This window comes from Anabrus simplex, chromosome 1 (genome assembly GCF_040414725.1).
Source record: "Anabrus simplex isolate iqAnaSimp1 chromosome 1, ASM4041472v1, whole genome shotgun sequence".
Taxonomy (NCBI): Eukaryota; Metazoa; Arthropoda; class Insecta; order Orthoptera; family Tettigoniidae; genus Anabrus; species Anabrus simplex.
Window position 1 is genome coordinate 16,402,545 of NC_090265.1, and position 144,179 is coordinate 16,546,723.

General features: G+C 37.9%; 2 protein-coding genes across 11 annotated transcripts; both read left to right on the forward strand.

The window, feature by feature from the left end:
• The first annotated feature begins 355 nt into the window (after positions 1-355).
• Positions 356-82,386, forward strand: LOC136883341 (zinc finger protein 780B). 3 transcript variants are annotated; one of them, XM_068229829.1, is made up of 5 exons: positions 356-695; positions 38,320-38,447; positions 47,535-47,612; positions 58,812-58,870; positions 82,150-82,386. In XM_068229829.1, the coding sequence occupies exons 2-5, from the start codon at positions 38,379-38,381 to the stop codon at positions 82,283-82,285; spliced, it is 342 nt and encodes a 113-aa protein (XP_068085930.1). In that variant the 5' UTR covers positions 356-695; positions 38,320-38,378; the 3' UTR covers positions 82,286-82,386. The 3 variants fall into 3 exon arrangements, with proteins under 3 accessions (XP_068085930.1, XP_067011684.2, XP_068085925.1); XM_067155583.2 differs by lacking the exon at positions 82,150-82,386 and adding an exon at positions 64,099-65,301; XM_068229824.1 differs by lacking the exons at positions 356-695; positions 82,150-82,386 and adding exons at positions 1,354-1,508; positions 64,099-65,301.
• A 6,158-nt stretch (positions 82,387-88,544) lies between these two features.
• Positions 88,545-141,002, forward strand: LOC137502816 (zinc finger protein 695-like). 8 transcript variants are annotated; one of them, XM_068229832.1, is made up of 6 exons: positions 88,545-88,622; positions 89,598-89,707; positions 100,346-100,470; positions 109,560-109,637; positions 128,642-128,700; positions 133,660-134,645. In XM_068229832.1, the coding sequence occupies exons 3-6, from the start codon at positions 100,402-100,404 to the stop codon at positions 134,504-134,506; spliced, it is 1,053 nt and encodes a 350-aa protein (XP_068085933.1). In that variant the 5' UTR covers positions 88,545-88,622; positions 89,598-89,707; positions 100,346-100,401; the 3' UTR covers positions 134,507-134,645. The 8 variants fall into 8 exon arrangements, 6 of the variants coding, with proteins under 6 accessions (XP_068085933.1, XP_068085944.1, XP_068085941.1 ...); XM_068229843.1 differs by lacking the exons at positions 88,545-88,622; positions 133,660-134,645 and adding an exon at positions 140,052-141,002 and having other exon boundaries at positions 89,398-89,707; XM_068229834.1 differs by lacking the exons at positions 88,545-88,622; positions 89,598-89,707 and adding an exon at positions 98,637-98,915.
• Positions 141,003-144,179: the final 3,177 nt, after the last annotated feature.

Below are 144,179 nucleotides of genomic sequence, written 5' to 3' on the forward strand. Positions count from 1 at the left end.
CGCCTACCGGCATTTCACTTCTTATCCACTTCACTTCACGATCTCTCCAATATGAAAGAGATTACTTCGTAACAATGTGGTTGAAATGCAATACGTCCGGACAAGATAGATATACAATTTTCATGTTTACAGCACCCCTCTTTTTTTAGCCAATACATGTCAGGTGGAAAACCTTTCCACCTCATCTATTATCGCATCTAACAGAATAAAAGACTTCCTTCTTACCCAGAATTGAAGTCTGGGCCTTCGTAACTGTCGTTCACAGTGGGCACATCCTATGTACTGTGTACGTTGGTATCGCATGTGAAGAACGATTTGAGGATTCAAATACAAATAGCGTCTACTTCGAAAACAATCTCCTGTTCCAAACTCCAATTTATAGCGTGCCGTATGCTGTAACTTACGTATCTGTAGCGAGCAGAATCCAGCATCTCAGTCAGTCAGTACCTTAGTATATTCATAGAGGTCAAGAACTATAAGGATGGTGCTTACCACTAACAAATACATTAGAGAATATACTCTACTGTATTTACTAAGAATGTACAACCTTTTGCTGTTATAACCAATTTTAATTATATATTACAGCCAGTTGCCATTGCATGAACAAACTAAACACAGAAAGTACGTACTCATTGTATACAATAGGATATAAATTATCGAGTGGAAACCTTTATGACTGAAACATCCAAAACAAAGTAAGTAAAATAGTACAATGTCAACTTATAAAATCTATGTTCTGAGTGGGTATTTTTACATATGCAGTAACGATTTAATTGTGGTCTAGATAGTTTAGATAGTTTATTGCTTCCACCATCAAGTACAGAAAATGTATTTACATTGGGTATTGTCAGTATTAATAAAAATAATCTATAGACAATATCTCAGCCATAATGCCTGAGTCATTAGAAAAATTATTTTAGCTACCTATATTGTCAGTTTTTGAAATACCACATTCTAGATAATAATCTACACTATAAAATACCTTTTTCCTTAAAAATTATGACAGTACCCTGTTAAATGCACTGTTGTCTAATGTTCAAATAGGTAGTGGAAGCTTATTGTACATCTTAAGCTGTTGATAACAGTGGCCGTTTGTGCTTTTACTAAACCTGGAGTGAGGAGTATCCAGATCATTCTTGTATCTTGTGTCGTGCGTGTGAACTGTAGATCTTTCTTTAAATTCGGAAAGATTCTCTTTCACATGCATGATATTTGTAAGAATATATAAACAGGGAACTGTCATAATTTTTAGGCTCATAAAGGAAGTTTTACAGGAGTCTCTAAATTCTAATCCAGCAACTAGACAGAGTGCCTTTTTCTGCCAAATTAATACATTATTTGTTGTAGGACAATTGCCCCATAACCTGATCCCATACAGTATATGAGGGTGAAAGAAAGCATGATAGGATGCAAGTAGCATATCCCGACTGATGCAGGTTTACAGTTTCCGCAACAGATACCACACCCTGGCTAATCTCTTACAGAGTTCTGATGTATGTGTTTCCTAGGTAAGTCTGGTATCTAGATGTAGGCCTAATAATTTAACAGAATTATGGCAGCCAATATTTACAGTGTGATCCAAGGTAAATAGGATATTTTCTGTTTTAGTGACATTACTAGTTAATGTATTGTGATGAAACAACTTTTCAGCAATTTTAACAGATTTGTTTACTTGGTTCTGTAGTGTTGTTACAACAACAGTACTATTCAGGAACTGATGTGCAGGGAACATTACAGGCTAGGTCATGATATAGACAAAAAACAGGAAAGGTCCCAAAACAGACCCTTGTGGGACACCTGATTTAACCGTTTCCATTCCAGATTTTTTATTACTTATTACCACCATCTGTTTACTTTGATGAAGATAGGATGTTATTAATTTCAGTTCATGACTCCTTACTCTATAATAACTGAGCTTATAAATTAAAATTTTATGCGACACACAATCGAAAGCTTTTGTCAGGTCAATTAATGTAGCACCTGCAACTGTTTTATTCTCAGAATTATTTAATATGTCTTTGATGACACATTCAACTATCCTTGAATGACCCTTTCTAAATCCAAACTGTTTGTTGTAAAGCAAATTATTTTTGAAATAGTACTCATCGAGTTGTATAAGTATACAGGATTCAGTAATTTTTCTCAGAATGGGTACTATTGTTATAGGGCAGTAATTTGATAGGCACATTCTGTCCCCAATTTTAAAGATAGGTTTCACTTTAGACATCTTTAAACACTCAGGAAAAACACCTTGTCTAAGCATTAAATTTATTAAAAATGTCAATGGCATTAATATCATGTCAGTAACTGCTTTGATTGTATTGTTGTCTTGGGTATTAGATGAATTCAAATTTGTAAAATTACTTCTGACTGTTTGCAGATTTACTTCCACCCACCTAAATTGATTATTCAGTACATTTGAGGGAAGGTCAAAGTTATTTTATTATTGAAAACACACACATGCCGTGCACAAGACCATTACATTACATTTACATTACATTTACATTACGTTTCTTTGCTATAAGCTGTGATGGATTTCTGTCTATTCCTGCATTTTACAATATGGTATCTAACACAGAATTCCAAGCACAACTCACACACACATTCATCATTCGGTTTGTGAAATAATTTGTTGCAGCACACCTTGTGGTGGAAACCATGGATCGCCAATCTCATCGTCACGTGGCGCAGATCATGATTAGCTTCCATCCAGGTCCTGTCTTGCATAGCAGATGTTGCATAGAAGTCCTCCAGTATGTTGTTTTTCTTCTCATACATATCTTGTATAAGCTGTTTGAAGCTGGTACTAGCTGGAAGTATGAGCTCGCATCTCAGATCCTCTATTAAAAAGGTCTCCCTGGTTAGCTCATACACTAGCCTTGATCTTGAATTCTGCGGGACTCCTAAAATTCTCTTCATGTATCTAGTCTTTACTCACTCCAATTCTTCCAGCTGTTTGTACGTGAGGTATTCTCCCACTAATTCTAAGGCATACGTCAGAATAGGTAGTATCTTTAACCTAAACAGGTCCATAGCTGTGCTAATCGATAGTCATGTGAAGTTTCTGATTTCATTCATAGCTCTAGTGGCCACCACTGCTCTGGATCTTATATGTAAACTGAAACTCTTTCCCGTTGTTTGAATTATGATACCTAGATATTTAAAATTGTTAGCCCTCTTGAGTAGTTTGCCATTGCATTTGATGTTCTCTGCTTCAGTGAGTCTTCCTCCTTTCCTAAATACTACAAATTCCATTTTCTCTTCGTTTATCTGGATGTCGTTTCTCTCCGCCCATTCACATAGTGTGTTTAGTGATACTTGCAGTTTATCTATATCTGTCGCTGCGATGGCCATGTCATCAGCGTATATGTATGTGCTTGTTCCTGCCATTCCTTTGGTGACATCGTTCGTGAGAACATTAAACAGGATAGGGCTGAGTGGATCGCCTTGGAGGACACCGTTCGTCTGTAACAGCCAGTCAGATATGCCTATTCCATCATCTATCTGTAAGTAGTTTTCTGCCAATATATTCGATATCAGGGTCGTCATGCTTGTTCTTCCAATTAGTTCCTCCAGTTTATCTATTAATACCTCTCTGTTGACCATATCGAAGGCTTTTGATTAGTCAACAAAAACCACATAAAGTTTTCCTTTTGGTCTTTCTACCATGTGTTTTATTTGTTCCAACAGGTTTTCTACTGCCAGAGTTGTGGACCTTCCCTTTCTAAAACCAAACTGTTCCTCTGGTAGAAGGGGTTCTAGCTTCTCTGCCAGCCTTTTGGCAAGGATTCCTGTTAGGAGTTTCAGTCATGTAGATTCCAATGCTATGCCTCTATATGCATTTGGGTTCTCTGTGTCTCCTTTTCCCATGTATAATAGCTTGATTGTTGACTTTCTCCATTCGTCTAAACATTTAATTAGAAAGGAGGTCCATATCGGTAGGTATTCTTGTGCTGTCTGCTATAAGTATTAACTTCTTATTCCATCTATTTCTGGTACTCTGTTATTCCTCATCTTCTGTATCGCTTTCGCAATTTCATCTGTGGTGAAGATCTCATCACCTTGTGGAGTCATAGGGGTCTTAATCATGGGTCTTGTTTCTTTTCAGCAAAGTTATGCACCCAGTGTAAGAAATTATGTTTACTTGCATCCCCATCTGATGAAATGCTATTATCCTGATCACACGTGCTTTCATGTGCATTGATAAAATCCCTATTATACTGATCAGGTTCTAGAGGAATCATGTCTTTGTTATTTAAAGTTTGACTAGCACTTCTTATGATAGACCGTGCAGCTTTGCATTTATTGTTTGCACTTTGGATATACCTGTCATTTGCTGCAAGTTTAGCCTCATGTATATGTATTTTATATAATTTCCTGTAGTTTTTTAGTATTTCTTTATCCTCTAAATTATTATTTAGTTTATACTTATTATAATAAGCTAACATAATGCTACACATTTTACCCAAATCAGGCGTAAACCAGTTTTTAGCTGTATTTCTTGGTGTAAAGCTGTTGGCCTTAATAGTTACAACTTTTTCAGGGAAAGCTGAATAAAATATATAATTATTGTGCTAATGAAATAAGAAAATGCAAAGTTGACATCATTCATGGCATAAAGGCTAGTTCAGTCTGTTCTTATTAAATTGTCTTGGAATTCACTAAACCTTTTAATTGTTATGACACATCTGATGCATTTAAATTCTTTTGATGGCTCAGAATCTCTTCTCTTACAGTTAACTTTAAATTCAACCCAAATACCACCATGGTCTGACAATACATCTTGTCCTAGAAACAAACATTTGTAAAATGATTTGTGTACATTGGTTACAACATTATCTAGGGATGCATTATTTCTTCTGGGTTCACCATGTGTATAATATAAGTCATGTGATCTTAACATATTAAGGAAATTTTGAGTATATTGTGATACCTCTAAGATATTTATATTCGAAGTCACCAGCTATAGTAATCTTTTGATCATATTTACAAGTTGAATAAGAAATCAACTTCTCTAAGTGTGATATAAATGATTTTACGTTGGTGTTAGGGGCACAATACGCAGATACTACAAAAAAAATCATACTCACACAATCTAATAGCTACTGATTCACATAGGTTATTAATGCAAAAGGAAGAAATATCTATTACTTCAAATTTAAGTGTTTTCTTAACATATATTGCAGCTCCATTGTGCATTAGTGGGAAGTCTCTAGTAAAAATACTTCCTAAATCAAAATCATGAGGTATATATAGATTGGTCTCATCTCTAGTCAGCCAGTGCTCATGTACACACAAAATATCAGTAGGCCTTTTATTGAGTATTACATCTAATTCATCCAGTTTATTTCTAATTGACTGTAAGTTAATATGCAAAATAACTATGTTGATCATGATTGTTTCTACAGGTTCACTGATTTTTGTGAACTGATGAGAACCTAACCTAGTCTGTCTACCTTGCACATTAACACAATTCTCAATACAGTTTTAAAAGTACCTAACCTGTCTAGACTAGCATAAGCATTAATATCATTCCTTGACTTAAACACAACAGACCAACCTACATCGGTCGCTTTCCCTAGTTTTTAGAGGAATGGGAGTAGTTTTACACTCTATATCTTGAATTTCATTAGCAGACTCTAATATACTATTTACAACATACCTTCTTCCCAAGCTATTTAGGTGCAGACCATGCCAGGTATAAAATATTTTTCCTAAATTACTTATATCTATATATTTTACATTCTTGAAGTGCCTACATGTTTTCAAAAGTTCTTCATTAACCTTGTTTACCTCCTTGTTAACACAAGACCATGCCGGAAGATCATGTCTATGAGGAACCATGATGGTGTGATGCAACTCCTGTAGTCTTGATCTGAGGGAAGAGATCATTCCTCTTGCATTATTTCTTCCAACGTCATTAGTCTCTGCTAGATAAACATCAATCCCTGTACCTCCTAAATGTTTACAGTATTTTTGACTTTCTGAGGTTATGTTATTAAAATTTTCACCAGGCTTAATCACAGCAGAAACATTATGCTTACCGTTTCTAATTAGTTCTGTAGCAATATTTCTCCCCTGACTATCGGCAAAAATTCTTATCTTCACAGATTTCCACAAGGTTTTGCAACTTGGTTTTACAAGATTCTTGTTACTTTCACTTTGAACATCCAACAAATTTACTTCAGAGCTGTTATCTACAGATTCATGACTGCCACTTGCAAGGGGTTTAAACCTAATCTTTAAAACAGGAAGGTGACAATCGTCCTTTATCAGCTTTCTGAAGCCCGCGTATTTTACCTGGACCGATTCCCATTGTCTACAATTTTTAGGCATAATTGTTTCAATTCGCACAGGTTCATAATTCAAATCCAACTCGAGCTCTAATCCACAGTTCAAATACTTACACTTTATCACATTAATCTTATCCTTGCATCTTATCCCATTGCATTAACAGTGTGGTATTGTTGTGTAGCCTCTTTGTCACTATTCTGTTTCACTTTATAACTCTTAATACCCAAGATTATAGAATAATTATGATTTAGCGACCTAGTAAGAATTGCTAATTATCAGGGGCGAATGCTGGTCATGAAAGTCAGGCTTGCTCTTCCATTCGTGAAAGTTGGTGGGGTGGGGCATGCATAGTTCTGAATGAATAAAATTTATAAACCCAATAATCGCTAAATAACATGAACATTTTAATCATCGGTTACATGAACATGCATTCAAACTGGTTATGTCACACCTTCAAGAATGGCCAAAAGGATAACAATCAGACACATTTTATAATTATTAACAAATCATGACAAGCCAGTGATTATATAATTTAAACAAGTAAACGTCAAACTATGTACACAGAAAAATTACAACTATTTAATAGATCTTCCTACTTGAAAACAAACTCTACTCTGCCACTTCTCTTTACAAAACCATCAATAACTTCATCATAGAAAGAGGACTGTAATCTAATTTTTGCAAGCAATCCTTTTTCAATCGACAACATGCCTCTCCTGTCCTTGAGTCGATCTGCAATATATATTAATGCATCTCAGTGTTGAAAAAGAACATTCTGCAGAGGATGTAGTAGCAGGAATTGTTGCTACAAGTTTGATGAGCTTGAAAATTTCTGGCATACCCATGTACAATTTATTAGTATGCATAAACTGCATTAAGTCTGAAACATTTCTCTTTAACTCATTGCGGACCGTGGACAGCATAAGATGTTTAAGCTTGCTCCTATGCTGCGGGCCGTGGATGGCGTAAGACGTTTAATGTTCCATGCGAAGCAATGCTGTATATATTCGTCATCTATGCATTCTTATACCTTAGTTTGCGTTACTGGTTTTAGCAGGAAGTTGGTTAATCTTTTTGAGATAACCCTCGCATTGAGTGAGCTCATGTTTATCTTAGCTGTTTTAGCGGGAATATCTCAGCACTTCCTCGCGTGTCAAGTCGGTACTTGAGATTCCAATGCAGTGCGTGTCGTTCTTACCGAGTGTAATATAATGGCTTATAAAACAATGTTTCTTATGGAAGATTAATTATTAGATATTGTTCACAATGATGATTATGGTGATGAACTTATTCCTGAAATAGACTCAGATAGTGAAAGTGAGAGTGACAAGGAAATTCCTATTCCCGAATCCGATAGGTCTATAGAGGAAAGTGAAGTGCCTGATACATATCATCCTAGTTATTGTCCACCTGTTCCACCATTTACAGAGAATTCGGGTATAAATTTTCAAATAGAAAATAAGCAGGACATTTTGAGTTACGTGAGTATTTTCATGAATGACGAAAATTATCAGTATGTGTGTGAGCAGACCAATCTATATGCGAGTCAAGTGATAAGTGCGGCGCCCCGCCTTTTACAAAGAATTTGATCATGCAATCCTGGAAACCGGTTAGTCCAAAATCCTGATATAAAAATGTACTGGACCGAAGACCCTGTTTTTCATACTCCAATATTTTCTAAAACAATTTTCCGAATACGCTTCCTTCATATTCTTTCATTTCTTCACTTCAGTGACAGCAGTCGTTATGCCGAAAACACATATAGGTTGTATAAAATTAGACGTGTTTTGGAACATGTGACACCAGATATCACACCCTAAATATTTACTAGAGGTAAGCACAAAGTATCATTTTTCTAACATTTATAGTTTAGGAGTAATTGAAAATTGTATTAAGTGATGCACGTCAAGAGGGCCGGGCATGAAAATGGCTGGTCCAAGCATTCAAGTGTCCCGCTCAGAAGCAGGTACTGAACGTGTTAAAATCAGAAGATGAATAGGCCCTACATCACACTTAATTCGGTTTTTAAGCGAACAATGTCGAAAAATGACCTATAGGTCTTTTCTAGGGCAGTAACATCACTGTCTGGAAACCTATTTCTGTGCTTCTCAAACAAATCACAATCCAGCAGCGAGAAGAACACAAATTTTTTTATGCATTTAAAACGCTCTCCTATTTGGACAAGTACATTGTCAATAATTTCATTGAATAGACGTTTGCATTTTGATTTTTCTGGTTCATCACTAATTCTTCGATTTTTAGAGCATGGCTGTCCTCCATAAACATCAATTTCAGTATCAACATGTCCATACAAACTATCAAAATCTTCATCTCTCATAGACTGGATATTTAAAAAGAGCTCCTCAACCTTCTTGCCACAGTACTGAATATCCAGACTTTTTGTTTGTAAAATATTGAACACAGTATCGGAGAATGAAAAAAATCTTGGAGAACACTGCCAGCAGAAATCTAGGGTTGAACTTAAGTAAGAAGAACAAAAAATCCTTGTGCTTTCAATGTAGTGTCTTCATCCCAGTCGTCTGAAGTATCCTGTACATGTTGAAAGAATTTCACCAGCATATCATAGTATTCCTTCACAGTATTAATAAGACGTGAAGCAAAATTCCATCTTGTTGGTGCTACTGTTGGCAGCTTCTTCTGAACAAAATCTCGAAGATCAGCTGCTCTCTTTGTAGACTTTGAAAAAAGAGCAGCAAGTCCTAACATTGTTTGGAAGAAAATTGTACATTCTTTGATTTTTGAAGCAGACTGCTGTAGTGTTAAATTCAATAGGTGGCTATAACAATGCACAGATGTCGCATATGGATACTGGTCTTGAAGTAGTTTATTAAGCCCATTCATATGACCGGCTAAGACAGCAGCACCGTCATATGTTTGAGCCACGATCTTTTCCTCACAACTGAACTCTTTTAAAATAGCATGAACATGATTTAAGAGGGCTCCAGCAGTGCGATCTTTACTAACGTCTACAAAACCAAGAAACCTCTCTTGAATTTCACAACTTTCATCTACAAAACGGAGTAAAGTAGAGGGTTGTGACTTCTTAATAATATCGGACGTTTCGTCCAACATTATTGCCACAAAAGTTGCTTGTTTGAGCTCCTCCTTTATTCTTCTCACAATTACTGAACTTATTTCTGCTATTAAATCATTTTGGATTGCAGATGACGTCCCTCTAAAAATGGCGGAGTCTTTCAGATGAGCTGCCAGAAGAGGATCATATTCACTTATAATTTGTAGAAGTTCAGTGTAATTCCCTCTGTTCATGGAAGTTGCAGACTCATCATATCCACGAAATGGTAGTTCCTATTTTGCTAAAAAAACACACTGCATCAATCAGTCATTTAAGTATGTCACGATTTTTCTTTACCTTTTCATTATGAAGTTGGTCACTGATGTGTTTGTGTTCATCCAGCTGGTGGTCGATCATTGTTCGCCCAAAGCTATTTAACTGCCAGAAACACTTCATATGGTTTGCAGAATTCTCATGTCTTGTAAAGGACAGTGTCAAGGTGTTCAAATTGTCAAAGCCACTTTTACACCATACACCGTTATCAGCAGAAAATAGTAAACACAGCCAGCAAAACAGTCTATTCAGTTTCTTGGACCCTGTCAACCAGTGCGTATTATTATATTGAGATACAGAGAACTAATGTACATATTCTCTATTTTTCTCCCTGTGCTGTATCTTTAAATCTGGCAGCGCCGGACAGGGCCTGCCATTCTTAATAATGTCTGTTTTCTCTTGCATAGTCCTCCGAGAAAATGGATTTGATAACAAGCTGTCAATAATGCACGGTTCGGAACCCTTTGCCGCACGTCAAATCATTCAGAATAGATGATCAGGAACTTACAGTACACTACTCACTGACACAACACACTAGATCTGTAGCTCTCAGACCAGAGCTTCCAACTACACATTACAAACGTGACAGCTTGCAACCGGCCTTGGAGAGAAGAAACCTGCGTGCGCATACATTTCTCACTGTGTCGACAGCTCCGCTGAAGCTCCTAAGACATGAGCAAGCCTCGCTGGACTCGCCAAGATATATGCAACATGCGATTTGTATAATGCAGATCTATTATAGATATGGTACATATTGTAATTTTTTAAACTCGCCTGCTTGAGAAAAATATTGCGCTTGCACAGTAAGCATAGCATGCTCGGAGAAATCGCCCCTAGAAATTATTATCTTCATTGCAGTTTGGCTTTAGGTCCTGGTCTCTTGATGGTGAAAGCTGTTGAATCTTTAGTTTTGGAAACTATTTCCATTTCAGGCAGGCCTATGGCCTTGGCAATTTAACCATTTAACACAGCATCACTTGGTTGATAAATGTCATGTAATTGCGTAAATTATGTTGAACTCTCTCTGGCTATAGCTGCTTAACTATCAAGTGTCAAAGTTTTCAGTTAGCAATCAAGAGATCTGAAACTGTACAGTAACTACAAAATAAGGTGGTTTACAAGATTATGTTTTGGAACCGTTTCAAAACTGCACATAATTCTTATTACCATCTGTGAATGTAGATAATATATATAATAACAGCGCATGAATGTTTTAGGGAGTCAGATCTCCTTACTGTACTTGTTCAATTTTTGCAGCACTTGAAGTGATATCTTTCACATGGTTTGTCACATAAGTTGCATATGCACTGACTGCTTCATGGAAGTGTTTTGTTTTACACAGTTTGTGGCGGAATCCTTGAATAACGAGTCTTCACATGCTCTGGTTCGGTTTGGTCCAGCCTCTGTCAGTCATTGCATCTGTACTATAGAATTTGATCCAGATTTCTTCTCTTTTGCATTTTCTCTCATTGAGCACATCTTCTGCTGGTCTAGTGGATGGGAGTAGGGATGTATTTAAGTCTTCGATGAGAAAAGTATCATTCGCTAATTCGTATATTAGTCTTGATGGTGCATATTTTGAAGTCTCTAATGCTGCTTTCAGGAATCTCACTTCACTGATTCCATTAATTTTATGTCCTTCTTTGTTAGTTGCTGCCAGGTGATTGATATTCCATACGTCAGTATTGGTATGATTTTTGCGTTGAATATATTTTAGCCGTTTCCAATGAGAGGTTTGTTAGGTTTCTAATTTTGTAGATGGCTTTGATTGCTGCTACTGCTCTGTCTTTGGTGTGTGCACTGAAATTGCATCCTGAAGGTTGCAGTGTAACGCCTAGGTACTTGAAATGGTATAGTACTTCTAGTTCTTTGTTGTTTAGAACTATGTAGTCCTTTCTGGTAATCCTCCCTCCTTTCTGAAATGTCATTTGCACAATTTTTGTTTCATTTATATGAAATTCATTCTCTTTTGTCCAGTTCTCTAGTTCAGTGATTGCCTCCTGTAGTGTTCTTGAGTCTGTTGCTGCAACCACCATATTGTCTGCGTATATATACACAGAGATGTTGGGGTTTTGACATAACATTAAAGAGTAGAGGGCTCATTGGGTCACCTTGGAACACTCCATTGGATTGTCTTATGGTTTTGGAGACTGTGATCGAGCCATCTATCTGAATTTCGTTATATGCCAGTATGTTCTTGCTGAGAGTTGTGATTAGATTACAAGTGCCTATTGTGTTTTCTAGTTTTCGTAGCATGAATTCTCTGTTTATTTGATCAAAAGCCTTGCTATAATCTATGAATATGGCCAGAAACTTTCCTTTGGGTATTCTTAGTGTGTGTTCAATGTCATCCAGTAAGTTCTGAACGGCATGTAGGGTGTATCTTCCTCTTCGAAAACCGAATTGTGTGTCCGGTATATGCGGGTCTATCTGTGGTGTTTGTTAGTGTTCTCATGAAGAGCTTGAATGTGTTGCGTTCGAGGGCGATACCTCTGTATGAATCTGGACTTTCCACTAGGCCTTTCCCTTTATACAGCATTTTGATTGTGGATAGCTTCCAACTTTTACGGATGTCCCCTGTTTCCAAACATTTATTAAACATGGCTGTCCGTATGTTTACCAATTGGTACATTGACTACTGTAAGTGTTCATTAAATATGCCATCCAGTCCTGCTGCTTTTCATTTTTTTGAGGTTTGCTGCTGCATTTTCAACTTCTGTTGTTGTTATTGTTATTGTTTCCATTCTTGTATTAGTCCCAGGTGTAGTGGATGTGGTGTTTTATTTTATTTTATTCTGGTTGAGAAGTTCTTGAAAGTGTGTCTCCCAAGTTTCCATTGGCACCACATTTGGCTGTTTGCATTTTCTTTGCCTGAGAGCTAAGGGGTCGGATACTGCCTCTATTGCCATCTTCTTTCCTTCTTCTTCAGTGTGTTCATTCCATTTCCTCGTGATTAGCTGTTTGTATGATCTGCAGGCTACTGCATACGTCTGGATTGCCTCTTGGGATAGGTTTTCCTTCGCTTCATGTAGAAGGGTCACAATTTTCCTTCTCTCCTTGTAGCATTTGGTATTGAACCAGGCTTTTCTGTATTTCTTCCTGGCTGGTACTATAGCTCTTTTAAGTACTTCAGATACATAATAAGAGGATAGACTATAAGAGGACGTCATAACTAATCAGAAATGTTTTACATTTATCTTTATAAATTTAGGAGAGAATCGACTGAAGGAACTAGAATCAATAGGAATATCTGCTGACCACTTGCACCTGGAAAAAACATAGAAAAATTATGCAAAACAATAGATCAAGTAGCGTAGAGGAGATGTCCTTCCTTTATGCTTGACAGGGATCCACCAACGCACCCTTAAAGTATTTTTATATAGAAGAATTAAAACTGAGACTATGTAAATATGAGAAATGTGACCATTTTCTGTGTTGTTGTTCACAGGCTGTGATGACAATTATGCGATTGTCTCCAGTGTTGCCAATCAGAAGTGAACAGCCTAAAGTGTTACTAAAAAAAAGAAAAAGAGCCAGAAATCACTGCTAAAGGGCTGATCGGTACTCTGGTGCAAAAATGATGTGTCATATGGACAACATATGGAATGACAAGTTTTTTACTGTTATGAATGATAAATTATAATGCTAATGATATCATGTTATATTTAATCTTGTCGTCATCGTTATCCTCCTCCTCCTCCTCATCATCATCATCATTATTATTAGTGTTGCCAAATTAGCGGATTCCGCTAAATTTGGCAGAATTAGAAGACTGTCGGCAGAGAAATATATCATTTAGCGGACAGCAGATTTTTTGGCGGAATTCTAGATTTATTATAGTGGAATTTATAGTTTTATCCATTTTATGTTTTTTTTTTTAATTTGTACTCCAGTCTGTCTCTAAGCTATTCCATATTTCTTGTCAGGAGCTAGCAGTGACATGCAGAAAACATTTTATTTGGATGTGATGTTATGAGATGATGGTATCATAAATTTGTAATGCGTTGGGAAAGGGTACTTATCTCTTAGTTGACGAATGGCAACGGATAATGAAACTGTGAGAGAGTAGCATTTATATTTATGCTATCAAGGAAGACCGTTTAATGAACTGGCCTGCTCTCTGTGTGGCCCTTGAGGTAGAGGATTCACCTAGTTTGGATCCAGCAGTAAAACACCAACAAGTTTAAGCTCACTGGCTCGTGGGCAGGGGGTTAATCCCAGTGAAACTCACAGATCAGGTCAGTGCAGACATTTACTTTTATTATTATTATTATTATTATTATTATTATTATTATTATTATTATTATTATTATTATTATTATTCTTATTATTGCTCATTTTCTTGCTCATTATTTGAGATCGGATTTCTTGGTGGAATTTTAGAGGAATTTTAGTAGTATTTAGCGGATCTTGAAAATATAAGCTGGCAACGCTGATCATTATCATCACTTCTTCCTCACGATCGTTCAACCTCTCTTAAACTACTGCTGTCCGATTTGGACAACAGCCGCCCCCTCCAATACTAAGCAGTTAGACAGAGCAGTGTCCTTCTTTGCTGCAATTGTAAGGAACAGAAACCCCAAGCTCAGAAATCTGTCTACTCAGCAGGTATTAATGGCAATTAATGTGTCACCGCTGCACATCAGGCGACAGGTAGCTGACCTGAGTTTCCTCCACGAGATCTTAAATGGACATTACCGCTCGGAACATCTTGTTTGTCTCTTCTCTCTTCGCGTTCCTTCCCACTCCACCAGAACCAAAGACCTTCTCCACATTCCCCACACTCAGCACTCAATACTTCAACGATCTTTCCTAATCCGCCTCCCAACACCCTTTAATAATATTGATAGGAGACAAGAGCTTAATATAGCATCAAATAAAAGTGTATTCGAGAGGTGTGTAAATAGTATCTTAAAGATAAGTTGATGTGAAGGGATTATACCGCCATCTTGATCCACGACGACTTGGCTATGAACATGGACATTCTCATGGTTTTTGATTTGGACAGTTATTAGTAGGATGTGTACCTGATCTTGTTATATTTTGTTATGTTTGTTATGTTTTATTATGAAAGCTTACGTTTGTTAAATAGTCTGTTGACAGTGCAAGTGAAATTTGCTCATTGTAGCTGTATCTTGTGCTTCGTGAATAAATAAACAAATAAATAAATAAATCAGAGCATTGAACACTATTTCAGTGGATCTTGAAGTTCAGGGTCCACGTTCACTTGTGCTAGGTTTACTCACATTATTCCTATATTGTTATTGGTACTTGTAACATTTTATGTCAGCTCTATTTTGGCCAAACCAAACTGTTGGAATTCCTGACGACAAGGAAAGTTATATTTTGTTTCATTGTTTTTTTACTATGTTCGTGGCATTCAACATTCATTCTATGTAGGTACCTACCTTATTGGAATGTGGGAATGTTAACATCGATGTTGCAAATAATGCTAGGTAATGGAGAGGTTTTTCCCAGTGGAAACGTTATAATTGAAGGCCTCACACCAGAACTTTTCAGTTGCATTGCCATTCACCCACGTACAATAATTTAGACATTTCCACTGGCTTTCAACATTAGATAACTCAGCAGGACTTCAAAAGTGAACTGCAAAATCACTGATAGCTGATAGTTCTTCTTTTCTAACTTTCTAAAGTGCTTCACTAGGTGAAAAGAACTTCATTTGATCTAAGTTGCATATTTTTTGGAAGCCTTTCTCTTAACTGGTGTTTTAAAACAGACAGTACCTTTATGCACCTTTCACGAATTTCTGTTATTTGATAACTGATGATGATGATGATGATGCTTGTTTTTTAATGGGGCCTAACATCTAGGTCATCAGCCCTATTTTATAATTAGGAAGACTGATATTACCAACCTCACTTTCAATAAATCAATAAAATAATCAAGTGGAGTTCCCAGATGGTCAATTTGGGTTGTTGAAATTGTGATTTTTGAACATAGAGACTTAATCACTATGGTCAAATCAGAAAAGAATTTCACAGGATCTTAATTAGAACATTCATATGCTGCTTTTACTCATTGCATTTCATTCTGGTCTCAGAAAAAAGCAGTAGAGATAGCATGGGGAGTCATTATATATTCAAGTTTTGCAATCAATCAGTCACTACTGATCAGCATTTAGGGCAGTCACCCAGGTGGCACATTGCCTAGGTATTGTTTTCCTAGGCATTTCTTAAGTGATTACAAAGTAATTGGAAATTTATAGAACGTCTCCCTTGGTAAGTTATTTCAATCCCTAACTCCCCTTCTTATAAATGAATGTTAGCCCCAATTTTTCCTCTTGAATTCCTACTTTATCAACATATTGTAATCTTTCCAACTTTTAAAGACACCACTCAAAGTTATTCATCTACTAATTTCATTCCACGCCTCCTCTCCACTGACAGCTCGGAACATACCACTTATAAGACCAGTATAAATGGTCCATTATTGGACATTATAAATTTTCCAACTAACTCATTCCTTGTTGTCAGTGTTTTACCCCAGTGTGCTTAGTTGGGCAAATCAGTTGGTATAGGTTCCTCAAGAAGAGCTTGCCAAAACTCAAACGTGCGCAGAGACCAATATCTGTTGGCAAAGTTTAAGCTCATTGCGGGGCTCCTGTGTGTCCCCCGAATGCTGATTACCAGGCTCCTTATTACTTCAACTGCTCACAGAGAGGCAGAGTGTACAGCTATTTATCAAGCTTGTATTGAAAAGAAGCAAGAAGCTTGTGTGTATTATTAATATTTCATAGCTCAAAGTGAATTAGGGAGTGCGAAAACTTTACACAGTCAAACTAGAGAAGTTATTTATAATGTGTATAAATTCATTAAAAAGAAACACACCCCACTGGAAACTTATGCACTATTCAAAGGAAAGTGGCCGAAGCAACGGGTGTGTCGGAAAGGTCCGTGCGGAATGTAATGCGAGATGCAAAGAAGATCGAAAGGGGGGAGTGGATTCATTTTCAATGCCTGGAAAGAGATGACCAAAGTCTGTCAAGAAGTGTGAATTAGACGATTTTGAGAAATGTGCTGTCAGGCGTACGATTCACAATTTTCACAGTACCAAAGGCGAGAGACCAATGCTTGAAAAGATCTGTAAGAAACTGGTTTGAGGATATACGGTTTAAGGGTTGCATAAGAACACTAACCAAGATAGTTCGAGGCCTAGGTTTTCGATGAAGGAAGACAGAAGACATGCATAGAATACTTATGAAGAAGCCTGACATAAGGCTCCTACGTGTGCAGTACATACAAAGCATAAAGCGGTACCAACAAGAGGGTAGGCCTATTGTTTACGCTGATGAGACATATTTGCATAGTTCGCACACCAAGTCAAGTGCTTGGAGTGACAGTACTCTTCATGGACTGAAGTCAGCTATCTTGAAAGGGCAACGATTAATAGTGATACATGCCGGTTCAGATGCAGGTTTCATTCCAAACGCTTTGTTGATTTTCAAATCCAACCAAACAACAGGGGATTATCATAATGAGACGAACTATACAGGGTGTCTACCCGTATGGAAAACTGGGGAAACTGGCAAATGTCAGGGAATTCGATAAATGACGGGAAAACCGGGAAGTGTCAGAGAATTCAGAAAAAATATCTGGAAATTCATTCTTCTGCCAGATAAAATGGACATACCATATTTATCTGTTGATAGAAGCACATTTTTAATAATAATAATAATAATAATAATAAACACTTTATTAATCATCATAATTAGTAAAGATACAGCACACATTTTTCAGTTTTTATAACATTAATCTAGGGCATATCTTTTATGCCAGGAATAAATTGTAAAGAAAACTGAATAAACATTTTTTTTAAACAAGTGTGATCTCGAATGTGAAATAACCAATGGCATCAATAGCTATATGGATAGCCTATAGCAAGGAGTAGCGACTATGATCGATCAAATTTTCAATGTTTTGATCTGCTTACTATTGAATATTCTGTGTTGTTGGGGAATTGCAAGGCCTATATTGCATTCTCAGTTTTCTAATCGCTTAAATACATGGCTTTCACAGCAAAATATGCATATAGACAAAATTCCACAAACCAACGGATGACTGTGTTTGTTTACTATGTAATGACGTGTGCGATAGTCACTACCTTGTAAAATGTAAACACCGACAAAAAACACTGAATGCAGGAAAGTGTAAAATTAGCTTAAACTTAATACTCATTCGAGTGCTTATTATTATTATTATTATTATTATTATTACATGTGCTGATATCAGTAAACATTATGTAAATGTGTAATGCATCATGACACCGTTAGGGCCACGCTATGTTGAGTTTCTAACCTATCTTTCATGCGAGGTGTTCAGAAGTTGAGACACGACTAATAGCTTGTAATATCATGTGTAATTTTGTGAATACAGAACAAGATTTAAAATAAAGTGACATCATATTGTAAGATGAAAGTTGCCTGTTGGTTTGGAGTTTTTGAGTTTGTGAAGATGTATTCGGTCTTGATCCACCCAATCCCAAGCTGCCATTCATATCAATTTATATAGAGTGCAATCTCGAAACATGGCTGCCAACTGTATTGTCTACAATACATCACCACGTGGAAGCCACGTGGTTAAGCTACCTGGCTCGGCGTGTGCGGTATAGGTTTAATAGTCTTCAGTATAGATGTAACACATCCGTGTGTTGGTTAGTATATAGTTCGTCTGTGTACCATACCTCAGTATAGTTCATGAAAGACATGTGGCAAGAATGTGACTTGGCAAAAATTGGCACCGTGGTCTTGATCAGCCATAACATCGTTTCTATGCCAGTCATTAGCCGCAAATAATTTATTTCTTTTATTCTTAATAATAATGTACCTATTCTTGTTTTAGTGTTGGATATTGTTAGGAAGTGCATACACTATCTTAGTGATAGTGAAGTTGATACTATTTTGAAGCTGTTGCAGTTTGGGATTTTCTTGTCTCTGTTTTCCCTTCCACATATTTGTCAACATTAGGTAGGATATCTATAGCACGTTCAATGACTTTCGAATTTTCAAGCCATCTTATAGCACAATATTTCAAAGGAAATATGTTTGAACCTGAATAATGTGTATAATCAGGAACAAGAAGTAATAATTTCGTATGGCTTTTTCTAGCCGGGTGCAGCCCTCGTAAGGGAGACCCTCCAACGAGGGTGGGTGGCATCAGCCATGCATAGGTAACTGCATGTTATTGTGATGGAGGATAGTGTCATGTGTGGTGTGTGAGCTGCAGGGATGTTGGGGACAGCACAAACACCCAGCCCCCGGGCCACTGGAATTAACCAATAGTCAGATAAAACAGGAAGTGAAGAGCACGAAGAAACTCTGCAATATTCCACTGGGTTTCTTTTACTGGCATTTTATATGAATTATGCACAGTATGCAAGCCACAAGGTCCAATGTTCACCAAAATAGGATCATCTGGATCATCATTTAATAAATTACCAATATCCTGAAGGAACTTTTTATTAACATACGGACAACCCATTGAAATTTGTAAGAGATTTTTAGATTGAGTCCTTGCAGTGCTTGCAAAAAACTATTGAACAAATCCTAGGAGATAGAGCGACCAAGGAACACAGAATCAAAATAAGAAGTGCATACCTCATTAGTATCAGTATTGAAACAACGAACTACAAAATCAATTCGGCCCATCTAATTCTTTCACCCAGTGACTCGTCAGAACCAACGGTGAAATGTGTGTACTTACTACACATCTCAAGAACTTGTTTATGAAAATAGGGAGCCAAACCGTGAGTGATTGTATATGCTACTTTCGTTCTGTGCAGTTGAACTTTCAAAGCGATTTTAGAGTCTGGAAACATTACTGGGAACAAACGTACACCAGCTTCACTGGAACATAAAAAATGGTGTTGCATGACAGTATGCATATGCCATATAATCTTAGCTTTGGTTACTTGCTCTTTTGAAAGATAATTCTGTAGACATCTTGCCTCTGGTGAACCTTCTTTAATGGAAGAAGAAGAAGAAGAAGTGGAGTCATGTGTGATAGAATTCGTTGTGGTAGCTCTGGTAGGCAGAGGACAATTTGTGTTTGCGGCCAGGGTATTAAGGCCGCTTTGTTACTGAAATAATTAGAAGAAAAGAAGTGGAGGGTCATGACAGAAGCTAGACAGTGATTGGTGGCTACAGATGAAGAAATTTCTTTGCTGAAGCAGTAATGGTAATCAATTTTTTTAAATCTTAAAGTGAATTTAATTAGACTAAATTTAACTTCCAAGTTTTGAAATTTAATATGCACATTAATTGCTCATTTATTTTTTGGATGTTCAGCTTTCAAAATGTATTTTAATATTACTGTCATAGCTGGAAACGTCCTTTATAATTTTATTTTTTGTCGTTCTGTTTCAGGGAAAAAACTGGTTTTGATGTCTGGAAAACAGAGAAATGTCAGGGAATTTCAAAATTTGGATTTGGTGGACACCCTGCTATATAAACTATGAGAAATATCTGACAGAGAAATTAATTCCTAATTTGGCACCCAAATCGCTAGTCGTGATTGATAATGCTTCGTACGATAATGTCCAATGTGAGCGTGCACCCACATCATACCGAAAAACAGTTACGCAGTATTGGTTGACTGATAAGGGTATTCTGTTTTCTACAGAGATGATAAAACCCCAACTGTTTGCTTTGATTAAATCCCATAAATCACCCTATAAGACATATCAAATCAACACACTACTTGCTACGTATGGGCACAATTTTGTGTCTACTGCCATACCATCCAGACTTGAACCCAAAAAATGATTTGGGCTCAAGGCCATCAGATGATATAGATTTAGGTAAAAAATCCTCTCATCTGAAATGCCATTTAGCTTGACAATAAAACTTGCTGATTCTTTAAAATGAAACTCTGTGTTGTACAGCGTAGTGAGACTGTCAATAATGTGGTTAATAAGTATGCAACATCTGTAATGAAAAAAAAAAGAGAGTATGAGAGGATTTTTTACCTCAATATGTTTTTGACTTTAACAATCATGATCATTGTATTTTACTTCATCAATATTTTCAATTTGTTTATGTAATGTATTATTAATTGATTTTTGCCTCAAGATGGCCATGAGATTAGGTTGAAACATGTATAAACATTGTCCCATCTAACAGATGGTTTGTTTTGTATTGAATAGGAGGATCTTATAAATATTTTTCATTTGTGAAGTCCATAGTGCTGGGCGAAAAAATTATTCTTATTTATTTGTATGCATCTTATTGTGTTTTTATGTGATCCTTTTGAGGTGCTGTGTTCCTTCTCTCTGTCGGCGACCTCTGTATATGTACTGTTGCAAGTAATCAACTTCATGATCTGTATTGACATGTAACATAATTTAACAAATTGACAGTCCTTTATCTCTGAAAATGCTTCCGCCTTTACCTGAACAAACTTCCAAAACTTCTGTTTATCATGGCAGTAAATCACATATTACTGAGTCCCTACCATCCCCAGCCTTCGCATATAGAAAGATTCCATAGAAATCTAAGAGCCTGTCTGAGTGCTTACCACAACATTGATCAACAGTATTGGGATAGCAATCTCTCTTATTTTACCCTTGGTTTTAATAGTGCTATCCATGAATCCAAATTAGCATACACTCACTGAACTATCCTTGGCTAGAATTGTTACTGATCCACTGAAGTTAAATCAGAAACTTGAATATTTGTCACAGCCATCCAGACACCAGAACATGTGAAAGAGTACGAAGAAGCTGTACAATATTTAAGGAAGGCCGGAGCCCGGTTAGCCCAAAGATTTAACCAAGGGAGATGTGCTCCTGCTTTTAATGTCTGCGACATTGTTGTGGTCAGGAGGTAACCAACTAGTTCAGTCAGAAAACATGTCAATGCCAAAATGTGCTACAAGTGGACCAGTCCCAAGTAAATTACCAAGTTCTTGGGGCCTGTGACCCTGAGATCAGTGGATATTGGTAACCACAAGATATTCAAAGCTCATATTTGAAATTGTATAATCCCAGAGAAGAGTAATTTTTCTGGTGATTTAGTTATTTGACTTAGTTGGCTATTATGTTGGTTTAATAACTTACTGAAATTGCATTTGGGAAGCTTTAAAACTGAATTTGAATATACTTTGGATGAGGTAGTTATCCCAAAAGATGGCAAGTGCAAATACTTAGGTGTGAGATTTGAAAGTAATTTGCACTGGAAGGGTCATGTTGATGACATTGTTGGGAAAGCATACAGATCGTTACATGTCATAATGAGGCTACTTAAAGGATGCAACAAAGAATTAAAAGAAAAAAGTTACTTGAGTATGGTTCGTCCATTATTGGAGTATGCAAACAGTGTTTGGGATCCTCACCAAGAATACCTAATAAGAGAAATAGATAGTGTGCAGAGGAAAGCAGCAAGATTTGTAACAGGGGATTTCAGGAGAAAGCGTAGTGTATCAGAAATGTTAAAGGAACTTGGGTGGGATACTTTAAGTAAGAGAAGGGAGAAAACTAGACTTATAGGATTATATAGTGCCTATACAGGAGAAGAAGCATGGGGAGATATCTGTGAGAGGCTCAGTTGGAAAATAATTATATCGGCAGGACTGACCACAAATATAAAATTAGAAGGAATTTTAACAGAAGCGATTGGGGTAAATTTTCATTCATTGGGAAGGGTGTGAAGGAGTGGAACAGTTTACCAGGGGTAGTGTTTGATCCTTTTCCAAAATCTGTACAGATATTCAAGAAGAGAATAAACAGCAACAGAGAAAATAAATGAAGTGTTAGAGGGCATTCGACCAGTGCAGGTTACTGTAAATAAAAAAAATAAAAATGTGTATGAATAAATTAATTCCATCCCCTGGTCTAAGGAGTTTGGACAGCCAAAGTAGGGGACTGCCTGTAGGGGTGAAGTACAGTGGGGACTTCGAGGGCCCTGGGACCGCTACGGTAGCTGTGAAGGCCCCTCAGGAACTCTGAAAAGTGGTGGCAAAAGGGGCTCTGGTTAAGACGCAGCAGGTCGTTATGCTACTTAGGTTACCGAACGGGTAAAAAATAAAATAAAAAAGTAAATAAGTAAATAAATGCAATGTAAATATTAATCTTATACCAGTTGTATAGTATCATTTGAAGTAATTCCACATACTGTATATCAGTTGACTATATTTGTAAGTAGTACAGGAGATATTATAAGTAGAATTTTGTAAACAATATAAATTTATTAGGGATGAGCTGTGTGTTTAATAGAAAACATTGTTAGCGTAAATTGTATAATATTATATTATAGAAAATTTTCTTCTCTTGTTAATTTAATATTTAGTGCCTGACAATAATGTATTTTAGTGTACCATTTGCCACCGAGGTAGACACCTCATTTAAAAAATAAAGAGATTTTGATTTGATTTATTTGTGTATATTAAGAGAGTGCTTTTGTTTCAGAAACTAGCAATCATTGTTGAAGGATAGAAATGAATGAATTGCTTGTGTACTATATGTAACAGTCGTAGTCGATGATTGCATTCTTTACCCGATACCTCCATTTTACTCGTCGTTGGGCAGCCTAGTTAGACGAAATGGAGTCGCTCAGCGGATACCTCAGGGTTTTCTAATGGCAAGCAAGACATGTAATCTTACTATAGAATTCGCTTAACGTGAGTTCAAGAGAATACCAACTCACGGGTGACACCTACAGACACTCACGACGTAGTAGTAGTGATCGTCAACAAATTTTATCTGAATCATTGACTACGAGATAAATTGTCATGATTAAATGGAACACTTAATTACTCAGTACCTCACTTAGCTATCAACTATCTTATGAACTAGACAGTAATGGAAGAATTCATGACACATGCAATTATAGAAAATAAATAAGATATTTATTGATAAAATATTGAATTATTAAATTAGCATATTATTCGAGGCATTATTTTAAATTGCATAAAATAAGTATGGATAATGAGTCAGCGCTGGCTCGTAAAAACGAAAATAATATCCAGTATTTAAATTATGATGATCAGTTCCTTTGTGAAGTAAAAGTTAAGTATCTACATATTTACAATAGATCACTGGACATCTGAGGTCCACATTGCAGTTGAGACGTAAGTGTATTGCCAACACAATTAACTTGTTATGATAGTTCATTTCCTTTAGTCTCATTAAACAAGTCTCACTTAGACACAATGTTAAGCCGAAATGTATCTCAAATCCACTAATAAAATAAATCTGAATAAATCCGAAGTCATGTTTTTGTTGCTACGTTCTCGTAGTGCATGGATAACTACATACGAACTAAGGCATTCGTTCCTAGTGCCTAATAAATACGGCTCCTACTCTAGCCTTTCCATAGTTGTAGTTCGTTTAAAAAATGTACGATCAAACGGAGAATATTAATCGATCTAGCTATCTAACTAATTTCATCATAATCCTTGGCTGTTATACACATGTCCTTTTAGGTTCAATGTCCCTTTCCTTCGTTATATTCCATAACATTCTACTTCAATGCAAGCTACTTTATTCTTACACAATTACTATGGAAGCGCCATCCCGCGAGGTTCAGAAACATACTCTCATATACATCGGTGTCGTAAATGCATTTGGTTAAATACAGCTATTCAAAGTATCGTAGTATTCCGATGTTCATTATAACTCATCTACATTGACATACGATTACGTCACGAGCATACATCTACAATAGTAAATCCTGTTCATACCTTGGCTTGGGTTGCTCCAGCGGTGTGGGCAATCTTACGTAAACGAATCATAAAAATAAACTTGTAGTGTGGCATATCTTAACTTGCAGGTACTCGATGGTCCCTGCATCGTGAGAAACTTCTCATATCACTATATATAACTCGAACCTTTCCTCCAATTAGCATAATCGTATTCTTATTACAACATCCATCTAATATATTACCATCGTAGTCTCAATAATCACTCGTCGCATTCCCAAAATTCACGACTACGTCAAAGTACCACACAGTTTCTTAAGACAACATTTAAAAGTCGCTCTTTCTCATAACCTATGACTGAGTTCAATGCCCTTTCTATGAAGCAAACAATGCGTAATTCCATTTGTTTATTTCTACACCGCGCACAACCAATCGTGACGTCAACTTGTAACATTACCTCTATGAAATCTCTATAATCTCCCAGTATGTCATTATAATCGGTTGTTTCCACACTTCTCTTTCAAACCTCACGCTTCATCTGAGTATTTTAGTCGATATATGTTGACGTATATATCCATTACATCAGAAACTACTGCTATATTGCTAAATCATGTAACTACGAACTTAAATATCTCACACTTCGTTGGTAACTTTCACTTGCATTTCTTATGTATCGGTCTACAATTAGCCCATCCGCACATACCTAAGGTACATGTGTAGGCAAACCAAAAATTATGCGATAAAATATTGTGAATGACTTAGCTCGCTCATGGTTGTCCCTGGTCCAGCTGTTCCGTTCCCAAATGGATGTAGTTGGGTCTTCGGTTAGGTCATGGGTTGAACATCTGGTACATCATCCGCTTCTTCATTATGGAAATACTGTCTGGACTCCCGTCGCCTTCTTCATCATGGCCCGGTCGTATGGTAAGATGAACTGTTCCCAGGTTGGTCCATCATGTGTATTTAGCACATCATCCTCATGGTCTTCTTGTCAGTCTCGTAATTGATGATTATATTGCAGTGTACAGCCATTATACAATTCTTTTTTTGACGTCTGTAATCTTTAATTTTATTTTTTATTTGTTCTTCGTGGCTCTCCGACGTATCCGCGATTTCGTTGGTAATGAATTCAGTGCGTCTATTCTCTATCTGCACTTCTTGTAGATCTTGACGAAAACCTTCTTATTCTGGTTCAACCGTTGGAGATATTTCTCTTCTTATCTGTGATCCTTTGATTCTCCTAAAAGAATTATACTGGAGACGGTAATTGCGTCCTCTCTCTACGTTGTGAAAATTCAAGATGAAGTTTTTTAATAATCAAGTTTTTTCTATTAAAAAAAACAATACAGTAGACCGTCCACTGTCCGTTTCGCCCAAATACTTGACCATTCCATGACGTATATGGCCCTCTGTGTCATCACAACAGGTGTCTATTCTTTGCTTGCTATAGATTACATGGCCCATACCTTCAGTCGGCGCCATTTTGTAATCTGTCGCGGACGTGCGAACGGGCACATTTATTGCCCCCCGTCACGGACAAATATATTGGTCACAATATATTTTCCTTTCTTAAACTCGAATCATAAATGTGCCTTCGCTTCTTATACAGATTCATTGTCGTATAGCGACTGGCTGATCGTTTTCTAAAATATCGACTGGTTGTTATCGATCCTGATTTAGAGATGTTCTTTGCTATGCTCGACTGTGCTCATATAATCATCTGATTCTTTCCTTCTATAAACGTAATAAATGAAAGTTTCAAATGACTTCCGGACGTAAATTTGATATTGGTATGTGGTTTATACGTTCTTGGTCCTTTTGTTCTTCTAGTTCCGTTGTTTCTTTAGTCTCATTCCCTTGGTGATGAGGCTTGATGTTACAAGCATTGTGTACATTACGGTACTTTCCATTCATGCTTGCTAATTCGTATGCATTATTTCCTAGCACACGCTCAACTTTATATGGACCATTGTATAATGGTAGGAACTTCGCACATACTCTATTCGGTGCACTAGACATTGGCACTGTTTTAATTAATACAAGATCACCTCGTTCGTATGGTGCATGGAATTTCTTACTTTGCACCCTCTTTAATCGTCTTCGTGACTGTTCCTGCAGTCTTTCCTTTATCATAGATTCTATTTGTTGTGGATCTGGCTTCCTTTCCAAGGGCATAGTGAATATTCTGTCCCAACTCCTTTCCGGATGTATATTCTTGTGAGCTACGCTGGGAATCTGTCCGATGGATTGATTAATGGTATTATTCAAGCTCCTTTCAATAATACTTAATATATCCACCCATTTCCAATGCTGTTGGTTGCAGTATATTCTGCCGAACTTGGCGATTTCCCTCATGTATCTTTCTACGGGGTTCGCTTCTGGATGTCGTACCGAACACATCGTGTGTCTGATACCTTCATTTTTCATTCGCTCGCGGAATATTTCAGTTGTAAACTGTGTTCCCCTATCTGTGAGTATTTTTTCTGGCTTTCCCATCTCAGGAAAAACTTTTTCCACTAGGGCCCGTATGACTTGTTTAGCATTGGCTCTCTGTATAGCTTGGAGTGAGATGTACTTGGAGAATATGTCAACAACCACTAGTATGTATCTTTTTCCTCTCTTTGCGGTCGGTAGCTTGCCAAAGATATCTACCGCATATATCTCGTGCGATCTTGATGGAATGATTGGTACTGGTTTATGTCCGCATACATAGTTGTTGTGTTTAACTCGCTGGCATTTGTCGCAAGTTTTAACTAGGTTCCTGACAGATTTTCGTGGTCCCTTCCAAGTGAATTTTTCTTTTAACGTACTGATCACTTTGTCTATGCCTGCATATCCCGTAATGTTATGGGTGTGCCAAATCAGCTCCTTTTGCAATACTTGTGGTATTATAATCCTTCTCTTTCGGTCAACTCTGCCCATTATTTTGATCAGTATTCCATCTACAATCTCATAGTTGTTATGCCATTCAGATTCCGGTTCCTTCTCTGTTAATCTGTCGATGATAAGTTTTAATTTCTTGTCAGACTCTTGGAATTCCTTTAGATTTTCGAGTTTTCTCAGTAGTTCTTGCTCTCGAATATCTAACTCGATCTCTAAGATGTGTTCTTCTTGTTCTGGAGGGTTCCTACTCAATGCGTCAGCTAGGATGTTTTGTTTTCCACTGCAATGCTCTATCTTCAAGTCAAATTGCTGCGTGTACAGCATCCAGCGCGTTATCCTCTCGCTTACCATGACTGCCTTCAACCCAAAAGTCAACGCCTTATGGTCAGTTCTTATGGTCACTGGGTATCCATAAATGATCCGTCTCCACTGTTGTAGTGCGTGGATTATCGCTAGAAGTTCGAGCTCGGTGGTAGTGTAGTGCATCTCATGTTTCCTTAACTTCCTGCTGGTAAATGCCAGATATGTTCTTTTCTGGTCTTCTTCGTCTTCCTGATACAAGCATGCGCCTACGCCGATACCCGATGCATCTGCCTGAATTATAAATCTCTTCTCATAGTCTGGATATCCAAATTTTATGCTCTGCTTCATCATTTCTTTCATCTTATTGAAAGCCTGTTCAGCCTCGTTATTCCACTTCCACTTGTTATTGGCTCTTAATAAATTGTGTAGTGGTGCGGCTGTCTCAGTATATCCCTCACAGTGGTCTGAGAAAAATTCCGTCATTCCTAGGAATTGTCTGACGTGCTTGAACTTTGTTGGTCGAGGAAACTCGCAAATAGCTTTAATTTTGACCGGGTTAGGTCTTATTCCCTCGCCATCGATTACGTGTCCGACAAAAAGTACCTGGCTTTGGCAAAATCTTGACTTCGAGATATTTATTTTGAAGCCAGTTTTCTGCAGATTGTTCAGCAATTTTTCTAGGTTAACGCAATGCTCTTCAAAGGTGTAACTTCCGAAGACTATGTCATCGACATAACAGTTAATAAATTCTTTCACTTCGCTGGTAAGGCTTCTGTCCAATGCTCTTACCAGAACAGCAGAACTATTCTTCAATCCGAATGGAAGACGACAGTAGGCATACGTCTGGTTGTTGAACATAAACCCGGTTAATAACCGTGACATTTCCTCGAGGACAATGTGATGGAAGGAGGCCGTGCAGTCCATGGTCGAAAAGTACCTCTGACCTTGAAATTTCTTTACTATCTCCTTGATCTTAGGAGCCCTATTATATTCAGGAATTAGCTTTCCGTTGAGACCTCGCGCGTCTAGGCACAATCTCAGTTTCCCGTTGTTTTTCCTTACAATTACGATCGGATTCATGTAGGGTGTGATGGTCTTTATGATTATTCCATCGTCTAACATTTGCTGGATAATCGTCTTCACTTCGCTGAAGTACTTCTCTGGTACGTCATATACTTTGCCCTTGTACGGAGTCCAGTCATTTACTATTATCTTGTTCTTGAAGTTCGGTATTTGCCCTGGTTTGTCATCGAAAACGTCGGTATATTTATTGATAATCCCGTACAGTACTCGCTTTCCTTCTGACGATACGTCGGCTTGAGCAAGAGCCTCCCAGATCTCTGTTTTTTCATTATTTTCTTCCTCCATGGTTATGATTTCTTCAATCCTTTTAGCCATTTCGATGTCTAATTCTTGCTCATCGTCTTTCTCTACCAAGGCTGGGTCCTCTTTACTTAATAAGTCGACTTCCTTTCCCTCAATCTTCAAGTATTCCTCAGCTTGCAACGTGTCTTTAAGTTGGATCGTTTCTACTATTTTATTCCCATCATTCTCTATGATAGGGAATCGAATTTCATAACGTTCCATATCTATAGTCATTTGGGAAGTCATCATGAAGTCTATTCCGAATATTATACTGTATTTTATCCTCCAGAAATGGGTGTTCGAACTCGTGTCTGCCTATTCTTATGGTTAGATATGCTTGAGTCTTGCATTCTACTGATTTATCTGGTATGACACCCCTGATCTTAACTCCAGATACGGGTATTATTGGTATTTCCATCCTCTTTGACAATTCTTGGAATAATGTATTTGACATGACACTGATGCTGGCCCCGGAATCAACCAAACAATATATCCTGATATCAGCTACACTAACTAGTATTACTGGCAATTTAAATACTGGTTCCTTGGTGTCGCATGTCTCATCACGAACCAAGTCTTCTGGTCGGATGTCCCAGTGATCAAATTGTGTTATTATCCAACTGCTAATTTTGATAAAGTTTTTGTTTTCCTGACTACTTACACTTTTCTGCTGAGCTAATGTTCCATCGGCGTTTTTTTTTTCGATGGCTCGGAATCGGTTGTACCCCTCTGCGTGTTGTTTTCTCTCCATCTCTCCTCTTCTCTTTTCTTCTTGTAATCCTGTAGCTCGAGACTCTCTGCCCCTTCGAGGTCTCCATTGATATCTTTGTCTCTAATGGCTTCCTCCCACCGGGTTTTATTTTGCCTTTGCTCTCTGAGCTCTTGTATATATCTTCTATTTTCTTCGTTTCTGTTATACTCATTAGGCCGTCGTTTTTCGTTATACCATCTTCTGTTTCTAGGATACGGTTGGCTCCTATTTCTATTATAACGAATGTTGTTCCTGTATTGTGGGTTACTTCTGTTATCTCTTTGTTCCCATCTCGCAGGTTGGCCTCCGCTGCATCGACAACAACGTCTTTTTCGTGCTTTATCTTGAGCGTTCAAATGATTCTCCGTCCTGTCTTGATCAGACCTGCTCACTCTACCACTCGTGCTTTCAGAGCTCATGGTGTTGATCGCCTCGACTTGCCTAATATTTCTGGGATTCCTTTCTACCAGGCATGATGATGTCAAATCAATCTGTCTCAGCCGTTTTTCCATGTCTATAGCGGTCTGTATGTCCGTGGCGGCTAACAACCTCTGTACCTCTAACGGGAGTTGTCTCTGTATAGTCTTGATCGCCTCTAACTCACTCGGCGCGCAATCTAGGTCTTGGAAACGGTGAAATTGGTAAGAAAAGAAATCGCTGTAGCGCGTTTGCCCTGCATTGGAAAATTTCCTGGAGTAGAGTTCCAACCTCAACTGTTGCTGTATTTCTGAATCCCAAAATTTTCTCAGAAAATCGGCTTTGAATTCATCGTAAGTGTGAAAGCTGTACTTAAATGCTCGAAACCATATGTTCGGGTTCCCATCTAAGTGCTTCTCAATTATGCGTAATTTCTTATCCTCCTGTATCCTCCCTTCCTTAAAGTATTCCTCGATATCTCTGAGGAATTGTTTGGGAGAGGTCTTCGCTGAGCCGTCGAAATGTTTGGGTCGATCATCATAATTCTTGATGATGTTAATTATGGGAGTGCTATCACTCTGGTTGCATCTGTTCATCATTTCCATATCTCGCCTACACAAGTCAATTATTACTAAACGTGTGTTTTCCCTTTCCTGTACTTGCGTTTCCATAGCTCTTTGCCGTTCGCTGGAGTTCGAAAACACGGATTTCGCTGATTGGTTTTCTACCCTCATCTCCTGAAGTTCTTTCCTTATTTGCCTCATTTCCTCATCGGTCTTCTCCATCTTCCATTCCGAATCAGCCTTATCATTTTCTATTTTCTCTTTTAGTTCGTTTATTTTGTCAGCTACCTGGTCTGAAGCTCGATTAAATTTTCCTACTAAGTCTTGTTGTTTCAGGCTTAGTCCTTCCATGCCCTTCGTTATTTCATTTATCTTCTCTTCTTCTAACCTCTTGATAGTTTCCTGACCTGTTATCTTTTTCTTTATTTCGTTTACTTCTTCCCATTTCTTCTCATTACTGCCTCTGATTTCCTCCAGCTTAGCAGTCAGTTTGGCAATTTCTTCATCCACCTGTGCTGTGATGATATTTGGATTCTGTGCCACTTCTGCTCTCATTCTGTTTATCTCCTCTCGCATCTCTTTGTTTTTATTTTCCATGGTTTCGGTCAACTCGGCACGCAAACCTTGTATTTCATTTCTGACTCCAAAAAATTCTTCAGTCATCTTTTCCTGTTTCCCTTTTAATTCTTGGATCATCCCTTTATGTTCGCTTTCTATTCTGCTAACGATTTCCTCCAAAGTCTCCTTTTGCTTCAGTTGCCACTCTTCTTGTTTCTTATATAATTCCTGTATCTCCTTTCCTCTATCCTCAACTTGTTTTTGTTGCCATTCTTCTAATCTTCGTTCCTTTTCTGCTCGTCTTCTTTCCTTCTCCTCTTCCTGCCTTTTCCTTTCATTCTCACGTTCTTGTTTCTCTCTCTGTCTTTCTTCTTCCTGCTTTTTCCTTTCATCTTCGCGTTCCTTTTTCTCCTTCTGTTTTTCTTATTCGCGTTCCTTTTTCTCCTTCTGTTTTTCTTCTTCGCGTTCCTTTTTCTCCTTCTGTTTTTCTTCTTCCTGCTTTTTCTCCTTCTCTTCTTGCTTTCTCAAATATTCTAGGAACCATATTGGGGTTCCCTCGTGTCTTTCCTGTATTTCTCTCATTTCTTCTTCCTGTCCCCTTCTGGTCTGTACTCTTCCTTGCATCGCCATATTTCCGTTAAGTGTAATTCTATTTAGTATGCTTTCTCTAAATTCCTAACAGTTTCTCTATTTTTCCTAAGGTTCTCTAGGTTTCCTAGCAATTCTCTAAGTTCACAGGATATAAACACACATATATATATATATAACACAATCAACAATTCCTTAATCTACTTATGCTAGAATAGGCCACTATATCACTATTGTACACTAATTTAAAGTTTCTTGTTTCCAATCACTTATGATATGGATGGACCTTGCTGGAGAACAGCATCATCTTACCAGGTAGACCATGAACAACTAGACCATGAGTTCGGATTTATCATTTTGAGTTCACTCCGGAACTGATCTCAAAAAAGAAACTAAGTTATTACTATGTGGCATCTAACCTTCATTCAATATTCACAAGCCTACATAGTCTTTAACATGTGCACAGTATCCATTAAAAATAAACTTAAAATTAACTCGTATTATTAACATAACCAGAAAAAAAAATCATTTTACAACCCTCATTTATTCCTCAGCATTGTCCATTTCATTTAATATAACTGTATACTTATGTTTACTACACCTACTTCACCTTCACTAACTCGTATGTCTTGCAAATGTTTCAATCCTAATGAATCTTTTCCGTACAATACCTCTACATTACTATCAATATTGAGCCAGATTATCTGTACTTATTGTATTCCATTATAATACGTTCCCACGGTGTCTTCTCTTCTCGCCTCCAGTATGGGAGCTAGCTAAAATATACTAATATTCAATCTCTTTCTTGACGATCCCGCGGTGTCTTTCTCTCCTTGTCGCCACGCGTCTGGGAGTCAATTAAATGTAATGATTGATTTCTTCGTGTTCCCGTGGTGTCTTTCCCATCTGTGCTGTTGGATCGGCAATTAATGTAAGTGGTCCATTTCTTAGTGCTCCCGCGGTGTCTCTCTCTTCTAGTCAACGTTGGAAGGCTAATTAATGTAACAACTTCCCACGGTGTCTTTTTCTTCTTGTCCCGCGGTGTCTTTCTCTTCTGCGCTACGTTGGAGAGGCAATTAAATGTAAGCACTTATTGGCGCTCCTTTACTTTCCTTTCTCGGGTATTTCTCTTTAATCGTCCACGTTGGAGCGACCATTAATGTAATGGTCCCGCGGTGTCTTTCTCTTCTGGCCCACGTTGGTGCGCCAATTAAATGTAACAGTCGTTGTCGATGATTACATTCTTTACCCGATACCTCCATTTTACTCGTCGTTGGGCAGCCTAGTTAGACGAAATGGAGTCGCTCAGCGGATACCTCAGGGTTTTCTAATGGCAAGCAAGACATGTAATCTTACTATAGAATTCGCTTAACGTGAGTTCAAGAGAATACCAACTCACGGGTGACACCTACAGACACTCACGACGTAGTAGTAGTGATCGTCAACAAATTTTATCTGAATCATTGACTACGAGATAACTTGTTATGATTAAATGGAACACTTAATTACTCAGTACCTCACTTAGCTATCAACTATCTTATGAACTAGACAGTAATGGAAGAATTCATGACAGATGCAATTATAGAAAATAAATAAGATATTTATTGATAAAATATTGAATTATTAAATTAGCATATTATTCGAGGCATTATTTTAAACTGCATAAAATAAGTATGGATAATGAGTCAGCGCTGGCTCGTAAAAACGAAAATAATATCCAGTATTTAAATTATGATGATCAGTTCCTTTGTGAAGTAAAAGTTAAGTATCTACATATTTACAATAGATCACTGGACATCTGAGGTCCACATTGCAGTTGAGACGTAAGTGTATTGCCAACACAATTAACTTGTTATGATAGTTCATTTCCTTTAGTCTCATTAAACAAGTCTCACTTAGACACAATGTTAAGCCGAAATGTATCTCAAATCCACTAATAAAATAAATCTGAATAAATCCGAAGTCATGTTTTTGTTGCTACGTTCTCGTAGTGCATGGATAACTACATACGAACTAAGGCATTCGTTCCTAGTGCCTAATAAATACGGCTCCTACTCTAGCCTTTCCATAGTTGTAGTTCGTTTAAAAAATGTACGATCAAACGGAGAATATTAATCGATCTAGCTATCTAACTAATTTCAACATAATCCTTGGCTGTTATACACATGTCCTTTTAGGTTCAATGTCCCTTTCCTTCGTTATATTCCATAACATTCTACTTCAATGCAAGCTACTTTATTTTTACACAATTACTATGGAAGCGCCATCCCGCGAGGTTCAGAAACATACTCTCATATACATCGGTGTCGTAAATGCATTTGGTTAAATACAGCTATTCAAAGTATCGTAGTATTCCGATGTTCATTATAACTCATCTACATTGACATACGATTACGTCACGAGCATACATCTACAATAGTAAATTCTGTTCATACCTTGGCTTGGGTTGCTCCAGCGGTGTGGGCTATCTTACGTAAACGAATCATAAAAATAAACTTGTAGTGTGGCATATCTTAACTTGCAGGTACTCGATTGTCCCTGCATCGTGAGAAACTTCTCATATCACTATATATAACTCGAACCTTTCCTCCAATTAGCATAATCGTATTCTTATTACAACATCCATCTAATATATTACCATCGTAGTCTCAATAATCACTCGTCGCGTTCCCAAAATTCACGACTACGTCAAAGTACCACACAGTTTCTTAAGACAACATTTAAAAGTCGCTCTTTCTCATAACCTATGACTGAGTTCAATGCCCTTTCTATGAAGCAAACAATGCGTAATTCTATTTGTTTATTTCTACACCGCGCACAACCAATCGTGACGTCAACTTGTAACATTACCTCTATGAAATCTCCATAATCTCCCAGTATGTCATTATAATCAGCTGTTTCCACACTTCTCTTTCAAACCTCACGCTTCATATGAGTATTTTAGTCGATATATGTTGACGTATATATCCATTACATCAGAAACTACTGCTATATTGCTAAATCATGTAACTACGAACTTAAATATCTCACACTTCGTTGGTAACTTTCACTTGCATTTCTTATGTATCGGTCTACAATTAGCCCATCGGCACATACCTAAGGTACATGTGTAGGCAAACCAAAAATTATGCGATAAAATATTGTGAATTACTTAGCTCGCTCATGGTTGTCCCTGGTCCAGCTGTTCCGTTCCCAAATGGATGTAGTTGGGTCTTCGGTTAGGTCATGGGTTGAACATCTGGTACATCATCCGCTTCTTCATTATGGAAATACTGTCTGGACTCCCGTCGCCTTCTTCATCATGGCCCGGTCGTATGGTAAGATGAACTGTTCCCAGGTTGGTCCATCATGTGTATTTAGCACATCATCCTCATGGTCTTCTTGTCAGTCTCGTAATTGATGATTATATTGCAGTGTACAGCCATTATACAATTCTTTTTTTGACGTCTGTAATCTTTAATTTTATTTTTTATTTGTTCTTCGTGGCTCTCCGACGTATCCGCGATTTCGTTGGTAATGAATTCAGTGCGTCTATTCTCTGTCTGCACTTCTTGTAGATCTTGACGAAAACCTTCTTATTCTGGTTCAACCGTTGGAGATATTTCTCTTCTTATCTGTGATCCTTTGATTCTCCTAAAAGAATTATACTGGAGACGGTAATTGCGTCCTCTCTCTACGTTGTGAAAATTCAAGATGAAGTTTTTTAATAATCAAGTTTTTTCTATTTAAAAAAAAACAATACAGTAGACCGTCCACTGTCCGTTTCGCCCAAATACTTGATCATTCCATGACGTATATGGCCCTCTGTGTCATCACAACAGGTGTCTATTCTTTGCTTGCTATAGATTACATGGCCCATACCTTCAGTCGGCGCCATTTTGTAATCTGTCGCGGACGTGCGAACGGGCACATATAAGAATCACCTTGGATTTTTGTGGAACAAAAGAAAGGCTTTAATGCAATAATGGGAGATTGCTCACATTTTTGGTAATGTTGAAATTGGTGGAGGATTTATGGACACAAAGAGAGATTAAACCGTCTGAGTTATTTACTTAGGAAAAGAGTTGTTAAGTAATATCAGTGATTGACAAGAGCCTGGTAATTGTGCTGTCTGTGATAGGTTAAGGTAGTATAGCGGTACATGCGTACCATTCTTTATCTTCTAATAGATGTAAATGAATCAGGTTTTGACTGGCCATCAAAAGCCAATTCATTTTTTGTGGGTGGGGGAAACTTGAACCAAATCTCTGTTCACTATTACATGTTTTACACATACTGGCCATATTTACTGCGGAGCATTTGTTCATATCCGCTAACTGTTTCCTGTGCTCCATCACTTGTAATACTGTTCTGGTCCACTAAGCTCTGGTCTCTGGCATTATTTTCCTCGTTATTTCTTGATTATCATTCTCTGTGAAAGGTGGTTGTACCCCAACTCTGTTAAGATTAAGGCATTCTTTGGGCATGTGCCCATCTGCCTTTATTTCCATTTTCTTTTTCGCATTTCAAAACACATTTTTAAAAAGGTGGCACGAACTAAAAGTCCTTGGGCCTGTATTTAGGCTGGTAATATTGTAAGTAGTGATACAGGCATTTTCCTTTTGCTTTTATGATGTACCGTGCAATAGCTGTGTTGGCTTTATTTGGTTACCATGACATCTTGCAAGCCTGTTTGAGATTCTTTATGTTATTGATGTTATATTTTAACTCCAAACTGATTCTGTCCCTGTATTTATGATTATGCTTGTCTCCTCAGTTCATATTCTTCTTTCTTTGACTCTATAGTGCTTGGCACACACATTATTCTTGTATATTTGTATGCATCTCACTGTGTTTCTATGGGAGCCTTTTGAGGTGCTTTGTCTCTTCGCCAGCGACCTCTGTACACAAATAATTCGAGGGTCTTTACTACGATTGTTTTTGAGGCTCAGCTTGTTTAAGAGTGGTTTATCCTACTCAAAGCTGTTTACAGGAGACAATGTTCTTGGGCTGTGCATGTTGACGTCAGTTATGGTAATGTCTTTGTAGGGCATTTACATCACTGAGATGTGATATGAGTAATCAGCTCAATGTACCATCACTGAATAATAAGTGAGCTGTTTGGCTGATCACTTGGCCTCTTTACATTGCTGGTTCTGAATGCGTGAGTGTTGTGTGTATTCAATAAATCATATGCCATTGCTGTCCGGGAGGAAGATTATTGATTTAATCTTATTATATTTATTTTACTCATTTTGTTGTTTTCATATTAAGTGTGTTTATCTTTGTTGTTTCCGCTTACTTTATACAATGCCCTTTTATTTTTGTGATACGACATGGTAACCTTAGGTGCAGGCAGTGTCCATTTTTATATTTTCTGTGCAGGCCTTTGCCTTTCCTTTGTGTTTGACATCCTGCTTGACATTCTTTCTTGTGGTTTCTGTGTTAAATATCGTAGCTGTGTGGGTGGCCTGCAATAGGTTTATGTGAATTGTTTTATTTATTTACCAATCTTTTACTAAACCACATAAACTGGGGGTTTAAGATAATGCAAGACAGAGCTTTGATGTTGCCTATATTTTCAAAGACGAATCCAATATGTGTTCTGATGAACTCTGACACATATTAATGCAAGCTTGTTTCAGCCTGCGTTTTATTACTGTACAAGAGCATTTTGTGAGTCTTCTTGCTCCATTCGTGGACTCTATGACGATCCTCAGTCCACAGAGTACACATACACATATAGTACTCTAAGGAAATACACACAGTATTCTGTTCCATCCCTAACGATACACTTAATCCAGTGAAACACTGACGACAGTCCAACAACTCACTCGACACTCAGGCACAACAACAACAACCACTCCTCATTCTGACTCTAGTGGGACACTAGCAACAGCCCACACTGCTGTCGCCCTCAGCCCAGCCACCGAGTCCAATTCTGATACCAACACAGAGTTCCATACTGACTATTCCCAGCTAGCCTCCTTTTCGTAGGTTGGGTGATGTGTACCTGAATATTCACAGTGTTGTTAGGGATGTAACATTCTCACTGCACTTTGCAGAAATATGTGGGGAAACCAGGTAAATAGAAGGCTGGCTGGGAGCTTCCCAGTCGGCTGACTCCCTAGTCCCTTCCAGGAACTACCGAAAGGGGCTCGTAACAATATGTCTCTTACGTGCTGGAAGTAGACTTTTCTTAAAGTGAGTTTAAACTTTTTGACGCTAGTGTATGTCTACACACTTGAGTTCCCCACTGGCTAATTAGATGATGTCTTTCTAAACATAGTGGTAGTAATGCACTTAAAGCTTGAAGATTTCTTGTCCCAGGAGATAAGTACTGAAAATAACTGAATATATTTATCAATAAAAGATTGTCAGATTGTCCAACAAGATCATTTTGCCACAAAAATCTGTAGTGAAGTTGTTATTATTCAAGTTTATTTTTCTTATATTTACTGCATGACAGATTTCAGCAGTGAAGGTATTATCAGGTTATGATATATTTTAGGTGAAAGAGAGTACCTCTAATTTCCTTAAACCTGTCTCCTATAGCTTGGAGTTTCTTCAGAACAGCCTTATTGCTATTTTTTGCAGGGTTTACTCCCTTGTTGTACTGTCCCTGGACCTGTCATCAGTTGTGTGAGTAAGATACCATGGAACATATAGAAACTGTCAAGACTGAGCCTGAAGCAGTACAGGAAACTGAGGAGACTTTTTCTTTGGTAAGAATTTCAGATAGTCCACTGATGTCAGATTTTAGAATATATATGCAATGAATAATTTCAGTTTCCAAAGCCAAGGTTGCACTTTTAAGGATTGTTTGTATTTGGAGTAAAATAACATGTTTATAGATATCTAAGGGACTTAATAGTTTGCCCACATCTGGCAGGTGTCCTTTATTGGAGAGGAAAGTTTCCCAATCTAACTATAAATATATAACATGCATTTTGTATACATTCTGTCTGTAAATAAAATTTATATATCTTCATATGCCTTGCCTGGTGCACCTGATGTTGCCAGTCACAAAGGCCTTTCACTCTTATGCCAGGTGAAAAAGATGTTCGGTGTCACAGGTGTTTATCCATTCCTCAATATAATTTAGCCATGTCTTCCGTCTTTGTCTGACTCTATGGCAACCTTTGATTTTCCTTTATAAGTTATCATCATCATCGTCATTTTCCAGCTCCAGTTTCCTGGGTGTAGCGTATAAGTGCTCACCAGCTGTTCCTGTTATGCTTCCCACCTAGCATTCGTCTTGATGACCTTCGATTTCTGACTGACGATTCCTTGAACTCTCAATTGGCTGTAAAAGGAGTTATTTGTTTCCTCACATAATGCAACCTAAATGTTATATATCCCATATTTTATCACTCTTAATATTTCTCACCCAGTTCATGCTCCTTGTAGTAATTCTGTATTTGAAACATTTTTTGGTTCATATTGGGGCATATTTACCATTTTGTATGTACAGCTTAATGGAGAACAATTCAGTCCTGTACCAAGCGCACATTGGCCAACACTTCAGCCACCACTATTTCCATTACCGTGTTACCTCATTTGAGGCCTCAGGCATTGTGAGAAGGATCTGGTCAATGCGCCCAGAGTATTCGCTTTCGAGAGGACTTTGGAAGCTTTTCCTTTCTCAAAACATCCAGATTGGCTGGCCCCGTTATAAAAGACAGACCATTTGAGATTGGATGGTTCCGCTGAGCTCATTCATTGTGCAGGTTCAGTTGGCGTTGAGTAGAGAGTTCAGTGTGATTGAGTGCTGCTGGGAACAGTGACAGTCTGAGTTGAGGAGGTGGTCTGTGGAACTGAGTGTTCGCTTTGCCTGCTTGCCATCAAGGAGTTGGGTCTCTTGGGTTAGCTTCTGTGTAGTGGACATTGTGTCTGGAGCAACCGGGAGAGATTGACTGGATACTGGCACGGAACACTGAATGAAATCAACTGAGGGGTTCGGACAGTGTACGTCATACAGAGCAGTGTGACTGCCGTGCACGGGCTGAGAATTGTGTCACATGCTCTTTTTCAGTTTCTGTCTTACTATATATGACGTCTAGTTGTTAACTTTGAAGTGCTGTTGGATATGAGTGAGAAGGTTTCTGTGTCGATGAGGCTGGAGCATAAATATGTTACTTAAAATAGTGGTCCATTATAGCAAGAAGTCATAACAGCAAAAAATTTACTCACTATAACGGATTGCTGATATATCCGATTTTTCATAAAAGTTGAGGAAAAACCCATCCACATTAAACTCCATATGAAACTACAATCAGTTTGTTCAAAACTTGCATTTTCGCGGACGATATCCACACGATGGCTTATTAGTTTGTTATTTTTCGAAATTCGATACTATGTGAAAAAGTGTTTCATTTCATTCCCAAAAGATTATAGTATCACTCCAGAGGACTTCAGTTTTCTTCTTCAAACAACATCACCTAATCTAACCGCATATGCATCATGAAAGCATATTTCAAGAGCACATGGGGATATTATAACCACCTTGCTAGGAATTTACATGGGAATATTTTGAAATTTAACTAGGCACGAGAAAATATAAACTATCCTCCCAAATCAGTGATGTATTATGCCTTGAGGTGAATCACATTCTTACTTAATTTCAGTGTATAACATTAAAATTAAGCGATCGTTTGCTTCAGCCTTTATTTCTAATGAGTTAACAACTCCTATCGGCAATGTCATTTACACATTTATTATGAAAATGTGCTATCCTCTTTCATTTTGAATTTACTTTTAGAGAACAGCAGTTGACAGGTATTAGGCCTACTAATTGACTCCAACATCACCTTCAGATGTCAACGAAAGACCTTGCTAGTGGACATAACCAGAAAAAGATACTGTTCGATGATCGATCGCATTTCGTGGCAAATTTTTCAGTTTTCTTATTCAGACAGCATCACCTAACCAACCTTGACCATATCATATGTATCATGAAAACATATTCCAAGCACCAGCTGTGAATTGATATGTAAGGTGCTCCTGCCATAACCCTTTGATCTATGTTCTACAAGCTTCTCGAAACATCGTCGCATCTACGTCTTCATATACTCTGCAATATCTACATTTCTACCGGACTATATGCTTTCTACTGTTATTATTATCTATGTATTAATGGTTTAATCATATTTGGTGCTCAACCGTCTCCTCCCTCCCGTGTCTCACTACATACTGACTGCCATTCTGTGTTTACATTCTACGGTCTACATCATCTGCTACGTCATCCAAAACTTCTCGAAGTTACTGGGCTTCCTTTCTTGGTGTATATATAATGCACTGCTGTGCTTGTCTCACCAGCCTGGCATCGAATTCTATTCAGTGTGTGTGTGTGTGGAGGGGGCCATTGTCCTTGTGCGGCTTGATGTATTCTAATACCAATAAAAATGGTCCGTTATTGGACATTATAAATTTTCCAGCTAACTCATTCCTGGTTGCTAGCGTTTCGCCCCCGTGTGCTAGGCTGGGCTCATCAATTGGTACCTAGCACACCTACCAAGACGCTGGATAGTGCATACTCATTCATACTCATTCGGAACAATTATTTCTGATTCCCTATGGGAATCAGCATCTACTTGCTGTATTCTAGCGCAAGTCTTTTCCGTCCAACAGGAAACATCGTATCGTCGGGACACTGGGTGAGCTAACATTTCACTTCTATTCTGCAAAGACTAAATTCGCCCTTTCAGGCACTTGTCTGTTTATTCATTCTGCTTATTGAAGGCCGTATTCTGTGCCTAATGTGTTTCGATGTTCTCTGGACTTAAAATTTTCACGTCATAAAGTGAAGATGAAAATCTTTAATTTGGACTAATAGTGACCATCGTCGACATGATATGTTCAAACAGCACAGTAACCGGCGAAATAACTCTCTCTAGGTATTGCTCAGTCGGATTCCTGTTTTTTCTTTCATCCTTGTTATTTTTTTCATCTTCCTCCTTTCCCTCCCGTCCCTCCTTTGCTTGCATTATAAAAGTTTTGTAAAACACCCTGGAGGTGTTAGTTTTTCTTAATCGTGGCCAATAATTATGGTTGTCATGCTAAAATGTTGCTTTATGAAAAGTTTATCCTTGTTATCCTAAAAGGGAATGTTATGAGTTTACCGTATGTGTAAATCGTTCTAAGTTTGTGAGAAGATTTTGGGTAGTAGTTTTCTTCCTTTGTTTTGATTGTTTCGAAATCTGTGGTCTTTATTGAAAGTGGGAAAACGCATTACTGGACTTCATCTATATAGTCTCTCAAACTTTTTTTCAAATCCCATGTTAATTGGTATATGTAATTTTTACAAGGTCAATTGTCTAATAATATTTCATTATCCGAATTGTCAAAAGATGGTTCTTTTCTCATTTCTGGTGCCTATCACGGAAAACCTCTCTTATCCCCTTCCCAGTGTTGCTTCCTATCACTCTGCTCGTTACTGTTTATTTTGCGCAGAATCTTGGACTCATCAAACTTGTTAGGAGAGTTGGTGACATATTCTCGCCATTGCTTTGGAATCATCTTGTTTTTCAAACAGCGCTGATGCGGATATACTATGCCAAAATAATTTATGTTGCACTACTGCATTACAAATAGTAGCAGACATTCTTTTCCTCCTCACTTTAATTATATTTTCTTGTTCAAACTGATACTATTTTTGCGTTTTCTTTAGACATTTTCGTATTTTGTCTTCTTGTTGTTCTCTTAACGTTATGGCTTGCTTTTCGGATAATTTTTTGTTTGGGCGAAGATAGTGATCTATCTCCACCCCCATTATATCAAAACCGATCTTTACCTAATGTTTCAACTGCTGATCTAATTTCCTTTTCTGATACCCCAACATTATCTTCTCGTGATCGTCCTCCCGATTTGCTAACTGATTCTGAGGGCAGCCCCTCTCCATTGCCTCAACAACATTCTATGTCTCCCGATCCACATCTTCATCCCCCCACTTCAGTACCTCAATACAATTCTATTGATACCTCTCTGAATGTACAGATCATAAAACAATCCCTTGATCAAGTACCCAAATTACAATTTACCGATCCTCGTAGTTTGACCTTGTGGCTCTTTTCCGCCCAGAAATTTCTGAATATCGGATTAGCTTCATTTCCTCAGTTAATGGGATTACTGTCCCCCAAAACTACTGGCTTTTTTACTAAATTCTGGGTTGATCAAATTGGTATCAACTTCATAATGCCATACATAACTATTTCTTACCTTATGAAATATGTTGTAAGCTCAGCCTTGAATTTATTCGTCATCATCAACTTCCCACCGAACCTGCTCATGATTATCTTGATTCAATTACAACCTACAGTGATATTTTAAACATCGCTCACTCGGTCAATGACTTAATTTCCATTGTCCAATTCTACGCTACTCCTTCCTTTCAGCAGCTCTTTAACGCTTTAAATCCTCCTACGTCCATGCTTCAGCTTTGTAATTTAGCTCAATCCCATGCCATTAATTATTTGGGCGATGTTTCTTATTACTCATCTATCCCACCTCCTGTAGACTCTTGTCCTTCACCTTCCCCTTCTTTAGCTTTATCTTCTTCATCCGTTTCTGCTGATAATCCTCGTTCTATTATCTGCTTCCGTTGTAAAGGAAAGGGTCATATTTCTAGGAATTGTGCTACTCCCTTCGGGAAACGTGTCTTACCCGCGTCGTTAGACAGTAGGCGTCATGATGGGAAAAATCTGTCTTCTGTTGTTCAGTCCCCCTCTAACTTTGATTCCAATGTTCGTTCTTTGTCGCTTAAATTTTCTTCTCAACCCTCTTTGACTGAAAGTTTGTCATTTGTACCCTGTACTTCTCATATTGTCTTGACTATTAATAATGTCCCTTCAGTCGCTCTTCTTGATTCAGGGCCTGCTGTTTCTTTAATCAGTTTATCCTCCTTTGAATCCTTGAAAAAGATATTTTCTCATCTTCATTTTTTTCCTTCTACTGCCTGTTGTCTTTCGGCTTCAAATCAACCTATGGATTCTAGTCTCTGATAATGCTGCTATTTTTACTTCAAAAGTTTTTTATAACTTTTGTTTTTCTTATGGCATCAAAAAAGTTTGTACGTCATCTTATCACCCTCAGGCAAATGTTGTTGAGCGTTACCACCGGAATATTAAATCTTTTCTTTCCATCTTTCATTCCCAAGATCACAAGTCATGGGATACTGAACTCCTTTACTTTTGTTTGGCTTTGAACGCTACTGTTAATGAATCTACCTCCTTTTTTCCTGCCAAACTCTTCTTGGGAAGAGATCTTCATACTCCTTTTATCTTTGAATTGGAATTTGCTCTCTTTATTACTACCCCTCCCCCCCCCCACCTCATTTGCTTACTGACTCAATTGCAGGAAGCTCTTCGTAATTTAAATCATGCCAGGGATCTTCACCGAAAAAAATGTAATTCCTCCCTCTGCCTGCCCAACTTTAAGCTCTTTGATCAGGTTTTGATGAAAAACCATCCCATCAGTTCTACCCAACATCATATTTCGGCTAAGCTTTCCCTTTTATGGATTGGCCCATACCGAATTCTTTCTTTCTCTTCTTTGGTTACTGCTCAGTTACAGTCTATTTCTAATCCTCAGGATATTCGCAAGGCTCACTTTTCCAAACGTAAGAAATTTTCTACTTGAATCCCGTTTTTTTCTCCTTTCTTTCCCGTCCTTGGGTACTCAGGGAGAGTTCATTCAAAATTTGTTTTCTGGTAGTTATGCTTACGTCATGTCTACACTGATTACTCTGGTCCACCTTTTTTTTAGCATTTGCATATTTGCTTTATCATTTTAGCTCACCCAGCCCCTTTCCGCTCCACCCACACACACTTGATGTCAGCCTCTCCCATGCACCTTTTCTTGAATTGTAATTGCCATTATTTGTAATCTTTTTCTGATTTTTCTAAATCTTCATGGGAAATTTCCTGTATTTTTATATTTTTTGGGCCACTTTAATACTGTTTTTATTCGGACCGGACCGTTTTCCTTTGTTCACCCTTCCCTTTTCCTTTGCCTTTTCTCTTTCCCTTCTTCATATTTTCCATGCTTTGCTTGCTTCTTTGTTTTCCATATTTCTGCTGTTCCTTTGTTTACTTTTTTCCAATACTGCGTTTCATCTGATCATCATTCTTCGATTCCTGAGAAGGCGCCGCTCATGGACTTCGCTGCTGCTTCGCTGACCTGCTTTCGCCCATCCTTCAGAATCCGCCAGGTGGCAGGAATATGTAACGTGTTCCTGCCATAACCCTTTGATCTACGTTCTACAAGCTTCTCGAAACATCGTCGCATCTACGTCTCCATATACTCTGCAATATCTACATTTCTAGCATACTATATGCTTTCTACTGTTATTATTATCTATGTATTATTGGTTTAATCATATTTTGTGCTCAACCGTCTCCTCCCTCCCATGTCTCACTACATACTGACTGACATTCTGTGTTTACATTCTACGTTCTACGTCATCTGCTACATCACCCAAAACTTCTAGAAGTTACTGGGCTTCCTTTCTTGGTGTATATATAATGCACTGCCGTGCTTGTCTCACCAACCTGGCATTGAATTCTATTCAGCGCGCGCGCGCGCGCGCGTGTGTGTGTGTGTGTGTGTGGAGGGGGCCATTGTCCTTGTGCGGCTTGTTGAATTCTAGCACAAGTCTTTTCCGTCCAACAGGAAACATCGTATCGTCGGGACACTGGGTAAGCTAACATTTCACTTCTATTCTGCAAAGACTAAACTCGCCCTTTCAGGCACTTGTCTGTTTATTCATTCTGCTTATTGAAGGCCGTATTCTGTGCCTAATGTGTTTCGATGTTCTCTGGACTTAAAATTTTCACGTCATAAAGTGAAGATGAAAATCTTTAATTTGGACTAAGAGTGACCATCGTCGACATGATATGTTCAAACTTTTTAAATAGCACAGTAGCCAGCAAAAGAACTCTCTCTCGCGCAGTCAGATTCCTGTTTTTCTTTCATCCTTGTTTTTTTTTTTTATCTTCCTCCTTTCCCTCCCGTCCCTCCTTCGCCTGCATTATTAAAGTTTTGTAAAACACCCTGTAGGTGTTAGTTTTTCTTAATCGTGGCCAATAATTATGGTTGTCATGCTAAAATGTTGCTTTATGAAAATTTATCGTTGTTATCCTAAAAGGGAATGTTATGAGTTTACCGTATGTGTAAATCGTTCTAAGTTTGTGAGAAGATTTTGGGTAGCAGTTTTCTTCCTTTGTTTTGATTGTTTCGAAATCTGTGGTCTTTATTGAAAGTGGGAAAACGCATTACTGGACATCATCTATATTGTCTCTTGAACTTTTTTCAAATCCCATGTTAATCGGTGTATGTAATGTTTACAAGGTCAATTGTCTAATAATATTTCATTATCCGAATTGTCGAAAGATGGTTCTTTTCTCATTTCTGGTGCCTAACACGGAAAACCTCTCTTATCCCCCTCCCAGTGTTGCTTCCTATCACTCTGCTTGTAACTGTTTATTTTACGCAGAATCTTGGACTCATCAAACTTGTTAGGAGAGTTGGTGACGTATTCTCGCCATTGCTTTGGAATCATCTTGTTTTTCAAACAGCGCTGATGCGGATATACTATGCCAAATAATTTATGTTTTTACATGGAAATAGTCTTACTGAAATTTAACCAAATGCAAGAAAATATAAACTAACCTCTGAAATCATTTATGCGCTCTGCCATATCTTGAGGTGTATTGCATTCTTACTTAATTTCAGTGTAGAGTATAAAAATTAAGCGATCGTTTACTTATCCTTTATTTCTAACGAGTTAACTGCTATCGATGATGTTATTTAAGTATTTATTGCGAAAACATGTTGTTGTCTTTCATTTCTGATCTTCTTTACCGAACAGCACTTGATGGGTATTACTAATTGACTCCAACATCACTTTCGAATGTCGACGAGAGACCTCGCTAGTGGACAGACATAGCGGAGAAACAATACCAAAGATGATCGATTGCATGCAACATAATGCATAAATATTGGTACCAGAAAAAATCGTGCACGCTTAATCACTCATAATAACAGATGTATCAGTGATAGTACTCTCGCTGTAATCGAAGGACTGTACACATTTTGATATAGGAATTTTTAAGGGATAGGCAATATCTGGCATTATAACGGGGTTCTTGTTATATGCCTTACTTGCTATAGCAGACTTCTACTGAATTTTTACTTTTGAGATCAGTTGTCTCAAGCACTCTGTGAAATTTTGTTGTGACTAATCCTACAGTATTCTCCATCTATCTGCTTACTGTAATTACTGTCTCACAGCTGTTACGTGGGAGGTATTTTATGGGGTTTTTGCCTGTTGGCTAACACTCTGGTCAGCTCGTTCGAGTCTCGTTGGTGGAAAATATTTCACCATCAGAATGTTGCTAGGAGAGGTGGTGGTATAGAATTTCTGATCACTAGACTGCGTATCAAAATTCTGGATTCAGTTCCAAACCTCTCCGCAGTGTTCATATGCAGCAAAGACATATGACGCTGTCGAAGGTGATTTGTCCATCGGAGGGAGAAGTTAAGCTTTGAGCAGACCCCTTGGCGCTATTTGACTGGGCTGGGCTATTTGATGACATCCTCTCTCCCTACCACATTATCATCATCCAAATGTTGAGGTTGCCCATGGGCGTCAAATATAAAGACTCGCACTAGCTGAGTCGAACATGTCCTCTGGCAGCCATGGCACTAAGAACCATGGGCTAAATAAACAAATACTATAAGGTTGATTTATGAAAGTATTTCTGGCCAATGTCATATCCTAAAATTATCACCATCTCTCTTTTACTTTTCTTCAGGATGATGATAGCTCTGGCAAGGAAATTCAGTTCACTTTTGTCTCTTGTAAGCAAGAAGACCAAGAGGAATTGTATAAGGTAAGTTGATCTTCAGTTTTGTTGCTACATGTGTCAATTCTACAGACCTGTGCAAATTAATGAATCAAGATTACTTTTTCATATTTTTTGCTGTGGTTGGCCACAGTGTGCTACACATTGCTTATACTTAGATCACATGATTCCCATGCATTATATGCTCGGTTCTTAAATAGCAATTGCTCTGTGTATTGGTTGTTTTAGTAAAAATTATTTTTATGTGTTATACTTTCAATGAGTTCTGAGATTATGTTGTATTATTATTATTATTATTATCATCATCATCATCATTATTATTATTCTGACACATTTCCCTTTCTAGGAAATGTATCACTCCTCATCCTCCTGTGATGTCTGTCAGCATTCCGTAATCCCTCCTCAAGGCGTGCCCAAGCCACGATCGTTTCCTCTTCTTGATAGTGCCCATTAGATTCCTCTCCTCTCCTGTCCTCTTGAGTACTTTGTTTCTCACTTTGTCTATCCATTTTATCTTCTCTGTCTTTCACCATACCCACATTTCAAGACTCTCAAGATACAGCACTTTTTTTCCCCTTAAGTGTCCGTGTTTTGCTTCTATAGGCTACATCACTGCACTCCAAATAAAACATTTTGCAAACCTCTTCCTCATGTTGACTGGTATTGCTCTAGTGATCAGAATCCCTTTCACTCTTCCAAAACAGAGCTCGATAGCTGCAGTCACTTAAATGCGGCCAGTATTCGGGAGATAGCAGATTCAAACCCCTCTGTCGGCTGCCCTGAAGATGGTTTTCTGCGGCTTCCTATTTTCACACAAAGCAAAGACCACAGCTGCTTCCTCTCACTCCTAGCCCTTTCCTGTCCCATCATCACCATAAGACCTATCAGTGTCAGTGCAACGTAAAGCAGCTTTTAAAAAAATCTTCCAGAAGGTACAGTACTTTTCCCATAACTATTCTACTCCTCACTTCTACTCCATAGCTGCGATTCCATATAACCTGACTTCCATTTCATAATCTTTGTCTACTCTGACTGCCTCTTTGTGCCCTGTGTAAAGCTCCTTCGTCAATCTTCTATTTCTTTCCATGGATTTTTTTTTTTTTTTTTCAGTATCATCATTACTATACATCAATCTGTTTTGTCAAATTCTTTCTCCCAGTCTAGGAAACATACCTACAGTTCCAATGCATCTGCAAATTCTTCCTGCAATTATCCATAGACATCCAATTGCATCTCCTACCCTGCTTCCTCTCCTGAATCCATACTGGAATCCTCCCATATTCTGTTCAGTACTAGTCTAGTTACAGACTTAGTTACATTGTACATGAAACTAAGTGTTCTAAAGTCTTTGCATTGTCTTCCTTATTGTGATATTCTGATTAAATTACATGGCACTATACAAAAAAAAAATTTATTTGTTTACTACAATATTTACTATGGGTTTTACTGTATTCTATAATGAGTGATGAAGTATTTTACTCTATGATCTGTCATAAGGAACTTGTTTGATGAAGTTTAAAAATTTAGATGTCATTTGCCAGAGCTCGAAGAGACACCTCTGTGGAGAGCATAAACTCTTTAAAAGGAATCTCTCTATACAGTAGAACTCCAGTTATCTGGATCACCAAATGTCTGGACTGATTTTCATGGCAGCACAATGACCTATGCACTCCTCTCCCCTCCACCACCCTTATTTCTTATCAGAACAGCGGTAGTTCAGTACACTAATAAATGTCCAGCATTCCGTTGTAACATTCTGCTGCTATTATGGGTTGTGAGTGAATATCAACAAACAAGGAGTGTTATCAGTTAAAGTGAGGATTATTCAAAAATTGAATAAGTGTGTTTCAGAGAAACAGTGTAGTTACATAAGTAATAGGTAGTTATGCAACTTGGGCATAAAGTGGACAATATTTCCTTGTGTGGATAGTGTTTAACCACTACGCGGGCGGAAGCGTTTTATGTTTGTGCGTGGACCAAAAATGTGGCAAGTTAATACTCACCAGAATTATTGAACATTAGCTATAAATATGCATATGTACATAATATTAATTACTTGCCCTGAATGTTGGATGTACTCCGTTGCAGAGGTCCATAGGATGTTATCTAATTTTTTCGTGACAGCACGTTAGCGCAAAAAGACATAAGTTTATAAATCTCACTTTTTGTCCCGTGTTGGCATCATCTGAACTGAGGTTAGGTTGAATGGAGAATCTCATCTTCCAATACTTGCTTGTTTTTTACTGCTAGTCTATGTAATTATTAAATATTATCCAGCTTAAAATCTAATTACATTATTTAAAAAAGTACATTTCATTCCTAATGTGGAACATCTTCAGCTAAAAAGGATATAAAAATTGGCATAAACGAAATAAAAAAGATTTAGGATGATGATATGATAATCATGAATAAAATGTTCCTTCATGTTGAGTTAAAATCTCAACAAGTCAATGTTCAAGTTTAAGATAAAAAATCCTCAAAAGCTGGGGAAGTATTTTCTTTTAATATCTTGGGGATAGACTTAGAATTTAAAATACGATAATTGGGAGAAACTCCTAAATAATAACCAAATTCAAGGTTAAGTTAGGTTAGGTTTATAGTTATAAAGTTATAAGATGTTGAAGAGAGTCTGTAATGAAAAAAATGAAAATTGTTTTAAAAATAAATAAAGAGAAACCTTCTAAATATACAGTGGTGACGTGTCAAAGGAACAATGGAAATGCTTACCTCCTGGCCAGTCCCACTGTGTTTACTTCCTCCCTTATGTCATCAGCTGATTTAGTATATATGTGTATGGCTGTGAGAGAAGCATGAGGCAATACAGAGGATAAAGTAGGGGAAGCGTCGTGGGGAGTTAAGCCGACAGGAGGGAGATGTACGGGATGTTCCTTCAGATCCTTTTTGATGGCCTTCCTGCATAAATATAGATTGGAAGCCTCTTCCAACAGTATATTTATATTATCGGTTATATCATTTCCATTCTGACTAGGGTTTTGTTTTCGATCAATTTCAATATAAATGTTTTCTAAAATATTTGTCACTCTACCTTTATTTAAAGTTCACAAAATGGTTAAGCCTCTTTCTAACCTGAGTTGAAAAGGCATGTGTCATTCCACAAATAAGTTTTATGCCAAACAAACCCCTTGTATCAGGTAATGTTGGAGATGACCAGTCTTTGATTCTACACCTTCTAGTCGGAGGTGTTGCCTGTTGTTTCCATTTATTTCCCTGAATTACCCTTTCCTGGAGAATTATGTCAAAATTTCAGTATCATAAAATAGTGGAAAGTCGCTCGGTCAGCATGTCAAAATATGAATGTAAAATTAGTCCTGGATTAATGTTATATTATTATGGTACTCTCTTGTTTTGTATTTGATTAAAGTGAAACAACCTGATTAAATATCTGCTGGATGTCCTGATGTAGTTCATTGGAGAACATAAGAAGTGTTCAAATGGTTTTCAATGCGGATCAAGTGAAGAAAAGTGTCTTATCATGATAATGTGGTTAAAAAGGGTTTGGACTGGAAAAGAAGTAACCATAGCCTTAATTAACCCTGACAGTAACACGTCTATAAATATCGCTTTAGTTACACCACACGTTTCGAAGACATGTCACTCAAAGCCTATTATTTAAAGTTACATTAAAGTTAACAGATGGAATGAACAAGGAATAGAGGTGGTGGAGGGGATAACTCTCCCCTCCTTAAGAGGAATAGATGGCATTCATTCGCACAACACGTCAGAAAAACGTATGGTGTTACTGTCAGTGTTAAGATACTGCTCCACGATGTGCATGATGTGAAAATGGGGAAACCATGGAAAATCACCTTTGGGGCTACCGCAATGGAGTTCGAACCCATGATCTCCAGAATGCAGGCTGTTATGCATTGCAATGTTCAATCTGCAAGCCTCTGTGAATTAACTAATCACCTCTGCAATCCTCTATTGGTGACTTATTTTATTCCACACCTCTTATCTTTATATCATTAAAATTGAATCTACCCATCATCACCCTGTCTCCCTCTGCTTCTCTTACCCTCCATGGCTGAATGCATTATTTTCCTTGGTAACCTCACATGACCACCAAAGCCAGTTTAATTTATTTATTTATTTTGCGTATGATGAATACAATACAATATTATATACAATATGTACAACTATCATTTCAAGTTCATAACTAAAGTTCCATGTCAAAATTTGAGAGCCAGAAAAGAGCTTCACTTGAGACACAGTGTCAAGTACTCTATAGAGCCTCTATAAGCATGCACAGGACACTCAAATGCAATGTGATCCACTGTCTGCTAGCCAGTTTAATCATACTGCTTCATCCATTGAGCTCATTCCTAACTTAAACTTTATCTCATTTTGATTAACTTCCTGCCTTCTAAGTTAGAAAATATCTGGGCCGGTGTCAAGTTCGTAAATTTGTATCGTCCGTGTCAACTGATACAGGCCAGTAAGTTTGACATGCATTGTATGTAAGCTTTGGGAAGGCATTCTTTCTGATTATATTAGACATGTTTCTGAAATTAATAACTGGTTCGATAGAAGGCAATTCGGTTTTAGGAAAGGTTATTCCACTGAAGCTCAACTTGTAGGATTCCAGCAAGATATAGCAGATATCTTGGATTCTGGAGGTCAAATGGACTGTATCGCGATTGACCTGTCTGAAGCATTTGATAGGGTGGATCATGGGAGACTACTGGCAAAAATGAGTGCAATTGGACTAGACAAAAGAGTGACTGAATGGGTTGTTATATTTCTACAAAATAGATCTCAGAGAGTTAGAGTAGGTGAAGCTTTGTCTGACCCTGTAATAGTTGAGAGGGGAGTTCCTCAGGGCAGTGTTATCGGACCTTTATGTTTTCTTATATATATAAAGGCTGCCTTTGCTGGCAAGATATAGTGTTTACAGTGCACTATGTCTTCTGGTATGGGCTAGAATAAATCTGTTACTTTCATTGACCTGTCTCAGTCTTATACTTGGCTCTGACAATATGAAAGTGGCTGAGGTATGAGTGACACTAGTAATGCCATTCCTTATGCAGCCAGTCCCTGCTATGAAGGGTGTGAAAATGTTGCTCATAGGATCGGTTGGTGCATGCATTTCAGTGGGCTTGGCAGACTGATGTGCAAGAGTAACTTCTGGCTCGGTGAGGAAAGCAACGGGAAACTACCTCACTCCTCATTTCCCTAGTACGCCTCTTCAGTGACACCTAGGCCATCTATGACAGCTAATGGTGAAGCTGTTGAGGATCCAACCAGCCTTCGGGCTGAATACCCAACAAACAAAACAACAACATGAGTAAAGGAGTGGAATCGGAGGTAAGGGTTTTTGCGGATGATGTTATTCTCTATAGAGTGATAAATAAGTTACAAGATTGTGAGCAACTGCAACGTGACCTCGAAAATGTTGTGAGATGGACAGCAGGCAATGGTATGTTGATAAACGGGGTTAAAAGTCACGTTGTGAGTTTCACAAATAGGAAAAGTCCTCTCAGTTTTAATTACTGCGTTGATGGGGTGAAAGTTTCTTTTGGGGATCATTGTAAGTATCTAGGTGTTAATATAAGGAAAGATCTTCATTGGGGTAATCACATAAATGGGATTGTAAGTAAAGGGTACCGATCTCTGCACATGGTTATGAGGGTGTTTAGGGGTTGTAGTAAGGATGTAAAGGAGAGTGCATATAAGTCTCTGGTAAGACCCCAACTAGAGTATGGTTCCAGTGTATGGGACCCTCACCAGGATTACCTTATTCAAGTACTGGAAAAAATCCAAAGAAAAGCAGCTCGATATGTTCTGGGTGATTTCCGACAAAAGAGTAGCGTTACAAAAATGTTGCATTGTTTGGGTTGTAAAGAATTGAGAGAAAGAAGAAGAGCTGCTCGACTAAGTGGTATGTAAATACAAAGTATGTTACAAGTGTTTATTTATATATCCACCTATTCAATACAAAGTGGTATGTTCCGAGCTGTCAACGGAGAGATGGCGTGGAATGACATTAGTAGACGAATAAGTTTGAATGGCGTTTATAAAAGTAGGAAAGATCACAACATGAAGATAAAGTTGGAATTCAAGAGGACAAACTGGGGCAAATATTCATTTATAGGAAGGGGAGTTAGGGATTGGAATAACTTACCAAGGGAGATGTACAATAAATTTCCAATTTCTTTGAAATCATTTAGGAAAAGGCTAGGAAAGCAACAGATAGGGAATCTGCCACCTGGGCGGCTGCCCTAAATGCAGATCAGTGTTGATTGATTGATTGACTGTCCGTCTATTGATCATTGAAAGTGGAAACTGTCTTTCCCCTCCCTGTTGGGATAAACTTCCCCGTTTATTGTTATTGTGCCTTTATTAATCTATTGTAAAGCATCGTTGAAGTAAACAGGATTGTAATTACAATATCTGCGGCCGCGTAATGTTTTCCTGTACGTTCTTGGCATGGCCGAAGTTACCCCGGAAGAGGACAACTTTTATCACAAAACTATTCCCTGAAAAACCTATTTGATTAAAATGCATCAAATTGTGTAGATCAGTTACCAGGCAAACTTACATTTTGACTCCATAAACCACTGGAATGGAGAATCAAATACTGGGGGTAGAGAACAGTTTGTTTTCTGCTGTTACCAGACAAGACAACAGTCGGGGCTGCGAACAAAATCGATTGACTCAACAATGAGCCTGCCAATGTTATTTGGACTACCGAGTGTTGATAGAGCATTCTATTGTATGTGCATTTTAGTTGTTGCAATTGGTTCATCTTTTCCAGTATAGAAGGCATGAGAAAATAAGTGTTGCTATTCGTCAGTGGCCGAAGTTTCCCTGTATGGCCGAAGTAACCCCACTTTGCGGTACAACTGTTTAGCTTCACTTGTCTTCAATGAAACTGTTAAGTTTCAATTCTTTATTGAAGTGGGTGGAATGTCAACCATGTTGACTAGTATTACTAAATATTAACAAGAAAGAAACTTGCAATAGTAATTGTCTACACTGGTATAGCAAATGACAGTCACACAACAATATAGCAAGAGCTCTTCTCCACATAGGTAGCATGTAACCAAAGTGAGCCTACACTGAAAGTCAAAATGGCTCTTCAATGGTTGGCACTACCTCTCTTTCAAAGACTATGTTTATGCATGAGTCTCAATAAAAAATTGACAGCTTTTTGAGGTAAAAAGTGAAAATGATCAGAATGAGGTGACATACATGTACCACTTATATGGAAATAACATTACTTTACACATATAAAGAATTTGTAATTCTTCAAATCAAATCAAAATCTCTTTATTTGCAAATGAGGTGTCTACCTCGGTGGCAAATAGTACACTAAAATACATTATTGTCAAGCACTAAATATTAAATTAACAAGAGAAGAAAATTTTCCTATAATACAATATTATACAATTTACACTAAAATTTTTTCTATTAAACACACAGCTCATCCTTAACAAATTTATATTGTTTACAAAATTCTACTTATAATATCTCCTGTACAACTTACAAATATAGTCAACTGATATACAGTATGTGGAATTACTTCAAACGATACTATACAACTGGTATAAGATTAAAATTTACATTGCATTTTTTTTTTTTTTTCCATTCCGGAACCTAAGTAGCATAACGACCTGCTGCGTCTTAACCAGAGCCCCTTTTACCACCATTTTTCAGAGTTCCTGAAGGGCCTTCACAGCTACCGTAGTGGTCCCAGGGCCCTTGCAGTCCCCTACTTTGGCTGTCCAAACTCCTTAGACCAGGGGATGTAATTAATTTATTCACACACACTTTTTTATTTACATTAACCTGCACTGGTCGAATGCCCTTTAACATTTCATTTATTTTCTCTATTGCTGTTTATTCTCTTCTTGAATATCTGTACAGATTTTGGGAAAGGATCAAACACTACCCCTGGTAAACTGTTCCACTCCTTCACACCCTTCCCAATGAATGAAAATTTACCCCAATCGCTTCTTTAACAAAAGGTAGGTTGTTCCAGTTCATTTCCCACAGTTTTCTTGTTTTTTTTTTTTTTTGTCTCCCAGGATATCTGAGTATATATAGGCTAATTGTAAAGCTTTCAAACAGCTAACATATAACTTCAGTTTTAACTCATTGGTATATACTCATGGCTCCCTGCCTCACAATAGCATGTCGGACATAACAAATCCAATAGCTCTCAGCTGTGTGAGAAAGTTTTGTTAACTTGATCATATTTGAGGGTATAATTTTTCCTTCCACAGCCCAGAGTTTATAACATTATAAGGAAGCTAAAATAATGCAAATCTTACTTGGAATACCTTGTAGAGGCGAGATGTGTTCATAGCAATATCTGGGAACTCACTATCCCGCCCCCAGAAGTACATTTACTTTTATAACCTAATAAGAGCAGCAGCCTCCATCAGCCATGGCTAGAGTAACTACTCGCATTCTCATTGGCGAACGTGAACAGAATATGATGTCATTGCCGTCAATGCTAATAGATACATTGTGTTACCAACCCCGGCTGAATAAAAGGACAAAGAAAAATCACCATTTAAAGGAAACAGTGTGAAATACACAGCAGCAGTAATTTAATTTAATACTTACGTTAATGTAGAGGCGAATACAGGGCTGCGGCAGCTTTGAGGAATTTGTGCACTCTCTGTTTTAGGGGTAAGCGGCTCTTGAACACAGATTCGGCAAGATAGCCCAGGAAATGCTGCTTCCTCCTGCCGAACCATGGAACGGAATAGCTGCTGTGCTTAAAATGACACCACCGATTTTCAATATTCTGTGTATGCACGGCAAGGTGATTGTTGGGCATCGCCCTCCTGTTCCCCCTATGTACGTGATGACTCTTGACGGTGTCCACAAAGTCAACAGAATGATTGACACGGAGATGTACGAATCCCTTGTGCTCCAAGCAATCATATGCCTTCCAGCAATCGGATATTATGATGCTTCCAGGCAGTATCCAGTCCTTTATGACTTCGAGCAAAATCACTTTGTCCCTTCTCTCCACAGGTACAACAAAAAAATTTTTATGGTTCTCCCTCTCCACGCCTCCAAAACACCACTGTCCTTCTACAGGCCTCCCCCTATTATACGTCCTTTTACCAAATTTAATTTCTACGATTTCCACAATAATACCAGGCCCATCAATTTTTTTTTTATTAGCCACCTCCCATTCTACACACCTCTCGACAGAAGCTGAACCAGTCTACTGTTGTTTTGCCAGAAAAACCCAACTCAAGCTTCACAATAGGACCCAGCGGTTTATGTTGGATGCACCACAGGACGATGTAATATCCTATTTCGAAGAGCTTCAAATTAGAGCCTTCGAAGAAAGTGCTTTTCCGTGCACTCACAAACCATCCGCACCTCACACCCCCTTTCAATCGACAACGACACGAAAAAATTGTAGGAGTGCCGTTCACACTCACAGTCAATTTCACTTCACGACCACACTTTTCACACACTCAGTGATTAGTAATCCATGACTTACATACAACTCAAGTAAATCATTCACCTTCGCCTGAAAATCAAACAAAACCTCTTATATCAATAACACATCGACTGCAAGCAGCCATTTTCCAACATCAGGCAGTGATTTTCGAACATAGAATGCGCTGATCTCCCCCTACAGAATACCTCGGGGTTTCCCCTCCTAAACATTCCAGACCAGTGGTCTTGTCCCCATCCGCATGTCCACACCAATCATGTGCCTAACTAGGTGCCTAAGGCCACTTCGCGGCTTCTAACCGTCCAGACCAATGGTCTTGTCCACGGCAAGAATCCTAACCGTCCAGACCAATCGTCTTGTCCATGGTAAGAATCCTAACCATCCAGACCAATCGTGTTTCCTCATAAAACTAGGTGCCTAAGGCTGCTTCGTGGCTTCTAACCATTCAGACCAATGGTCTTGTCCATGGAGAGAATCCTAACTGTCCAGGCCAATGGTGTTGCCCACGGCAAGAATCCTAAACAATAATCACCACCATTAACAGTACCACTCATTAGTTCCTAAGTACAGAGATTGGCAGCCCTGATTGCCTCTCTACAACATTCTACCTTAACGTGCAAACAAACGACAGTCATACAGCGCGCAGCTGAATGTAGTGAGTGCTGGGCTGCGAAAGGTAAAATTATAATGATTTGAGGATGTACTTCATGTGCTTTGCCAAGAGATGGTGCAATATGTATACTGTTTGGAACAGGAATTATTGGACTTTCTCGTCAGAAAGCCTGTGTTTGATTGCCTTGACTAGATCACATTCTGTTCAACATTGAGTGTGAATGAATCCCCATCGTTCCAGTCACATACAAAGCCAGTAGCAGTAATCATGCCATGTAGAAGATGGTTGTTAGCATGTGGTGATTTATAAAATTCTAAGCACAAGTTTCAGTGAAAGTGAGTCAGAAGTGTCAGAATGTAAACAATTGTTTAGTGGTAGTTGTGACGGTGGCAGGTCTGATAAAAAATGTCAGCAATTCCAAAAATTCTGAAAGTGATCAATGCAATGTAGCACAAGTGGGTTTGAGTAAAAAGCTGAAAAGTGAAGAGTGTAAATGATGGGAAGATTAGGGCAAAACATAAGTGTTCACTTTCTGGTACTGGTGGTATATTTCCAGTTTTACTCAGGCTTATTGTCCTTTTCTTGTAAGGAAGACATGACGTTCTATAAATGGTACCAATTTCAACTGTTGAAACCTTCTCATTTTCTCAATATCGCTGTGAATTGATGGAATTAGAGACTTTATATATATATGATAATTTCTGAGATTTTGCTCTGGAAGGTATAAATCTATTTAATAAATAGAAGTTCACTTGAGAATCTACGAATAGCTGTAACTACTCACATAAGCTAAATACTAATTCTGGGTATGTGAAGAGGTAGAAAATAAGTATGCCATTAAGTTCATAAAGTAGAATGGGTTATGTTCAGTTCATAATATTTTGCTGGTATGCCAACCGTACGTTTTCATTTATACTGGCATGGTGCACTGCCTGTACCAGTCTAGCTGCACTCGAGATATATGAAACTTTTGTTCTTTAATGCTGCACGTCACCATACATTATTACTTTGGGTAGTTGGAGTTCTAGAGTGTTACAGTAATAAGAAACATTTAAAGTTCATCTTCCATGTATGTCTGTTAGTTATTACCAGTTTAATATTTTCATAAATACTTACATTTTATGAATGATTTACTGCTGAATTTAAAATATTTTTTTTTTTACAGAATGTGAAAAAAGAACTTGAATTAGAGGACTGTCAGATTGCTGAATATCCACCAGATGAGTAAGTTCGAACACTGGCTTTTTCTGTTGGGATTAGAGCTCATAAACTGAACTAGACAGTTTTCTTAGATTAATTGTTCCAAGGTTGAATGGGTTGTCATTAGAAATAGATATTAGTATTTTTTTATAGTATTTAGTAACATTTCAGTTATAAGTCAGATAAAGAATTGCATAATATAATTCACTTAAAGGATTACACAGTTAACAATCAATCTCCTGGACGGTGGGTGCCACTTGTATCCTAACTGCTAGCTACCCATCTGGAGACATAGCAGTGCCATGCCTAGGTTTGATATCTGGCCAGACCAGAGGTTTTAACTGCAAATTGTTAATTGCTAATTGCTATGGCTCTGAGACTGGCTGTTTTTTCCAACACGTGACTCTTCATATTCACAACACACTGCACTACCAACCACCACAGAAACTCGCAATAGTTAACAAATCCCTCCACATAGAAAGTGCATCTGGCCATAAAACCAGGCCCAATTTACATGTGCGAAACAGTTCGTACCTGTGACCACTCTAGTGTGGGAAAAGTGATAGGGAAACAAGAGTTAGTGTGAGAAATCTCTTAGTCGCTATGAATTGTCAATAAGGACTACTTTTATGAAAGAAGTTTTTTAAAAAAAAGAGAGAATTTCTAATTCAGTGTCCTCAAGTCTCTCCAAAATTAACAGGTTGTGTGGAAATGTTATTGTGTAATAACTTTCAAATAGATTGCTAGAGGAAGGGCAAAGTTGGTGTCATTATCAAGAAGGAAGGAGCATGGTTTGAAATTTACTCCAACTTTTTCTTGGGGGCGGTGGGCCATTACTGATAATCCTCTTCAAAAGTTTGGCATCTCTGTAAATGATATGTGAAATAAATTTGCAGAGTTTCATTTATTTCTTGCCAACAGTTGTCTTTCATAGATTTCTTTAATAATTTGACAGGCAAGTATATTTTTGTAACACTTCAATCAGTCTTTCTTCCTCGTCTGCCTTCCATGATAATTAACAAGCACACAAACAATTAAGCTACTGTATTGAGGTAATTCATGAAATCATCCAAGGTTATGAATTTCATTATTGGTTCCGTGTTGAATTAAGAGTACTTATAATTTAATTGATATTGTAATGTATACATAGGCATTACAGTCATTGTATAGTATTGAGTAGGTGAACTAAAACATTGTCAATTAAATTATATATAATTCACGAAAGTCACACACATGAAACGATTGTTTCATCATGATCGTGCGCATGTGTGAAGCCAGCCACAGCCATCAAAATTGCTTCCTTGGTGATCTGTAAAATTTAGCTTGGCATTGCTTAGGTTAGCGTAGCTCAGCATAGTTTTTTTTTTCATTGGCTTGCATAGCTTAGCTTTCTGTGTGTGCTGGCCTTTACTGTTGAACAAAGCTCGAGGACCTCATGGAAAACTGTAGCCCTGTCATGTTGGCATACAGTAAAACCTCAATGCATCGTTTTTCAACGGAAAAGGGGGAAATGACGATGGGTGCGGGAAAACGATAAATGCAGGTGACATAAAAAAATAGGCAGAAAGCAAAGTAATAAAATGCCGGTACTGTATATGGGCACTTTTTGTCATGTAAATATAATAATAAGCCGGGTGCAGGTCTTTCGAATTGCTGCGTGATTAATCCTAATGCGTAAGTCGGCATGCATGTACACACACACAAAAACAGCCCCCTGAATTGGAATTAGCATGGAAAGTTAAAATCCCTGACCCAATCGAGACCTAAGGTCAACTCGTGCTAACCATTTAACCATAGAGCCGGACCGTATCAGAATATTGCAACCATGATATATGCAATGGAAATGAAAAGTGTGACTTTTACCCATTTCATTTCACTTTTCTTAACATCTCATAATAATTCAAAACCTTTAAAGTCAGTTCTCTTGTTGCTAATTAATGATATACGTGGATATTATGGCGATTAATGTATTTTGGTAAAGATTCCATAGACCCTTCACGAACAATAGGTTCAAGATCCCACAATGCGTGCCTCGGACAATTTCTTAGTGGTTAGAAATTCAACATGGCACGTCTCAGACGATGTCACAGTGGGCTAGGTGAGGCTGCCAACTTAGGAGTTACTTTCAAACCAGGCTAGTGAAAAGATTATTGGTCTTTATAGGTTAGGTCTGGCTTCTAACAAGGCAATTGGGCAGGGGCAACGAAGTGGTCAACAGGCCTGTAGCATCTCACACACTCCACAAGGTATGATGCAATTAATAAGCCTGTGACTGATAAAAATATACTCAGCGCACACCGTGACTATCTTAAATGTGATTTTTTTTTTTTTTCAATGAAGGGTGGCAAATTTGGGCTTTACAGTGTCTCCATTTCAATTCTTGTAAATAAGAATACTTCTAGGTGTCAGTTAGTAGGTCGAGCAGAGGCATTGATGCCAGGAGGCATGTAGTGAGGTTGTGCGTGAGTTACCTGCGCACAGCACTCCAGCCTAAAAGATCCTTGCTCAAGAATAACAACTCAGAATCACTCCTACATTCTCGCATAACAGGTTGTCGCTATCTTAGAAGTGAGCTACCGGGCAAGTTGGCTGTGCGGTTAGAGGCACGCAGCTTTGAGCTTGCATCCGGGAGATAGTGGGTTCAATTCCCACTGTCGGCAGCCCTGAAGATGGTTTTGCATGGTTCCATTTTCACATCAGGCAAATCCCTGGGCTGTATTTTAATTAAGGCCACGGCTGCTTCCTTCCAACTCCTAGGCTTTTCCTATCCCATCATCGCCATAAGACCTACCTGTGTCTGTGTGACGTATAGCCACTAATAAAAAAGAAGCGAAGCTTCCAAAATGTGTATAGTTATTTAGTTACTTTTCCAGGTTGAACCATGTTGTTGTTCTCTGTACATTATCTACAGTTTGCCAACATTTTGAATACATTGCAGTATTCTTTGTCAAGGTGAGTGAAATACCCCCACTCGATCCCAGATAATCAGTCTCCCAGGTAGCAGTCACACTCAGTAGTGCAATATATTCTAAACGTCGGCAAACTGTACGTAATGAACAGAAAACAACAACATGGTTCAACTCAGAAAGAGAACTTAATAGGTTGTTGCTATTAGATGCTAGAGTATTGGGCTGTCTCTTTAAATTGAGAAACCATTTGCGTTTATTTTTCTTACGTCCGATCCATCCATGCGGGAAAATTGTGGGCAAGGACAAATATTTTTTTTATGATCAATGTGATAAAATGATAGTGCAAGGAATGATGGATGTGGGGAAATTTAACACTGGATTATATAGAACATTTTTGGGACCGAATAAATTGAAAGATGGATATGGGAAAGCAACAGTTCCGGGAACAATGCATCGAGGTTCTACTCTATAGACTCAGTTATATGGGGTGATAAGGAAGAGGAAATTCTGCTGTAAGTTAAGTTAGGGAATTATGAAATTGAAAGTTTTGGAATGAAGATAATCATAGCTAAATATAAGACAGTGGTAGTGACAAGGGCAAGTAGAATAGAAACAATCATTAATGAAGCCCTGGACATAGTTGACAGGTGTAAATATTGAGGTAGTACATTGTCAGAACACTGAGAATAGGACAAGGATATAAGCACGTGAATTGAACAACATACAGAGTTCTACCATAGTGGGAGACAAATTGTTTGAAACAAGAATGTAGTGATGGAATGCCAGCAGGTGCTCTATAAGACATATTTTATACCGGTACTGATATTTGCTCCGGCAGTCTAGGCATCAACTAAGAGAAGCAAAAGTTGCATCCAAGGAACTGAAATCTGGTTCCTGAGAAGCATCACAAGGTGAGGCAAATGAAAGAGGGTACAGAATGAAGTGACAAGAGAGAGAGTCATTGTTGGGAGATTGCAAGGTGGGACTGATTCAGAGAAGGTGAAGTGGTCTGGGCAATGAAATGAAATGAAATGTCGTATGGCTTTTAGTGCCGGGATATCCCAGGACGGGTTCGGCTCGCCAGGTGCAGGTCTTTCTATTTGACACCCGTAGGCGACCTGCGCATCGAGATGAGGATGAAATGATGATGAAGACAACACATACACCCAGCCCCCGTGCCATTGGAATTAACCAATTAAGGTTAAAATCCCCGACCCGGCCGGGAATCGAACCCGGGACCCTCTGATCCGAAGGCCAGTACGCTGACCGTTCAGCCAACGAGTCGGACTGGGCAATGAAAATACCAGAAGACAGAATGCCAAAACAGGCATACAAGGAAAGGATGATGGGGAGGAGGGCTAAAGGCCAACCAACACTGGATTGAAAGATACAATGAGGAAGTTTATTAACGACAGGGTAATCAGTGTTCAAAGAGAAATAGTGGAAAGACAGAGTGAGGTAAAGGTAATTAGTATACTATGCTACCCAGAGAAAATCTGGGATGGGAAACAGGTGGTAATGATCATGCCATATTCAATGTTTCAAGGGTGAATTAAAAAAAAAACCTTAAATATTTTCAATTTCCTTTATTGAACAACAGTGATGAACAGCTGTATAAATTTTCTACATATTCTCTGTTAAGTTCAGTTTACGTCCTATCGTGCTTACAAAGTCCATGCATTCCTCTCAAAAGAAATCCTTTGGTAGTCTGTGCAGCCGCTCATGCTCTTTCGTCCTTCATCTGAGCAGAATGTCTTCCTTCCCAGTACCTCCTGGAGTGGCTCAAACATGAGGCAGTCATTAGGGGCAAGGTCTGGCAAATATGGTGAGTGTAGCACTCAAAATGTAGGTTCTGGGTGTTGGCACCTCTTGGATGGGTAATATCAGGCTGAGCATTTTCATGCTGCTGTTATGACAAACATGCAACCGTACTGAATCATCGTTCACTAATGAATTTCAATTTATTTTGCACGTTCACTGCTCAGTAGGTGTATAGCAGATTGCTTTGCTCTTTCTGCCATGCCTGAAGTGGGGTGGCCACTCTGATAATGTTTGCTTGTGCACATGGTGCTACTACTTCAAGGATATTCAGTAACAGGACTGCCAATGGAGAGAATCATGGCACGACATTACAGAGTTTTATTTCAGTTTCAGAGTTTTCATTTGACTCATTCTCGCATCAATCCCATTTTCCTTGTTATCTCAATATCAACGTAATGCATATTAAACAACGCTACTTTTGAAATCTATGATTATGCTACTTTCAGGACTGTTCAATTTCCAAGCCTCAACTTCAGGTCTTATCCCTAAATGGAAGTATTAATGTGATGTAACTGTTCTCAGTTTCCAGACTGACCATCCATTGTGCTCTCTGTGTGGAGAATCAGCAGACCTCTTGACAGACAGTGGATGTTGCACCTCCTGTAGCGTGGCTGCACCAGGGGGACTAATTGGAAAAAAGAAGACAAAGCGCCCCTTGCTTTCGTGTCATGTATGTAACAAAACGGTCAAGTACCCCTCGGACCTCACTAGGCACCTGTTGTCTCACACAAATGATCGGCCACACATTTGCAAGATTTGCAATAAGGGGTACAAGTTACACACGCATCTCGTTGATCACATGTCTGCTCATAGCGATGAACAGTTCCACTGTACTTTCTGCAATAAATTATTCAAGCTACGTTCATCCCTTATGAAACATCTGCTTCTTCATGAGAAAAACAGCCCATTCTCCTGCAAATTTTGTGATAGGTCTTTCAAGCAGAGAGCCTCGCTCAAGAGTCATACCTGTATCGGTATGGATCTCCGACCTCAGTGCAAGGAGTGTGGCAAGACATTCAAACACATCTCTTACCTCAAAAAACACATGGTGGGACATGTCACAGGGAGTCCGCTTAGCTGCACAGCTTGTGAAAAAACCTTTTGGTACCAAGACCAGTTCGAGAAGCACATATTACAACATACCTCTATCGGTATGAAACTCCGAACTCAATATAAGTAGTGTGGCAGGACATTAAACTCATCTTGTACCTCACCAAACACATGGTGGGACATGTCACAGGCAGTCTGCTTAGCTGCACAGCTTGTGAAGAAACCTCTTGGTACCAAGACCAGTTCAAGAAGCACATATTACAACATAATATAGCCTACTTAGGTGATTAACATTTAACAACATATGAATTTATAAACTTCTCCAACATGTAAATTGGGCCGTTGACCTTGATGTTAGGCCCCTTCAAACAACAGCATCTTCATAAACATGTAAATTACAAATGTTAAATGTTATTCTATTAAAACTGTGTCCACGCGTTAGAACAGGTTAAATTTAATTTTCTTTTTTCAGTGTATGCGATTTTTAATATGTATATGGTGCTTTTGATTTTTAAACAGTTACAATGGAATCAGCTGAAGATTATTTGCTTACTGCTATTGCCACTCGTGCTGCATATCTATATATTAAATGAGTTTACAAAAACAGCTTTGGCAAATCCGTCCATCCTTTCTCCTGGACTGATTTTATTCTCTCCAGAATTACCTGCCAGTGAATCATGAGACATTGATAGATCTGTAAGTTCAGCCAACTTTGAGTAAACATAAAATCAAATCATTAAATGATCACTCCAATAATTGCAGACGAAAGCTTACCCTAACCCGCAATACATTCTGTACTTAGCAAGTTGCTAAGTGACTAACACTTTCATTAATATTCTGATACATGTGGTTTTCATCCTTAGTAATATCATTGCATGCAGCCATGTTTGATTACTACCTGTCAGGCCAGAGACTATACACTGCCACTGATCATGGAAGAATACTATTCTCTGCTAGATACTCTCTGATTCCATGACCTTCCTCAGCTTCTGAATGTACTTAACTGATGTGCAGAATGTTGCTAATAACTTAGATGCTGCTAAGAAAAAAACGTCGACGTCTGCACAGACAGAAAGGTATCAACTTGACTAGACTACTAGACTAGTCCCAATAAGCGCAGGAACAGAATCTCTTGAAAAAGAAGATATCTGCTTATCTGAACCAGTATTTAGTAACTGCCAAATGCGTGTTGCACTACCTCGGGCAAGATCATTTGAAAATGCTAAGATCCACATACCACCGAATGGTCGAAACTACATTATGAATGAGTCAAACATTATGTATGGGTATTAAATGTTCATGAAAAAGTGCAAGCCAAACAATACGACGACGAGAGGCGAGAAGAGTTATGTGACCTATTTCTAATGAATGCTGCGGAGCAGTACGGGTCCACTAGTAAGGTCTTGAACAGAAAAGGAGAATGTAGATGCTTCACTAAATAAAAGAATCAACGTTGAAGACAGCCATGATCAACATTATTTTAATCTAGTTCTGCCAGAAAACTACCCCATATACCAAAAAACGATACACAGGTAAACACCCATTCCATCCCACCTATGTCTTGAAGTAACTGTGTGTTTCTTAGTTCCAGGGAAACGTATAAAAATATGACATTAACGAATAATGCAAGTATTCAAGCATCAGGTCTCAAAAAGTATTCCTGATGAATCTGAAGCAATTGCATCATGTTTCCATGAAGAATACATGAAATTCTTTCAGTTATTAATTTAAAACAACTTAAATTAATAACTGAGAGAGTTTCTCCAAAATTTTCATTTATAATCTCAATTTCTGTACATTAAATTTTGGTCTCCCTTGCCATAGTACATTTCACATGTTTTAGTTTGGAAGAAACTAGTTCCCTAAATATATTACATACAGTAAAGTTTAAGAACTGGGGAATTCATATCCAGTGTCTTATTTCATTTTTGTTTTAATCTCTCTGGATTTACCTGCCAGTGAACCATGAGACATTGGTAGGTCTGTAAATTCAGCCAACATTTAGTAATCATAAAATCAAATCATTAAGTGAACACCCAAATAATTATAGGTGGAGGCCTACCCTAACCCGCAATACATTCTGTACTTAGCGGGTTGCTAACCCTCTACTGCATGAATTATTTTCGTTTCTGTTTGGAGAAGAAAATTTCAAGCTTTAATGTTAAACATACATTCAGTGTTATAGATGTACCTGCAATTCTCAACTGGGGCTAATAGCTTAACACTCGTATGTGAGGTTGATTGCCATAGTGGAATATATATACGATTTTTCACGATTATACGCTAAGCTTTTAACATTCAAACACTGAACATTACTACCTACTGGCCATGGGTACGTACTGCAAGGTGCAAGTACAGCTTGCACGACCGTAGGTCGGTAATATCTTTGAGGTTGAGCCAGAGGTACTCCTGAAGCCTGTGGTAATATGGTGGGGAGGGCCCACATAAAATAAACAGTGGTTGGTTCGCGTGGATGTTGACGGGGTGGAAGGAGTACCTTTGGTTTTAGGGCTGTTTTGTCTTATGTAAAAAAAAAAAAAAATCACTGAAATATGTGTTTAATTGACTGTATAGTTGAAGGTGTGCCGTAAAACTACCTCTATCAATAATATTTATCCATTTACACAGGTGAAAAGTTATTTGTTGCCAAATGGCAACAATATGCAGTAGAGGGCTAAGCCACTAACACTTTCATTAATATTCTGATATGTGTGATTTTCATCCTTAGTGATGTCACCCATCTGTATGTGATGTGGATTGCCATAGTGGAATATATATATATATATACCCATCTGGCTTGGACGTTTCTGAGAAAATCACTTTTAGAGACAATGCTGACATAGTACTCTACATTGGCAGTATAATTAACAACAATTTAACATTTTCAACTGAGGGCTGTTATGGCAAAGTACAGTAGAACCTCGATAATTCAAAATCGGTTAATTCAAAATCTCGCCTAATTCGAAGCAGCTCTCATTCCCGGAAACATGAGCCATGGTTTTGCATGATATTTAAATCATTTAATTCGAAATACGCATAATTCGTAATTCGAAAAACAATGTCAGTCCCGTTACCGAAATTCAGACTTTTAATTCGAAACTGCCTTTACATTTTGAAAAAATAGTATTTTACGGAGTAATTTAAACTCAAAATTTCTCCACGTCATGAAAGAACGTGTCTTCCGGAATGTGAAGGGGTAACTTTGTGCACTTTCACCTACTTCGGCGTGTCTACAGTGTGCTTCATATCTGTTATGTTCGAGCGGAATCGTAATTATTTTGTATTCGGAGTTTTGAGGAATGCCATAATTCACATTATCACGTAGCAAGCAGTGTGCGGAGAGGTAGATTCCGCGAACTCTGGCGAAAAATCATGACTTATAGCCTATAATCAATTTGTACACACCAATATTGTCAATGCTGATAAAACTACATTGTTCGTTTGTTTTATTTTTTTAAATGCTGAGGCCAAATGGACTTATGGTTTTAAAGGAGAGAACTGCCATCCGGCAAATGTACTTTGTTGCTATGCAGTGCACAGTGCACACGGAAGCGAGAGACTTCCTTTCCCTGTCACAGGAAAGTTCTAAAAGCCATGATGTTGAAGGGCGTCGGGCACTTTCCATGCCAGTACAAGGCATCTAAAAATGCAGACAGTACAGTAGGCCTAATCCAAAAAGTAAATTATTTGCACAGGGTAGCCAGCATAATTTTTTCCTCGTCTTTGAATCGTGTTTTCTTCCTTTCGTTGCGTGAGGTTATGTTTGTCATTGTTTTATACAAGAGCATTATCTGAATAATGTAAATGAACCTTGTTAGATAAATTTCTGAAATAGTGTTTGCCATGGCATTTGAAAAGTTTAAAGTTAAAAGTTTAAACTGAGAACCTACGGTCGTGCAAGCTGTACTTGCATACATTAATGGGTCTTAGAAATGCCATGGCGGGAAATCGTACAAGTATAGTCACTGTACTGTTGTTGTAATGTGGACGGAAGCGAGAGACTTTCTCCCCTCATCATAGGAAAGTTTGATAAGCTGCGATGTTTTAAGGACATCGGGTACATTCCGTGCAAGCACAAGGAATCAAAAATGCATACAGTACAGTAATCCAATTAATAAAGCACTTGCACAGGGGAGCCAGTATAGATTTATCCTCGTCTTTCAATCATGTTTTCTTTCTTTTGATTTGATTGCGTGAGGTTATGTTTGCCGGCGAGTCATCCAAGTGCATTATTTGATTACTGTAAATGCACCTTGTTGTATACATTTGGAAATAGTTTTTTCCATGATATTTGAGAGCTTTAAACTGTGAATCAAGGTTAACTGCATGCAGTAACAGGTCTTAGAATATATTGTTGGGCCGCAAGGGTTGGCATTTCCGAAGTATGTGTTGGCGGTTAATTCGAAATCACGTAATTCGAAGTCCGATTTTTGCGTCCCAACAACTTTGAATTAACGAGGTTTTACTGTAGTACTGTTCCACTCTTAACACTTCAGCACAATCAATAAATACTTCACAGCAGAGCCTGCAAGATCTTATCACCCTTCCTTGATAATACGTCTCTCAAACACATCCCAGGTAACATTGCATCATACATTTTATATTGCTAATTTCGTGATGCAGATTTTCAGATGATCCCCAGCCATAAGAAGCTTCTAATTTAGAATAGTGACTCCTTCAATGTTGTTAACTTTAAGCTGAGTTCAGCAAAGACTCACTAGAAGGCAGACATTGTAACAAGTATATTCAAATCTATAAAAATAAAACAGAATTAATTACAAAGTGTGAAGAATTAGCTAGAAGGCTGGTTGACCATAGATTTCCATGTATTGGCTGTCAGTGAGCAAATAAATTAAAATTATAAATATATTAAATAATTTTTTGGTAGATGAAAAACAATGGAGGGTCTAGCAAAACTGAATTGGGACTAGCTGAAGGGTCTCAAAAATGGGTGGTCCACAGTAAAAACAGGTAATACGGTAACTCTACATATTTATCATCTGCATGTCTTCATTCCACTTCCCTTAACACTTTCAGTATCCTCCAACACTGTTGTGAGGAAACCGGTTTTATTTTTTCTCTCATTCTGACACTTAATATTGGTGAGTGCAATTCCTGAGTTTTAATCACTCCCTTTTGCCTTTTTCTCCTCTACCATTCCCATGACACTAGCATTATCCTAAAAAACTTCCAAGGGAATACACTGGATGTCACAAAAATAAACAGTAACAATGTCCTGTAGGCTGAGTCAAGAAACCTCTTCTTGACCCTTTACTATCTTTTCTGCCTTACTAATGTTGTGAGATTTTAATATGCTGGTCACAACAGATGGCAGTAAGGTTGCTCTCGTGATATCCATCGTCTCTGTTAGAATGTTTTTGATCTCCTGTAGGAATGAGCTATTATATTCTGTGAATTTCGCTAACCTGATTTATTGAACATTACTATTCATAATTTGACAAGGATGGATGCTCTAATGACCTTTGTATTTGCATGGTGTGTAAGGCATTGTTCTAGGTGGAAGGCTCATAATATATACTTGATAGCATCTTAATCTCATACAAAGTTAATGCTTTTCTTCTCATCTACGTGGGTGTATTGGCAGACACACTAACCTGAATTATTGTTTCCTTTTTGCATTCCTTTATGCGAGTTGTTTTAGTCATTCATTATTCAGCCAGTCCATTTTGAGTGGCAGTGTCCTTGTTTTCATATATTTTCCTTTTGTGTCCTTTGCATCTTGATTATAAACAATGCAATATGTTTTTAGGACACTTGGTTGTGTGCCCGTTTCTTTTAATTACCATGGCTTACTGGAGACTGTTGATTATCTTGTATCCCGTAAGGTGAATACGAAAACCCAAATATGAAGAATCCTCCCCATCCCAACAAAAATAAAGAATATGACCTTATAAAAAAATAACCCCATGAACAATATGAATTTAATTAATGAATGTAATGAATGTAAGAATACAGAAGACCCCAATTTCAACTATGTTGAAGAAAAGAATCAATGTATATAAGATGGCTAATTATCATATACTCATTTTCTCTACACGAGATATTTCAATTTTATTTTCTTTTATCCAAAGTTAGCATGCTAATGAATTAGTGTAAGGATTATTTCTGAGCTTTGTTCTGAAATATAGGTAATGATATATAGCCATAAGGTAATATAACTATTAATGACAGGAATTATTGATGTGATATAAAGGATGATGAAATGCATTGGTAGAGTTTGGGGGTTGAATAATATTTTAATGCACATGCTCTTACTCTTCAACGGAACGTGTAATAATATTATTATATTTTAAGGATGAAGTTAATATTTTACACTGAGGAGCTGACGGGAATATATACCAATCCTTTACTTGGACTGGGTATGGATGTACAAAAAAATTGGATATTTATTGAACATCTCCCGTGGTAAGTTACTCCAATCCCTAACTCCCCTACCTATAAACGAATATTTGCCCAAGTTCGTCCTCTTGAATTCCACCTTTATCTTCATACTGTGATCCTTCCTACTTTTAACTACATCACTCAAACATATTCGTCTACTGATGCCATTCCATGCCATCTCTCCACTGGCAGCTCGGAAAATACCACTTATTGCAGGTTATAAATTTCATTTTTTGTCCATATTGAAGATCTACTTGTGATACAAATTCTTATAATTTTGTTAAATACCTATTCAATACAATATTAATGCAATAAGAACTTTTAAATTTATTGATTTCTTAATATGGTACATTTTTAGCTCCTTTTTGTGAGCATCATCAGCCAATTAACATTTACTTAAGGTTATATAAGATCCTGAATTTGGTTGGGTTAAAATGTGCTTTGTCAACCTGATTGACAAATCTTATAATATTTTACAAGTCATACTCATATAACAATAAAAATTATGTTTTTACGTTAAAACACATTTGTCTCAAATCTATCTAAATCTAGAATTTATTGACGAAACTCATCTGATGAACATCCATTTAAAATCATTTTAAAACTTTTTGAGATCTGGCTAATTGTATTGATTCGATGTTACTTGATTTGTGTGATTGTCATTGAAACTTCATTAATTACATTAACAATTTTCTACAGTTGATAATTGCCTATGTTATGAACATTTATCTTGTTCTCGATGTTGCTAGAGTAACATTTGTACAAAATGTATTGGTATTAATCCTATATTGTCAATACAACAGTATTGTTTATGAACAAACTTGTTGGTGAAATGAAAACTTTCTAATGTGAGGTAGAATTTGAATGGACTTCGTACGTTCTCAAATTGGGCTTGGTGGTGTATCTGTAATAAACATAAAAAACATGTTTAAGGTTTTGATTACAATTCTGTATAAACTTCTTATCAAAAGAATTGTCACTTACTCTCTTTGCTGCTGGGTAGTTGTCTAGTGTTACTCACAGCCTCTTGAGAACTACTTGTTGTTCTGTTTGCACTCCTTGTATTATATGAGTGAGTGTGGATGAGGTTGCGTTTTGGCAGGGAGTGGGAAGGGGAGGCGCTGTATTGATAGCTGTAGTAGACTGTGGAGGGGACTGCCTAGGAGAAGTAAGGGGAGGAGTTGAGTTTGTTTGCGTCAATAAGCCATTAACTTTTGTCGGATTAAAATGTTTATAAAATGTATTTATATCAGATTTAAGCATTTGTATTAATTACAGTAATTGTACTAAGATAAGGTTCTTTATTTCAATTTTGTCATTCAGGTTTTTATTTTTTGTTGTATTGCTGATCTAAATGAATGTATATGTTTTCCAATTCCGCCATTTCTTTTCCTTTTTGTACCCTTCCTAAAATTCTTAAATCCCTTTCAATAGTTGTAAAACTGTGTCCAGTTTCTTGCATGTGGCTCCCATTGCAGAATGTTTCTTGTTTTTCACTGCATTTACATGTTCGAGGTATCATAAAGCTCTGGCCAGTTTGACCAACATAAGAAAAATTGCATTCTGCACATGCAAGCCTATATATTCCTAATCCTTGATATTGATTGCTATTTATATTAACTTCATTGTGATTGAAGAAAATATTTTGGTTCGTGTTTTGGGCTTTGAAGGCAATGTTAATATCTCGTTTTTTGATAGTATTAGTGACTTGGTATATAGCTGGGTTAGTAAATGTAAAAGCTGCAAACTTGGATTTCTTATTTTTATCTGGTATGAGTTTGGTGACCAATTTTATTTTCACCTTCTTAATGATCTTGTTAACTATCTCTATTTTATAACCATTATTGCGTGCCAGGTCCTTTATAAAATTAAGTTCTTTATTTAAACTCTTACTTGTTAGTGGGATTTTTAGGGATCTATAAACCAAAGTTAAAAATGTTGCTTGTTTTTGGGAATCGGGGTGGAGTGACTCGTTCTTAGTCATTATTGGAGTAAACATCGATTTTCTATAAATCTGGAAGTCGAATTTATTTCCTGCTCTCATGACATTTATATCTAGAAAACTTAGCAAAGTAATGCTTTCATCTTCTTTAGTGAATTTTATGTTACTGTCTAATTTACACTGACTGACAGAGCAAATGCAACACCAAGAAGGAGTGGTTCGAAAGGGATGAAAGTTGGGGAAAAAACAGAGACGGCACGGGCGAATAATTGATGTTTATTTCAAACCGATATGCAGGTTACACAATGCGCACGGCATCGACTCAGTAGGATGTAGGACCACCGCGAGCGGCGATGCACGCAGAAACACGTCGAGGTACAGAGTCAATAAGAGTGCGGATGGTGTCCTGAGGGATGGTTCTCCATTCTCTGTCAACCATTTGCCACAGTTGGTCGTCCGTACTAGGCTGGGGCAGAGTTTGCAAACGGCGTCCAATGAGATCCCACATGTGTTCGATTGGTGAGAGATCCGGAGAGTACGCTGGCCACGGAAGCATCTGTACACCTCGTAGAGCCTGTTGGGAGATGCGAGCAGTGTGTGGGCGGGCATTATCCTGCTGAAACAGAGCATTGGGCAGCCCCTGAAGGTACGGGAGTGCCACCGGCCGCAGCACATGCTGCACGTAGCGGTGGGCATTTAACGTGCCTTGAATACGCACTAGAGGTGACATGGAATCATACGCAATAGCGCCCCAAACCATGATGCCGCGTTGTCTAGCGGTAGGGCGCTCCACAGTTACTGCCGGATTTGACCTTTCTCCACGCCGACGCCACACTCGTCTGCGGTGACTATCGCTGACAGAACAAAAGCGTGACTCATCGGAGAACACAACGTTCTGCCATTCCCTCATCCAAGTCGCTCTAGCCCGGCACCATGCCAGGCGTGCACGTCTATGCAGTGGAGTCAATGGTAGTCTTCTGAGCGGACGCCGGGAGTGCAGGCCTCCTTCAACCAATCGACGGGAAATCGTTCTGGTCGATATTGGAACAGCCAGGGTGTCTTGCACATGCTGAAGAATGGCGGTTGACGTGGCGTGCGAGGCTGCCACCGCTTGGCGGCGGATGTGCCGATCCTCGCGTGCTGACATAACTCGGGCTGTGCCTGGACCCCTCGCACGTGCCACATGTCCCTGCGCCAACCATCTTCGCCACAGGCGCTGCACCGTGGACACATTCCTATGGGTATCGGCTCCGATTTGACGAAGCAACCAACCTGCCCTTCTCAGCTCAATCACCATACCCCTCGTAAAGTCGTCTGTCTGCTGGAAATGCCTCCGTTGACGGCGGCCTGGCATTCTTAGCTATACACGTGTCCTGTGGCACACGACAACACGTTCTACAATGACTGTCGGCTGAGAAATCACAGTACGAAGTGGGCCATTCGCCAACGCCGTGTCCCATTTATCGTTCGCTACGTGCGCAGCACAGCAGCGCATTTCACATCATGAGCATACCTCAGTGACGTCAGTCTACCCTGCAATTGGCATAAAGTTCTGACCACTCCTTCTTGGTGTTGCATTTGCTCTGTCAGTCAGTGTATTTAAAAAATCCAAAATATTACCACTATTAGTCAGGTTACTGTCTATTATGACAAATGTGTCATCCACGTATCTCAGCCAAAGGTTTAGTCCTTCTATGTTATTCGAAATTTTAACATGTTCTAAATGATCCATATAAATGTTAGCTAGTATACCTGATGCAGGGTCACCCATTCCCAAGCAAATTTGATGATATAAATTTTGGTTAAATGTACAGTAATTCTCATTTAAAATGAATCTCAATACATTAATGAATACTTCTATTTCACACTTCCTTAATTTGCTGTGACTGAAAAATTGAGTTTGATTATATTAATGGTTTCATTAATCGGTGTGCAAGGGTACATGTTAGTTATATCATATGAACACATTTTATGATGCAGTTCTTGTTGAAATTTATTAAGCTTATCACAGAATTCTATTGAGTTTTTTATTGCAGAATTATTGTAAAATTTATAATTCTTCTTTTAAACATGATGTACAAATTTAGAAGTCTTATACGTTGGGCTATTCATGCAGTTGATTATAGGTCGCATAGGTATATTAACTTTGTGGACTTTGGGCATGGGTCTGGCTGTTGGTATCTTAAGGTTCATATTTATTAGCTTCTGACATTCCAGTAATAGCTCACAAAAAGGAGTGAAATATGTACCATATTAACAAGTCATTAAATATGTAAGTTCTTATTACATTACTATTGTACTGAATAGGTGGTATTTAACAAAATTATAAGAATTTGTATCACATACCACTTAGTCGAGCAGCTCGTCTCCTTTCTCCCAAGTCTTCCCAGCCCAAACTTTGCAACATTTCTGTAACGCTACTCTTTTGTTGGAAATCACCCAGAACAAATCGAGCTGCCTTTCTTTGGATTTTTTCCAGTTCTTGAATCTGGTTATCCTGGTGAGGACCCCATACACTGGAAACATACTCTTTTTAGGATAATGCCAGACACTTATATGCCCCCTCCTTTACATCCTTACTACAACCTCTAAATAACCTCATAACCATGTGCAGAGATCTGTACCCTGTATTAACAATCATATTTATGTGATCATCCCAATGAAGATCTTTCCTTATATTAACACCTAGGTACTTACAATGATCCCCAAAGGAACTTTGACCCCATCAACGCAGTAATTAAAACTCAGAATACTTTTCCTATTTGTGAAACTAACAACCTGACTTTTAACCCCTTTTATCATCATACCATTGCCTACTGTCCATCTCACAACATTATTGAGGTCATTTTGCAGTTGCTCACAATCTCGTAACTTATTTATTAATCTGTAGAGAATAACATCATCTCAAAAAGCATTATCTCTGATTCCACTTCTTTACACATATTATTGATATATACAGTATATAAGAAAACATAAAGGTCCAATAATACTGCCTTGAAGAATTCACCTCTTAATTATTACAGTGTCAGATAAAGCTTCACCTGCTCCAAACCTAACCTAACCCAACCTAACCTAACCTGTAATTCTCTGAGATCTATTTTCAAGAAATATAGCAGACCCATTCAGTCACTCTTTTTTCTAATCCAATAGCACTCATTTTTGCCAGTAGTCTCCTATGATCTACCCTATCAAATGCCTTAGATAGGTCAATCGCAATACTTGACCATACGACCTCCTGAATCCAGGATATCTGTTATATTTTGCTGGAATCCTACAAGTTGAGCTTCAGTGGAATAATATTTTCTAAAACCAAACTTCCTTCTGTCGAACCATATATTAATTTTGCAAACATATCTAATACAATCAGAAAGAATGCTTACCCAAAGCTTAAATGCAATGCATGTCAAACTGACTGTTCTGTAATTTTCAGCTTTATGTCTATCACCCTCTCCTTTACACACAGGCGCTACTATAGCTACTCTCCCATTATTAAATAAAGCTCCTTCATGCAAACAATAATCAAATAAGTACTTCACATATTAAATCAAAAAATCAAAATCTCTTTATTTGCAAATGAGGTGTCTACCTCGGTGGCAAATGGTACACTAAAATACATTATTGTCAAGCACTAAATTTTAAATTAACAGGAGACGAAGAAAATTTTCCTAGAATACAATATTATACAATTTACGCTAATAAATTTTTCTATTAAACACACACATCATCCTTAATAAATTTATATTGTTTACAAAATTCTACTTATAATATCTTACAAACATAGTCAACTCATATACAGTACGGTATGTGAAATTACTTCTAATAATACTATACAACTGGTATAAGATTAAAATTAACACAGAATTTATTTACATATTTATATTTTACCCATTTTGGAACCTAAGTAGCATAACGACCTGCTGCGTCTTAACCAGAGCCCCTTTTGCCACCACTTTTCAGAGTTCCTGAAGGGCCTTCACAGCTACCATAGCGGTCCCAGGGCCCTCGAAGTCCCCACTGTACTTCACCCCTACAGGCAGTCACCTACTTGGGCTGTCCAAACTCCTTAGACCAGGGGATGGAATGAATTTAATCACACGCATTTATTATTTACAATATCCTGCACTGATCGAATGCCCTCTAACATTTAATTTATTATCTCTGTTGTTGTTTATTCTCTTCTTGAATATCTGTACAGATTTTGGAAAAGGATCAAACACTACCCTTGGTAAACTGTTCCACTCCTTCACGCCCTTCCCAATGAAAGAAAATTTACCCCAATCGCTTCTGCTAAAATTCCTTCTAATTTTGTACTCGTGGTCAGTTCTACCAATATAATTATTTTCCAACCGAAGCCTCTCACGGATATCTCCCCATGCTTCTTCTCCTGTATAGGCTCTATGTAATCCTATCAGTCTAGTTTTCTCCCTTCTCTTACTTAAAGTTTCCCACCCAAGTTCCTTTAACATTTCTGATACACTACTCTTTCTCCTGAAATCCCCTGTTACAAACCTTGCTGCTTTCCTCTGCACACCATCTAGTTCTTTTATTAGGTATTCTTGGTGAGGATCCCAAACACTGTTTGCATATTCCAATAATGGACGAACCATACTTAAGTAACTTTTTTCTTTTAATTCTTTGTTGCATCCTTTAAGTAGTCTCATTATGACATGTAACGATCTGTATGCTTTCCCAACAATGTCATCAACATGACCCTTCCAGTGCAAATTACTTTCAAATCTCACACCTAAGTATTTGCACTTGCCATCTTTTGGGATAACTACCTCATCCAAAGTATATTCAAATTCAGTTTTAAAGCTCCTGTTTGTAAATGTTGTAACAGTTGTTTTGCCTCCATTAATCTTCATATTATTTTCTTCAACCCATTCTTGGATACTGTCAAGGCCCCTTTGTAATTCTGAACAATCCTCAATGTTATTTATTTCCCTATAAACAATTATGTCATCTGCATACAATCTTATTTTCGATGTTATATTGTTCCCTAAATCATTTGCGTATATTAAGAAAAGTAACGGACCGATTATACTACCCTGTGCAATTCCCTTCCAGACTTTCTCTTCCTGTGATATATTATTTCCTACTTTGACTTTCTGAACCCTTGAATTTAGAAATGTTCTTATCCAACGTATAACCCTTACATCCAATCCTATTCCCTCCAATTTCTTTAATAATATTCCATGTTCCACTCTATCAAAGGCTTTGGAAAGATCTATGGCTATGCAATCTAACTGGCCTCCTGAATCTAACTGATCTGATATGTCCTGCTGAAATCCCACCAGTTGTGCCTCGCAAGAAAATTTCTTTCTAAATCCATACTGGCTCCTCATGAACCAATTTTTGTCATCACATATCCCTCTGATGTACTTTGCTATTAAACTCTCCAGTATTTTACAAACTATACTGGTCAGGCTGATTGGTCTGTAGTTCTCTGGTTTCCTTTTATCACCCTTTCCTTTATAAATTGGTATTATTATAGATTCCTCCCATTCCTTTGGTATCACACTATTATTTATGACATAGTCAAAGATAAATTTTAAATAAGGCACTATATACCACCCCATTGTCTTTAATACCTCCCCAGTAATTTGATCACTTCCTGCTGCTTTTCCTTGCTGAAGCAGTTGGATTTCTCTGAAAATATCTTCATTTGTGAATGAGAAGCTTCTTGTTTCCCTCTGTCTCTCTCCCTCTCTATCTTCTGTTACGGTTTCCAAGTCCTGACAATCTTCTACTGAATCTCAGAATTCCCTACTAAAGAGGTTTGCTTTCTCAGTATCTGTTAAATAGTGTTCACCCTCTTCTCCCACCATTGTAGGAATTTGGATTCCTTTTCCTTTTTGATTCCTAATATATGAATACAGCTTTTTCCATTTCCCTTTGTGGTCATTACCCTCTTGAAGAATGCCATTCATATAATTCTCTTTTGCTTCCTTTTTCACTCTATTCAGTTCCCTCATTAGCTGTTTTCTACTTTCTCTACTCTCCCTACCTTCTTTGATTTTCCTCTTTACTATTCTACATTTTCTTTTTAATTGTCTTATTTCCCTTGTGTAATAAACAGGGTCTGAGGTCATTTTACCCTTCTTAACAGGTACAAATCTCTTCTCTCCTTCCCAAATGATTCCTTTAAATTTAGCCCAAAGTGTATCCACATTATTCCCTTCACTTATCCAACAACTGAATTGTGATTTAAGGTAAGTCCCAAATTCATCAACTTTAACTTTTCTGTATAATTTCTTGTCTTTTGTGACCCTCTTATTAAGCATTTTTGGTACAAGTCCTACATCCATTATTACAGCCTTATGGTCACCTATTCCTTCAATTACCTCAGTTTTATCAACAATTTCCCATGGTTTAACCAAGAATACATCTAGCAAGTTATTGGGACGAGTTGGTTCTTGTACTACATATGGTATACTATATCCCAACCCATTGCCTTTAGAATATCGCCAGTTAACTTACATACGTTTTGTTGTTGATTAACTTAAATATATTATTAACTAGCTGATGTACCCGTGCTTTGTTACTGGATTCTCAGAAAGACTATCTTTGTGTTTCCTAACTACATTTAACTTAGGCCATTACAAAAACATCAGTAGGAATGTAGGGATTAAAATCAATGTTATCATATAAAATCACTCAAATGAAAAACCACACATTTTCTCACTTTTAACAAACAGTACTACGGTGCCGATCTAACAGTGTGAAGTTCCAGTGTTGGTACGACCAGGCCAAATACAGCCATGAACACTCCTCTGCCACTGTTCCGTTAAATATACACACTGAGCATTCCAGTCAGTGCCTCAGGATAGGGACTGAATAGCTCGAATACTATGATGAACCAGTTTGTCACGTACCAGTAGTATCAGAAAATTTATGAACCAGGGGAATGGCATGCTTAAGAAGAAAGTCATCTAACTCCCCAACTACTTCCCGCCAATATTCAGGCAGGCTGTTATACTCTGTACGACTGGGAGAGTTGGCCATGCGGTTAGGGGTGCGCAGCTGTGAGTTTGCATCCGGGAGGTAGTAGGTTCGAAAACCACTGTCGATAGCCCTGAAGATGGTTTTCCGTGGTCCCCCGTTTTTCACACCAGCAAAATTCTGGGGCTGTACCGTAATTAATGCGAGGGCCACTTCCTTTCCACTCCTAGCCCTCCTATCCCATCGTCACATAATACCTATCTGTGTCGGTGCGACGTAAAGTATACAGTATACAGCAGTAATCCCTTCTATCGGACATGACTGGCAACAGAAGACACAAAGCACATCACAACAAACAGTGGTCAATGCACTGTAATGTTGTTGTTGTTCAATGTTATGAGCTTATGAGCATTCTGTATTGTAGGCCTTCACATTTAGTTTTCTTTTGACTCTGTGATATTAGGGCGTCTTACAAAATTATTTATAGTGCAAACTGAAGATCCTTATTCCCCGCCTTTGCATAACGATTTTCATTAAATTCTGTTCACCCACTTTCTTGTGACTTGGCGCTGATGTGGACTTAGCAACAAAAATTCAAATTCTTGAATATCTCTGTTATCATAGCCAGTAACGATAAAAATGTATAAGACATAAATGATCGGAAATTTAATGCTGTATAACTTTAGTGATGTAGTATGTCGATGGGACCACCATTAACACAAAATATTTGAGAATTAAATTTTAGGCCTTCCCCAAAACTACCATTTCTCTCAGAATGAATAAGATTATTTATGACCTGGATTGTAGTGACTCATTTTCCAACTTTGCATACCGATTTTCATTAAGATAGGACCATTAATAACATAAATATTTGAGAATAAAATTTTAGGCCTTCCCCTAACCTACCATTTCTCTCAGCGTGAATAAGATTATTTATGGCCTAGATTGTAGCAACTTATTCCCGGACACTTCATACCTATTTTCATTAAATTATGTTCAGCTGTTTTCTCGTGATGCGTGTACATGCAGACAGACAGAAATTACAGAACATTAAAAAGTGCATTTCCTTGCTACGTTGGACATGACCGATACAGAAATAACATCGTTTTTAAATTCTGAGCAATGTACAGACAAAACTATTATTTTATATATATAGATTAGTCTATTGAACATTACTTCTCTGGCCAATTTTTGAAATACCAGTTGATAAAGTTAAATGAGTGATGCCAGTACAATTCATGCTTTGGTCCCATTTTGTGAACTGGAATGACTTTTGAAAGATTATATTCAGTGTTCTCCCCAGAAATGTTTGTCAGCCGGGTGGCAAGAATACTAGCCGGGCGGGGAATACTACGTAACACTTCAATATGAAAAGAAATTTCAATTCATTCCCCTCAGGGCGTTAACAATAATATTAGAAAGGTAAACATTAACTGCAAAATTGAACTATTGTAATGTTATTATCACAAACAAGATATAACATAGTATTTTGAACTTCAAGTGTTCTATTGCACCTTCCAAATCATGTAACAATGGACTTGGGCCTACCACTCAGTTGCTGTGGACATGTGGACTGCCATACGGATTTGTGACGTCATGCGGAAAAGAGGGCTCGCATGCGATTCCACGCTAATCCAGACCCCCGATCGTGACTACATAGTGGTCAAGCTAAAAGCATTTTATCTCCGAGGTAAGTGATCGAATTATGCTAATAATAATGATTTATCATTTAAATTAACAGTTTTTAAATGGTTTGGACCACCCAATGACTCAAATGTGTACCTATTAATATTATGTAATTAGCACATATATAGGTTATATTAGCCGGGCGGACTCTAAAAACAGCCGGGCGGTGTGCCCATTAGAAAGGTCCTAGGGAGAACACTGATATTCATCAGGAAAAGTTCCAGTAAGAGGGACGCTACTACTTAAATGAGTTAATGGATAAATTATATTCTCAATGTATTTCTTTAAAATTTATTTAATATAGTACCAGGGATGCCATCAATACTAGTAAAGAAATCATTTTTTAATTCCTGTCTAGATATTCTTACTTCATATAATGTGACATGAAAAATAAACAAAGATTCACTGCATGTATTTATCTTCTTATTATTTATGTTTATGTACTTGGTTGATATTTCCCGAGTAATTTTTCAGGAACCTCCAAAAAATACTTGTTGAGCATATCTGCAATTCCTCCAGGGTTCTTAATCACTTCATTATTGTACTTCAAGCTCCACCATCTCTACACAAGATTTGCCACTCACGGTTTCCATGGAAAAATATGCCAGAATGAAGTATAACATGAAAGCAAGGAGGACTGCGTCTGCAAACTATACAACCAATCATGGCTCAATTACCATTTGGTGAAATGTAGATAGAGAACTCATTCTTTAAACAAGCTGACAAAAGACTGGTGGGAACCAAACCCGATCTAATGTATACATTGTGTTTAATAAAGTTATAATTATTGCATGACAATGTGATATTTTGATGTCTTGTAGTAATTTTCCATGTTTTCCCCCTTATTACATCCAACATAGCCCTGTTCTTTTTATCTGATATAGCAATGGATTTCTCATATGCATTTCCTTTGCTATTCTTAATACTTTCCTTAACATAATAATTTCTTCTTTCTACACAAATTTGTAATCCCTGTTGTTATCCAGCCACAAGTTCTGTTTTTTTTATGCCTACCGTTTTAAGAGGAAATATTTTTTTCAAAATAGTGTTTCAATATACTGAAACATGCTAAATTTATCATTTACATTTTCTAATATAAAAACATCAGACCATAATTCCTTTTTTAACAAGTTGTTAAAATATGCAATATGTGTTTCATTGAATGATCTGCATTGTATTCCTATAGCATTTTCATTACTGATTGATCCAGTTATATCAATGCTCAGTACTGGTGCATAATGGGTCATTAAAACCTGGATAATAGACCAGTAGTCACTTCATAACTCACTTTTAAACTGAAGTTCTTCCTACTGTGTAGCCAACTGAGGGGATGTTACGGTGAGCATGTCTGCCAGTGAGTGGCCTACTTAATAAACTTCATTAAGAAATGATGTTCACGTCAAAAGAGTGTGTCATTTCACAGTGGAATATATGAGAGCTCATGGTAAAGCACCATCTGCAAAGGGGCAAAAAATTGCATCATGCATAGTTTGTGGAAAATATGCTGGAAATCCTCTCTCAGCCTGAGAATAAAATTGGACTGATATAGCTATAAAAGGTTTGCATTTATTTTTTCAGAATTATTATATGAATAAGTCATGTAAATAAACATGCCATAGAAGAATATATTAACAATATTGTTCTACTGAACCACTCATCCACACACCTATATATTTTCTTAGCTATATTTTCTAATTGCTATAAAACAATTCTACAGTTATTTTAATTTGATTTTCAAGATGAAAAACTCAACAAAATCATCCGAAAATGAGAAACAGGAGGGCTATTTACAGAGTGCTAAGACTGTAACCACACACTATGACCAGCACCATGGACTCACGAAAACTATACAAAAAAATGTATTAACCATGAAAATTATGCAATTTTATGATATCTCAACTTTTTATATAGAACTAGGCAATTTTTAAAAGGATATAAAGTAACAGTGCTATTAGCAAGAATGGTTATTTATAATCAGGTTTATTTATAAGTGTGCAAAACCCTAAATTGTGAGCTATGTCAAGGTTTTGAAAACCTAACTCTTGAAGGGAGAATGCAATATGCAAAAACTATTTGGAAAACAAAAAGTATTAAGCTAGAAGAGGTTCCCTATGATCCATAATGATCAAGGAGACGTGAACAATACAGTTTCCACTTAGCACAGGGACAATTGAGGGCGATGCCGTTGGCACCACATGTAGAAAGGAGTTAGACCAAGGCAACGTACCTAATCACACTACTGCGGGTGCTGCAGAGGAATTAATGCAAAGCCGTCAATTTGTTGCATCAAAGCGAACCGTCCTACAGTAATGTTTTTAAAAGTGGAACGACCGAGCATGGATAACGATTGGCTTGGTGCATGAAACATCTGGAACATAATTTTTATCATGCATTGCACAGTAAGTGGTCCTATTTCCAAAAACATTCGCCCACATTTCTACGTGCCAGTGCCCTCTGTCACAATGTTGCTCCTTTGAGAGAACTGTTGGCACGGTGTAGGTGTGGGGTCCTGGAGTGTCCACCCTATTCACTGGGTATATATCCTTGTGACCTTCATTTGTTCCCCAAATTAAATGAACCACTCCTATAGAAACATCTCCATTCATGACATGCCATACTTTAAAAGGAATGGCACTCTGTCTCAGATATTAACACTGCTATAGGTATCCTGTGCCATCCACACATCTACCAATAGGTGCAACATGCTGCAGGGTATTACCCTAAAGGCCTACAGAGAAATGGTGGTTCTAAAATAAATTGTTTTGAATGCAGTAGCGTCCAGTTCATCTCACATAAATGAGCCAGCAGAAATATTAATAGGGATAGAATATAAAACAATACTGTGATTTATTTCTGAAGTCTTATTATTGATACAGCTCATATGTACATTCACTGCCACAATGCAATTAATTTTAACATATAAGAATTATGACATTAGATTTAAATTTGTTTTAAAAAGTTACTAATAGCCTTCTGCTTGCCTGCTGACTGTGCTTTTCTTGCTGCCATGTCGCACATCCTCTGCAGCAGTAAAACATCACTGCTGGAGGTTTCATTTTCTTGTTCCACATATTTCAATGCTACTTCAAGGGCTTTGAATCCTTCATTGTGCTATTACGGCACCACTTTAATCAATTACATTCTCTTTCTCTCCTATTTCTTCTTCACCATTGTTTCACAAACATATCAGCCAGAAAGGAATGTCAGATAAGTGAAGTTTAGTTAAGCAGGACTCTACTTTATATGTTACCACTACACATTTTTCAGCCCTTATAGAAGGGAGCAACTTTTAAAGTAGAATGTAAATGTTCATGATCACTGGATACAGTTGGTGGTGACTGGGACATGAGGTGGGGTGGAGGAAGAGGTCTATTCAGAGTGAGCATTGACTTAGACTGAACCATGGGTGATGGTGAGAAGTTTGGAACTGAATACTGGTGATTCTGATAAATTGCAGTGGACAGGAAAAATCTGAATGCATGGCATGTGGATATTGCACATTAAGTTTAACAAAATGGATCATTTGGTGATATTCCCTTTTTTACCATGAAAATCACATCAGAGATAAGTTCTATGGCTATCCTTTCCTTTGCATCCTTTTCCTTCAATAATAAGTCAACATTTTTGTATAAATACTTGCTTTATCTCCTTCTCCATCGCTTGTTAAGAAAAGAAGACTGGTAATGCTATAAAAACTTCCTTCTTTTCCTTGACAGATACTTGAGGCTTCTTAGCTTTTTGAGCCATGATATCATGGTGTGGCTAATATACTTGATGATGTGGAATGCATGCCTGCCAACTTCAAGAAATAAAAAATAGGAAGATTCTTTTAATTCTTGGTTTCATTGCATATACTGTGCCACAGTCTTGAGAAAAAAAAAAGGACCACATGAAAGGTATCCATATCTACAGCTACAAGCTGAAATGACCATTAAATTTAAAGTCTTAAACTAAGAACACATAAAAACGGTTACAAGAAAATGTAACAAACATTTGTAACATGAACAAAATTCAATGGAGATAATGTTTGTTACATTTTGTGGCCATAATGTGAATAGAAAATGCAAGAAACTGTCACCAACACAGCTCTCTGAAATACACTCAACTCATTAAAATAATTAAGAATGAACAAAAATGCACTGAAATACGCTTAAGTACCACATACAAAACATCAATATGTCTCATATATTACTAACATCAACTCTGACAGAGAGAAAAGCACAGAACCGAGAAGTCATTAATGTCAATTTCTTATCTGTGTATGGCCTCGATCATCTTCACTTTTGCTAGCAACATGAATCATAAGATGTATGATCTTGGACAGTCTCACAATTGGCAGTAAATAAAAGCAGGATGTTACAGATTGCTCAAAAATATCACTGAGAGATGTACCAGGACTTGTCAACATTAACACTTTTCGAGTTCTCTTCTGATCAAGGCTCTAATTTCCTTATTTACAAACACACTGTCTGCATTAGGAAAAACACCTCAACATATTTCCATAAATGTCTGAACTGCCTCATTTCTCACGTCTTTATTTCAACATCCTCTTTTAACACGCCCAAAGAATTGTAATGATACATATGCTTCAATAACTTATTTCCAAACTCTTGTGTTTCCACTCAAAAATATCATGTACCTTGCATAACAGAAGCATGCCACTCACTACCTGGCAGTCAAAATATTGCACCATGTTGAGTTAGCTCTACACACAAAGACACTGTATTAGTAATACATAAATTGTATACATATAATGTATGTATTGTATTAGTACACTGTATTAGTACTTGTAATTTTTTTTTTTGTCATTACTGGTTAATATTGTCACTAAACTCGACAAGTTTATGCAACATAAACAATACTGTAGGCTTACATATATAGGGCCTAAGCATGTTTTACGTGATTTGAGACAATCTGAGGGTGTTCTTGTAGAACAAAACATGTCCTTCTTAGTATCATAGTGCGTATTTTTACAGGTACGTTTATAGTGTTATAATTTATATCGTAATTGCAGTGTGTTTGACAGACTGAAAAGTTTCTGTTACATTCCAGTCTGTGAGGCGATTTTCATGGTTCTACGGAAGGAATATTGCAAGGTAAGTTTCCAAGGATGGTTATTTTTATTACAATTTATGATTAACTTACAATCAAAATCAACAGTTTACTTGGGCACCATAAACCCTGAAATTTCCTCTGTTGAGGAGTGTACTATTGTAGAGTGTCTTGTCAGTCTCCCTAGCTGACCCTCAAAAAGAGCTTCATTTATTGCTTTCTGGCACCAAATTGCCGCTTCATGATCCATATTTCTTAAAGATTCAACCACATGAAGCCCAAATCCATGGTATTTCTCACTCGATGTGGCGATTTTTTTCGCAACTAAGTTGAAAATCTCATCCTGCTTGCTCATTGCTTTCCTCTTCCTCGCCAAATTCCCTGTAGAGCAGCTGTATGAGCGTGTGGGTGGATCATCACTTAAGCATGACATCCTTTCTTTCATCATAATCCTAAAAAAAAAATTTAAAATAATTAGATTATTATTCCGTAGTATGGTGTTAATGGCTGTGGTGAATGCAGACTATGAGTTTATAATGTTTGATTCTGGCACCAATCGAAGGGTGTCAGATGGAGGGGCAATGTAAAACGCTCAGTTTTATGACAGATTGCTGGAGGGACAACTGAAACTGCCACACGTTGACGAAGAAAACAATCTTCTGTACTTCCTTGTGGGGGATGAGGCTTTTACACTCACGTCTGACTTCATAAAGCTGTTCAGTGAACGTGAATTAACACCCAAGAGGAAAATTTTAAACACTAGACTCAATCGTGCAAGGCGTGTAGTGGAGAATGCTTCTGGAATCCTGGCCAGTAGATTCCATACCTTTCATACAGAAATAGGGGTAGCACCATGTAATCTGAGAAGTATTGTTCCTGCCTCATGTGTTCTGATTAACTTCTTGCCAAGGAAGTGTTGTAATATATATTCTTCTGACTCATATGATTTAGGACTAAGGAAATGTTTATGCCACTAGAAAGATGGCACAACAGAAATCTTAAAGACAAAGCAAGGAATCTTTTTCTACAAGTCTTCCTTGATCACCCTATGTAAACCAGCCAACTTACGAGAATAAAAAGATGAAGTGTAATTAAGCTGAGTACTTACGTCTCTATTTTTTTCCTCATTTGCACTCATATTTCAAGTGCTTGTAGATGGGAGCTCTTGATCGTGTAGGAAATGTAGATATATATAGCACCACAGTTTGGGTATATAAATGCTGTCCACACCACTTCCACTTAGCATGGATTTTTTACTTTCTTAGCCTCCTTCCTATAACACGATCTTAAATTGTTTATCCGCTTAATGACTGCGTGTTTGTCCACGTTAAAATTCACCTCTCTTAATTTCTCAACGAGAACTTCATAAGCGTCTTACTTCATTCCTTTATTGAAATATTCCTTATTTTTAATTTTCCATAGACATGCAAATGACTCATACAGCTCTATGGACAGCACAATAAACTCATGTGAGTAATTTGCCATGTCACCAGAACACGTTGCTTCACCCATCGGTAATAACAAACCAGCTCACATAGCACTAGCAAATCAGTACCTAAACACCGGACCTTAGCGTCAATCAGCCTCATAGGGTACGTCAACAACTAAATACGACGATTGATCGCAGTTTCACCTCCGTATGTCATCAAGTTCTCGCTTTCTACCGCCATCTATGAAAGGGCGCTTCCGTCGCGAAGTCTCCGTCTGAATTCAAGCACTGCTAGAAGATCGGAGACTTGCCTGCGGACTTTTTGTCGACGGCCATACACGCAGACTTGTCTGGAAAGACTGGTTTGCGCAGACTTACCTCTGGCTAAGTATGCGCGTACGTATATGGGGCCCTTTACAATGTGCAATGGAGAGTGCCGCGTACTGTTCTTTATTAGGTTATAAAATTAAATGTACTTCTGGGAGCGGATCGATGAGTTTCCGACATCGCAATGACACATCTATCCTCTAAAACGAATTCCAAGTGAGATGTGCATAAATTCTACTTCCTAATAATGCTACAAACCTTGGGGTACACGGTGTACTTTTTTATTTATTTTCCCGTTACTCCTTCACTTTCACCAACGTTTTCAACATACAATTTTCTTAACGAAGATACATGATAGTTTCAGTCGTCTACCAGCACTTCACTTCACGATCTCTCCAATATGAAAGAGATTACTTCGTAACAATGTGGTTGAAATGCAATCCGTCCGGACAAGACAGATACAATTTTCATGTTTACAGCACCCCTCTTTTTTAAGCCAATACATGTCTGGTGGAAACCTTTTCACGTTCAGACCTCAACTATTATAGTATGTAATAGAATAAAAGACTTCCTTCTTACCCAGAATTGAAGTCTGGGCCTTCGTAACAGACGTTCGCAGAGGGCACATCCAATCTACTGTATGTACAGCGTGGTAGTGGACGCTGCCATCGCATGCGAAGAAAACTTTTGAGGATTCAAATAATAAATATATTTAATGCAGCCAAATAGCCATAACAGAGAATATAGGTTAAATTGATGGGTTACATATTTGCATCATCACTTATAGACATTGTTCTTCTTGTACAGAATTCAATGTGGTACTGTTCACACGTTTTTCCACATAGTTTGCACTCACAGTCTATACTTGGGGTTTTAAGTGTCATATGAGGAAATATCTTTTCTTGTACTGTGTTTTGCAGGAGGATTCAAATACAAATACCGTCTACTTCGAAAACGATCTCCTGCTCCAATTCATACCGTACCATATGCTGTAACTTATCGTATCTGTAGCGAGCAGAATCAGGCATCTCAATCAGTCAGTAGGGTACCTTAGTACATTCGTAGAGGTGTACAACTATAAGAAAGGTGCTGACTATTAACAAGTAGGTACATTAGAGAACCTGCTCTACTGTACTTACTAAGAATGTACAACCTTTTATTGTTATAACCTGTTTTAATTATATATTACAGCCAGTTGCCATTGCATGAACAAACTAAACACAGAAAGTACGTCCTCATTGTATACAATAGGATATAAATTATCGAGTGGAAACCTTTATGACTGAAACATCCAAAACAAAGTAAGTAAAATAGTACAATGTCAACTTATCAAATCTATGTTCTGAGTGGGTATTTTTACAAATGCAGTAACAATTTTATTGTGGTCTAGATAGTTTAGACAGTTTATTGCTTCCACCATCAAGTACAGGAAATGTACTTGCATTGGGTATTGTCAGTATTAATAAAAATAACCTATAGACAGTTTCTCAGCCATAATGCCTGAGTCATTAGAAAAATACCTATAATAGGTCAGTTTTTGAAATACCACATTTTATGTACTCTTCTACACTATAAAATGCCTTTTTCCTTAAAAATTGTGACAGTACCGGTACCCTGTTAAATGCACTGTTGTCTAATGTTTGAATACGTCATGGAAGCTTATTGTACATCTTAAGCTCTTAATAACAGTGGCTGTTTGTGCTTTTACTAAGCCCGGAGTGAGGAGTATCCAGATCATTCTTGTACCTTGTGTCGTGCATATGAACTGTAGATCTTTCTTTAAATTCGGAAACATTCTCTTTCACATGCATAATATTTCTAAGAATAAATAAACAGGGAACTGTCATAATTTTTAGGCTCACAAAAAAGGTTTTACAGGAGTCTCTAAATTCTAATCCAGCAATTAGGCTGACTGCCTTTTTCTGCCAAATAAATACATTATTTGATGTAGGACAATTGCCCCATAACCTGATCCCATACAGTATATGAGGGTGAAAGAAAGCATGATAGGATACAAGTAGCATATACCGACTGATGCAGGTTTCAGTTTCTGCAACAGATACCGCACTCTGGCTAATCTCTTCTGATGTATGTATTTCCCAGGTAAGTCTGGTATCTACATGTAGGCCTAATAATTTAACAGAATTACGGCAGCCATTATTTACAGTGTGATCTAAGGTAAATAGGATATTTTCTGTTTTAGTGACATTAATAGTTAATTTATTGTGATGAAACCAGTTTTCATAATTTTAACAGATGTGTTTACTTGGTTTTGTAGTGTTGTTACAACAACAGTACTATTTAGGAACTGATGTGCAGGGAACATTACAGGCTAGGTCATTGATATAGACAAAAACCAGGAAAGGTTCCAAAACAGATCCTTGTGGGATACCTGCTTTAACTGTTTCCATGCTAGATTTTTATCACTTATTACCACCATCTGTTTCCTTTGATGAAGATAAGATGCCATTAATTTCAGTTCATGACCCCTCACTCCATAATAACTGAGCTTATGAATTATTTCATGCGAGGCACAATGAAAAGCTTTTGTCAGGTCACCTGTGACCGTTTTATTCTCAGAATTATTTAATATGTCTTTGATGACACATTCAACTGCTTTTATTGTTGTAGTGTACTTGAGTCTCTTGCTCGAACTACCATATCTTCAGCGTACGTATACATAGAGATGTTTGGGTTTTGTACTGCTCTTGGTTTGTTCGATGTCATAACGTTAAAGAGTAGAGGGCTCATTGGGTCACCTTGGAGCACTCCATTGAATTGTCTTATGGTTTTGGAGACTGTGATCGAGTCATCTATCTGAATTTTCCTATATGCCAACAGTAGCGGCGATTGGGAATTAAAAGTGGGGGGTGGGGGGGCAAGAAATGTACAGACAACAAAAAGTATATGGGTTAGTAGAATATAGCGGGTGGGGAGGGAGGAAGATGGCGTGGTGTATGCATATAAACTGGAAAAAAAATAAAACGCTCCAAAGTGGAAATTAGTTATGCTCTCTGAGCTAATTTCCACAGAGAGGTAAATGTTTTACCAACTTAAGTGTAGCAATAATTTGAGATTCTGATTCAATAATAGACTATACAATAAAAATTTCATCAAAGAACAATATATACATCTATTACAACTAAATAGAAGTACGGCGTGATTATGCAATTAAAATCATTTAGTATTTGACTGGGCCTATACACTAAGAAAATAATAGACAGTAAAGAGACTTCTAGACGGACGAATGTGCGCGGCAAGTCTGTGAATCGTACCTCAGTGTCCATGATCTTGGCAAAAAATTATACCCCTGGTACCCTTTCTCACAGCAAATGCAAAGTCCCCACTACTTACTGTGGCGCTATGCAAATCATTTAGCTGCGATGAGCGATATTTTGTGCATATTTCCACTAATAATTAACGAAAAATAAATTAAAGAATTAGCTGATAAGAAAACAGGGCTTGTACAAAGTGCTTTTATAAAAAAAAATACTCCTATATTCCTAGTTTCAGACGGCTAAAATGGAATAAATTTTTCTCCACAAAGTTGGGGGGGCAACTGCCCCCCCTTGCCCCTCTTAATCGCCGCTACTGTATGCCAATATGTTCTTGCTGAGAGTTGTGACTGGATTAGAAGTGCGTATTGTGTTTTCTAGTTTTTGTAGCATGAATTCTCTGTTTATTTGATCAAAAGCTTTGCTATAATCTATGAATACGGCCAGAAACTTTCCTTTGGGTATTCTTAGGTGTTTTCAATGTCATCCTGTAAGTTCTGAATGGCATGTAGGGTGCATCTTCGAAAACCGAATTGTGTGCCCGGTGTGTGTGGGTCTGTCTGTGGTGTTAGCCTGTCTGTTAGTATTCTCATGAAGAGCTTGAACGTGTTGCTTTCGAGGGCGATACCTCTGCATGAATCTGCTCTTTCCACTGGGCCTTTCCCTTTACACAACATTTTGATTGTGGATAGCTTCCAACTTTTAGGGATGTCCCCTGTTTCCAAACATTTATTAAATAGGGCTGTCCATATGTTTACCAATTGGTGCATTGACTGCTGTAAGTGTTCATTAAATATACCATCCGGTCCTGCTGCTTTTCTTTTTTCTTTTAGCTTTGCTGCTGCATTTTCAACTTCTGTTGTTGTTGTTGTTGTTGTCGTTGTCGTTGTCGTTGTCGTTGTTGTCGTTGTTGTCGTCGTCGTCGTCGTCGTCCCAAGTGGAGTAGATGTGGTGTTTTCTTTTATTTTGTTTTTGTTGAGAAGTTCTTGAAAGTGTGTCTCCCAAGTTTCCATTGACACCACATTCTGCTGTTTGCATTTTCTTTGCCTGAGAGCTAAGGGGTCGGATGCTGCCTCTGTTGCCATTTTCTTTCCTTTTTCAGTGTGTTCATTCCATTTCCTCATGATTAGCTGTTTGTATGATCTGCAGGCTACTGTATACGTCTGGAGTGCCTCTTCGGATAAGCTTTCTTTCACTTCATGTAGAAGGGTCAGAATTTTCTTTCTCTCCTTGTAGCATTCGGTATCGAACCAGGCTTTTCCATATTTCTTCCTGGCTGGTACTATGGCCCTTTTAAATACGGTACTTCAGATAGATAATAAGAGGATAGAATATAAGAGGACATCATAACTAATCAGAAATGATTTACTTTTATCTTTAAAATTTAGGAGAGAATCGACTGAAGGAGCTAGAATCAATAGGAATATACTAGGGTTCTGGAGTGCATCCACTAACCACTCGCGCCTGGAAAAAACATAGAAAAATTACACAAAACAGTATGTCACGTAGCGTAGAGGAGATATCCTTCCTTTCAGCTTGACAGGGATCCACCAATGTGCCCTTAATTCTTTTTTATTTAGAAGAATTAAATTTGAGACTGTATAAACCTGAAAAATGTGACCATTTTCTGTGTTGTTGTTCGCAGGCTGTGATGACAATTATGCGATTGTCTCCAGTGTTGCCAATCAGAAGTGAACAGCCTAAGGTGTTACTAAAAAGAGAAAAAGAGCCAGAAATCACTGCTAAAGGGCTGATCGGCACTCTGGTGCAAAAATGAAGTGTCATATTGACAACATATGGAATGACATGTTTCTTACTGTTATGAATGATAAATTATAATGCTAATGATATCATGTTATATTTAATCTCATCGTCATCATCATCATCCTCCTCCTCATCATCATCATTATCAGTGTTGCCAACTTAGCAGATTCTCCGCTAAATTTGGCAGAATTAGAATACTGTCGGTGGAGAAATACCATATATCATTTAACGGACAGCGGATTTTTGGCGGAATTCTAGATTTATTATAGTGGAATTTAGTGTTGTATGCATTTTATGTTTTTTAAAATTTGTATTCCGTATTTCTTGTCAGGAGCTAGCAGTGACATGAAGAAAACATTTAATTTGGATGTGATTTTAGGAGATCATGGTATCATAAATTTGTAATGCGTTGGGAAAGGGTACTTAACTCTTAGTTGACGAATGACGACAGATAATGAAACTGTGAGAGAGTAGCGTTTATATTTATGCTGTGAAGGAAGACCATTTAATGAACTGGCCTGCTCTGTGTGTGGCCCTTTAAGTAGAGGATTCACCTAGTTTGCACCCGACAGTAGAATGCCAACAAGTTTTAGCTCACTGGCTCGCAGGGAGGGGGTTAATCCCAGTGAAACTCACAGATCAGGTGAGTGCAGACATTTACTTTTTTTGGTTGTTGCTATTTGGTATTTGCTTAACGTCGCACTGACATAGATAGGTCTTATGGCGATGATGGTACAGGAAAGGCCTAGGAATGGGAAGGAAACGGCCATGGCCTTAATTAATTTACAGCCCCAGCATTTGCCTGGTGTAAAAAAGGGAAACCACGGAAAACCATCTTCAGGGCTGCCGACAGTGGGGTTCAAACCCACTATCTCCTGGATGCTAGCTCACAGCTGCGCGCTCATAACCGCACAGCCAACTTGCCCGGTTTTACTTTATTGTTACTTTTATTATTATTGTTGTTATTGCTCTATTTTATTGCTCATTATTTGAGATTGGATTTCTTGGTGGAATTTTAGAGGAATTTTAGTAGTATTTAGCAGATCTTGAAAATAAAAGTTGGCAACGCTGATCATTATCATCATTCAGAGCTTTGAACACCGTTTCAATGGAACTTGAAGTTCAGAGTCCACGTTTACTTGTGCTAGGTTTACTCACATTATTCCTGTATTGTTATTGGTACTTGTGTAACAGTTCATGTCAGCTCTCTTTTGGCCAAACCAAAGTAAAGTGACATTTTGTTTCATTGTTTTCTTACTCTGTTTGTGGCATTCAACATTCATTCTATGTAGGTACCTACCTTATTGGAATGTGGGAGTGTTAACATCGATGTTGCAAATGATGTTAGGTAATAGAAAGGGATTTTCTCAGTGGAGCTTCATAATTGAAGGTCTTACACCAGAACTTTTCAGTTGCATTGCCATTCACCCACATATTATAATAATTTAGACATTTCCTCTGGCTTTCATCATTAGATAACTCAGCAAGACTTCAAAAGAGAATTGCAAAATCACTGATTGCTGATAGTTTTTTTTTCTAACTTTCTGAAGTGCTTCACCAGGTGAAAAGAACTTCATTTGATCTGAAAGTTGCATATTTTCTGGAAGCCTTTGTCTTAACTGGTGTATTAAAACAGACAGAACCTTTAAGCACCTTTCACGAATTTCTGCTATTTGATAATTGATGATGATGATGATGCTTGTTGTTTAATGGGGCCTAATATCTAGGTCATCAGCCCTATTTGATAAGTAGGAAGTTTGACATTACCAACCTCAGTTTCAATAAATCAATAAAATAATCCAGTGGAGTTCCCAGATGGTCAATTTGGGTTGTTGAAATTGTGGCCAAATCAGAAAGGAATTTCACAGGTTCTTAATTAGAAGATTCATGTGACTTTCTTACTCATTGCATTTCATTCTGTTGTCAGAAAAAAGCAGTAGAGGTTGTTTTGGGAGTCATTCAATCAATCACTGCTGATCAGCATTTAGGGTAGTCACCCAAGTGGCAGATTGCCTAGATGTTGTTTTTCTAGGCATTTCTTAAGTGATTGCAAAGAAATTGGAAATTTATTGAACGCCCCTCTCGGTAAGTTATTCTAATCCCTAACTTCCCTTCGTATAAATGAATGTTAGCCCCAAATTTTCCTCTTGAATTCCAACTTTATCATCATATTGTGATCTTTCCTACTTTTAAAGACACCACTCGAAGTTATTCATCTGCTAATGTCATTCCACACCACCTCTCCACTGACAGCTCGGAACATACCGCTTATAATACCAGTATAAATGGTCCGTTATTGGACACGATAAAATTTCCAGCTAACTCATTCCTTGTTGCCAGCATTTTGCCCCAGTGTACTTAGTTGGGCTCATCAGTTGGTAAATACCACACCCACCAAGACGCATGGCTAGTGAGTACCGTGGAGGCCACTGTGTAGACTACTTTGAGCCACTGGCAGTGCCAGTGCACTGTGAGAAACATCTCACTACCAAAAATTGATGCTTGCCTGGCCATTTGATGATACAGATATTGATTTCCATAGGCAACCTGAAATATTTGTCCCAAATGAGTAAATTTATAATACCAATATAAATGGTCCATTATTGGACATTATAAATTTTCCTTCTAACTACTTTCCTGGTTGCCAGCGTTTCACCCCGGTGTGCTAAGTTGGGCTCATCAGTTGGTATAGGTCCTGCAAGAAGAGCTTGCCGAAACTCAAACATGTGCAGGGATCAATATCTGTTGGCAAAGTTTAAGCTCATTGCGGGTCTCCTGTGTGTCACCCACATGCTGATTATCGGGCTCATTGTTACTTCAACAGCTCAATGAGAGGCACAGTGTACATCTCTTTGTCAAGTGTATATTGAAAAGAAGCAAAAAGCGTGTGTGTATTATTAATATTTTATTTATATTTCATAGCTGAAAGTGAATTTGTTGTAGTATGATATTCAATGTATGTAGCGATGCCCCCGTTTCATTCTAAATTAGGGAGTGCTAAAACTTTACACAGTCAAACTAGAGAAGTTATTTGTAATGTGTATGAATTCATGAAAAATGAAACACAGTCCACTGTAAACTTATGTGCTGTTCAAAATAAAGTTGTCGAAGCAACGGGTCTGTCGGAAAGGTCCGTGCGGAATGTAATGCGAAACACGAAGAAGGTCGAAAGGGGTGAAGTGGATTCATTTTCAGCGCCTGGAAAGAGAAGACCAAAGTCTGTCAAAAACTGTGAATTAGACGATTTTGAGAAATGAGCGGTCAGGCGTACGATTCACAATTTTCACAATACCAAAGGCGAGAGACAATGCTTAAAAAGATCTGTAGGAAACAGGGTTAACGATGTACAGTTTAAAGGTTGTGTAAGAACACTAAGCAAGATAGTTTGAAGCCTAGGTTTTTGATGGAGGAGGACAAGACCTGTGTAGAATACTTATGGAGAAGCCTGACATAAGGCTCCTACGTGTGCAGTACATACAAAGCATAAAGCGGTACCGACAAGAGGGTAGCCTATTGTTTACACTGATGAGACATATTTGCATAGTTCGCACACCAAGTCAAGTGCTTGGAGTGACAGTACTTTTCATGCACTGAAGTCAGCTATCTCGAAAGGGCAACGATTAATAGTGGTACGTGCAGGTTTCATTCCAAATGCTTTGTTGATTTTCAAATGCAACCAAACTACAGGTGATTATCATGATGAGATGAACTATACAGAGTGTCCACCCTTATAGAAAACACACATGAACCAATTAAGGTTAAATTTTCTGACCTGGCCAGGTATCAAACCTGGGACCCTCTGAACCGAAGGCCAGTAAACTGATCATTCAGCCAACGAGCCGGACAAAACAGGAAGTGAAGAGCACGAAGAAACTCTGCAATATTCCAGTGGGTTCCTTTTACTGGCATTTTATATGAATTATGCACAGTATGCAAGCCAGAAAGTCCAATGTTCACCAAAATAGGAGCATCTGGATCATTATTTAATAAATAAATAATAAAGAAATATCCTGAAGGAACTTTTTATTAACATATGCACCATGCATTGAAATTTGTAAGAGTTTTTTAGATTGAGTCCTTGCAGTGCTTGCAAAAAACCATGTAACAAGTCCTAGGAGGTAGAGTGAGCAAGAAACACGGAATCAATATAAGAATTGCATACCTCATTAGTATCAGTATTGAAACAACGAACTACAAAATCAATTTGGCCCATCTCAGAAACTTTATTCAGTGACCGTCAGAACCAACAGTGAAATGTGTTTACTTACTCCACATCTCAAGAACTTGTTTATGAAAATAGGGAGCCAAACCATGAGTGATTTTATGTGCAACTGTCGTTCTGTGCTGTATGTGCAACTGTCGTTCTGTGCAGTTGAATTTCTGAAGCAATTTCAGAGTCTGGAAACATTACTGGGAAAAAAAGTACACTAGCTTTGCTGGCACGTAAGAAATGGTGTTGCATGACAGTATGCATGCACCATACAATCTCAGCTTTGGTTACTTGCTCTCTTGAAAGATAATTCTGTAGACATCTCGCCTCTGGTGAACTTTCTTTAATGGAAGAAGAAGAAGAAGTGGAGTCATATGTGATAGAGTTCATTGTGGTAGCTGTGGTAGGCAGAGGACAATTTTGTTTGAGACCAGGGTATTAAGGCCGCTTTGTTGCTGAAAGAATTAGAAGAAAAGAAGTGGAGGGTGATGGCAGAAGCTCGACAGTCATTGGTGGCTGTAGAAGAAGAAATTTCTTCGCTGAAGCAGTAATGGTAATCACTTTTTAAAATCTTAAAGTGAATTTAATTAGACTACATTTAACTTCCAAGTTTTGAAATTTAATATGCACATTAATTGCTCATTTAGTTTTTGGATGTTGAGCTTTCAAAATGTATTTTAATATTACTGTCATAGCTGGAAACTTCCTTTATAATTTTATTTTTTGTTATTGTCTGTCAGGGAAAAAACTGGTTTTTATGTCTGGAAAACAGGGACATAATTGATAATGCCTCATACTATAATGTCCAATGTGAGCGTGCACTGACATCATCATCCCGAAAAACAGTTACACAGGATTGGTTGATGATAAAACTTCAACTGTTCGCTTTGATTAAATCCCATAAATCACACTATAAGACATATGAGATCGACAATCAAAATGATTTGGGCTCAAGTTAAAGATTATGTAGCACAAAAGAATGTTACTTTCAGACTTGATAATGCAAAAACATTGCTGATGGTAGGATTTGCATCAACTGGGGCAGAAGAATGGTCAAGTCAATGTAGGCACGTAATTGACACTGAGAAGAAGTACATTGCAAGTGATTACATAATGAAGTATCAGACAGCATAATCATTAATCTGGAGGACGATAGTGACAGTGATGGAGAGTGTGTTAATGATAGCGCGGATGACAGTTAAGGCGATATGAGCAGCTTTCAACCTCTTTCAGAAGATGCGGACTAGAACAAGCCATTAGGTAAGTTAACTGCTGTTTTACTATTACATAATTCTTTATCTCTTTGTTATTGTTATTGATTCTGCATCTCCAACAATATCATTATGCTATAGTTTAATGTGTCCTGGCTCTGATTATAGCTACAATAATGCATTACATACATGCGCTGAGATTTCACTCAAACGTTGGTCACAGTTCAGCTGGCCAGACCACCAGCGCAGACAGTTCATTAAGAACTGCTGGCAGTAAGGCGATTTAGCAAAGTGAGGGGTGCATGTAGTACCACTACCAAGCCCACCCGAACACTGCCGAAGTTCTGCGCAGCTTTCTTTGGGAAGCTCTTCTTGCGGGACCTATAAATAGCACACCCACCAAGACGCATGGCTAATGCATACCATGGAGGCCACTGCGTAGGCTACTTGGAACCACTGGCAGTGCCAGTGCACTATGAGAGACTTTGTTTCATTACCAAAAATTGGTGCCTGCCTGGCCATCAGATGATATAGATTTAGGTAAAAAATCCTCTCTTCTGAAAGGCCATTTAGCTTGACAGTAAAACTTGCTGATTCTTTAAAATGAAACTCTGTGTTGTACAGCGTAGTGAGACTGTCAGTAATGTGGTTAATAAGTATGCAACATCTGTAATGAAAAAAAAAAAAAGAGAGTATGAGAGGATTTTTTACCTCAGTATGTGTTTTACTTTAACAATCATGATTATTGTATTTTACTTCATCAATATTTTTAATTTGTTTATGTAATGTATTAATTGATATTTGCCTGAAGATGGCATTGAGATTAGGCCGAAACATGCATAGACATTGTCCCTTCTAACAGATGGTTTGTTTTGTATTGAAAAGGAGGATCTTATAAATAATTTTTATTTGTAAAGTGCATAGTGCTTGGCAAACAAATTATTCTGGAAGATTCCCAGTTGGCTGACTCCCTAGTCCCTTTCAGGAACTACCAAAAGGGGCCACAACAGAGCTGGCTGATAACAATATGTCATCTGAAATATCTCTTCCATGCTGGAAGTAGACTTTTCTTAAAGTGAGTTTAAACTTTTTGACGCTAGTGTATGTCTACACACTTGAGTTCCCCACTGGCTAATTAGATGACGTCTTTCTAAACATAGTGTTAGTAATGCACTCACAGCTTGAAGACTTCTTGTCCCAGGAGAGAAGTACTGAAGGTAACTGAATATATGAATCAATAAAAGACTCTCAGATTGTCCAACAAGATCATTATACCACAAAAATCTGCAGTGAAGTTGTTATTACTCAAGTGTGTTTCTTCTTATATTCACTGAATGACAGATTTTGGCAGTGAAGGTATTAACATGTTGTGATATATTTTAGGTAAAAGAGATTACCTCTAATTTCCCTAAACCTGTCTGTTATTGACCCTATAGCTTGGAGTTTCTTCAGAACAGCCATATTGCTATTTCCTTGCAGGGTTTACTCCCTTGTACTTTCCCTGGACCAGTCTTCAGTTGTGTGAGTAAGATACCATGAAACGTATAGAAGCTGTCAAGACTGAGCCTGAAGCTGTACAGGAAACCGAGGAGACTTTTTCTTTGGTAAGAATTTCAGATAGTCCACTGATGTCAGATTTTAGAATGTATATGCAGTGATTAATTTCAATTTCTAAAGCCAAGGTTGCACTTTTAAGGATTGTTTGTATTTGCAGTAAAATAACATGTTTATAGACATCTGAGGGACTTAATCATTTGCCCACAACTGGCAGGTGTCCTTTATTGCAGAGGAAAGTTGCCCAATCTAACCGTAAATATATAACACGCATTTTGTATATATTCTGTCCATAAATAAAATTATTTTATCTTCTATGTGCCTTGCCTGGTGCACCTGATGTTGCCAGTCGCAAAGGCCTTTCGCTCTTATGCCAGGTGAAAAAGATACTGGGCATTACAGGTGGTTGTCCATTCCTCAAAATAATTTAGCCATGTCTTCCTTCTGTGTCTGACTCTATGGCAACTTTCGATTTTCACTGATGAGTTATCTTCGTTGTCATTTTCCAGCTCCAGTTTCCCGGGTGTAGCGTATAAGTGCTTACCACCTGTTCCTGTCAAAGTATAGTTTCTGTTCCTCTTATGCCTCGCACTTAGCATTCGTCATCATTCATTCATTCATTCATTCATTCATTCATTCATTAATTCATTCATTCATTTATTTAGCTTCCATAGACTGTACAATTACATATTTTGAAATATGCCAAGAGTATAGGAGTTGTCAAGTGATTTCCTAATACTAACAATAATATATGCACAACAATGAACATTTTGAAAAAGAAGAAAAACAGAAACACCACATACCTTAATGTTAGGACAGCACATCTTAATTTTTTTAAATAATATTAATAACCAATATTTACAAGACAAAATAAAAATATTGGTGTGGTGTTAATAATGTGAACATAGTCAATGTGACATTAACATATTTTTAAGGCTATATACTAGATTACAAGTTAATAAGTAGTAGCATAATTACCAGCACTTCATCATGTATTCTTCTGTACTGTAGAAGCAGCTACTCAGCAGGAGATTTTTTAAAGCTGTGGTAAATGAACTGCCGGGACTAATGTCTTTAATCGTATTTGGAAGCTTATTATACAATCTGATTCCAACAGAGTCTACATGTCTCAAGGCAATGGTTTTACTCTTGTGCTCGATAAAAATATTATTTCTTGTTCGCGTCTGGTAATTGTGATTGTCAAAATTCTTTCTGAAGTGATCAATATTTTTTTTCACGTGTGGAATGCATTGCATGATGTATATACTTGGTACTGGGAGTATCCTTAGTCTCTTAACACGTTCCATGCGGTTCGGGTCACCATATGCCCTGAAACATGTTACTCTTATCCGTCGGTGCGAACTTCCCAGAATTGCGAAGTAAGTAACTACGTCCTAGTTACGAATTTCCGTTAACTAATGGCAACATAGTGTTCCAATTGAAGTGAAGGATCGAGGCATACTGCTAGTTTTGATCGGCCCACCGGTGATCCGAAGGAAGTTTTTTTCATCTTCCATTCATATCGCTTCAGGTCACCCTGAGTCCCGATTGTTGTCTGACCTATATTTTTACGCGGGAATCGCTTAGCGCGGTTACGGTGAATGAAGAATAGAGTGTTGCTGCCCGCAGATAGTAGATTGTTGTTTAAGGAGTACCACCCTTCTGATATCTGCTTTCTACATTGCTCTTAAGAAAGCCAATAGAGGTTATTGGAGTTATTGGAATAGTTATTGACATATTTAGTATCTTCCGTATATAATATTTACAAGCAATTTCAAGTCCTTTTTTAGGTATGGAGCTTTCACATTCTGACACACCGGTGGCACAGAAAAGAAAGAGGCTTAGGACAGCATTGGGGTGGGCCTATATCATGTTCCGTGCGGTTCGGGTCACCATGTGCCCCGAAACATGTTACTCTTATCCATCGGTGCAAATTTCCCATAATTGCGAAGTAAGTAACTACGTCCTAGTTACGAATTTCTGTTAACTAATGGCAACATAGTGTTTCAATGGAGGTGAAGGATCGAGGCATACTGCTAGTTTTGATCGGCCTACCGGTGACCCAATTATTTCCGGGGTCATTTCTGTTTCACGCAGTTGTTGAATCGGAACACTGTCGCACAGATAAATACACTGGAATGTCTCCTCAACAATAACGCACACAACAAGTGCACTTGCATTGTTTAGGATTTAATACTAGGGAGTAAACAAAGTCAAATTCGTCAGGTCACCGGTGACCCGAACCGATAATAACTAAAGGCAGCATCGGGTCACCGGTGAGCCGATACGACGTAACATTAAGTCATCGAAATTCACTGCCGCAGGGAACGTGTTAAATAATGGTCCGCAATGATCTAACCTGTTACGTCTCAATATAGTTCTGATAGCTCGTTTCTGTATTCGAAAAGTAACATCAAGATTTGATTTGTAGCAGCCCCCGAGACCAATAGCATAAGTGATGACTGAATGGAAATATCCAAAATATGCTATTCTAACATATTCTTCACTACAGCTATTAGACAAAATCGTTAAGGCAAAACAAACAGAACTCAGAGACTTCCCTATTTTTTTAATATGACAATCCCATCTTAATTTTTCATCTATATGGACACCTAAAAATTTTGTGGTCAACGTATTTTCAATTGCATTTGCATTTAATATAAGGTTGTGTTTTTTTGCAGTTTTGTCCTGGTAGTTAGATGCCTTAAATTCCATGTATTGGGTCTTTTTAAAGTTCAATGTTAATTTGTTTTTCCTGAACCTGGATTCTAACCTAGACAGGACTGTATTTGCTGTAGTTTCTATAGACGTAGGGTCAGGATTATTAATAATTATGTTTGTATCATCAGCATACAAAACTGCTGTTTCTACTTGATTATTGTGAGGAAGATCATTCACATAGATCAAGAAAAGAACAGGCCCCAAAATACTACCCTGCGGAATACCTAAGTCTATGCTTTTTACCTGAGAGTAATATGTCTCATTATGCCCTTTACTGTTACAATGTGTAATTTCAACAAACTGGGATCGTTTATTCAGGTATAATCTAAACCAGTCATGAACAATTCCTCTAACTCCAATCTGATATAATTTGTGCAACAATATTTCATGATCAACAGTATCAAATGCCTTTGAAAGGTCAAGAAATAGTCCTATCACAGTTTCATCATTATCAAGTTCATTTACGACCAACTGTGTAAAATGTGATAAAGCCGACAAAGTACTTCTGCCAGCTCTGAACCCATGTTGTGCATTATTTAACAAGTTATATTTGATTAAAAATTTAGTAAGCCGATCTTTCATAGTACATTCAAATATTTTTGAAATAACAGTAAGTATTGATATTGGTCTGTAGTTATGTAAATCGTGTAAGTTTACACTTTTAAAGACTGGGATAACTTTAGCTATTTTTAGGAGATTAGGAAACTGACCACTAGAAATTGATTCATTGATGAGATAAGTTAAAGGCTGTACCAGATAAGGAGCACATTTTTTAATGAGTTTTGTGGGAACTTCATCTACACCTGTGGAAGTTTTGTTCTTCAAAGATTGTATGATTTTAAAAACTTCCAGTTCTGTTACTGGAGTTAACTGCATAGAGTTTTGCACAAAAGTTGGGAGTTCTGGTAATTTATTTATTTATTTATTTATTTATTGATGTCTTTATTTGTGGCGAAGTTAGGGCTCTTGGCCCTCTCTTACACTTAACCACATTATGCGGCTTAATACTGAATCCAAACTTAATATTCAAACTTAACACAGTGTATATAATATAATGGTAATATAACTTAATAAACTCTAAAACTAAAAGATTACATCCTAAGTCTAAATTTAGAAAAATAAATTCAATATTAACTACTCTAGGTGGAAATCATAAAATATAACATTGATTTATGTAAACTTTTGGGAACTATTTACTCCAGACATTCACTCTCACATTCACACATAACTACATGATATAGCCTACGTATTCAAGAGGAAATCTTTAGACTGTCTTTTGAAAGTAATTAATGAGGAACAATTTCTAATTTCAGGGGGTAAAGCATTCCATATTCTAGCGCCCGACACAAGGAAAGAATTACTGAAGGCAGATGTATGATGTGGAGGTATTGCAATTGTTGACCTAGATCGCGTGTCACGGTCATGAAAGGAGGATAGAAAACGGAAATTACTGGAGAGATATTCAGGTATATTTTCGGTCAAGAGTCGATAGATAAGGGTTGATACATGGTGATTCCTCTGCTGCTCTACTTTTAACCAAGAAAGTTGTGCATAAAAAGGGGATACATGCGAGACAAAATTCAATGAAAAAATAAATCTAATGCAGGAGTTTAAAGCTCTCTGCAATTTCCTATTTTGTTCACTTGTAGCATCCAGCAACACAACATCACAATAGTTAAATATTGGAAGTATCAATGTTTGAACCAGTTTTATTTTTAAGTTGAGAGGTAATACGGTCTGGTGAATCTTAAGGGGATGAAGTGATGAGTGAACTTTCCTGCATACGTTAGTGACATGCTCATCCCAGTTTAAAGTTTCATTTATAGTGACTCCAAGGCTTTTTACTGATTTACAGAATGGGATAGCAACGCCATTTAGTTGAATGACTGGAATTTGTAGACTGTGTAGATGGGCAAGCAGTTTTCTCTGGCCTAGTATAATAGCTTGTGTTTTCGTTGGGTTGATGGAGAGAGAATTCTCAGCTGCATAACAGCTGATCTGTTCTAAGTTTCGGTTCATATTTTCAATAGCTGCATTTATGTCATTCACTTTTGTGTGACAGTAAATTTGAAGGTCGTCGGCATAGAGATGGTAGTTGCAGTTTTTCAACTTAGAAGAGATGTCATTCAAATATAAAATAAACAACAGGGGGCCGAGTATAGAACCTTGTGGCACACCATTAACTTTGTACTTCCACTCCGTTCTCTTATCATTCATGACAACACACTGTCGTCGGTTATGGAGGTAGGAAGCGAACAATTTGAGAGCAGCGTGGCTAAAATGGAAGGAATGCAATTTCGCTATTAATATGTCCGTACTGATAGTGTCAAAAGCACTGCTGAAGTCTAGGAGAATGAGCACGGTCACTTTGCGTTCGTCCATTGCTTTCCTTACGTCATCCGTAACTTTTAGAAAAGCAGTAGATGTACTATGTCCTTTTTTAAATCCAGATTGCAGGTGATCAAGTAACGAATGATGCATCAAATATTGGAGCAGTTGTTCATGCATGAGTTTTTCTAAGACTTTCGAAAGTGAAGAAAGTATACAGACAGGTCGATAGTCGGATGGAGAATTCGCTAGAGATTTTTTTGGTACTGGGAAAATTAAGGCATCCTTCCAAACAGTTGGGAAGTAGCCTTCCAAAAGACATGAGTTACATATGTGGGTTAAAATTGGCAGTACTAAATCTATCAAGGTAACAACGAAGGATATCGGGATGTCGTCCACTCCGATTGCTTGCGATTTGATTGATGTTAGTTTTCTTCTTACGTCGTTTTCATTTACTTTACGAAATTTGAACAAAGGCCGTTGTGGTAATGGAGTAGATTGAAGAGAATTTATTGTTGTTTGTATAATATGAGGGTGGGTATTAACTATTTCTCTAGTAAAGTGGGCATTTAATTCATCTGGATTTATGTCATGCGTATTGGAGTTTGTAGTTTGCCTCCCAATACCTACGGATCTGAGTTGTTTCCAGGTACTTTTTGTGTTTAAGTTACTGGCTAATTGTTGGAAGTACGCATATTTTTTGTTTCTGATTATTTGTTTAACTTTATTTCTAAGCACACGGTACTTTTCAAAATCTTCAGTTGATAATGTCTGCTTGTAACATCTGTGTAGTGCATCTCGTTCAGCCATTGCGGACTTAATGTCATTTGTTAACCATGGAGCAGCTTTGCGAGTCACCCTAGCAGTACGTTTAGGTACGTGTTTGTTATACAATCCCAACAATAATGTGTTAAACCTCTTTACTTTTTCGTCATTATCAGTCAAGTGCAGTATTTCGTCCCACGGGCAGAGATTAGCATCTTGTATCAATTGTTGAGGATTTAAATTTTTCATGTCTCTATAGGTTATCCACTTCGGCTTTGTTTTGGGAACTTTCAAAGAATAAGCTAAATATATGAGATCGTGGTATGAAATACCAGGTACAGAAGTTTGTCCGTGTTTTAGTATTTTCTGAGGTAATACACCTGATTTATTTGCATTTTCAAGTTTGTATGGTAGGGATAGAAAGAAATCATTTATATAATTAGCCAAATGATGAGGGTCATTCATTTGTGTTCCCTTATCATTTTTTATGGCAGCAACTTTATTTCCAACTGTGTGTCTGTTGGTTTCTCCCTTGATTACCTTCCATATGGTTCGTGATTTATTGCACGACTCTTTAACTTTCTTGTTATTGTGCATTATCATGACCTTCGATTTCTGACCAATGATTCCTTGGCCTCCTCACTAGCTGTAAAAGGAATTATTTGTTTCCTCACATAATGCATCCTAAATGTTATATATCCCATATTTTATCACTCTTAATATTTCTCACCCAGTTCTTGCTCCTTGTAGTAATTCTGTATTTGAAACATTTTTTTGGTTCATATTGGGGCATATTTACCATTTTGTATGTACACCCTAATGGAGAACAATTCAGTCCTGCACCAAGCGCACGTTGGCCAACACTTCAGCCACCGCTATTTCTATTACCGTGTTACCTCATTGGAGGCCTCAGGCATTGTCTGGTCAATGTGCTCAGAGTATTCGCTTTCAAGAGGACTCAGGGAGCCTTTCCTTTCTCAAAACGTCCAGATTGGCTGGCCACGTTATAAAAGACAGACCATTTCAGATTGGATGGTTCCGCTGAGCTCATTCAGTGTGCAGGTTCAGTTGGAGGTTGAGTAGAGAGTTCAGTGTGATTGAGTACTGCTGGGGACAGTGACAGTCTTAGTTGAGGAGGTGGTCTGTGGAACTGAGTGTTCGCTTTGCCTGCTTACCATCAAGGAGCTGAGTCTCTTGGGCTAGCTTCTGTGTAGTGGACGTTGTGTCTGGAGCAGCTGGGAGAGGTCGACTGGATATCAGCACGGGACACTCAATGAAATCAACTGAGAGGTACGGGCAGTGTACGTCAAACGAAGTTGTGTGACTGCCGTGCGCGGGCTGAGAATTGTGTCACATGCTCTTTTTGAGTTTCTGTCTTACTATATATGACGTCTAGTTGTTAACTTTGAAGTGCTGTTGAATATGAGTGAGAAGGTTTCTGTCTCCATGAGGCTGGAGCATAAATATGTTAGTTAAAATACTGGTCCGTTATAGCAAGAAGTTACAACAATGAAAAATTTACTCACTATAACGGATTGCCGCTATATCCGATTTTTCATAAATTTGAGGGAAAATCCATCCACATTAAATTTTATATAAAACTGCAATCAGTTTGTTCAAAACTTGAATTTTCGCAGATAATATCCACACTATGGCTTATTTGTTTGTTATTTTTTGAAATCCTATACTATGTGAAAAAGTGTTTCATTTCATTCCGAAAAAATTATAGTATCACTCCAGAGGACTTCAGTTTTGTTCTTCAAACAGCATCACCTAACCTAACCGTATGTGCATCATGTAAACATATTTCAAGTATATAACAAAATTAAGCGATCGTTTGCTTCAGCCTTTATTTCTAACGAGTTAACAACTCTTATTGGCCATGTCATTTACACATTTATTATGAAAACATGTTGTCCTCTTTCATTTTGAATTTCCTTTTAGAGAACAGCAGTCAACGGGTATTACTAACCGACTCCAATATCGCCTTCAAATGTCGACCAGAGACCTCGCTAATGTACATAACCATAAAAAGATACTGTTCGATGATCAATCGCATTTCGTTGCAAATTTTTCAGTTTTCTTATTCAAACAGCATCACCTAATCTAACTTGACCATATCATATGTATCATGAAAACATATTCCAAGCGCCAGTTGTGAATTGATAATATCTCGCTATAAATTTACATGGGAATAGCCTTACTGAAATTTAACCAGACGCGAGAAAATATAAACTAACCTCTGAAATCATTTATGCACTCTGCCATGTCTTGAGGTGTATCGCATTGTTATTAAATTTCAGTGTAGAGTTAACTGTAATCGACGATGTTATTTATGTATTTATTACGAAGACATGTTGTCGTCTTTCATTTCTGATTTTCTTTACCGAATGGCACTTGACAGGTATTGCTAATTGACTCCAACATCGCCTTCGAATGTCGACGAGAGACCTCACTAGTGGACAGACATAGCGGAGAAACAATACCAAAGACGATCGATCGCATGCAACATAATGCATAAATATTGGTACCAGAAAAAAACGTGCATGCTTAATCACCCATAATAACAGATGCATAAGTGATAGTACTCTCGCTGTTATCGAAGGACAATACACATTTTAATATAAGAATTTTGAAGGGACAGACAATAACTGGCATTATAACTGGGTTCTTATGATATACCTTACTTGCTATAGCAGACTTCTACAGTACTTTTACTTTTGAGATCAATTGTCTCAAGCACTCTGTAAAATTTTGTCATGACTAGTCCTACAGTATTCTCCATCTATCTGCTTACTGGAATTACTGTCTCACAGCTGTTACGTGGGAGGCTATATGGGGTTTTTGCCTGTTGGCTGACACTCTGGTCAGCTCATTCGAGTCTCGTTGGTGGAAAATATTTCACCATCAGAATGTTGCTAGGAGAGGTGGTGGTATAGATTTTCTAACCACTAGATTGCATATCAAAATTCTGGATTCAGTTCCAAACCTCTCCACAGTGTTCATATGATGCTGTGGCTGGTGATTCTTCCATCAGAGGGGTATGAACAGACCCCTTGGCGCTATTTGATTGGGGTGGGCTATGTGACGACACCCTCTCTCGCTGCCTCATTGTCATCATCATCATCATCATCCAAATGTGCAGGTTGCCCATTGGCATCAAATATAAAGACTCGCACTAACCGAGTCGAACATGTCCTCTGGCAGCCATGGCACTAAGAACCATGGGCTAAATAAACATATACTATAAGGTTGATTTATGAAAGTATTTCTGGCCACTGTCATATCCTAAAATTATCACCATATCTCTTTTACTTTTCTTCAGGATGATGATAGCTCTGGCAAGGAAATTCAGTTCACTTTTGTCTCTTGTAAGCAAGAAGACCAAGAGGATTCGTATAAGGTAAGTTGATCTTCAGTTTTGTTGCTACGTGTGTCAATTCTACAGAACTATGCAAATTAATGAATCAAGATTACTGTTTTGTATTTTTTCCTGTGGTTTGGCAACAGTGTGCTACACATTGCTTATACTTAGATCACGTGGTTCCTATGCATTATATGCTCAGTTCTTAAATAGCAATTGCTCTGTGTAATGGTTGTTTTAGTAAAAGTTATTTTTATGTGTTGTACTTTCAATGAGTTCTGAGGTTATCGTGTTGTATTATTATTATTATTATTATTATTATTATTATTCTGACATATTTCCTGTTCTAGGAAATGTTTCATTCCTCATCCTCCCATGATGTCTGTCAGCATTCCGTAATCCCTCCTCAAGGCGTGGCCCAAGCTACGATCGTTTCCTCTTCTTGATAGTGCCCATTCGGTTCCTCTCCTTTCCTGTCCTCTTGAGTACTTTGTTTCTCACTTTGTCTATCCATTTTATCTTCTCTGTCTTTCACCATACCCACATTTCAAGACTCTCAAGATACAGCACTTTTTTTCCCCTTAAGTGTCCGTGTTTTGCTTCTATAGGCTACATCACTGCACTCCAAATAAAACATTTTGCAAACCTCTTCCTCATGTTGACTGGTATTGCTCTAGTGATCAGAATCCCTTTCACTCTTCCAAAACAGAGCTCGATAGCTGCAGTCACTTAAATGCGGCCAGTATTCAGGAGATAGCAGATTCAAACCCCTCTGTCAGCTGCCCTGAAGATGGTTTTCCGCAGCTTCCTATTTTCACACCAGGCAAGTCCTGGGGCTGTACCTTATTTAAAGCCATGGCTGCTTGCTTCTCACTCCTAGCCCTTTCCTGTCCCATCGTCGCCATAAGACCTATCAGTATCGGTGCAACGTAAAGCAACTTGTAAAAAAAAAAAGGCAGGAAAAAGTCTTCCAAAAGCTACAGTACTTTCCCCATACCTATCCTGCTCCTTACTTCTTCTCTATAGCTGCCATTCCACATCACCCAGCTTCCATTTCATAATCTTTGTTTACTCTGACTACCACTTTCTGCCCTGTGTAAAGCTCCTTTTTCAATCTTCTCTTTCTTTCAATGGATTTTTTTTTTTTTCATTATCATCATTACTATGCATAAATCTGTTATGTCAAATTCCTTCTCCCAGTCTAGGAAACATACCTACAGTTCCAATGCATCTGCAAATTCTTCCTGCAATTATCCATAGACATCCAATTGCATCTCCTACCCTGCTTCCTCTCCTGAATCCATACTGGAATCCTCCCATATTCTGTTCAGTACTAGTCTAGTCACAGACTTAGTTACATTGTGCATGAAACTAAGTGTTCGGAAGTCTTTGCATTGTCTTCCTTATTGTGATGTTCTGATTAATTGGTATGGCACTATACAAAAAATTATTTTATTGTTTACTACAATATTTACTATGGGTTTTACTGTATTCTGTAATAGTGTTGGCTACTGAATGCATGATTCGAAGCAGTGTATTGATTCATTGAAGTGTCCGAGTGAATCGATTCACAGGAACGGTGAGCTCACGGCACACGCTTCAGCTTACTCCCAGCAGACAGTGCTGAGTGGCACACTCACTGGACACGCGGAGAGCCGAGCTTCCGCTGCAGCGAGACAGTGAATTATGGCACATCGAAAGAATCGTGAACGAGCGCGGCTCAGTGAGACACATGGTACACACGGCTCCTTATCGGCTCACTGGACACGCGGAGAGCCGAGCTTCTGCTGCAGTGAGACATACAGTGAGCCATGCTACACTGAAAGAATCGTATGCTATAATGGACCCTCGAGCTCAGCTCATTTGAAAATAATACCCATTTGCATTCACTGTCCTCTTCTTACAGGGAGGTTTAAATAATAGATGGATTTATTTGCAGTGTTAAAAAGGTAGTCACAACATAATTCTGAAGTAGCTAGTAAGTAGGTAGGCTGTTAGGTTATACCATTTATTAGTTTAATGAATCTTAGTATTATAACTTAGTTGACATTTGACAATTAAACTCGACTCTAGCCTGCCCTATGACTAAGAGTCATGCTCATGACCTTTCAAAAGTACCTGTTTTATATTGGGAAGAACGGCTCAGTATTCTCTCAGTTCATATGTCACATTGTTGCACAAGACTTCAATCACATGTGGACAGACGCAATAACAGTATGTTGAATAAGAAAACCAGCGGGCTACTGTACATCTCGGGTAGCCTATACAAAATATGACGAGTAAAAAATCCTCAGCTGATAGAAAAATACATATTTTCAAAAATGACTGAGTGAGTTGTCGTGCGGTTAATATCGCGTGGCTATGCGCTTGCATTCGGGAGATGGTGGGTTTGAATCCCATCGTCGGCAGCTGTTAAGGTTTTCCGTAGTTTCCCCATTTTCACACCAGGAAATGCTGGGACTGTACCTTAATTCAGGCCATGGCTGCTACCTTCCTAATCCTAACCTTTCCCACCCTGCGTCGCCAGAAACCTTCGATGTATTAGAGTAACTAGCATTTTTTCTAAGAAAGGAGTTCATAGTATGAAGACCAGATGGCAGCTGCGAGCACTGAATGCTGTTGCTGCTGTCTTACCAGCACATACTACACAGATGCAGTAGCAGCGGTGATCAATGAGCCGTGAATCAGATCACTGTATCGATTCAGTAACGTGAACGGAATCAAATGAATCGATTCAGTAAAATGAATCGAATGTCCCATCACTATTCTGTAATGAGTGATGAAGTATTTTACTCTATGATCTGTCATAAGGAACTTGTTTGATGAAGTTTAAAAATTTAGATGTCATTTGCCAGAGCTCGAAGAGACACCTCTGTGGAGAGCATAAACTCTTAAAAAGGAATATCTCTATACAGTAGAACTCAAGTTATCTGGATCACGAAATGTCTGGACTGATTTTCATGGCAGCACAATGACCTGTGCACTCCTCTCCCCTCCACCACCCTTATTTCTTATCAGAACAGCGGTAGTTCAGTACACTAATGAATGTCCAGCATTCCGTTGTAACATTCTGCTGCTATTATGGGTTGTGAGTGAATATCAACAAACAAGGAGTGTTATCAGTTAAAGTGAGGATTATTCAAAAGTTGAATAATTGTGTTTCAGAGAAACAATGTAGTTACATAAGTAATAGGTAGTTATGCAACTTGGGCATAAAGTGGACAATATTTCCTTGTGTGGAAAGTGTTTAGCCACTACGCGGGCGGAAGCGCTTTATGTTTGTGCGTGGACCAAAAATGTGGCAAGTTAATACTCACCAGAATTATTGAACATTAGCTATAAACATGCATATGTACATAATATTAATTACTTGCCCTGAATGTTGGATGTACTCCGTTGCAGAGGTCCATAGGATGTTACCTAATTTTTTCGTGACAGCATGTTAGCGCAAAAAGATGATGATGATGATGCTTGTTGTTTTAAGGGGCCTAACATCGAAGGTCATCGGCCCCAGCGCAAAAAGACATAAGTTTATAAATCTCACTTTTTGTCCCGTGTTGGCAAAATCTGAACTGAGGTTAGGTTGAATGGAGGATCTCATCTTCCAATACTTGCTTGTTTTTTACTGCTAGACTATGTAATTATTTAATATTATCCAGCTTAAAATCTAATTACATTATTTAAAAAAGTACATTTCATTCCTATTGTGGAACATCTTCAGCTAAAAAGGATACAAAAATTGGCATAAAAGAAATAAAAAAGATTTAGGATGATGGTATGATAATCATGAATAAAATGTTCCTTCATGTTGAGTTAAAATCTCAACAAGTCAATGTTCAAGTTTAAGATAAAAAATCTGATGTAAGGGATCTTCCTTCCTCAAAAGCTGGAGAAGTATTTTCTTTTAATATCTTGAGGATAGACTTAGAATTTAAAATACAATAATTGGGGGAAACTCCTAAATAATAACCAAATTCAAGGTTAAGTTAGGTTAGGTTTATAGTTATAAAGTTATAAGATGTTGAAGAGAGTTTGTAATGAAAAAAAATGAAAATTGTTTAAAAAAATAAATAAAGAAAAACCTTCTAAATATACAGTGGTGACGTGTCAAAGGAACAATGGAAATGCTTACCTCCTGGCCAGTCCCACTGTGTTTACTTCTTCCCTTACGTCATCAGCTTATTTAGTATATATGTGTATGGCTGTGAGAGAAGCATGAGGCAAAACAGAGGATAAAGTAGGGGAAGCGTCGTGGGGAGTTAAGCTGACAGGAGGGAGATGTACGGCATGTTCCTCCAGATCCTTTTTTATGTCCTTCCTGCATAAATATAGATTGGAAGCCTCTTCCAACAGTATATTTATATTATCGGTTATTTATTTACATTCTGACTAGGGTTTTGTTTTCGATCAATTTCAGTATAAATGTTTTCTAAAATATTCGTCAATCTACCTTTATTTAAAGTTCACAAAATGGTTAAGTCTCTTTCTAACCTGAGTTGAAAAGGCATGCGTCACTCCACAAATAAATTTTATGCCAATCAAACCCCTTGTATCAGGTAATGTTGGAGATGACCAGTCTTTGATTCTACACCTTCTAGTCAGAGGTGTTGCCTGTTGTTTCCATTTATTTCCCTGAACTACCCTTTCCTGGAGAATTATGTCAAAATTTCAGTATCATAAAATAGTGGAAAGTTGCTCGGGCAGCATGTCAAAATATGAATGTAAAATTAGTTCTGGATTAATGTTATATTTCAGAATGGTGCTTGAAGGTTGTGGATCCACATTACTCACGTCAGTTGTTTCCTTCTCCGGGGCACTTGAGTCGCTCTTTCATTGAGAATGATCACTACTTAAATTTCCGTCTTCAGACTCATCAAATAAAAATCACTTCTTCTACGTCCATAGAGTCCAAAATTGAGCCAATCTGTTGCTCACTGACTCTCTAACCATGTCGCAAAATAGCTATATAAATTGTAAAAAGCCAGTCTCAAAACTCGTGATGCATGCTCAACTGACACGATAGCCTCTCACAGCTTGTATAAAGCTATCAGGGAGATAACAAAACTCTATTTGAGGATTCCCCCTTCAGCTAGACTTATAAGTGTCATTTATTACTATCTGTTGAGTTCTTTTTATTATTACATCTCTGACCATTTAGCATATGATATTGTGCTAATGGGCAACCTATTGTGGGATTTAATATATTAAATTCCACCCTTTAAGACATAAATTACATGTACATACCTGCATTTTATTTTTTTCTGTTTATTTTACATCAAAGCGACACAGACAGGTCTTCAAATAGAGAAAAGAAAGAGTTTCACATATTCAATACACTTTTATTAATAATGTAAATGCTTAAAACATCATGGTACTAGATCAACCTCCCCTGAGGTCGTCATCAGTAGGCATGTCGCTCGGTCAGCATGTCAAAATATGAATGTAAAATTAGTCCTGGATTAATGTTATATTATTATGGTACTCTCTCGTTTTGTATTTGATTAAAGTGAAACAACCTGATTAAATATCAGTAGGTTAGATTGCAAACTAATTTGGTTAGTAGGAAGTTCGGCCACCCGCTTTTCCATAATGTAGCAAGAGTAACGTAATTTGTATGGGTTCTGATGGGCCGTACCCCTAATCTTTATGCAAATCCCATAGCATGGTCGTTGTGAAAGTAGGCTATACTTGCCACTCGCGTCAGTAAGTTTGCATTCTAACCTATTAATGCATAAAAATCTGGGCTCTAGTCATCAGCCATGAGAACTATAAAACTGACTAGTCAAAGACATGAATATATACATTAAATGAATGTTAAAAATTGAGTTCTGATGTAAAAACTTGAGATAAAATTCACAATCTTGATTACTACACATCGTCAAGTTGGAAAATTATGTCACAGTTCAATTCTAGAAACATAAAATAAAGTTTTCACAATCGTGGCTTATGGTTGAAAACAGTTGGTGGGTAGAATCATACAATTGAAAAGTTACTTCTTAACACATGACTTATGGTACTTGCTTGTTTTCTATTTGATTAAAGTGAAACAACATGATTAAATATCTGCTGGATGACCTGATATAGTTCATTGGAGAACATAAGAAGTGTTCGAATGGTTTTCAATGCGGATCAAGTGAAGAAAAGTGTCTTATCGTGATAATGTGGTTAAAAAGGGCTTGGACTGGAAAAGAAGTAACCATAGCCTTAATTAAGATACAGCTCCACAATGTGCATGATGTGAAAATGGGGAAACCATGGAAAACCACCTTTGGGGCTACCGGCAATGGAGTTCGAACTCATGATCTCCAGAATGCAGGCTGTTATGTCTTGCAATGTTCAATCTGCAAGCCTCTGTGAATTAATTAGTCTCCTCTGCAATCCTCTATTGGTGACTTATTTTATTCCACACCTCTTATCTTTATATCATTAAAATTGAATCTACCCATCATCACCCTGTCTCCCTCTACTTCTCTTACCCTCCATGCCTGAATGCATTATTTTCCTTGGTAACCTCACATGACCACCAAAGCCAGTTTAATTTATTTATTTATTTATTTAGCGTATGATGAATACAATACAATATTATATACAATATGTACAACTACCATTTCAAGTTCATAACTAAAGTTCCATGTCAAAATTTGAGAGCCAGAAAAGAGCTTCACTTGAGACACAGTGTCAAGTACTCTATAGAGCCTTTATAAGCATGCACAGGACACTGAAATGCAATGTGATCCACTGTCTGCAAGTGAGTTTAATCATACTGCTTCATCCATTGAGCTCATTCCTAACTTAACCTTTATCTCATTTTGATTAACTTCCTGCCTTCTTTTCACTTGTTTATATCTTGCACCTGCAATCATCCTTGTTATTTTCATGTCTGTTACATCTAATTTTTTAATTCATCTTGAATCAACCCTGCTTTCACTCTCATACAGCGAAAATATGTCTCAAGACAGTCGAATATGAAGACAGTTTCGCCTGACTTCTTTCCTATAGAACAGTAATGATGTGAGCTCACTGCATTTGCTTTGCTGCATCTTGAATCAAATTTCACTTACTAATTCTCTATCTAGGGAGAACACACTTCCTGAATACTCAGTTTTTATTCTGGACTTGACATTCGATCCTCTTAGATTTCTTCCCTACTGACATCAGTTTGTTCTTGGAAATGCTAATTTTGATATCATACTCACTACGCTTCTTTTCAAGTTCCAGGATGTTAGATTACAGGCTTTGAGCAGAGCCTGCCATTGCGACAAAATCATCAGCATAGGCCAGACGGCTTAGTACATTTCCATCAAACTATCCCTCCCTGCCACTTTATACTTTTCAGTAAATGATCTGTGTCAGCTATGAACGTGACATGGTCAGTGCCTACCAACCTCAAAACGAAATAGAAAATTAGAATGTTATCTTCTCTTTGTTAGAGAGAAAATGGTATGTAGTTGTACCTAGAGATACTGTACCAGGGATCAGCCAACATGCTTATGCAAGACATTTGCTGTGTTAACCTGAACAAACTTAATTTCAAAACTGGCCTGCGTGGGATCAGATTTCATCAGATCATGGCAGCATTATGATTCACAGAGCATTGGCTCATATCAGATCCTGGCAGACATTTGGTTATTAGTTAATGATAACGTATAACACTCTCACTGCTTAGAATCACACACAACCAACCTTACTTACACTGTATTCATGTTTTGATAGGAGTATACAAACACGTTTGACCATCTCCAATATCCTCCAGAGTACTAACTGGAATTTGAGCCACTAACCCACCACAGATAAGGGAGGGAATGGTGACTCTATTTTTTTGTACTCTTTCTGTTAACGTCCTAGACATTCTGCATCATCCCACACCATTGGTGGGAAACTAGCAGCAGCTGGACTAGGGAATTACTACCCTGTGCATAGGCTGCCATTAACACCACAACACAAACGGAGTGGTGCCGTGACTGGGAAGCATAGACTGCTGATGAACGGCGTCGCATTGTGTTTAGCGATGAAATATGACTGTACTACCTCAGATGACCATCGTCTGCATATATGGTGACCTGGGGAGAGGTCCCATTTTTCGAATGTTTTCGAGGGGCACAGTGGTGTTAGTCCTGACGTCACAGTGTGGGAGTCATTGGATGTGACTTCAAGTCATGGCTGGTAGTGATGGAGGAACTCGGATGGCACAATGCTATGTAACAAACATCCTGCGTCCTCGTATGTTACCTTTCATGCGATAGTATCTTGGTGCAATTTTTCAACAGGGCAGTGCTCGTCCATACACGGCAGGCGTCTCCATGAACTATCTGTGTGATGGTGAGGTACTCCTGTGGCCAGCAAGATTCCCAGATCTGTCCCCGATAGAACAAATGCAGGACCAGCTTGGATGTCAACTCTGTCCGAGTGCCAGTATCCAGGATATCAAGGACCCAGTACAACTGTTGTTAACCAGCTTGCCTTAGGAGAGGATACAAAAGTTTTGTGACACCTTTCCCAACCAAATCAGTACATGCTTCCTGGCCAGAGGGGGTGCAGTGTCATACTGACAAGTTCTTTGTAAACTTGACTCTATTTTCTAATCACTGAAGTTACATCACGTACCCTCTCAACACGTCAAGTTTCATTTTGTTTCCTCTCCCCCTTCAACGCTTATTGTCAGGCAGTGCATATAGTACATCTGTTTAGCTTCACTTGTCTTCAATAAAACTGTTCAGTTTCAATTCTGTATTGAAGTGGGTGGAATGTCAACCATGTTGACTAGTTTTACTAAATATTAACAAGAAAGAAACTTGCAATAGTAATTGTCTACACTAGTATAGCAAATGACAGTCACACAACAATATAGCAAGAGCTCTTCTCCACATAGGTAGCATGTAACCAAAGTGAGCCTACACTGAAAGTCAAAATGGCTCTTCAATGGTTGGCACTACCTCTCTTTCAAAGGCTATTTTTATGCATGAGTCTCAATAAAATATTGACAGCTTTTTGAGGTAAAAAGTGAAAATGATCAGAATGAGGTGACATACATGTACCACTTATATGGAAATAACATTACTTTACACATATAAAGAATTTGTAATTCTTCAAATCAAATCAAAATCTCTTTATTTGCAAATGAGGTGTCTACCTCGGTAGTAAATGGTACACTAAAATACATTATGCATTATAAAAATAACAAGAAGAAAATTTTCCTATAATACAGTATTATACAATTTATGCTAACATTTTTTTCTATGAAACACACAGCTCATCCTTAATAAATTTACATTGTTTAAAAAATCCTACTTATAATATCTCCTGTACTACTTACAAATATAGTCAACTGATATACAGTATGTGGAATTACTTCAAACAATACTATACAACTGGTATAAGATTAAAATTTACATTGCATTTTTTTTTTTTTTTTCCAATCCTGGAACCTACGTAGCATAACGACCTGCTGCATCTTAACCAGAGCCCCTTTTGCCACCACTTTTCAGAGTTCCTGAAGGGCCTTCACAGCTACCGTAGTGGTCCCAGGGCCCTCGAAGTCCCCACTGTACTTCACCCCTACAGGCAGTCCCCTACTTTGGCTGTCCAAACTCCTTAGACCAGGGGATGGAATTAATTTATTCACACACATTTTTTTTTACAATAACCTGCACTGGTCAAATTGATTTATTGATTTATTTATTATTTTTCTCCAGATCTACAGTAACAATACCCATTTGATCCACTAAAAGAGAAAAATAACAATGTCCAGCCTAAGCCAAAATTCGCACTCCATGTACTGTACAGAAAAAGAAAAGAAAATAATACACAAAATGAACAGAAAATGAATAGAACAACTTAGTAAAATAATGATACTTCTTGGACATGGCATGAATCTCCTCGGATACTCCGGAAACGTGACGCCCCAAATGAAGGTCACCACGGTAGTCATCCTCGGCCTCTTCATGTCACGTCCAACTTCTCTCCTGAATATTTCTATTGTTTTCCCAGAATATGCAATTTAAGCTGTATTATGAATGTCACAGACCTTCGTGCCCCTGCTGAGTAAACACGCAAACCTTTGCACAGTCCATTCCTCCTACATTTCCTCTACTTGACTCCCTCGAGGTTGCTGATTCCATACTTCCGTTGCACTGACATTCTCCTACTACATACTCAGCTCACGTTGCAACTTTATCACTGCACTACTTATCTGTTCCTGCTCGTCTTATTCAACCATGCTTAATCTAAATAATCATCTACAACCAACTTTTCTTATCGATCTACCATTCGCTAATAAATCACTTACCAATACCATTTAAACTGCGCTGCCTCTCTTATCATCCATCCATCATCACCTTTCATACTTAACACTTCAATTCCAGTATTCAATTACTTTACATTTATAATACACATTAAGATACCTTCACTTGAATAAATGCCATCTAAACTTTGCTACCTCTCTTATCATCCATCTATCGAACTCCACAAACCATCCATCTTATTCTAGGCCACATTTGCTTCAACAATTAGAATACACATACAGACACCACCATTTGAATAAATACCATCTAAACTTCGTTACCTCTCCTCATTTCCATCCATCATCTAAACTTTGCTTCCTCTCTTATCATCCATCTATCGAACTCCACAATTCATCCATCTTATACCTAAAGACACTATCACTTGAATAAATACCATACAATTACAATACACTTAAAAACACCTTATCACCTCATTACCTCTCTCATCCTTCATCCATACATACAGACACCATCACTTGAATAAATATCATCTAAACTTCGCTAGCTCTCTTATCATTAATACCATTTAAACTTTGCTACCTCTCTTATTATCCATCCCTCATCATCAACTTTCATTCAGCCAAGTCCTTCGAAGACGGAAGTAGCCGCATTCCATCTCAACAACTTACAGGCTACTTATCAACCTAGGATACGGTTCAGGAATCAACTTTTGAAATACAATAGTACACCAAAATACCTAGGTGTAACATTAGACAGATCACTGACTTACCGAAGTCACATAGAAAAAACAGCCGCCAAACTTAAGACTCGGAATAACCTGCTGAGCAAGTTAGCTGGAACTTCATGGGGAGCTGACGCCAATACTTTGGGAACTACCGCCTTGGCCATGGTTATTCTACAGCTGTGTATTGTGCCGGAATATGGTTAAATAGCTCTCACTGCAATCTAATTGATATCCAACTTCGCCAGGCTATGCGTATTGTATCCGGCACGCTGTATTCAACTCCAGTGCAATGGTTACCTGTACTTTGCAACATCTCTCCTCCTCATAGAAGGAGACAACAAGCACTTAATAGCTTATGGTGCAGAATAGTGAAGAATGAGGCCCTTCCTATACATCAGGATATAAAGCAGCACACTACAACTAGGCTGAAATCAAGAAAACCAGCGTGGAAGACAGCTTTGGACCTCTCATGTCTTCGGTTCAATCCCAGGAATGCCTGGAGAGAAGAGTGGAGGATGTCATCACCCAGTGGCTTATGTGATCTCTCCGACCCCAGCATGAAACTGGCTGGCTTTAATCTGCCCCGTGCTGTTTGGTCAACCCTGAACAGGATCCGATGTTGTGTCGGTAGGACTGGCACAGCCTTACATCTGTGGGGATGGGTAGATTCTCCCTGCTGTGACTGTGGTGCTCAAGTGCAGTCTATCAAGCACATAGTTCAAGAGTGCTCCCTACGTGCATTTCCGGGCTCTGTGGAGGAATTTTTTGAAGTAACACCAGAAGTGATTACATGGATAAAAAATTTGGACATTAAAATATAAAAGTGAAGTCCTGATGCTGTCACCAACTTGTATATTTGTATATTTTGTATTATGTTTGTATATTTTGATTGTCATGTATACATCATACGCTAATAATAATAATAATTCTTAACACTTCAAATCCAGTCCTCATATCATCACTTGAACAAATACCATACAATTACAGTACACTTAAAAAATACCTTATTGCCTCGCTACCTCTCATTCTCCTTCATCCATCATACAATACACATACAGACACCATTCCTTAACCATTACAATACACATACAGACGCCATCACTTGAATAAATACCATCTAAACTTCGCTACCTCTCTTATCACCAATATCATTTAAACTTCGCTACCTCTCTTATCTAAAATCAGCTTCATGGTCCGTATCGCACTTCAGTAGATTCACAATTAAGTATTTATTTTCCACCTAGTCGATACAATGATTGCTTAAGGCAATTTTTAATGGTCAAAAGTGGTACATGTTTCGTATATTATCAACATCTTCAGCCACATAACACTGTTTAGATGAAAAATGTATAAAATTGACAAAGTAATGCTTTAGAGGAAGTGTCCTTAAAATTAACATAAGATTGACAAGATTAAAACAAACAAATAACTCAAGAGAAAATATATAAATTATTTCTACAATAGAAAGCAGTCGTCAAGGAAACACTTGTACAATATTCCATAGAGAAATTGTCCTAATAAATATTCTTTTCTTAATAATTCATGAAAAAAGATCAATTTATAAATTAAAAATTATACAATTTATAAGTAATTATCGAAATGAAGAAATCCTGATATCACAGTGCGGCTCTTATTATTAATGTAGATGAAGATATAACTAATTCCTAGTTGTCAAATCTTATTAAGCCTGCTTTCCTTTGGAACAGTAACTCCTGTCATTCTTTCACAGTTTTGCGCCGGGTGTAATATTGATGATGCGTTCTTCCTTGCTCTTGCACCTGAGGAGGTGGAAGAGCGGGGGATATAGGTGTGTCAAGAACTTCCTTGCTGTCACCTATAGCTTCAACTGAGGAGGAATAAGTTGTAGGGCTATCTGTAGGAGGAGAAATTCCAATTCCTTTTTCGTGATCCTTCTCAAGCATTTTCAAATATACTAGAATTTGATAATATAATGGATTCTTATATTCTACAGCCTCATTAAGGTTATCATTTTTCTTTACAAGTTGGTCTAGATGAATGTACAGGTCTTCATATGTGTTCATTAAGCTGCCCTTTTTTAACTTTTTTATGATGGCCAGGTCTTGTTCTATGTTGGTAAATTTATGACCTGTGGCAGTCATGTGTGATCCCATTGCTGAGAATCTTCTATGTTTTTCAGCATTCATTTTAAAGTTAGATATTTGGAACATGTGAATGCTGAAAAACATAGAAGATTCTCAGCAATGGGATCATACATGACTGCCACAGGTCATAAATTTACCAACACAGAACAAGACCTGACCATCATAAAAAAGTTAAAAAAGGGCAGCTTAATGAACATATATGAAGACCTGTACATTCATCTAGACCAACTTGTAAAGAAATATGATAACCTTAATGAGGCTGTAGAATATAAGAATCCATTATATTATCAAATTCTAGTATATTTGAAAATGCTTGAGAAGGATCACGAAAAAAGAATTGGAATTTCTCCTCCTACAGATAGCCCTACAACTTATTCCTCCTCAGTTGAAGCTATAGGTGACAGCAAGGAAGTTCTTGACACACCTATATCCCCCGCTCCTCCACCTCCTCAGGTGCAAGAGCAAGGAAGAACGCATCATCAATATTACACCCGGCGCAAAACTGTGAAAGAATGACAGGAGTTACTGTTCCAAAGGAAAGCAGGCTTAATAAGATTTGACAACTAGGAATTAGTTATATCTTCATCTACATTAATAATAAGAGCCGCACTGTGATATCAGGATTTCTTCATTTCGATAATTACTTATAAATTGTATAATTTTTAATTTATAAATTGATCTTTTTTCATGAATTATTAAGAAAAGAATATTTATTAGGACAATTTCTCTATGGAATATTGTACAAGTGTTTCCTTGACGACTGCTTTCTATTGTAGAAATAATTTATATATTTTCTCTTGAGTTATTTGTTTGTTTTAATCTTGTCAATCTTATGTTAATTTTAAGGACACTTCCTCTAAAGCATTACTTTGTCAATTTTATACATTTTTCATCTAAACAGTGTTATGTGGCTGAAGATGTTGATAATATACGAAACATGTACCACTTTTGACCATTAAAAATTGCCTTAAGCAATCATTGTATCGACTAGGTGGAAAATAAATACTTAATTGTGAACCTCTCTTATCGTCGATCCATCATCATCACCTTTCATACTTAACACTTCAATTCCAGTCCTCATTTACTTTACCTTAATCCATCCACCTTATTCCAGGCCACATTTACTTCAACAATTACAATACACATACAGACACCACCATTTGAATAAATACCATTTAAACTTTGTTATGTCTCCTCATTTCCATCCATCGAACTCAAACTTTGCTACCTCTCTTATCATCCATCCATAATCCATCCATCTTATACCTAAAGACACCATCACTTTAATAACAATTACACTACACATACAGACACCATTACTTGAGTAAAAACCATCTAAACTTCGCTACCTCTCTCATCATCCATCATAACACAAGCAAACCAGGTTACTTACTACTGTTACTTGTCTTTTTACTTCTCGTAATTACTCCTTCTTCCATTTTTCCCTTTTTGCCCCATAACTCCTTCAAACTCAAGCTTCTCCCTTTAGCCAAGGCACTTCTTACTTCTGCTTCCTCCCTCAGACCATTATTTTCGCTCTGATTATGTCCACTTGTCATCCCCTGGGTTTCTTCTTCCATCTTCTCTTCCTGCATCCTGCGTTCTTCTCTAACTATGACCTCCGTCACTAGTTCGTTCATTAATTTCCTGACTTCTTCCATCCTTCTTGCATTTACTCTTTCCTCAGCTCTTTTTACGATCACTTCCCAGGAACCCCATCTGCTCGGTGCTCCTCCCTTGATAATATGCACATCATCCCTGCTAGTTTCTTCTTGCCTCGAACTCTCAGCCCTGCTAGTTTTTTCCTGCCTCAAACTCTCATCCATTGATTTCAGTTTCGACACTGTCCACTTTCGGGTCCAATTCCTGTCGCTCATCACAATTATCTGGCCACTAATATATGCTCTCAATCCCTGAATTTTTGCTTTCACTAAATGTTTCTTAAGAATTTTGAAATTCCTACTCTCTTCTCTTCCGACATCTCTCTTAACTCCAATTTTCTCACACCGTAGATTCCCAGCGTTCCTTGTCACTGTATCTGCCATCAATGAAGATAGCAGCGACACTTTTATGGGCCTGTGCCCTCCCACCTTGCCAACTCTCTCTACATTGTCTGTATCGACTTCACTCAAGTTTATTTTCATTTTGTATGACATCTACCACTTTGTAAATAATGTCCACTTTAGATTCTGCCTTTTCTTCCTCCACCCCATAAATAAATATGGATTTCTTCTTACGGTCCTGTCTGCAGACTTCTATTTCTTTCCTCAGGTTTACCATCTCTTCTTCCATATTTTTTATTTTCTCTCTTAATTACACCAGTTCTTTCTTGCTGTCTTCCATCATCGCCTTCGTATTTTTCATGTAATCCTGGATCCACTGTCTTGTCTTTTCGTGCTCCTGGACTTGTTCCTGAAGCATCTTTAATTGCTCAAACGGACATATCTCCTGTATTACCTCTTTTACCACTTTCCTCATAACTTCTACATCTACCAAATTCATCCTATCTATCTCCTTGCCGACCGCTTGACCCTACCGCTTCCCCACTCCTACACCACTCCACTCAACAGGCGCACGCCACACGATACGTCCGTCCTCCTTATTGGCTTAAGCTAGACTGCACTAGTCAAATGCCCTCTAACATTGTTTATTCTCTTCTTGAATATCTGTACAGATTTTGGAAAACGATCAAACACTACCCCTGGTAAACTGTTCCACTCCTTCACACCCTTCCTAATGAATGAAAATTTACCCCAATCGCTTCTTTAACAAAAGGTAGGTTGTTCCAGTTCATTTCCCACGTTTTTCTTGTTTATTTTGTCTCCCAGGATATCTGAGATAGGGTATAGGCTAATTGTAAAGCTTTCAACCAGCTGACATATAACTTCAGTTTTAACTCATTGGTATATACTTATGGCTCCCTGCCTCACAATAGCATGTCGGACATAACAAATCCAATAGCTCTCAGCTGTGTGAGAAAGCTTGGTTAACTTGATCAGATTTGAGGGTATACTTTTTCATTCCACAGCCCAGAGTTTATAACATTATAAGGAAGCTAAAATAATGCAAATCTTACTTGGAATACCTTGTAGAGGCGAGATGTGTTCATAGGAACCCACCATCCTGCCCCCAGAAGTACATTTACTTTTATAACCTAATAAGAGCAGCAGCCTCCATCAGCCATGGCTAGAGTAACTACTCGCATTATCATTGGTGAACGTGAACAGAATATGACGTCATTGCCATCAATGCTAATAGATACATTGTGTTACCAACCCCGGCTGAATAAAAGGACAAAGAAAAATCACCATTTAAAGGAAACAGTGTGAAATACACAGCAGCAGTAATTTAGTTTAATATTTACGTTAATGTAGAGGCGAATACAGAGCTGCGGCAGCTTTGAGGAATTTGTGCACTCTCTGTTTTAGGGGTAAGCTGCTCTTGAACACAGATTCGGCAAGATAGCCCAGGAAATGTTGCTTCCTCCTGCCGAACCCTGGAACGGAATTGCTGCCATGCTTAAAATGACACCACCGATTTTCAATATTCTGTGTATGCACGGCAAGGTGATTGTTGGGCATCGCCCTCCTGTTCCCCCTATGTACGTGACGACTCTTGATGGTGTCCACAAACTCAACAGAATGATTGACATGGAGATGTATGAATCCCTTGTGCTCCAAGCAATCGTATGCCTTCCAGCAATCGGATATTATGATGCTTCCAGGCAGTATCCAGTCCTTTATGACTTCAAGCAAAATCACTTTGTCCCTTCTCTCCACAGGTACAACAAAAACGTTTTTATGGTTCTCCCTTTCCACGCCTCCAAAACACCACCGTCCTTCTGCAGGCCTCCCCCTATTATACTTCCTTTTACCAAATTTACTTTCTACGATTTCCACAATAATACCAGGCCCACCATTTTTTTTTTTTTTTTATTAGCCACCTCCCATTCTACACACACCTCTCGACAGAAGCTGAACCAGTCTACTGTTGTTTTGCCAGAAAAACCCAACTCAAGCTTCAAAATAGAACCCAGCGGTTTATGTTGGATGCACCACAGGACGATGTAATATCCTATTTCGAAGAGCTTCAAATTAGAGCCTTCGAAGAAAGTGCTTTTCCGTGCACTCACAAACCATCCGCACCTCACACCCCCTTCCAATCGACGACGACACAAAAAAATTATAGGAGTGCCGTTCACACTCACAGTCAATTTCACTTCACGACCACACTTTTCACACACTCGGTGATTAGTAATCCGTGACTTACCTACAACTTAAGTAAATCATTCACCTTCACCTCAAAATCACACGAAACGTCTTATATTAATAACACATCCACTGCAAGCAGCCATTTTCCAACATCAGGCAGTGATTTTCGAACATAGAATGCGCTGATATCCCCCTACAGAATACCTCGGGGTTTCCCCTCCTAAACATTCCAGACCAGTGGTCTTGTCCCCATCCGCATGTCCACACCAATCGTGTGCCTAACTAGGTGCCTAAGGCCACTTCGCGGCTTTTAACCGTCCAGACCAATGGTCTTGTCCACGGCAAGAAGCCTAACCATCCAGACCAATCGTCTTGTCCATGGTAAGAATCCTACCCATCCAGACCAATTGTGTTTCCTCATGAAACTAGGTGCCTAAGGCTGCTTCGTGGCTTCTAACCGTCCAGACCAATGGTCTTGTCCATGGAGAGAATCCTAACTGCCCAGGCCAATGGTCTTGCCCACGGCAGGAATCCTAAACAATAACCATCACCAGTAACAGTAAGTACCACTCATTAGTTCCAAAGTACAGAGGTTGGCAGCCCTGATCGCCTCTCTACAACATTCTACCCGAGCGTGCAAACAAACTACAGTCGTACAGCACGCAGCTGAATGTAGTGAGTGCTGGGCTGCGGAGGGTAAAATTATAATGATTTGAGTTTGTACTTCATGTGCTTTGCCAAGAGATGGTGCAATATGTATACTGTTTGGAACAGTAATTAGTGGACTTTCTCGTCAGAAAATCTGTGTTTGATTGCCTTGACTAGATCACATTCTGTTCACCATTGAGTGTGAATGAATCCCCATCGTTCCAGTCACATACAAAGCCAGTAGCAGTAATCATGCCATATAGAAGATGGTTGTTAGCATGCAGTGATTTATGAAGCAGAAGTGTCAGATTGTAAAGAATTGTTTGGTGGTAGTAGTGACAGTGGTAGGTCTGATAAAAAGTGTCAGCAAGTCCAAAAATTCTGAAAGTGATCAATGCAATGTAGCACAAGTGGGTTTGAGTAAAAAGCTGAAAAGTGAAGAGTGTAAATGATGGGAAGATTATGGCAAAACATAAGTGTTCACTTTCTGGTACTGGTGGTACACTTCCAGTTTTACTCAGGTTTATTGTCCTTTTCTTGTAAGAAAGACATGACGTTCTATAACTGGTACCAATTTCAACTGTTGAAACCTTCTCATTTTCTCAATATCGCTATGAATCGATGGAATTAGAGACTTTATATATATATATATGATAATTTCTGAGATTTTGCTCTGGAAGGTATAAATCTGTTTAATAAATAGAAGTTCACTTGAGAATCTACGAATAGCTGTAACTACTCACATAAGCTAAATACTAATTCTGGGTATGTGAAGAGGTAGAAAATAAGTATGCCATTAAGTTCATAAAGAGGAATGGGTTATGTTCAGTTTGTAATATTTTGCTGGTATGCCAACTGCCCGTACCAGTCTAGCTGCACTCGAGATATATGAAACTTTTGTTCTTTAATGCTGCATGTCACCATACATTATTACTTTGGGTAGTTAGAGTTCTAGAGTGTTACAGTAATAAGAAACATTTTAAAGTTCATCTTCCATGTATGTCTGTTAGTTATTACCAGTTTAATATTTTCATAAATACTTACATTTTATGAATGATTTTACTGCTGAAATTTAATTTTTTTTTTTTTTTTTCAGAATGTGAAAAAGGAACTTGAAATAGAGGACTGTCAGATTGATGAATATCCACCAGATGAGTAAGTTCGAACACTGGCTTTTTCTGTTGGGATTAGAGCTCATAAACTGAACTAGACAGTTTTCTTAGATTAATTGTTCCAAGGTTGAATGGGTTGTCATTAGAAATAGATATTAGTATTGTTTATAGTATTTAGTGACATTTCAGTTATAAGTCAGATAAAGAATTGCATAATATAATTCACTTAAAGGATTACACAGTTAACAATCAATCTCCTGGACGGTGGGTGCCACTCACATCCTGACTGCTGGATACCCATCTGGAGACAAAGCAGTGCCATGCCTAGGTTTGATTTCTGGCCAGACCAGAGGTTTTAATTGCAAATTGTTAATTGCTAATTGCTATGGCTCTGAGACTGGCTGTTTTTCCCAACACGTGACTCTTCATATTTACAACACACTGCACTACCAACCACCACAGAAACTCGCAATAGTTAACAAATCCCTCCACATAGAAAGTGCATCTGGCCATAAAACGAGGCCCAGTTTACATGTGCGAAACAGTTCGTACCTGTGACCACTCTAGTGTGGGAAAAGTGATAGGAAAACAAGAGTTAGTGTGAGAAAATCTCTTAGTCACTATGAATTGTCAATAAGTACTACTTTTATGAAAGAAGTTTTTTAAAAAAAGGAGGGAATTTCTAATTCAGTGTGCTCAAGTCTCTCCAAAACTAACAGGCTGTGTGGAAATGTTATTGTGTAATATGATACACTTTCAAATAGATTGCGAGAGGAAGGGCAAAAGTGGTGTTGTTATCAAGAAGGAAGGAGCATGGTTTGAAATTTACTCCAACTTTTTCTTGGGGGTGGTGGGCCATTACTGATAATCCTCTTCAAATGTTTGGCATCTCTGTAAATGATATGTGAAATAAATTTGCAGAGTTTCATTTATTTCTTGCCAACAGTTGTCTTTCATAGTTTTCTGTAATAATTTGACAGGCAAGTATATTTTTGTAACACTTCAATCAGTCTTTCTTCCTTCGTCTGCCTTCGATGATAATTAACAAGCACACAAACAATTAAGCAATATAATAGCTACTGTATTGAGGTAATTCATGAAATCATCCAAGGTTATGAATTTCATTATTGGTTCCGTGTTGAATTAAGAGTACGTATAATTTAATTGATATTGTAATGTATACATAGGCATTACAGTCATTGTATCGTATTGAACACGTGAATTAAAACATTGTCAATTAAATTATATATAATTCACGAAAGTCACACACATGAAACGATTGTTTCATCATGATCGTGCGCATACGTGAAGTCAGCCACAGCTATGAAAATTGCTTCCTTGGTGATCTGTAAAATTTAGCTTGGCATTGCTTAGGTTAGCGTAGCTCAGCATAGGTGTTTTTTTCATTGGCTTGCGTAGCTTAGCTTTCTGTGTGTGCTGGCCTTTACTGTTGAACAAAGCTCGAGGACCTCATGGAAAACTGTAGCCCTGTCATGTTGGCATACAGTAAAACCTCAATGCATCGTTTTTCAATGGGGAAGGGGGAAATGACGATGGGTGCGAGAAAACGATAAATGCAGGTGACATAAGAAAATAGGCAGAAAGCAAAATAATAAAATGCCGGTACTTTATATGGGCATTTTTTGTCATGTAAATATAATAATAAGTCGGGTGCAGGTCTTTCGAATTGCTGCGTGATTAATCCTAATGTGTAAGTTGGCATGCATGTACACACACACGAACACAGCCCCCTAAATTGGAATTAAGCATGGAAAGTTAAAATCCCTGACCCAATCGAGACCTAAGGCCAACTCATGCTAACCATTTAACCATAGAGCCGGACGGTATCAGAATATTGCAACCATGATATATGCAATGGAAATGAAAAGCGTGACTTTTACACCATATCATTTCACTTTTCTTTACATCTCACAATAATTCAAAACCTTTAAAGTCAGTTCTCTTGTTGCTAATTAGTGATGTACGTGGATATTATGGTGATTAATGTATTTTGGTAAAGATTCCATAGACCCTTCATGAACAATAGGTTAAAGATCCCACAATGCGTGCCTCGGACAATTTCTCAGTGGTTAGAAATTCAACATGGAACGTCTCAGACGATGTCACAGCGGGTTAGGTGAGGCTGCCAACTTAGGAGTTACTTTCAAACCAGGCTAGTGAAAAGATTATTGGTCTGGATAGGTTAGGTCTGGCTTCTAAGAAGGCAATTGGGCAGGGGCAACAAAGTGGTCAACAGGCCTGTAGCATCTCACATACTCCACAAGGTATGATGCAATTAATAAGCCTGTGACTGATAAAAATATACTCAGCGCACGCCGTGACGATCTTAAATGTGATTTCTTTTTTCAATGAAGGGTGGCAAATTTGGGCTTTACAGTGTCTCCATTTCAATTCTTGTAAATAAGAATACTTCTAGGTGTCAGTTAGTAGGTCGAGCAGAGGCATTGATGCCAGGAGGCGTGTAGTGAGGTTATGCATGAGTTACCTGCGCACAGCACTCCAGCCTAAAAGATCCTTGCTCAAGAATAGCAACTCAGAATCACTCCTACATTCTCGCATAACAGGTTGTCGCTATCTTAGAAGTGAAGCTACCGGGCAAGTCGGCCATGCAGTTACGGTGCGCAGCTGTGGGCTTGCATCCCGAAGATAGTGGGTCCAAATCGCACTGTTGGCAGCCCTGAAGGTGGTTTTCCAAGGTTTTCCAGGGTTTCCCATTTTCACTCCATGCAAATGCTGGGGTTGTACCTTAATTAAGGCATGGCCGCTTCCTTCCAACTCCTAGACCTTTCCTATCCCATCGTCACCATAAGACCTACCTGTGTCGGTGCGACGTAAAGCCACTAAAAAGAAGAAGAAGTGAAGCTTCCACGATGTGTATAGTTATTTAGTTATTTTTCCGGATTCAACCATATTGTTGTTTTCTGTACATTACCTACAGTTTGCCAACATTTCGAATACATTGCAGTATTCTTTGTTAAGGTGACTGAAATACCGCTACTCAATCCAAGATAATCCGTCTCCCAGGTAGCAGTCACACTCAGTAGCGCAATATATTCTAAACGTCGGCAAACTGTACATAATGTACAGAAAACAACAACATGGTTCAACCCAGAAAGAGAACTAAATAGGTTGTTGCTATTAGATGCTAGAGTATTGGGCTGTCCCTTTAAATTGAAAAACCTTTAGTGTTTATTTTTCTTACATCCGATCAATCCATGCGGGAAAATTGTAGGCAAGGACAAATATTTTTTGATGATCGATGTGATAAAATGATAGTGCGAGTAACAGTGGATGCAGGGAAATTTAACACTGGTTTGTATAGAACATTTTTGGGACCGAATAAATTGAAAGATGAATATGGGAAAGCAACAGTTCCAGGAACAATGCATCGAGGTTCGACTGTATAGACTCAGTTATATGGGGTGATAAGGAAGATGAAATTCTGCTATAAGTTAAGTTGGGGAATTATGAAATTGAAAGTTTTGGAATGAAGATAATCAAAGCTAAATATAAGACTGTGGTAGTGACAAGGGCAAGTAGAATAGGAACAGGCATTAATGAAGCCCTGGACATAGTTGACAGGTGTAAATATTGAGGTAGTACATTGTCCTAGCATTGAGAATAGAACAAGGAGATAAGCACATGAATTGAACAATGTACAGAGTTCTACCATAGTGGGAGACAAATTGTTTGAAACAAGAATGTAGTGATGGAATGACAGCAGGTTCTCTACAAGACATATTTTATACCGGTACTGATATTTGCTCCGGCAGACTAGGCATCAACTAAGAGAAGCAAAAGTTGCATCCAAGGAGCTGAAATCTGGTTCCTGAGAAGCATCACAAGGTGCGGCAAATGAAAGAGGGTACAGAATGAAGTGACAAGAGATAGAGTCGTTGTTGGGAGATTCCAAGTTGGGATTGATTCACAGAAGGTGAAGTGGTCTGGATGACAAAATTACCAGAAGACAGAATACCAAAACAGGCATACGAGGAAAGGATGATGGGGAGGAGGGCTGAGGGCCAACCAACACTGGATTGAAAGATACCGACAGGGTAATCAGTGTTTAAAGAGAAATAGTGGAAAGATAGAGTGAGGTAAAGGTAATTAGTTTACTATGCTACCCAGAGAAAATCTGGGATGGGAAATGGGTTGTAATGATCATACCATATTCAATTTTTCAAGGGTGAATCTAATAAAAACCTTAAATATTTTCAATTTCTTTATTGAACAACAGTGATAAACAGCTGTATAAATTTTCTACATATCCTCTGTTATATTCAGTTTAAGTACTATAGTGCTTACGAAGTCCATGCATTCCTCTCAAAAGGAATCGTTTGGTAGTCTGTGCAGCCGCTGATGCTCTTTCGTCCTTCATCTGAGCAGAATGTCTTTCTTCCCAGTACCTCCTTGAGTGGCCCAACATGAGGCAGTCATTAGGGGCAAGGTCTGGCGAATATGGTGAGTGTAGCACTCAGAATGCAGGTTCTGGGTGTTGGCAACAGTTGCATGGGCAATATCGGGCTGAGCATTTTCATGTTGCTGTTATGACAAACATGCATAACCATACTGATTCATCGTTCACCAATGAATTTCAATTTATTTTGTACATTCACTGCTCAGTAGGTGTATAGCAGATTGCTGTGCTCTTTCTTCCATGCCTGAAGTGGAGTGGCCACTTTGATGATGTTTGCTTGTGTACATGGTGCTACTACTTATAGGATATTCTGTAACAGGACTGCCAATGGAGAGAATCAAGGCCCGACATTAGAGAGTTGTATTTCAATTTCAGAGTTTTCATTTGACTAATTCTCACACCAATCCCATTTTCCTTTTTGTCTCAATATCAACGTAATGCTTATTAAACAAAGCTACTTTTGAAATCTATGATTATGCTACATTCAGGACTGTTCACTTTCCTACCCTTAACTTCAGGTCTTATCCCTAAATGAAAGTATTAATGTGCTGTAACTGTTCTCAGTTTCCAGACTGACCATCCATTGTGCGCTCTATGCGGACAATCAGCAGACGTACTGACAGACAGTGGATGTTGCACCTCCTGTAGCATGGCTGCACCAGAGGGACTAATTGGAAAAAAGAAGACAAAGCGCCCCTTGCTTTCGTGTCATGTATGTAACAAAACGGTCAAGTACCCCTCGGACCTCACTAGGCATCTGTTGTCTCACACAAATGATCGGCCACACATATGCAAGATTTGCAATAAGGGTTACAAGTTACACACGTATCTTGTCAATCACATGTCGGCTCATAGCGATGAACAATTCCACTGTACTTTCTGCAATAAATTATTCAAGCTACGTTCATCCCTTATGAAACATCTGCTCCTTCATGAGAAAAACTGCTCATTCTCATGCAAATTTTGTGATAGGTCTTTCAAGCGGAGAACCTCGCTCAAGAGTCATACCTGTATTGGTATGGATCTCCAACCTCAGTGTAAGGAGTGTGGCAAGACTTTCAAACACATCTCGTACCTCAACCAACACATGGTGGGACATGTCACAGGGAGTCCGCTTAGCTGCACAGCTTGTGAAAAGACCTTTTGGTACCAAGACCAGTTCGAGAAGCACATGTTACAACATACCAGTATTGGTATGAATTCTCGATCTCCATGTAAGGAGTGTGGCAAGACATTCAAACACATCTCGTACCTCAACCAACACATGGTGGGACATGTCACAGGGAGTCCGCTTAGCTGCACAGCTTGTGAAAAGACCTTTTGGTACCAAGACCAGTTCGAGAAGCACATGTTACAACATAATATAGCCTACCTAGGTGATTGTTACTATAACAACATACAAATTTGTTAACTTTTCCAACATGTAAATTGAAAATGTTAAATGTTCTTTATTAAAACTGTGTCCACACTTTAGAATATGTTAAATTTAATTTTCTTTCTTTAATGTATGTGATTTTCATTATGTATATGGAGTTTTCAATTTTTAAACATTTACAATGGAATCAGCTGAAGATTATTTGCTTATTGCTATTGCTACTCATGCTGCATATCTATATGTTATACGAGTTTATTAAAACAGCCTTGGCAAATCCGTCCATCCATTCTCCTGGACTGATTTGATTTATTTTTGTTTTATCCTCTCCAGAATTACCTGCCGGTGAATCACGAGACATTGATAGGTCTGTAAGTTCAGCCAACTTTGAGTAATCATAAAATCAAGTCATTAACTTTAATAATTGCAGGCGAAAGCTTACCTAACCTGCAATACATTCTGTACTTAGCAAGTTGCTAAACAACTAACACTTCCATTAATATTCTGATATATGTGGTTTTCATTCTTAGTAATGTCCTTGCATGCAGCCATGTTTGGTTACTACCTCTCAGGCCAGAGACTATACACTGCCACTGATAATGGAAGAATACTATTCTCTGCTAGATACTCTTTGATTCCATGACCTTCCTCAGCTTTCGAATGTACTCAACAAATGGCAAAATGTTGCTAATAACTTAGATGCTGCTAAGAGAAAACAGTCAACGTCCACTCAGACGGAAAGGTATCAACTCAACTAGACTTCTGTATGACCATTAACAACGCACAGGGACGGAATCTCTTTAAAAAAGAGGGTATCTACTCATCCGAACCAGTATTTAGTAACTGCCAAATGTATGTTGCACTACATCAGTCAAGATCATTTGAAAATGCTAAGATCCAGATCCCACCGAATGGTTGAAACTCTGTGAATGTTGTATGGAAGGAAGTGTTACAAACTACATTATGAATGAGTCAAATATTATGTTATGTTATATTATGTTATATTATATTAAATGTTCATGAAACTATTGAAGAGTGCAAGACAAACAATACGACGACGAGAGGCGAGAAGAGTTATGTGACCTATTTCTAATGAATGCTGCGGAGCAGTACGGGTCCACTAGTAAGGTCTGGAACAGAAAAGGAGAATGTAGATGCTTCACTAAATAAAAGAATCAACGTTGAAGACATCCATGATGAACATGACTTTAATCTAGTTCTGCCAGAAAACAACCTCATATACCTAAGAACGATACACAGTTAAGTACACCCATTCCATCCCACCTATGTCTTGAAATAATTGTGTTTCTTAGGTCCAGGCAAACTTATAGAAGTATGACATTAACGAATAATGAAACTATCCAAGCATCAGGTCTCAAAAAGTATTCCTGATGAATATGAAGCATCTTTCCAGGAAGAACACATGAAATTCTTTCAGTTATTTAAAAAAACTCAAATTAGCCCATTGAACACTACAGACGTACATTTACATCATCTGTTGACCTCGCCCAGTGTAGTACGGATGTACATGTTCGTTTTTAACTTTGTACCAGAGTAGTATTGACGTAAAGTGATGTTTGGTTTTGAAATTAACTCCAAGTGAGCTGGCATGTATCGACCATGTTGTGGAACTTTGTTCTCTATTTTGGTTTGAACAAGTGCTATTCTCCTTTTTCTAAACTTCTACTGCCATCTGTCGTACACCTGAAGTACATCTTGCGGCAATCGGTATAGGTAAATTGAACGCAGCAAAAAGGAATTTGGATATAGTTATTCTTATGTTTTCTTGGCTGCTTTCCTTTAGATAATGAGTGGCCTTGGAATAGAATTGGTATATTTTTATTCTGGGCTGTTTCCTAGCAATGATAGTTGTTTACTTTCTTCACATGAAGCCCATGAAAATGGCATCTACTTCAAAATCAAAATCTCTTTATTTGCAAATGAGGTGTCTACCTCGGTGGCAAATGGTACACTAAAATACATTATTGTCAGGCACTAAATATTAAATTAACAAGAGAAGAAAATTTTCCTATAATACAATATTATACAATTTATGCTAACAATGTTTTCTATTAAACACACAGCTCATCCTTAATAAATTTATATTGTTTACAAAATTCTACTTATAATATCTCCTGTACTACTTATAAATATAGTCAACTGATATACAGTATGTGGAATTACTTCAAATGATACTATACAACTGGCATAAGATTAATATTTACATTGCATTTATTTATTTACTTTTTTTTTTACCCGTTCTGGATCCTAAATAGCATAACGACCTGCTGCGTCTTAACCAGAGCCTCTTTTGCCACCATTTTTCAGAGTTCCTGAAGGGCCTTCACAGCTACCGTAGCGGTCCCAGGGCCCTCGATGTCCCCACTGTACTTCACCCCTACAGGCAGTCCCCTACTTTGGCTGTCCAAACTCCTTAGACCAGGGGATGGAATTAATTTATTCACACACATTTTTTTATTTACAATAACCTGCACTGGTCGAATGCCCTCTAACACTTCATTTATTTTCTCTGTTGTTGTTTATTCTCTTCTTGAATATGATGTATCACCGATTACTATGCAGACATAGTTTGTACCTTTATACCGATGTGCCACAACGTTTACCTGAATTGTTTAGATGGAGGCCATGTTTTGTATAACAGTATCTCTCAAAACTGCTGCATTCAGTAACCTGAGTATTCCGAAAATGTTTACAAATTTTAACAACATCTGTATTGACCTTGTCCACTTCAATGTTCACACACGAGTCTCTACTCAAATCATGCCTGTGGGGCACGTTCACTACAAAGACGTTAGTGTGGGTCAGCTTCCCTAGTGTATGTTTAAGTTGTGATCTTACATTCTTGGCGTCGTCGTGTGCTACGTCGTTCGTCCCACCGATGATAAGCACTGCATCGCCGCTACTTGTCTTGGAAGGAGTCTTGACATAAAGGAGATATCAAATATATTGACGAATGTAGAGTCTGAGGACAAGCTTGGAAGTGAAAGTTAAGACAGTAGTGATAGTAATGGTGAATATCATAGAAGTCAGTGGTGCTGAAGACTAATGCATATTACCACATTTTCTATTACTGTATATTACACATTGCAACATGTCATTCAATAATCGTACATCCCTTAAAAACAATCAACAATAACAAATAGAGCTGTAACATTTTAATTGTTGTTGTTATTCATAGAAATAATGTACAAAATAAATTAGTTTTATCCACTTTTTAAATTCCATCAAAAAACTTACTACGGGTCAGTAGCAACTGAAAAACTCACTGCTCAAAGGGTTAATAACTGAGAAAGTTTCTATGAAATTTTTGTTTCAAAGCTCAATTTCTGTACATTAAATTTTGGTCTCCCTTGTCATAGTACATTTTACTTCTTTTAGTTTGGAAGAAACTAGTTCCCTAAATATATTACACTCATCCCTATTTATTGATTTACCACATTTGAAAATGAAAAAGTAAGGGTTTACCATACTGTAAATTTTAAAAACTGGGGAAATTCACATCCAGTGGCTTATTTCAGTTTTGTTTTAATCTCTCTGGAATTACCAGCCAGCGAATCATGAGACATTGATAGGTCTGTAAGTTCAGCCAACTTTGAGTAATCATAAAATCAAATCATTAAATGAACTCTCAAATAATTACGGGCGAATGCTTACCCTAACCCGCAATATGTTCTGTACTTAACAGATTGCTATGCGACTAACACTTTCATTAATATTCTGATATATGTGATTTTCATCCTTAGTGATGTCACCCATCTGGCTTGGACTTTTTTTTTAGAAAGTCACTTTTGGAGACAATGCTGTCATAGTACTGTACACATGTTGCACTTTTTATGTTGGCAGTATAATTAACAATTTAACATTTTCAACTGAGGGCTTAGTTTGTTCATCAGTCCACGGAAAATGTATGTGCTCATATGGCAAAGTAGTACTGCTCCACTCTTAACACTTCAGCACAATCAATAAATACTTCACATCAGAGCCTGCAAGATCATATGACCCCTCCTTGATAATACGTGTCTCAGTCGTGGCCAGCACATCTCAGCCAGTACAGTTGCTAGGTAACATCGCATCATATGACCCCTCCTTGATAATACGTGTCTCAGTCGTGGCCACCACATCCCAGCCAGTAACATCGCATCATATGACGTGTCCTTGATAATACGTGTCTCAGTCATGGCCACCACATCCCAGCCAGTACAGTTGCTAGGCAACATCGCATCATACATCTTATATTGCTACTTTCGTGATGCAAATTTTCAGATGATCCCCAGCCATAAGACATATTTTTGTCGGAAGCTTCTAATTTAGAATTTAGTGACTCCTTCAGTGTTGTTAACTTTAATCTGAGTTCAGCAAAGACTCACTAGAGAGCAGACATTATAACACGTATATTCAATCTACAAAAATAAAACAGAATAAAGTACAAAGTGTGAAGAATTAGCTAGAATTCTGGATGACCATAGATTTCCATGTATTGACTGTCAGTGTGCAAATAAATTAAAATTATAAATATATTAAATCATTTTATGGTAGATGAAAAACAATGGAGGATCTAGCAAAACTGAATTGGGACTGACTGAAGGGTCTCAGAAATGGGTGATCTGCAGTAAATACAGATAATACAGTATCATCTGCTTTTTCTTCATTCCACTTCCCTTAACACTTTCAGTATCCTCCAACACTTTTGTGAGGAGACCGTTTTTATTTTTTCTCTCATTCCGACACTTTATATTGGTGAGTGCAATTCCTGAGTTTTAACTGCTCCCTTTTGCCTTTTCCTCCACTACCATTCCCGTGACAGTGGCATTATCATAAACATCTTCCAAGGAAATACACTGGATGTCACAAAAATAAACAGTAGCAATGTCCTGTAGGCTCAGCCAAGAAACCTTTTCTTGACTTTACTATCTGTTCTGTCTTTACTAATGTTGTGAGATTTTAATATGCTGGTCACAACAGATGGCAGTGATGTTGCTCTCATGATCTCCATTATCTCTATTAGAATATCTTTGATCTCCTGTAGGAACAAGCTATTCTATTCTGTGAATTTTGCTAACCTGATTTATTGAACATTACTATTCATAATCTGACTAGGATGGATGCTCTAATGACCTTCGTATTTGCACAGTATGTAAGGCATAGTTCTAGGTGGAAGGCTCATAATTTATATTTGGTTGTATCTTAACCTCATACAAAGTTAATGTTTTCCTTCACATCTGTGTGGGTGTATTGGCTGACACGATAACCTGAATTGTTGTTTCCTTTCTGCATTCCTTTATGTGAGGTGTTTTTGTCATAGCCTATTCCAAGTGGCAGTGTCCTTCTTTTCATTTATTTTCCTTTTGTGTTCCTTGTATCTTGATTATAAACAACGTGAGATATTTTCAGGACATTTGGTTGTGTGCCCTTTTCTTTTCATTACCATGGCTTACTGGGGACCTGTTTTTTCATAAGTACTGTTTTTTCAGTCGTGCATGCGTCCACTACATATCCGTCCACACGTTCTGCCAAGGTGAGGTGTTAACGAACCCAAATTGCATTAATTTGTTTTATTCCACAGACTTCAACACACCCACCAGCCACACACTACATCCAGAATCCAGTGAACTACTCTTCAACCTTACTGTGAATAACCTCAAAAAAAGCTCCGCAACAAAACAACATACAACAAGTTTATACGGTCATGTATTAATCCATTATCTAACAAATCTTGAACAAACTTTCCAACAGCATTCTTACCTTTCCACTATAAGGCACCTAAATATTGATGCTCATTCTTTTAAGAGGTGATGCTGATCTATAGAATAATTAAACCATATAACCTGAACATGTTTCAATGTCCTACAAATATAAAAAGAATATTTAAACGCTATGAGTTCAATAGACTACAATGCCATCTCAGTATCAGCATTTTCTCCATTTAACAGGACATGAGTAAGACATCCCATCGAAACTTCAGGACAAGTTTGACCAGTTCAGTTCCAAAATGTACCATAAGTTTGAATATATTATGTAAATTGTGTAAAAATAGTTTTTAAGAATAGTTCTAGCACATGTTAATCTCCAATAAGTTGTAAAAATGTACAGATGATTAATCCCAATTGCATCAAGCCGTTCTCGTTACTGACATTATGAAAGTTAACAGTCTATATATTTCCATTAAATGTGAACAAGAGTAGAATGTCACATTAGAACTTTAAAACATGGACGGCTTGATCACTCCTTTGCACTGTTATATAAATAATATTGACTATGATTAATCCTAAAATAGCATCCACTCAGAGCTCTGACTTGGAGATAGAATTAATGGCTGATGATGCCTGCAATGCCAGGCGAAACATGTACCATTCAGACTAATGTAATGACATTGTTATAGTCATAAAGACTCAACCTGTATTGAATAGATGGTTCAATAAATGAATGTTTAACATTTTATTAATTTACCTGTCGCAGAAATGTGTGTATTTGTACGGAAGTTAAGTGTTGGGATTCTACTGTCGTATGAGGTGATAATGAGGAGCTACTTTTGGTGTACATGTGTTAAAATTGTAGAAAATAAATTTCATTATAAAGCCTATATTGTCGTATGTGTACTTAACCAAAAGGTATGGTCAAATGTTCCACCTTTACAATACTAACTTGTTTATTTATTCAAATAAATTTAAAAATAACGGAGCATGTTTCATCTATCTTGTAGACATCATCAGCTGAAAAGATTTAGATTAAGAACAAAGGACAAGGACAAAAACACATTAAAATAATTTGGAATACTGAATGCATCAATTAAAATGTTGAAGATTAGGTTGGGAAGTTCTGAGCACAACACTTGAATAATGTTAAAAATGAAAATTAAAGATATTGAACCTATGAGATAGTTCAGTAAAATTGGTGATAGAGTCCTTCTTGACGTGGTGATGTGTTGACATACAGCTTGCCAAATGCATCGATAGAAACGTAGGGATATGGAGCACAACAGTTTTGTTCTAGTAGAATGAAGACTAAAATTGTTAAACATATGTCAAACATAAGTGATGATTCCAGTAAAATAGGGTTTGTCTGTTGGTGTGATGTTCGCAATTCTTGATAAAAAGGTAGGCGGAATATCTGATCGCGATTTCATAGGTGGAAATGTGCACTAGAACGAGAATGAAGGCTATTATTAACGTTAAAAGTAGGCAAGTTTTGTGATACAAAAGAATTAAATAAAAATAAAATGTGGCACATCTGATTACTTACATCCCAGCCTACACAAGAATGGCTAGCTGAAGCGTGTATTGATGTTTATGGCTGACTGTAGGTGTACTGTGGAGGCCGTGTGTGATGAAAGCTGGTATGAAGGGAGAGTAGGGGAAGACTGGAATCAATGGGCGTGGAGCGACTGCGTAGAGGTTTGTTACGAGGCTTGTTCAAATAGAAACTGTATAGTAATGCCTCAGAAATTACGTTCACAGTTTCTAAAATTTCATTAAATTGTAAGCAGGATTGCATTTTTGGTCTATATTAATAAAGATGTTTTCTAAAATGTTGAGTATATTGCCCTTGTTATAAAAGTAGAGAATTTTTAAGTCCTGCTCTATGGAGGTGAAGGAATGATTGGACTCTGTTATAGGAGTGCTCATGACAGAATACTTTCTTGTGTTTGTTGATGTGTTCTTTATATCTAATTAAAAAGCTTCTTCCGTTTTGCCCAACGTAGCTCGCAGAGCATTGGTTGCAATTTAACTTATATACACCTGATTAGTTGTATTTATTCCCGATCTTGTTGATATTTTTCTGGTTATAAATGAGATTAGTATTGTTATTGATTGTTTTAAAGGCAATTTTGACATTTTTTTAAAAGAATATTGGTGATTTCATAAATATTTTTTTGGTGTAAGTGAAGGTGGCGTAGTTATCTGTTTTCTTTTTTGTCTCTCTGAGTAAAGTTGAAGGGGATTTGTTAACAACTTTGCTGACTATCCTGTCTATGAAATGCCTGCCAAAACCATTTTAACTCACTATAAAGTAGCTGGTATTGAATTATTTTCTTCAATTTCCGTCAGATAAAAAGACGTTAAAAGCTCTATGAATTAAGCTGTAAAAAGTTGCTTTTTTTGAGAGTCTGGGTGCATAGAATCTTGATGAATGGTGTTTATGGTTTGGGTGGGCTTTCTAAAGGTAGTATAAGAAAATTTGTTCAAGGTGCTGTTAATAGTGATATCTAAAAGTTTAATGAATTATTGATTTCAACTTCAGAATAAACGTGATCCATGGATCAACCGCATTTAGCTGTTCAAGGATGATATCGCCGTTGGTGATGTTATGATCTATTAAGGCAAACGTATCATCGACATAGCACGTCCAGAACACAATTCCTATAATTTTATTATGAATTTTGGTGTTTTCCAAATGGTCTCAATAAATGTATTTTAATGTGTTTTTGTCCTTGTCCTTTGTTCTGAATCTAAAACTTTTTGTGGCTGTTGATACCTACAAGATAGATGAAACATTTTCTGTTATTTTTAAATGTTATTTAAATTAAGGTTAAGAAGAAAATTAGTATTGTACAGGTGGAACATTCGACCATACCTTTTGATGTGTTAAGACTGCGTACCGAATCCAATATTTTCTGGTCTCCTTGCTTATTTCCCTACTTGTGTGATTGAGTTTTGAATGACTGTGTTAATGTCTCACCTTGTTTCTAATTTTTAATTCTTTGTTTTTGTATGCCATTACATAACCTTCCCTTTTCTTTTGTGGGAGGAATTTTGTTATCGTAACATCAAGCGTCCCAGGCACATATAAACCTTTCTCCCTTTCTTTGTTCATTGCCCTTTTATTTTACTCCTTGTAACGCTGTGTCTGCCCAGCTCCAAAATAGGCTTTACACCAGGAGTGTTGTCTTGGAAACAGAGAATAATATCAAGTAATTTGGTGGTATTATTATTAGCGTATGGCAAGGAAATTATATATATATATATAATATACAATATATACACAATAACAAAAACATTGATTCACTTCAGGTATTATTGTTATCTGTTATATCTGAATGTCCAAATTTTCAATCCACTGTAGTGCTTCCGCTGTTGGAGATAGGAAGTCTTCCAGTCTACCTGGATAAGCCCGTAGTTGACACTCACTCACAATGTGGGGAGTAGTCTGCCGAGGGGCTCCACACTCACATTCTGGAGATGGTACAAAGTTCCACTTGTAAAGAGAATCCCTGCACCTTCCATGACCTGTCCTGATCCTATTCAGTCTGGACCGAGTTGCACGCGGCAGTTGGGATCCATTTGCATTTTTTTCCCCTCTGAAAATGTTATGCAGGGGCACGTTGGGAGAGTTATTCCAGCGGCCTTTCCACTCCTTCAAAGCATTGAAGTTGGTGGACATCTTCAGAGCAGCATCACAAAGGGGTGGATGTCGTGATTTCAGTCTTTGGAGACTAAGAAGTGGTATGTCATTTAGAACAGGTAGCAGAGGATTCTTGCAGTTCTTGTTTACTCTCGAACAAGAGCTCTGGATCTTCTTAAGTCAGGTGGCATTATTCCTGACAACAGTGGGAGCAACTGAACTGGAGTTGATCTGATGGTGCCAGATATAAGACGCATGCTGGTATTCAATTGTGGGTCAATATACTTTGTATACAGGCTATTAATCCACACTGGAGCACAGTAGTCAGCAGCAGAGAAAACCAGTGCTAAGG

What these genes read in the sequence shown, in the direction of transcription:
- LOC137502816 (XM_068229832.1), top strand. Translation starts at nt 100,402, where the DNA reads ATGAAACGTATAGAAGCTGTCAAGACTGAGCCTGAAGCTGTACAGGAA. An exon ending in CCGAGGAGACTTTTTCTTTG is followed by an intron (nt 100,471 to 109,559) that starts GTAAGAATTTCA and finishes ACTTTTCTTCAG; the next exon opens with GATGATGATAGCTCTGGCAA. An exon ending in ACCAAGAGGATTCGTATAAG is followed by an intron (nt 109,638 to 128,641) that starts GTAAGTTGATCT and finishes TTTTTTTTTCAG; the next exon opens with AATGTGAAAAAGGAACTTGA.
- LOC136883341 (XM_067155583.2), top strand. Translation starts at nt 38,379, where the DNA reads ATGGAACATATAGAAACTGTCAAGACTGAGCCTGAAGCAGTACAGGAA. An exon ending in ACCAAGAGGAATTGTATAAG is followed by an intron (nt 47,613 to 58,811) that starts GTAAGTTGATCT and finishes TTTTTTTTACAG; the next exon opens with AATGTGAAAAAAGAACTTGA. An exon ending in GCTGAATATCCACCAGATGA is followed by an intron (nt 58,871 to 64,098) that starts GTAAGTTCGAAC and finishes AACTGTTCTCAG; the next exon opens with TTTCCAGACTGACCATCCAT.